The sequence below is a fragment of the Rhineura floridana genome, chromosome 19, assembly GCF_030035675.1.
Source record: "Rhineura floridana isolate rRhiFlo1 chromosome 19, rRhiFlo1.hap2, whole genome shotgun sequence".
Classification (NCBI taxonomy): domain Eukaryota; kingdom Metazoa; phylum Chordata; class Lepidosauria; order Squamata; family Rhineuridae; genus Rhineura; species Rhineura floridana.
In genome coordinates, this window is record NC_084498.1 from 6,345,452 (window position 1) to 6,479,475 (window position 134,024).

The 134,024-nt window shown below is 43.3% G+C and overlaps 2 protein-coding genes across 4 annotated transcripts; both read right to left on the minus strand.

Moving 5' to 3' along the window:
• Positions 1–15,749: 15,749 nt before the first annotated feature.
• On the minus strand, positions 15,750–91,773 carry MLXIP (MLX interacting protein). Of its 2 annotated transcripts, XM_061603432.1 has the most exons (17): positions 91,037–91,773; positions 48,143–48,249; positions 45,072–45,157; positions 38,716–38,805; positions 38,287–38,328; positions 37,367–37,538; positions 35,673–35,756; positions 34,137–34,237; positions 32,338–32,998; positions 29,226–29,347; positions 28,936–29,125; positions 26,263–26,375; positions 25,583–25,684; positions 24,339–24,466; positions 22,850–22,973; positions 20,678–20,807; positions 15,750–17,682 (listed from the first exon to the last, which is right to left on the minus strand). In XM_061603432.1, exons 1-17 carry the CDS (start codon positions 91,525–91,527, stop codon positions 17,567–17,569), a joined length of 2,859 nt encoding a protein of 952 aa, XP_061459416.1. In that variant the 5' UTR covers positions 91,528–91,773; the 3' UTR covers positions 15,750–17,566. The 2 variants fall into 2 exon arrangements, with proteins under 2 accessions (XP_061459416.1, XP_061459415.1); XM_061603431.1 differs by lacking the exons at positions 28,936–29,125; positions 29,226–29,347 and having other exon boundaries at positions 91,037–91,728.
• Positions 91,774–96,021: 4,248 nt separating this feature from the next.
• On the minus strand, positions 96,022–119,189 carry BCL7A (BAF chromatin remodeling complex subunit BCL7A). Of its 2 annotated transcripts, XM_061602821.1 has the most exons (7): positions 118,726–119,189; positions 108,760–108,841; positions 105,185–105,281; positions 101,488–101,655; positions 99,866–99,987; positions 98,433–98,528; positions 96,022–98,035 (listed from the first exon to the last, which is right to left on the minus strand). In XM_061602821.1, the coding sequence occupies exons 1-7, from the start codon at positions 118,815–118,817 to the stop codon at positions 97,961–97,963; spliced, it is 732 nt and encodes a 243-aa protein (XP_061458805.1). In that variant the 5' UTR covers positions 118,818–119,189; the 3' UTR covers positions 96,022–97,960. The 2 variants fall into 2 exon arrangements, with proteins under 2 accessions (XP_061458805.1, XP_061458807.1); XM_061602823.1 differs by lacking the exon at positions 98,433–98,528 and having other exon boundaries at positions 118,726–119,181.
• Positions 119,190–134,024: the final 14,835 nt, after the last annotated feature.

Below are 134,024 nucleotides of genomic sequence, written 5' to 3' on the forward strand. Positions count from 1 at the left end.
TTAAGTCAATAAAACAAGAACTGAGAAATAATAGTCAAGCGTTGAGAATTGAATTTGACGAAAAGACAGGAGCTGAAAGAAATTCAGGATTCTATGAGAAAGGAGAATAAAGATAGATCTGGAAAACCAAAAAAGGATGAAAGAGAAATTAAAGGCAAGGTTCAAACTTTGGAGATTGGATTAAATATGGACATGGAAAAAGATTTGGATTTCCTGGCTGTGATGGATCCTGGAGACAAATATTACGGTTTGGAACTCAGCGCTGTCCCTGAAGGAATTGAAGAGATTGGAGATAAAGATATTATCGGTTCAAAAAAATTCCTGGACTGGAAGGATTTGATGGAACTTGAAATGGAGAAAGTTAACAGAATTAATCCCTGTTTTGTGTCAATGGAAAAATCTTCAAGAGATGTGCTAGTGTATCATGTAAAAAAGAGGAACAGAGATGCGGCTTTGCAACAATACTTCAGTGATACGTTCGGAATTGATGGCAAGAAAATATCTGTGATAAAGGAAATTCCTATCAGACTCTTATTATATGACTATGACAACAAGATTATTGGGTGCGTAAAGATGGAAGATGGAAGATGGAACCAATACGGATAATGGAAGAAGAGCGATTTGAAATTACTGGACTTAGTAGACTTGATGAGTTGGATTAATTGACATGTTTATCTAGAAAAAAAATTGATGGACATATATCTCAAGGATTGGAAACTTCTCTTTGACTTTTTGTGGAAGAATAAAATGATATGATGTTAATGAGATTTGAAACCAATTAAGATAACCGCTGGAGGAAGGTGATTTTATAATCTATTAAGAGACAGGCTTGTTATATATTATAGATTTATAGCTGAACTACGACAAATCGGAAGTCAATATTTTTATATTTTTTTCTTTTTTTATTGTATTAGTTATTGATTTGTGTTTTTTCTTTTTGTATTGTTTTGGTTTTGAAAATTTGAATAAAAATTAATTGAAAAAAAAATAAGATGTTTTGTTTTGAAGATTTAGTCTTTTGTTTTCAAGATTTTTAAAGTGTTTTTAGTGTTTTGTTTGCCACCCTGGGCTCTTTCTTGGAGGAAGGGTGGGATATACATTTAATAAATAAATCAATAAAATAAGTCACCTTGAGACACATCCAGAGAAGCAGGATCTAGATGTCTAAAGGGCCTGACCTGCAGCTGTCTTGAGATGCCACCTCCTCCAGTTGCAAGCCCCCTCTGCGCACAATATATTAGGACGCTGGGAAGCTGCCTTGCACTGAATCAGACCCTTGGTCCATCCAGCTCAGTCTTGGCAGATACCTTTTTGTTAGGAGTTCTGGCACTGATTTTGCATGATTCAGCAGGAAAAATTCAGACACTCCTGGGAAGGGGCTTGGCTTTCCCTTTCCAGGAATGGAATGTGCTCATTAAGTCTGTGTGAATGAAGCAAGCAGCATGAGCAACTGCAACACGGACAGACTTGAAGGAGAGCCAGGCTGCGTTAGAAGCACGCGAATGAGCTCTGGAAGCATATCTAGAGTGCAAGCCCCCCCCCGGCAAGAAATCTAATGGGGGAGCAGGATATGTTGGGGTGGGAATACTGTGAATCTGCACCTATAATAAACCACAGATCACAAGAACGATGGTTAAGTCTCCAGTGACCTCATTCAAAGGAAATGCTTCATCTCTGAAGCCTCAATCGTTGGAGAACTGGGTGGTTCCAGCAGTAACGGGGAGAAGGGCTGCAGCTCAGGAGTAAAGATCTGCTTTGCGTGCAGAAGGTTCTGGGTTCAATCCCTGGCATTTCCAGGGAGGGCTGTTCAGACCTCCTGTCTGAAAACCTGGAGAGCCGCTGCCAGTCTAGAGCCGCTGTGTCTAGACAAGACTGAGCTGGATGGACCAAGGGTCTGATTCAGTGCAAGGCAGCTTCCCAGGATCCTAATATATTGTATCCAAAGTGTGCGCAGAGGGGGCTTGCAACTGAAGGAGAGGGCGTCTCAAGACAGCCGCAGGTCAGGCCCTTTGCTTTGCTCCCAATCCCATCTTGTAAGCGTCCAGCCAAAGGTCTCTCTTTAACTATGAGCCAGCTTTACACCAAGGCAACGTGAGTGAAGGCCCGATGGCACAGGCCTCTCTTCTTGCGAAAGGTCTCAAGCATTTCATGGCACTTTGGCAAGATCTCACCCTTTGGGCAGGCTCTGCTCACTCAGCAGGCGAAGAGGCAACAGCCAAGATTCAATATTGTATCATCGGCCATATTCAGACCACACTTCACTCATGGCTTTCCCCAAAGGATCCTGGGAAGTGTCATTCATTTTTCATGATGTTTTAAAGTTTTTCGTGCTTTTGTTTGCAGCCCTGGGCTCCTGCCGGGAGGAAAGGCGGGATATAAATCAAATAAATGAATGAATAAATAATAGTTTGTGAAGGGTGCCGAGAACTGTAAGGAGACTGTGTGACGCCCTTCCCTGGCTCTCCCTGTCAGGTTTCTACCTGCTCGTGACTACTGCCTTTCACTAGGCACCACCAGCGACTCCACCAGTCCGGACTGTCCTTTTTTATGGTTTCTCTCTCCGCTCTAGCACAGATCTCAATAGATCCCCCTGCTAGGCAGCACCACCAGTCACGTTCTACAACCAATGTTCCCAGAGACCTTGCCTGAGTCTCTCTATCCAGTTACATTTGTGATTGCATGCCTATGCTGTTCCCAACCCCCTTGTATCAATGCAGATAACTCATAACTCAGGGTTGCTCTGGATACTTATAATGTTATCTTCTCCTCTTCACCGCTGCCACCATTTGTTACTGTTTCCCTTCAGCCTTGGTTATTACCTTACCCTCCCTTCTGGTCTGTGAAACCCCAGCCAAGGATCAGGCCTTCGGTAAACCAAAATAGTATTTATTAAATAACATGAATAACAAGATAACTTTGATAATGGTCTACAAGCTTATGGTTTCATCTATTACTGTGATATTTGACTTATTACTAATCCGAACTCCACCTCCCTCTTTCTCCACACTCTCCTGCCATACACCAACTCACACCCACCTCCCAACTCCACCAAAACAACCCACTCACGTCCACCAAACACCTCTCAAACACCTCTAAAACCCACCAACGTCCACCCAGATTCAACTGTCATCCTTCCATTTATACTCTCAGCCATCCAAACACTCAGCCAATCATCCAGCATTCTACTGCTCATTTACTCCCCCCTCCTCTTTCATTCCACTTACCATGTATCTTCTATACAAACAGCGCTTACCATATGCAAGGGAAGAGGACCATCACTGCCCAGGGAGGGAGAGCCATCTGCCTGCTTTGCTGCTGCTGCTGCTGCTGCTTGGCCAACATCTCTGCTCTCTCCTTCTTGGGCTCCTGCTCTGCACGTGGGCACCTTGCAGGACCAGGCTCCAGGTACTCAGCCAGCTGTGCCTGATACTGTTCCACCTGTCCCTTCTCTGGAGGAGATATATAAGCCGGCTGGCTGAGGGGGCTTGGGAGATCTAGTGCCTGCAAGGGAAGAGGACCATCACCGCCCAGGGAGGGAGAGCGAGCCATCTGCCTGCTTTGCTGCTGCTGCTTGGTCAACATCTCTGCTCTCTCCTTCTTGGGCTCCTGCTCTGCACGTGGGCACCTTGCAGGCCCAGGCCCCAGGTGGCGTTATACGTGGGAAGAAGAACGGTCTTAGAGCTGGCGTTTGGGCGCACAGAATACGGGACTGTGTCTTCTGTGTGGGTTTGAAATGGATGAATGGGTGTTATATGAGTGTATGTTGTGAGTGAATGTGTATTTTTATGTATATGAGTTTTTTGTATTTATAGTTTATCATGTGCCTCGGGAAGAGATTTTATCAAGAGGGGAGACCTGAGGGGGCCCCAATTGCCGTAGTGAGGGGTAGAGGGAGGTATGGTGATATGAGAGGGACGTGCCAGGTAAGGAGAACGCGGCCCAGACATGTAGTGGCTGTGCCGCGTTCTGGTCCTTCTCATACCCGCAGGGTTGTTGGTTGTCCTATCAGCCAACTCTCAGATCTCCAGTTGCTGCTTTTTAATGCCAGATTGGTACATAATAAAACCTCCCTCGTCCATGATTTGATTGTGGACGAGGTGGCCGATCTGGCATGTATAACCGAGACCTGGGTGGGCGAACAGGGAGGAGTTAGTCTCTCCCAGCTCTGCCCACTGGGGTATCTGGTTCAGCATCATGGTAGATCTGAGGGTCGGGGAGGTGGGGTTGCTGTGGTCTATAAGAGTTCCATCTCACTCACCAAGCACCATGTCCATGCAATCACTGGTCTGGAGTGTTTGCACCTTGTGCTGGGCCAGAGGGACAGACTGGGAATCCTTTTGGTGTACCGCCCACCTTGCTGCCCAATGGCTTCCCTAACTGAGCTGACGGAAGTGGTCTCGGAGATTCTGTTGAGATCCCCTAGACTATTAGTACTGGGAGATCTCAACATTCATGCTGAGGCTACTTTGTCTGGGGCAGCTCAGGACTTCATGGCCGCCATGACAACCATGGGGCTGTCTCAATATGTTAGTGGCCCAACACATACATCGGGGCATACTCTTGACCTGGTCTTTGCTACCGGACATGGGGATAGCGATCTGGATGTGGGGAGTTTTACATCTTTCCCGTTGTCATGGACAGATCATTGCTTGCTGAAGTTTAGACTTTCAGTAGCCTTTTCCCTCTGCAAGGGTGGGGGACCTATTAAATTGGTCCGCCCCCGGAGACTAATGAATTCTGAAGGTTTTCAAAAGGCTCTGGGGGTTTTTCCGGCTGATAACACTGGCGCTCCTGTCGAAGCCCTGGTCGATCTGTGGAATACAGAGATGACCCAGGCTGTTGACACGATCGCTCCTGCGCGCCCTCTCCTATGTAGAGCTCATACAGCTCCTTGGTATACTCCGGAGCTCAGAGCGATGAAACAAGACAGGAGGTGGCTTGAGCGGAGATGGAGACGAACTCCCGACGAATGCAATTATGAGCTGGTTCGTGCTTCTACTAAGCTCTATGTAGGAGCAGTGAGGGCGGCAAAAAAACAACATTTCGCCACCACTATTCAGTCATCTCTCTCACGCCCACGGGAGCTTTTTAAAGTGGTTCGTGGCCTACTTCATCCAGGCCTACAAGATACGGCAGATACATCGGTAGCTCGATGTAATAAATTTGCTGAACACTTCCAGCATAAGATCTCATGCATTTGCCGGGACTTAGACTCCTATTTAATAGCAGTTAATCCTACTGAGGTGTCCGGAGCACAGTCTTGTCATGTTTTGTTGGATGAGTTTCAGTTGGTTCAGTTCGAGGACGTGGACAAGGTGCTTGGACAGGTTCGTGCGACCACTTCGGTACTGGATCCTTGCCCCTCTTGGCTAATTAAAACTAGCAAGGAAGGAACAGTTGGCTGGGCCAAGGAAGTGATTAATGCCTCTTTACGAGAGGGAGTGGTCCCTGGCTGTCTGAAAGAGGCGGCAGTGAGACCACTCCTGAAAAAAACTTCCTTGGACCCAGAGGATGTCAGCAGCTACAGACCAGTAGCCAATGTTCCATTCCTGGGCAAGATCCTGGAACGTGTGGTTGCTGACCAGCTCCAGGCGCTATTGGATGAAACCGATTATCTAGATCCATTTCAATCGGGGTTCAGGCCTGGTTTTGGCACTGAGACTGCCTTGGTCGCCCTGTTTGATGACCTATGTCGGGAGAGAGACAGAGGGAGTGTAACTCTGTTGATTCTCCTTGACCTCTCAGCGGCTTTTGATACCATCGACCATGGTATCCTTCTGGAGAGGCTTGCGGAATTGGGAGTTGGAGGCACTGCTTGGCAGTGGTTCCGCTCCTACTTAGCGGGTCGTCTCCAGAAGATAGTGCTTGGGGAACATTGCTCGACACCGTGGGTTCTCCAATGTGGGGTCCCGCAGGGTTCGGTTCTGTCTCCCATGCTTTTTAACATTTATATGAAGCCGCTGGGGGCGGTCATCAGGAGTTTTGGAGTGCGTTGTCATCAGTATGCTGATGACACGCCGCTCTACTTCTCCTTTACATCTTCTTCAGGTGAGGCAGTCGACGTGCTGAACCGTTGCCTGGCTGCGACAATGGACTGGATGAGAACTAACAAACTGAGACTCAATCCTGACAAGACTGAGATGCTGTTGGTGGATGGTTTCTCTGATTGGATGGTGAATATATACCCTGTCCTGGATGGGGTTATACTCCCCCTAAAGGAACAGGTGCGTAGTCTGGGAGTCATCTTAGACTCTTCCCTCACACTTGAGGCTCATGTAGCCTCGGTGGCCCGGAATGCATTCTACCAACTTCGGTTGGTAGCCCAGCTACGTCCCTATCTGAGTAAGGAGGACCTCTCATCAGTGGTACATGCTATGGTAACCTCGCGTCTGGACTACTGCAATGCGCTTTACGTAGGGCTACCTTTGAAGACGATTCGGAAGCTACAGCTAGTGCAAAATGCGGCGGCCAGACTGCTAACAAGAACTAAGCGGTCTGAGCATATAACACCTGTGCTAGCCCGTTTGCACTGGCTTCCAATATGCTTCCGGGCCAGATTCAAAGTGTTGGTACTTACCTATAAAGCCTTATACGGCGCGGGACCACGATATCTGTCGGAACGCCTCTCCCGATATGAACCGGCCCGTACACTACGGTTTACTACGAAGGCCCTCCTCCGGGTTCCGACTCATAGGGAAGCCCGGAGAGCGGTGACAAGATCTAGGGCCTTCTCAGTGGTGGCCCCCGAACTATGGAATGGTCTTCCCGAGGAGGTGCGCCTGGCGCCGACACTATCATCTTTTCGGCGCCAGGTTAAAACCTTTCTCTTCTCTGAGGCATTTTAATTCCTGTTAATTCTAAATTATTATATTTTGATTTTAGACTGTACAGTTTTGTGTACAGTTTTGTGTTATTTTTATTGTATTTTTAATGTTCACCGCCCAGAGAGCTGTTGCTAGTCGGGCGGTATATAAGCTTAATTAAATAAATAAATAAATAAATACAGGAACATCACAGACTGCTATTCCCCCTCAGAGCTACAGTTCTGAGTGTTTTAATAGTCAGTCCTTCCCAAGAAACTCAAGGAATTGTAGCTCTATGAGGGGAGTAGGGGTTTCCTAACAACTCTCAGCACCCTTCACAAAGTCCATTTTGCAGGATTCTTTGGGGGAAGCCATGATTGTTTAAAATCTTCATCCAGGGACCTGGCAAAAAAAAAAATCACACTGGCTGTCTTTGGGGTATATTTGTACCCCAATGAGATTTCCAGCGAACCATTGGGTAACTTTGGTCCCCAGACACCATTTTGGCCTGTTCTGTCTGCACAAGTGTGCTTGACAATACCAAAGTACCTTGAGTGAAAGAACACTTATTCAGAGAAGGCAGAATTTTTCTGAGCCCCTTCCGCATGCATATTGGTGCAACACAATTTCTGGGGTATATTTGGACCCAAGCGGCTTTTAGTTTCCAGAAGGAAAATGCTGGTAACTGGCTGAAATTTGGTGACATTGTACAGGCTCAAAATGTTCCCCAGAATCTGTATGAAGGGTCTGCAGTGAAATAATAGTGGAATAAGTGCATAGCCTTAATTGCATGGGGCTGTTGTACACTTTCTAGCTCCTGAATCCCTTTGGATGGGACAGAGCTGAAGTCTAAACAGGATGTGCCAGCCCACAGATTCTAGGCTTTCAAAGCAAGGTGCCCCTCTTGAAAACTGGTGCATACATTACAAACCAGGGAGTCTTCCAAAAAGAAAAAAAGTATTTATTTTGATTGCAATAGTAAAAAATAAAAATGCAATTGCACATTGAAAGAGACCAACCCAAGAGGTTGCCACAGAACACCGTTTTCATGCAATAGAAAACCTTACACAAGATTGAAACAAGATGTCTTAAGTCCTTCCACACCTTGTTAAAAGAAAACCAATGAATTATAAAAGCTTTACCATTTGCAGTTGCAAAAGCAGCAAAAACGTTTTGTCGAAAACAATGATTAAGAAAATATACAATACCTGTACTATTGTAAATTCCATTTATTAAACAAAATGCCTGTTTATGTATGTCATTTAGATTCAAGTGAGCTCCAAAACCACCATCCATAGAACAATCATATGGAAACTACCTCTGTACATCACTGGTAAATTTACAAAGCTAGGCAGGCTCTTGATTGCTTGTTCGTCACCATCTCTATTCAGCTGACGAAAATGGTTCTTAGGTAGATTCACTAACAGGCAAAAAACCTTGCGGTTTAAGAACATATCTATAGCCCACAGCTATTCTATCAAACTTTAAAAAGCAGGGAAACTGGGCAGCTATAGTGAACGCACCAGGGGAGCAGGAGACCTGACCTCCTCTCTGAGATATTGTACTGTCCTACAAATTGGTCAAAATAAACGTTACCAAATTCTTCCAAGCTACACAGGAAGTGGATTGGACTGTGAAAGACCAACCCAAATGGTGTTTGCATTTTGACCAATTTATAGGGCAGTACAATATCTCAGAGGGGAGGTCAGGTCTCCTGCTCCCCTGGTGTATTCACTATAGCTGCCCAATTTCCCTGCTTTTTAAAGTTTGATAGAATAGCTGTAGGCTATAGGTATGTTCTTAAACTGCAAGGTTTTTTGTCTATTAGTGAATTTCCCTGCTTTTTAATCCGGAAGGTAAGAAATGGGATCCTGTCCAAGTTTGCTGAGAATGGATGGATCATATGCATGCTTATTGAGTTCAATGGGATTTACTCCCCTGCAATCATGCTAAGGATAGGTGAAACTGACCACAGAGGATGGGGAGAGGAGGAGGAGGAGGAGAGAGGGGAGGAAAGGGGAGGAGAAGGGCAGGTTTGATCATTTGCATGTTTATTAAATTCAGTGCGATTTACTCTCGTGCAATCATGCTTAGGATAGGTAAAACTGACCGGGGGAGGGAGGGAGGGAGGGCTGGAGTGGGCAGGGGAGGAGGAAGGGAGAGGAGAGGGGAAAAGCAGGTCTGTTCATTTGCATGCTTATTTTCAATGAGATTTACTCCTATGCAATCTTGGTTAGGATAGGAAACACTGGCCATGGGGGAGGAGGAGTGGGAGTGGGAAGGAGCATATTGGAGGGGGGCAAAGGAAGATGGAGGGGAGAGCAGGTTTGATCATTTGCATGCTTATAGAGTTCAATGGGATTTACTTCCGTGCAATCATGTTTAAGATAGGTAAAACTGACCATGGGGAGGAGGAAGGGGAGGAAGGAGAAAGAGGGGATTGGAAGGGGTTGGGGAGTGAGGGGCAAAGGAAGGGGGAGGGAAGGGGCAAGAGGAGGGGATAGGAGGAAAGAGAAGGGAGGGTGGGTTTGATCATTTGCATATTTTTTGAGTTCAGTGGGATTTATTTCTATGGAATCATGTTTGAAAATGAAAATGGACTGCCTTCAAGTCAATCCCCACCTATTGCAACCCTTTGAATAGGGTTTTCATGGTAAACGGTATTCAGAGGTGATTTCATCATTGGCTTCCTCTGAGGCTAAGAGGCAGTGACTGGCCCAAGGTCACCCAGTCAGCTTCAAGGCTGTGTGGGGATTCGAACCCTGGTCTCCCAGGTCGTAGTCCAACACTGACCCAGGGAAGGGGCAGGGAGTGGGAGGGGAAGAGATTGGGTGGGTGGGCACTGGGCAGAAGGGAAGCCCCTTTCCTTTCCAAAAGGATTGGAAACAGAATCATTCTTTTTCAGGCTTTCCCCCACCTTTTTATTCTACAGCAGACACATGTAGCCTCCCACCCAAATTTAAACCAAAGCTTTCCCTGGCCACAGCCACACCAGGCCTTTATTTCACTTTGGACAGTCATGGCTTCTCTCAAAGAATCCTGGGAAGTGTAGTTAGTGAAGGGTGCTCAGAGTTGCTAGGAGACGCCCCGTTCTCCTCACAGACCTTCAATCAGAGTGGCTGACTGTTAAACCATTCTCTCAGGGGAATAGGAGTCTCTTAGCACCCTTCACAAACTACACTTCCCAGGATTCTTTGAGGGAAGCCATGACTGTCTCACATGAAATCAAAGTCTGGTGTGGGTGTGGCCCTCTGATTAGCCAAGCTCAGCAGCTGTGAGGCTTTCAGAACTCTGACAGTTGGTTCTTACTGAGCATGCTCCGCGTTATCATTGGGTCCCAGCCAAAATTTATTAAATTAATTAAAAATCAGCCAGGCATTTTTTAAACTGCAGCAGATGAAGGTCAGAGTATGGGGCAACGTCAGTATTAGGATTACAGGTACTCTGTGAACATGACTGATTTTTAATGAATTTCAACAGATTACGAGAACAGAGAAAAAAGTCCAAAAGGACTCTGAGGTTTCTCTCTCTCTTTTTACACTTTGAACTGTCTATTCTCTCTGACTGTTTTGTGTATTGCCATGAAAATTGACAGGGTTGTTAAGCAAGCGTTTCTGAGTTCAGGACTATAAGTTTTGTAAGGTTTTGTTTTGAAATGAGCTTATGGGAAGCATCAGAATGGTATGGGGGGGTATTTTCAATTTAACATTGTGGAATGTGAAAAATCCCCGCCAGCTATAGTATATAGCCACTCTCGTGGCTGTATAATAAGAAAAAGGCTCACCTGAGCAAAGGTGGGCAGTGTTAAGCACCTCAGGAATGAACACCCTTACTTAGGAGACCAGATGCACAGGAGACAGGGTTCTTCAACTCTTGATGGTCAGTCTACAACAGTGGTGGTGAGTCTCCGCCCCTGTAAATGTTGTTATTCAACTCCGGCCTCTATCATCCATGGCTGTTGGCCATGTTGACTGGGGATGATGGGAGCTGGAGTTTAACAAAATCTAGGAAAACCACAGGTTCCCCATCCTTGGACTAAGGAAGTGTTCTCTATATTTCAGTTTATGAGTAGGAACTGCATTGGCTGAAACTATTAAACAACTTCCCCAGTCTGGTGCTGTCTAGATATTTTGGACTGCAACTCCCATCAGCCACCACAGCCGATGTAATATAAAACATCTGGAGGGTAGCAGGTTGGGGACTGATCTTAATTCTGTTCACATCTGGGTCAACCTCTCTCTGATCAGTCCCCTGTACATACAGAAATGGGGAACACACACACACACACACACTTTTTTTTTTGAGGGGATCTGGGTATAAAGTCAGATCCAGTAGAATTAATCTGAACCTTGAAAAACGTTGAGCTGAAAGAGGAAGTGAGAAAACATATCTTCCAGCTTCAGTTCTGTACTTTTTCCCCTCCCTTGAAAAGTAACCACCCTATGTACAAGGACACAAGGAAGGGGGGTGGGGTGACTCTCATGGATGGTAGCTGGGGACCCTTAATCTATATAGTGACTTGTTACACACCTATACCTTTCTTTTAAATAGTGGAACAGACCAGTATATTAGCATTTTTATATACCACTTAATGCATTCAGAGAATTTACAACTAACTGTAAATTGTTGCTTTTATGTTATTGTTAGTTTTTATTGTTAGTCTCTTAATGTTTTGATGTTTACATGTTCTGCTTTGTACGTCGCTTAGAGTGGCTGACAATTCAGCCAGATAAACGACTAATAAGTCGAATAAATAAAAAAACCTAGCCAGCATTATTCATGCCACTTTATGTTAGAGATACAGCCTAAAACTTTTTATACACAAGGCAGCTCTGGTTTAATCAAATTATGTGCATGTGCAAACTGTAGAGCTCTCTTCTGGCTGATACTTCCATGAAAAGAACTCTCATGAACCAGACTCTATCCTTGCACTGAAAGCAAGTACCTAGGATTGGCTTCTTAAAGCAAAGGAGGTAATCACTTTATGGTTGTCAGAGATAGTCTGGTAAGACCCTACTGTAGCAACACTCTTCACAGGATTAAGAGATCCGTGGCGCAGAGTGGTAAGCGGCGGTAACACAGCCGAAGCTCTGCTCACGTAAAAGGGGTCGAGGTCCATTCAGCCTTCCATCCATCCGTGGTCGGTAAAATGAGTAACCGGCATATGCTGGGGGGCAAAGAAAGACCTGGGAACTGGCAAAACCACCCCATATATACAGTCTGCCTAGTAAACGATGCAAGACGTCACCCTAAGAGTCGGAAACGACTTGCACTATAAGTGCAGGGACACCTTTACCTTTAGTCCTCCTGAAAAAGGAGAAAGTTCCATTTTTTGCAGAAGCAACAAGAAATACAAGGATGCACCAAGTGTTGAATTAAGCTGGTGCCATGAGATTCAAGTTCAAGGTAGTGGCTGCATTTTCTTCTTGTGGCTTTAGCCAATTTTGTCTGATACTCCAGAAACAATTCTGGGATCTTGAGAGACCTTCCCGAAACAGACCTTCCCATATCCAATATGCAACTGGATAAATATATTGAGAAGGCTATTATTGATCTAGAAATTCTTCTCTTCTGTCTTTAAGTTGTGCAACAGTCCTGGCTGCCTTGGGATAGCTAATTACAAATTTTACAGAAGCCAATACTTATTCACAATTAGATAACAAAATGCTGTGGCGCAATAAGAACTTCTTCAGCATGAAAACATTTTCCCCATGAATTACCAGCAAATGCAAAGTAACATTGCAAGAGCTTCCCTGAAGATGGCAGCTTTTGCTTAGCTTTACCACAAAGGTGATGGGTGAACAGCTAGTTCTCCAGGGCACATAGAAATAGTTTCCAAACCATCAGAGAGAGCAGCTTTACAAAAATTGCTGTTTTTCCTTATAGCTTACCATCAATACATTTGTTGTTGTTATGTGCCTTCAAGTCGATTACGACTTATGGCGACCCTATGAATCAGTGACCTCCAAGAGCATCTGTCACAAACCACCCTGTTTAGATCTTGTAAGTTCAGGTCTGTGGCTTCCTTTATGGAATCAACCCATCTCTTATTTGGCCTTCCCCTTTTTCTACTCCCTTCTGTTTTTCCCAGCATTATTGTCTTTTCTAGTGAATCAGGTCTTCTCATTATGTGTCCAAAGTATGATAATCTCAGTTTCATAATTTTAGCATCTAGTGACAGTTCTGGTTTAATTTGGTCTAACACCCAATTATTGGTCTTTGTTGCAGTCCATGGTATGCGCAAAGCTCTTTTCCAGCAGCACATATCAAATGAGTTGATTTTTCTCTTATCCGCTTTTTTCACTGCCCAACTTTCACATCCATACATAGAAATCAGGAATACCATGGCCTAAATGATCCTGACTTTGGTGTTCAGTGATACATCTTTGCACTTGAGGACCTTTTCTAGTTCTCTCTCAGCTGCCCTCCCCAGTCCTAGCCTTCTTCTGATTTCTTGACTATTGTCTCCATTTTGGTTAATGACTGTGCTGAGGTACTGAAATCCTTGACAAGTTCAATGTCCTCATTTTCAACTTTATCATCAATATTATTGACAAATATCAACATTGTCATCAATACATGGGCTGCTTAATAAGCTGTACCTGATCAAATACCTTTTTATGCCAGGAATAGGGGACCTTTTTTCAGTCAAGGGTTGCATTCCTGCAGGGGTCATCTGTGAGGGAAAGCATGTTTGCTCTCTCTCTCTCTGCCTTCCCTCCTATTTTGTCAGTCCTCGCCACCCACATTTAGCTCAGCTGGAGGCTGCAGGTGGCCCACCCGTTTCACACCAACTAAGAGCTAATTTTTGTGACATGCTAATCTTGAGGACTAAGTATATTCAGAGCAATGCTTACATTCTTGGGAGGAAGCCTCATAATTGTACACAGCGAGGCTTGCATCTGAATAAACATGCACAGGATCAAGCTGCACAGAAGGAATTTGAGTTTCTGATTTATTTCACTGGGGATGAAGAGATTCCGCATTGTTAAATCCAAGTATTCCCAAGCTAAATGCTTTTATATATAAACAGATCAAGAACAAAAAGTAAATTGAAAGCATTTCAGCAAACAAAAAGAAACTGGTAAAAAAATATCTTGCTTCCCCAGTGCGACATCCTGAGGAGAGTAAGGGAACAGAAAAGGGCAGTGCTTGACGCGTTGTTTTCAGAGCAATTCAGATCTTGGGCAGGAGTGGGGTACTTCTGCATAATGTCTGCCTGCTCTGGAGCTGTCAAACCATCAGCCTCTTTCTCGAGTCAGGAACGGGCAACACTGGGAAATTCTGCTTGCTTAATGCGGTCCACTGAACTTGCAGAGAGGCCCAGGAGGACAAGGATGATGCTGAGGTCTCTTTGCACGTTCGGCCAGTGACTGGAATCGGTTGCAGGTCAAAGAAGATAAAAGCATGGGGAGGGGCAGCGCATAAGAGAGACCTGGGGATTTCAGAGGTATGCTGGAAGAAGATGGGGAGAGTGGAGGAATTCAGGGCCACAACCAGAGAAGGCCCAAAGCAACTGCCCCATTGTAGCCTCTTGAGGTTCAGTAGCTCTTGGAAAGTTTTCGACAGAAATCCCCTGGAAATAACTGCAATGTCTGAGGAAAACGTTTGCAGCAACAGAAGTGAATAAAAGGGAAGCTCCAGGAGTCCTTAGAAATGTCCTCTCATATAGTCATGGATCAACTGGTGGCCTAGAGCCCAGATGGCTCCTGCCTCTCTATCAAGTGGCAGGCCTGGTGTGAAATGAAGTAAGATGAGATATCATTCAGCTATGATAGATGGGTCTAAGTTATCCACATGCTTTCATTTTTCATATAAGTATCCACATTCACATTACAGGCAGTTTTGAGTCAGGTTATTTGGTTCCCAATCCTTCTTTATTCATATTTGTTTGTTGGGACATTTTGTGTGTGTGTGTGTATGAGGTAAGATGGTTCACAAGCTTCAGACCTATTTTACTATTCCGGGAGGAAGGGAGGGGAAGGTGCTTGCTAGTTGTGCAGCCCCACTGTAGGAACAATTAACCCCCCAAATCACTTGGCCAGTCCTTGCAAGCCTAAAGATGTTGGCCACTGATGCTCCAATCCAACATTAGTCATAACTCTTGGCAGGGCATGGGACAAAATTATTGCTGCATTTTTAGGGAATGATTGGTGGGAAAACCCAAATTTCCCAAGCAAGTCAGTTTTCAAATACTCCTCAAGAGAAGTTATATGCACAAGTGTGACTCAGAAGCAAGGTTCACTAGACTGCCTGCAGAGGGTATTCTGAAAAAGTTGAATCTACAGAGGCAGCACCTGCTATGGAGGAAGAAGGGATGGAACCAGCACCTGTTATACCCAAGGAGGTGCTGGAGGGCTGAAGGAAGGAACCAGGAGCTGGCATTACACTAAGCTGGTACCTCCTCCTGCCTATTGAGGTACAGCTAGGAATTGTGGACTAGTTCTGAGGAGGAGGAAGAAGCGGCCCTGGGTTATTCAGCCCCCTGGCAACCTTCTAGATCGAAAAAAGGAGGTTTCTAGAAAGAAAATCTAGATTTTTTTTTAAACGAGTGTGTAGCAAAATGTTAAGTGCAAAGACAATTGGAGTAATAAAAGTTAGATAACCAATTTGATTCACAGTATCTGGACAGTCTCCTGCATAGTATCATACAGTTCTTCTGGAACAGATGACCACACGCATTAAAAAAATCATTACTTTAAATGAACTACATCAAGCTGAAATGGGCCTGAAAACAGGAAGGGGTATGACAGCTGTGCCAAACTTGAATTGTATGTTTAGCTGTTATAAAATTCAAAAACACTTAGTAGGGCTGCAATGTTTAAACAATTAAAGCATTATGTTAATTGATTCTTAAAAAACCACACCTTTTTGACAGACCAAAAAGTGCCCTGATTAATTGGGCAGCAGATTGAAATATGGCTGTATCTACATTGTACAGAAGAATAGAATAGAATGAATTTATTTCGGTCATGGACCAGTCAATACATTATACATGATAAAACATGCAGATGGCACGCACCATCTTAAGAGGTGTTTCTCTTTCTCCTCATACATAGGAGGGGATACCTCCAATAAGATGACACAGGCATCATCTAAAAACAATGTATGCTTTTTCCCCATCTACAGGTTTACTCGTATACAAATTGAATCAGTTCAACTGGTTAAACCAAAGACAATTTATCAACTAAGGATTTTTTTAAATTGAGTGAAAGCCCTAATTACTTGGCTTCTTGAGCAAGTATTTGAGAAACAGAAGGATGATATAGATCTGCCTCGTATCCTCCAGATGTTTTGGACTACAACTCCCAGCAGGCGCAATGGCTGATGGGAGGCTGTAGGACACTGCCACCAAAACACCTGCATCTCATTTACAAATTCCCTCTGCTGGCCTTAAATCTTGATTAATGTTAACCAGAGCTTGAAGTGATTCCCTGCTTAATGGACTGAGCGCATTATGGCTGAGCAGGGTGGTAATAACAAGAAGTGACTCTTTAATAGATTGAACTTATCCTGTTTCTAGAACATATTACCCTAATGTGAAAAAACTAGTCCACATCTCTCTTGTGGCACTCAGTCAAGCATTATGTAGATTTTCAATCAAGTGCTTTGCAGCACAGACTTGTAAACAGCCATCATTCACCAGTGGGAAGGTGAGTAACTATGTAGGAAAGCTTTGCTTTTTTTTTTTTTGGAAGAGTTAAGCTTTTTCTCCAAAGCCATCAGCATGCCACTATAGGCATGTACTGGTGGGCAGGCTACTGAACTTTTGTTTGAGGGCTAGTAACCTTTGTCAACTTGTTTGTAAGCCATTTGAAATGGACTGGCTGTTCTAGTGCTTAAACTAGCAAAAGGGTGAAAAGATCTCTGTTTAAGAATAGAATGTACATCTTAGAGAGAAACTTTTCCTGACCTAGCCACTTGAAGTCAGCAGTGGAAGGGGGGTGGGTAAGTTAACATTTATTGGCTTCCCAAAGGTTGTAAAACTAGAGCTGATTTTGTAATAATAAAACTCAGCCAAATTTTTTGTACCGTCACAAAACATTTCTACTTCCTCCATTGGTTATGAATGTATTTCTCATTCTAGTCATTGGTCAGGATCCCAAGAGCTACTTCTGATACACCTAACTGCCTGATGGGAGGCAAGCCCCCCTTTCAGAAGATCTCTGCTGGATCAGGCCAATGGCCCATCTAGCTTAGGGTCCTGTTCTTACTCAGATGCCTCAACAGGATGCATAGGTCAACTCAGTTTCAAAAGTGGTCTGCCCTTCGCTATGGTGGGGGGGAAAACCTGCTAAACCATTGTGCAAATGCACAGGTCTTTGGTTCCTGGACTTCAGCTTTTAAGGTTTGAACAGTAAAGAGCAAAAACCCAGTAATAACAAAAAAAATTATCAAAGCCAGAAGTACTTTAGACACATGGCTCCTCATGCCCTCTACGTCCCCCTCTGAGCCTTGGTGCCTGAGGTCAGGTTGCAGAAAATTATTAGCGCTGCATATATTTTGATATGTTGTATGTTGCATTGACGGAGTTGCTTCTATTGCTGAGTGCAGGTCTCTCACCCTGCATATTTTACCTGAGTTGGGTTTCCCGTTTGACCAAACCCAAGCACAGCATGAAACAATTGTCCCTTGGCTCCTCGCTCACCACCCCACCCCATGGTCCATGTGCTGGAAGCTGAATCGACCACAAGGAAGTCTCTAGGTCTTGGTAAGGCTTGGATGTTCATTGTGGCTTGAGGAGCTCACACTGTTGTCTTTGGTTAGGTTTCTGTTTTGTTGAGCTTACTCACTGCCTCAGTGGCTTGTTCTGGCAAGCGCGACGGGTCAGAGAGAATGGAGGTGGTTGTACTGAACTGCCGAAGAGGGCTCAAAACCACTGAAATAGAGAAGACAGATGCAAAAGGAATACACCAAATTACTTGCGATTGCCAAAAGGAGGCCACGTGAGGTCACATTTGGTTTCAGAAGAATTCCAACAAAGACAACACATGCTAAGATGCACATGCTACATGTGATCAGTTGCACTGAAGAGATTCTTGCAACACAATCCCATCATAAAAGTACTCAACTTTGGCTCACATCCAATGCAATGGACTCTTTTATGCAATACAGAGGGTGTGGGGTTTCACTGAACCATTCACTAAAACAATTCTCTAACAATTTATACAAAACTGCTGAGTTTGGATGTTGTGATAAGTGATGTTTAATCATTATGGGAATAAGTCTATATTCCCCACTCCCCCAGTATGGCTGCAACGAGGAGACTGGAAGCTTTTGCTTCTCTTTGATTAGCTACAGTTTAGAATGATGTCTCAACCCTAAACTGTGCCAGCATTTCCACATCATGGTAAACCACCATAAACTTCATACCTCCCCACTAGCACTGGAAGGAAACAAACCACTGACTCAGCATTACATTCAAACCGGAGATCTCTGTTTATTTCACTCCAAACAAACCATGACTGATAAGCAAACAAAAAACCTTGGCTTACCAATCATGGTTATTTGAGCAAAACAAACCACAGTCCCTGGTTCCGATGTAACACTAAGCCAAGGGTTAGTTTGTTTCCTCTCAATGCTAGCAGGGAGGAGTAGGGAAGAGTACAGTGGGTGGGATTTGCTAGTGCACAATAAGCCATGATTTGTAACATGTAAACACAGCCTATGGTTAATTTGGATTTAAAAAAAAAATCATTGTTATTGTGGAGAAATATAAAAAAATTGAAACATATTGACAGCAGCGATTCCATACAATCAATGGGCTAAATAGTATTGGTCATCTGGAGTTTTGGGGTAAAATGCCATCAGTATGCTAACGACACCAACTCTCTCTCCTTTCCAACTGATTCAGGAAAGGCTATTCAGGTGCTGGATGAGTGCTTGGAATTAGTCATGGGCTGAATGAGGACAAGTACACCGAGGCTGAATCCTGGCAAGGGAAAGGTACTGTGGATTGATGGTTTCCAGGTCTGGGGGATAGCACTTCCCCCAAAGAAGGTGTGTAGTTTGGCAGTGCTCCTTGATTCCAACTTCTCACAGGAACTGCAGATGGCTGCATTGGTAAGGAGTGCCTTTCTCCAGCTATGGCTGGCACACCAACAGTAGCTGTTCTTGGACCAAGATAGCCCGGCCTCTGAGAGCCATGCTCTAATAATATCCCAGAGAGATTACTGTATGCAAGGCTTTCTTTGAAGACAGTCTAGAAACTACAACTGGTGCAGAATGCCAGTCAGGTTGCTATCAAGGACAGCCTGGAAAATTCTTAAGACCATGCACTGGCTGCCTGTGAGTTACTGAGCCTGATTTAAGGCCTTGCTATTAGCATATAAAGCTCTAATTGATGTGGGACTTGAGTGCCTAAAGGAGTGCTTCTTCCTATACTGTTCACCTCGTGCCTTGAGGTCAGCTGGAGAGGCCCTGCCTGTGGTCCCACCCCCAAGATGTTAAGAAGGTGGCAAAATGAGACCGGGCATTTTCCATTGTGTCCTCCCAACTCCGGAGCTCCTGCCCTGGGGAAATATGGCCAACTACCTCACTGTGGATAGTTTTAAAACTCTTTTTTTAATATCACCAGGTGTTTGGTTGAGAAGTTTTTAACACACAGGCCCTACGTCTGTTTTTGTTTTTTGTAAGCCGCCTTGGGCTACATAAATAAAGTTGTACCTGGTTGAATAAAATATCTCTGGCTTATCTTGATTACTGTGGTGTGTTGAAACATGCCAGCTTCATAGCTTACGATATGAAGTTGGTTTGTTTCAAGCCATTAAGTTAACACAATTTTTGGGTCTGGAGAAAGTGACAAACCGCAGTAAATAAAAAACAGAAGTGAACAAGTCTGATCTCCTTCTTGTGTCCATGACAAAGGAGGAGAGGAGAGGGAAGCATGTGAGCTCGATGCTTGCACAACCTCATTCCTATCCAATAAACCATGGTGTTTCATGACATCTTGAATGGAGCCAGTTGTTACCTGTTGTAACTTTGTAAGTATACATGTGGGATCTGCATCAAAATATTGCAGTGCAGAGTGCTCCTATTTAGCATTCTAGTCAGCTTCCTTCCAGGATTCCCAAACCATCCCCCCTCTCCCTATTCCCTACTCCCACCCTGATACTGCATGCTCAGCCATCTCCAAGCCATTCCCCCCCCCACTGTTTTTTTTTGTTCTTCTGCGAACACAGATTCCTCCAGTCACCCTCTTATTTTGGCTACATGAGGATCCACACTCAGAAAACGAGCATACAGGGTTCTGCTGTTCTCTGGGGCTCCCAGTGGCCCATAGCATGTTAGCATTTCTTAAAAGAAATTCCCATTTGAGAAAAAATGCTGAAATTCACAAATATTCAAACCACTTGACCAGCACTTTTCTTTTAATCACCTTAGAGGTCACTGTGCTCTCAAGTCTATACAAACAAACTGCTCAAATGTTTGATGCAGACCCTGGCTCTAAGGCTGGGACCACATCTAATGAAAGCTATGACGGTAGTGGTGGTGATGCAGTTAAGCAGGATTACCAGAGCTCAGGGCTTGAGCTTCAATGCTCTTCTGTGGGTAACAAGTGGAATAAACTGTGCCCACAAAAGAAAGAAAGCCCATTTTCAAAATGTGTCCACAAGATTGCAAAGATGACTTCTTTTTTCAAGCGCAAACAGAGTTGTCTTCTCCAACCTGGTGCACTTCAGATGTTGCTGGATTACAACTCTCATCTTCCCTGACCACTGGCCATGCTGGCTGGGGCTGATGGGAGTTGTAGTCCAAGGCATCTGGAGGACACCAGGCTGGGGAAGGCTGAGATAGAGCCTTGATTTAGACTCTTCTGATGTTTCAGCTGCTGCTATGGAAACAGACCATCAAGCGCAAGAGCCTTTACTTACTCCGCCTCAGGACGGGCAGGGAGCAGTGCTGGTCCACCCACGCCAACACCGACTGGTTCAGCTCTTCTAAGCTGGTTGTGGACACCATTCCATTGAATGTTTCAAACAAGGGTTTAATTATGATGCTGAACTGCACAGCAATTTGAGAGTTAAGGGGAGAGTAAATGCACACGCACATTTTGCAACAGAAAGGCATAACAGCAACTGGCCTAGAGTCCATCACACATCTAGGGTGAGGGGCAGAAATGGCAGCTAAATTGTGTGACTAGGAGATACAGTGGTTTAAAATGGGGCAATATGTGAGCCACTTTAACAACCCCTAAACCTCATGTGTTTTCAGAACCTTCTCCAGAACTGTAAGGACTAAGATAATAGTCTTAACAAGAATAAAACCCACAGGATTCTGCAGAAGCCACCAAATTTTGCATCAGAGGTGACCTTCGGTTTTTTCCAAACTGTGGTGTCCCTGTGACTGCACCACTTCCTAACTTGCAGCTCTCAAAAGGTCTTCATGCCATGCAGATTTAACTCATGGAACACACTGCCACAGGACGTGCTGATGGCCGCAGGTGGCTTCTTTCAAAATGGGTTAAGCGAGTTGAAGGGGGGCAGATCAGTCAACAGGGATTACAGCCATGGCATGTAAACACAACCTCCATGTATCCAGCCTCTGAATTTCAGGGCACCAAACGTAGGGGACAAATCCAAAAGGGAAAGAAGGCATCCCTTGCCCTGACTGCAAGGAGTATGGCTGCCTCCTGTTAAAAGGGGATACTGGGCTCATGGGTAACTCAATAGAGCACTGCTTATGCAGTCCAGTACTTGTTGGTGGTGGCATCCGAACTGCAGAAAACCCTTTCCAATGTGGCTTGCCTGGCTGTTACATTACGTTCTTTTTCGCACCAGGCAAAAACGCCTTTTTATTCTCCCAGGCCTTTCAGAACTGGGCTTTTTTTTTTTTTGCCTTTGGAATGGATTCTTTCTGCTGGACTTTTAATGTGTTTTAATGTTTTTAGTATTTGGTTTGTACTTTCAGTCTTTTCTACTGTTTGTACTTGTTATTAAACGCTCACCGGACTTCACTGATTGGGGGGGAGGGGAATCAACAAATGTTCTAAACAAATAGTGTGCACAGAGAGATTTCCCGTGCATTACTTTTGAGCAGGTTTTGACCCTGTTGCTCCAATGGCTGGGACAGGCCCCACAGCTTCCAACAGGCAGAAGCAACAGCTACTTGGGGGGGATTCAGAATTCAAGACGTGCCAACCTAGGGCAGCACTATTGGCTTTGGGCCAGTCCTGCATGCAATGTGTGTTCAAGGCTTACAAGCTGAACCAGTATGTGGAACATGACACAAACAAGGCCTTGAAACAAAACAAGAGAGTGCGATGACAAGAAAAATGTTCCCTTCCTTTCAGAGCTGCCTCTGATATACATCACAGGAAACGAGCAGTTATAAACTTAGCTGAAGTTTGAAGAATCTCCTCCCATCACTCCACTATATCTCAAAGCATCAAGGCTTCTGATGAGTTGTCACTCCCACTGATGCAGCAAAATCCTACGCCTAAAGAGCACAAAATGTCCAGCTTGCCTTTAGAGTAATTTCTGGGTGACACACACAGCTTTCATTTCCAGAGTTGGTGACCCTCACACTCAGATACCAGCCCACGTCCATTTCCATTCCACCCCCAGAAAAAATCTATGAGGTGCTTTCGGAGGCAGAATACATCCGCAAGATGGGAATGGAGGGGGGTGTCATATGACCATGAGGAATGACGGATGAAGGGGCAATCTAGTGGCACAGCTCAACACTTCAACTGCTAAAACACTTCAACTGCTAAAACTGCTATAAGTTGGCATTCTGATGCAAGGGTCCTATATTCAAGCACTATACCAGGGCACCAACAGCTGGCTGGCACTGGCAACAAAACGTTGGGATGGACAGCCCTGGACCTGATGCAACAACAATGCTCTTGTGCTACGCTAAGGGAAGGCCCTTAATTCAGCAGCAGAGCACAGAAGGGCACAGTTGCCGTTCCCAGCAACTGCAGCCAAAGAGTTTCCATTGCTTTAAAAAGACACCTTAGAGGAGCTGCCGGTCCGAGCAGACAGTCCTGAGATGGATGAACCAAGGGTCTGACTCAGGGCAGGGCACACACGGACCAAGGATACAATCCAGAACTTCCAATTCTGCAGGGTTCTGCTTCTGACGTACTCCTCGAACATACTCCGCATCTGATCAAAACGCTGCCGAGTGATGGGAACACCCGTAGTAGGAAGCTGTTGCTGACAAGATCTGGAGAACAAGAAGATGACTCAAACGTTTCCCTCCCTTCAAAAGGGCTAAGGAAGGAAGATGCATTTCCACTGCAAGTCTGGGGGCTTCCAGATGGGTGTTTATGGTGGGATTGGTACTCTCAGGCATGGAAGGTTTTTGCAGCGCCCACACAACGTTGTCAGCATCAAAACACCAGCCCATACTTCCCCTCCCTGCCCCCACTGGATTCAGACTTACCCTTTGCATAGACAATCCAATAAAAGCTTTAAAAACCTGTTGCCAAGGACTCATTTGCAATATCAAGTCCCCAAGCACCCTCTGAAGAAAAATATAAAACCAAAAAGGGGACCAAAGAGACATGCTTTGTTCTGTTCCCACCTCATCCAAACAATGCCTTTTCAGTGGTAGCCCCCTGCTTATGGAATGATCATCTCAAAGAGGCTCATTTGGCGCCCACATTAACATCTTTTTGGCACCAAAAGACCTTTCTTTTCTCTGAGGGCTTTGAATGATTTTAATGTTTTGATTACTGATGGGTATTACATGATCAGTTTTATCAGTGACCGAGTTTATGATGCTGGGGCAGAGACGTCTCTGATTATTGTGAAAATTACTTTTAGTAGTAGTAGTTATTAACTGCTACCTCTATTACATATTTTTAGGCTGCTGTTCTGGGCAAATGCCCATCCAAAGCAGCTTACAAGCAAAACAAAAGATGGGAAAACAGTACAAAATTTAGAATGTTAAAAAGACAGAACTGGAGAGAACATTAATTGAATCAGACCACCTGCCAGCTAACAAACATCATGCTTGGAAGGCCAGTTGAAAAAGATCAGAGCCGTTTGAAACGCCTTCCAGGTAGAGACTTGGCACAGGTCCAGCAGAGCGAATTCCATAGCCATGGGGCCACCAGAGAAGGACCTCTGCCTCATGGCCACCCACCTGACCCACTGAGGGGTAGGAAGGCACCAGGTTGGGGAAAGGCTGATCCAACTAGAGATAGCTGTTGTGACATAGAATGCTGGACTAAATAGACCTTTGGTGGTCTTACTTTTAAGAAAGAAGGAAGTGCTGCTACCTGCAACACCTAGTCCATGACACCTGGGTACCAGGGAACATTTACTGGGATGTGCACTGGGACCAGCCAAGTTTCTGCAGAAGCAAGGCTACTGGGAGTTCAACATGCCCCCATTCCAAGATTTCCTGAATTCCTGGCTGTTATTCTGACCTCCTTTAATGACTAGCAGCTACTGGACCTATGCTGTGCCAAATGGACACCTACTATTAACTGTGGGGATTTTCCCCTTGACTCTGGTTAAAAAAGAGACAGATTGGGGGGGAGGTGGAGAGAGAGGGACTGCACACTGGACTTTTAACCCTCACATGATGGTAGCATTCAGATCCTCAATCTCTTCCCGGAGGCGCTTCGCTTCCTCTTGCGTCTGGGATCTCTCCTGCTGAAGCTTAGCGATGTATTCCACTGTCTTCTGGAGGGTGAGGGCATGGCTGATCTGCAGCAGACATAAAAAGGGTTCCCAGTGAGGGATCTCAGTGCACCTGAGAGCCAGTGCACCGATGTGGGCAGAGTGGCTGCATTCACACTGTACATTTATTCCACCATTGTTCCACTTTAAACAGTCATGGTTTCCCCCAAAGAATCCTGGGAAGTGTAGCTTGTGAAGGGTTCTGAGAGTTGTTAGGAGACTCCTAATCTCGTCACAGAGCTACAAGTCCCATAGTCCCCTGGGAAGAGGGATTGACTGTTAAACCTCTCAGGGAATTGTAGCTCTGAGGAAAATAGGAGCCTCCTAACAACTCTCAGCCCTCTTCACAAACCACACTTCCCAGGATTCTTTGGGGGAAGCCATGAGTATTTAAAGTGGAATAATAGTGGAATAAATGTCTGGTGTGAATGTGGCCAGTGTCAGACTAGGTCCAAGGAGATGTGGGTTCAAAAGCCCACTCAACTGTGACGCTCCCTGGGAGACCAAGTCAGTCAGTTACACCGTCAACCTAATCTAGCTCACAGGATTATTGTGTACATAAACATGTGGGGAGAAAACCATGTTCACTGCCCTCAGGAGGTGCCTACAAAGGCTCAAGGCAAAGGAAGGAGGACCAGGAACCACTGGTGTATGTGTATGTGTGTTCACTTGCACATATGCAAAGCCATATCTGCGTTATGATTCCATAGGAGTGCAGAACCCTTGTGGAAACAGACGTGGAATTCAGCCTCTTGAGAAGGGCAGCTTTCACTGACAAGAGAAATCAAGCTTCTAGACCTCATGGATGTAAATATATGCTTCAAATCTCAGATGCTAGAAGGGTGGACCAGAATAAAATGTCCAGTGATTGGGGCTAGGGTTTCAGTAGCCTGAACAGCTCATCCTTGTGACTAGCCAAGCCAAAATAAGCTATGCAAATTATTAAATGGTAGAACTGATGAAATTAATACAAATATGACTCCCACCTCCAATAATGCACATTTGCTTAATTTATTCCAGTTGCCAGATCAAGCTATTCTTGGCACAGAACTTCCCATTCTGAGTTGGCAGATGCCACCTGTGTTGGCGTGGGTGAGATGCAGCGGAGAGAGGGCGAGGAATCCCCACCCCAAAACAGCTTACCGATTTAGAGTTTGCTGACACCAAGCTGTTTAGGGTGCTAAAGCCGATCTTGATGTTAAACCGTCGCTTCTGTTCTGCTGAAATATGCTTCATCCTGCGACTCTGTACCAATAAAGATTGGGCTGTTTCAGTTGCTTCCACTGTTTCTGCCTCATCGTCACCATCAACAGGACAATGGTGCTAAATTAACGTGGCAGCAAAATCCAGGCCTTTCCTCTTTAGGAAGGGCCCCTTCCCAGTGTCAATACCAGCTCCTTGGCACCCAAGAGCAAAGGGAAGACCAGAGACCTGATCCTGTGAGTGAGGCGAGGGACAGCCAGGCAACACAAACAGAACTAACAGGAGGAGGAGGAGGAGGAAAGAGAGGGAACAGGGAGGTTACTGGGCTCAGGAACAACCAGGGTGGAGACTTCAGAGCAGTCTCTATGTCCTCTAGCCTTAACGGAGCCTTTGCCACCCTGATGCCCTCCATATGGTTTGGACTACAGCTCTCATCAACCCCAGCTAGTGCTACTTCTATTTCTTTCTGTAAGCTCCTTGAGGCAGTGAGCCATCCTCAGTCTTTGTAAAAGAATCATGCTACTGTATAAACAACCACCCACTCAACCTGTCCCAATTCCTCCAGGCCACTAATGCTGTTAGAGGCCAATAAAGACACCACAAAGGGCCAACACACAAACCTTAAAATCAGACATCTGAGAATCGGTTGCAGTTTTCCCTGAGCAGCTGTTCTGTGGGGACTGAGGGCTTTGGCTGAGTTCCGAAGGACATGGCGACACCTGACAGTCCCTGCCTTCGAAAAAGAAACAACCAACAATCAGTCCAAGAGGAATTTCTGACAAGAAATCATCAAACAACAACCTATTGATGTGATATTCAGTAGGGCCCCGCTCCTCGGCACCCCGCTTTTCAGCATTCCACTAATATGGCGCCAGTGGGACGATCAGCTGGAGGGGAGGCTGGAGCTCCCCGCTCTCCAGCTGATCTCACTGGAGGGGATCAGCTGTAGTGCTCTTCAGCTGATCTTCTCTTCCTCCAGAGTGATCAGAGGGTTAGGTTCCAGACCCCCGCGCTACAGCTTATCCGCTTTTTGGTGCTTTTTGCTTTTCGGTGGGGATCTGGAACCTAACCTGCTGTATAAGTGGGGCCCTACTATACTAGAATGGCTGTTTTCTGTTTTATTTTGTTCCAATTTTTTTTTTAATCAAGGCAATTTCAAGACAATAAAACCTTAAAACAAATATATAGATACTAAAATTAATTAATTAATTAATTAAAGCAGCAGCTAAAATTACTAGTTAGCATACTTAGTTCAATGCAATGGCCTGCTTTGCAGATAATGCTAAACCATAGCTTACATTAAGCATAGTTAAAACTGAGGCATCTGGCAGATGCTCACCTAAAACTTGGTTTATAACATCACAAAATAGTTAAAAGCACCAGCACCAGCACCCCAACCTTGAGAGCAGTTTGCATTTTTTTTGCCACTCTTTATTTGTGGCTTTGTAGCTTTTAGGTGGTGACAGCTCTTTAACTCTTTAATAGTTAAAGAGGAGTCCAGATTTGCACATAACATTAAGATGCTAACAAAGGTATATAAATCAACTACAAGCTCCGGTTAATGAGCAACCTTTAACTACAGTTAATAAACCATAGCTTATTATATTATTTATTTATTTCAGATATTTTAATATATTGCTTAATATTCAGAATTTCTAAGTGGTGTACATAACTTTTTTTTTAACTATACAGAGAACAAGAAAAACAGAAAGCTACCTGCTGAAAAATTAAAGTCTTTGTCATGCAACTGAAGTTCAGCAAGGAGAGTGCCTGCCTAATCTCAGTCAGGAGGGAGTTCAACAGGTTTGCGCCCACAACACTGGATGCACATGGCCACCTGCTGGGCTGGGCACACACATAAAGCTAAAGCATAATTTAATAAATCATAGTTTATAACCTTATGCGCGAACCAGGCCAATCTGAAGTTTCTTGGAACTTTATCAGTGTTTTTCTCAATAGGACACTCAGTAATAGACAAGCTTCCCTTAAAAATGACAGCCATTACTGACCTTTTCCCCACCAATGCACAGCAATGAGTGATTACTGGGTGTGTTCTAGGTGTACTCTCATTCTGCAAAAAGCAGTGTAAGAGTCCACTAAGCTTGCACAAATGAACATGAGCCTAAGGTAAAAATGTAGAATGTTGAATTTGAACCTAAGACTATGGTCTGAAGCCACATGTGGCCAGCTCCCTGCTGAAGCTAAGCAGGGTCAGGTCTGGTCAGTGCCTGGATGGGAGACTGCCTGGGAACTGTGTGTAAGCCACCTTGGGTTTCATGAAAAAAGAAAGGCAGGGTATAAATGAAGTAAATAAATAATAAATAAATAAATAAAAAGCTTGAAAACCACTCGTTCTAGAGCATCCATGTCTCTCGATTTTCATTCCTCAATGGGCAACCTGCAGTTCCTCTCCTTCCTACTCTCTGTTGTCCTGAGACCCAAGTCCTGACCACCATGTTCCTTTAAGATACCGAGTGTGTGTACATGTTGCCACATGCATGGGGTCATACTAAAATTCAGAGAGGGACTACAGCTTAACAGAGCATGTGGTTTTCACGCCAAAGGCCCCAGGTTCAGTCCCGGCCGTCTCCAGTGAAAAGGATCTCTGGGAAAGGCTGCTCTCTGCCCAACACCTTGAAGAGCTGCTGCCAATCAGAGTAGTAGACAATACTGGGCTAGACAGACAAATAGTCTGACATGGTATATGGCTGCTTCATACATTAAACTGTTGCATGTCTGGCATGGCCCTAGCAGTTTGGGGGTATGAGAGAGAGTGAGAGACAAAGAGAGAGAGAGATAGAGATGGAGAGATCTGGCCTGTCCAATGGCTTAGTTGAGTTACATTTAACTAGACATCAGTATGAGGAAGAGCAGCTTCAGAGAACTACCATTGGCTTGGCTGATGCCAACACCTACTTGACCTTCTCCTCTTTGTCTCTGCATATTTTTCATTCCTAGTTTTGCAATTGTGTTGTGGGATATAAGCCACTCCACACTTTGCAGATAAGTGCTTGCACAGTGTGTACAAGGCTCATGTATTTCACCAGAGACACACACCATAAAAGTAAGGCTCTCTACCACAGGCACACCCACTGTGGAATGAACACATCTCTCCGTATGACACGGGGCGTTCACATATTCAACAGAGCCTTGCTGTGGAAGCTGGCTCCCTGGAGCTCACCAGGTGCCCTTTGAACCTTTGCAAATGCAAATCCACATCCAGATCAGCTCAATGCCCATTTAAGTGCACCAAGGGATGCTTCTGTTCCAGGGTTTGTGTCTCTTCAACTTACTGGGTGAAGGCGAGGAGACCTGGGAGCAGGTCTTGTGGGAAGGGGCCTGCTCGCCTTTCACCAGCACTTTCTGGATTTCGCTAGGAGAAAAAAGATGTGGAACAGCAGCTGGGACCGGCTGGGGACTTGGAGATTGCTGGCCTGGGCTGCTGAGCAGAATACTGCTGTGGAATTCTGTTGCTCGGGGCGCCTGAGAACAAAAACGCAGAAAGAAAAACGACTGTTGGCAGTTCCCAGCCCTGGCAGCCCCGTCCTCCCCCCGGCCCCGAGGCAGACGTTTCACTCCTTACTCTGGCCATTCCAGACGGTGCAATGACAACATTGGGCTGGGACATCCGCGGGGCCAAAAGCCCATCTCTTTTCAGTGGTGCTGGAGTTACAATCACAGCTCTGGACTGTCCCTGAAAGGCAGCTGAAAAACACAGCAGAAAGTGGACCCAGAAGAGGAAAGAAGAACCACGACTGGGGGAAGGAGCATATGGTGATGGAGCCAAGCTGGCATTTTCTATCCAGCACCTAAAATGCCCCACTGGAAGCCCCATGTTATTCTTATATGTTCCACATGCCTAAACATAAGCTTATCCCTGGTTAATAGTGAAAAATAATGGGCTAGAGCAGACCCGTCAAAATCAAGGAGACTTAAGTTAGTTGTGATAATGGGCCGACTCTGACTGTGACTAAGTCTTGACCTAGCCTAATGACTTTGACCTTCTGCATCCTGAAGTGTTATTCAGGACATAGAGACATGGCTATCTTATTCCTCTGGAAGTGGAGAAAAATGCATTTCCGCAATTTCCATTTTTTCTGCAAAATTGGTGCACTTGAAATGTGGGCCAGTCCGTGAGTGACATGCCTAATCCAAATCCAGTTCAAGTGCATCTAGACATGCATAGTGTGGTGGGGACCCGCTGTGGATCCGCACTCATCGTTTTTTGGCCACATGTACAACCTACCCCTAAGAATTCAGCTCATGAGCAACTGATCCTTTCAGTTTCCAGCAGATGTTGGCTGTGGATGCTGACTGGCTGGCCTTTGTCATGATCTCTCTTCAGCAACCGGAGCAGGGTGTTGATTGGCTGTGACAATCACAAAGCTACTCCCCTAGTGGTATTATTTTTAAAAGGAGGGCAGACTGGTGGTGGTGTTTTTAAAGTGCTAGCCATTTAATAAAATAAAATGCTAAATGCTTGATTTAAAAACACCTTGCCTAAAGCAAAAGGAAAAAGGTAAAAATAGAAAATCAAATGTTGGAACCAGTTGTGGGTATTTAATTAGACAAGTAAGACTCATCTCACAATAGGAGAAAAAAACCTCTGGCTCCTGTCTGTTTATACTCTTGACTGCGCAAGATCTGAGCACTAGCTTAATATTTATTTTATTTAGGGCACAGGGACAACAGACTAAGAATGTTGCTTACATCTGCCCTTCTTGTCACAGTGGTGTTCTTTGGAAATCCCAACACAATGCGTCCTGCATTACAAACCACTGTAATCTATCCCAGAACGCTGGAAAATTTAAGCCATTGCTAAATGTATCATGTGGGACATTTCAAACCACTGGACCTCTCCAGTATAGGTGCAGAATGACACAGTATGCAGGAGAAACAAAACACAAATCAGCAAACGCGTGTTTGAGCTGATATGGATAATCTCTGTCTGCTTTATTTTATTGCTTTATTCTCAGCTTTTTATAGTAATGTATGTACCAATTATTTATCCTGATTAACACTGTGCCATCTTTGTTACTCTCAATTATTTGAAACAATATTTTTTAAATAAATAAATATGGAAAATTTACAAAAATAGAGGAACAGCTCCTGCTGATTAACTGGCACCATCCTGTGGGGAAAGCTGAGATCTTAAATGTATCTCTTTCCATTCAGCTCAGGCTTTCAGACCCATTTAATAATTAAGCTTTGGAATACAGTAGAAGCAGGTCACTAGCCTTCTGTTACAGATGGGGGAAAGACAGTCTCGGACTGGGGGATTTGCTTGCTCAGAACTACTGAAGAACAAAATGACGACACCTGGGCGCTGCTGAAGACCCCAGAGAGGCTCAGCGGTAGAGCCCCTTCCCAGGTTCAATCCTGGACAGCTCCAATTAGAGACAAGGCACAGAAAGGCCTCTGCAGAGTCGGCTGGAGGAAACAGTCCTGGGCTAGTATTAAGGCAGTTTCACAGGGCCACATAACTGTGTTCATAGGGCAAAATGAGGCAAACAAGGCCTCGCATGGGTAACTTCTAAAAAAAGCCATGCCTCAGGTTATAGAAATTATAGCCTGCATGTCTGGCAGAGAGCAGCAAACTGATTCAAGATGGGCATTTTAAGAAAAATGACAGAATTGGACTAGACATGTTTACTTTCTTCTTCTTCTTCCTGCATGCTTACCCTCATATCCCCACTTCATGAACCCTTGTAAATAGAAGACTGAAAAATATTTTTGGAGGGGAGTTGTGTACACTCAGGGGACTGCCCCTTCCAGCTTCCCAGCTCCCAAGTGGCTGGGCTGGGCTTCTAAAGGGCACAGGGACACCATGGTGGTGGTGGCAGCATTCCTGCCCACAGTGCAGCACATAAGTGGCCTCCCACTCACACCTTTGCCCCTCAGGGGGAGCCTGATGCCGTGCTCCCACCCCACTCAAGCCCTTGCTATCCTGCCTCTTTGCATTTGTGACATGCACATCATCTTCTTCTGGACTGTACTGTAGTTTTTAAACATGACCAAGACCCAAAGAACCATATTCCACATGGCCAAGGAAGCTTTGTATTGCTTGAGCAGCAGATTACCAATCCCCCTCCCTACCTCAATGCTGTGGGGACTGTGAAAATCATTTTGTGAAATGGCATGGGGAGGCGTGGCTCCCACAGGCATCTGGTCAGCCACTGTGAAAACAGGACACTGGACTAGATGGGTCACTGGCCTGATGCAGCCACAGGGTTCTTCTGATGTTCTCATGGGCATGCCTCTGAAGACCACTTGCTAGGGAGCAATGGGGGCAGGAGGATGTTGCCTCCTGTCCTGTCTATGGGATTCTTGGAGGCAGCTGGCCGGCCACTGTGGGGGCTGGACTACATAGACACACCTTGGTCTGACCTGAAAAGCTCTTTTTATGTCTGCATGTAAACATGTCAAATATCCCACTGGCTACACGCAAGCCCCTTGCATTCATCTAAAGCAGTATCTCTTGATGCTTGCGTGTCTGAGGAATATGTTTTCAGAATGAAGATATTTTCCCAATTCTACAGGTTCTCTACCAATGAGACCTCCGAAACACCGGAAAGCACCCCAACACTGCATCCACACGGGAATCCTGAGCTCCTTGTTAGCAGACAGATTTGCCGTACCTGTGAGACCAGATGACACCTAGCCCCAACCCAACAGAGCATCCCAGGACCACTCACCTGGGGCAATGACAGCATTTTTCAACACCAAGGAGACCGTTTCCAGCTTTGGAGCAGGCACTATCTTTTGTGGCTTCTTGGACCTCATCCTGGCACTGGTCACAGGGAGTGCAAAGGTTGGGTGTGGCTGCAGTAGCAGCTGCCTCTGTGGAACCACAGTCTGGAGGGCCAGGTTGCAAGGCACTCCTCCTGGCTGCTGAGCTGCTAGGAGGCCAGTCTGGCCATGGCTGAAGGTGGTGGCGGGAACGCTGTGCGTCGGAGTGGCAGAGGCGGTGTGGGTGATCACCGAAGACTTGCAGAGCTCAAACGCCGGGGCCTCGGGAGGGGCAAAGACAGGCACCTGGGAGGCCATGCTGGCATTCAGAGGCAGGGGAGTCTGCCCTGGCTGGAGTGGCAGGGCAGGGACGCCCGGCTGAAGGAGCGGCACCAGAGCCGGGAAGGGAGGCAGGAACTGTGGCTGAGCACCCAGAGAGGGCTCGGAACTGAAGGCGGGTGGCTGCAGGAAGGAGTCACCCCCGCTCCTTGGGCCAAGGCACTGGCCAGCACCAACATCTGCTATGGTAGGAATGATGGGGGCAGGCACTGGGGGCGTGACAAGCCCTTCACTGAGGTTCACTGGGGGGAGTGAGTTGGGCAAAGAGCCTGAAGAAAGATTCGATGTCTGGGGGGGGAAAAGGGGGGGGAGAGGCACATCAGACAGGGACTGATGCTGAGTGAGGAGGTCTGCATCTCTAAAGTGCTACAAGTCGGTAGGGAGAAACAGGACCCAGATCAGATTCCACGGTGGGCTTTGCCCAGCTTCACAAACAATTCTCACTAAAGATACACACTCCCCATCCCCACCTTATTAGCTATTAAGACACCACAGTGTTAGTTATTAGAGCCTGACTGGCAGATTGAGCAAAGGTTGCCACACTGGTGCCCTTCAGATGCTGTTGGACTACATCTCCCATCAGCCGCACCCATCACAGCCAAAGGCGATGGAAGATGGCAGCTGGAGCGCAGCAACATCTAGAGGGCACAATGTTAGCTACCCTGGGATAGAGTGTCAGCCTTTTGCTGCCAAGATCTGGGTTTAAATTCCTGTTTTATACAGAAACCTGTTTGGCCACTCTGGGGCACATGATCTCTTAGCCAAGCCTACCTCACTGGGTTGCTGTGTGGACAGAATGGGGAGACTACCTATGCCATCCTGAGCTCATTGGAGGAAGGCCAGAACAAAACAGTAATTAACAGAAAACCTGTGGCATGCTGATACACGAAAGAAAAACACACACACCTTACTCAAATTACAAAAATTCCCCTGCCTTACCCCCTACTTTTCTTACTCACCAGAGGTGACTACAGTAAGGGTTAAAGGCTAAACTCAATTCCGGCTACCCTCAAGCTCATGTAGTAAGATCTGTAGTTATCCTACTCTAATATGGCCATCCAATGATTCTGGATGAAGAGAAGCCATGTTGCTCAGAGTTACACTCAAGTACAGATAAAAAGAAAAAGTCAGGTGGGAAAACTTGTTCATTTCTCATTAAGAGAAATATGCCCAACAGTGGTGTTGACCTGTTGACAGGCCAAGGGATGGAGAATGCACATTAAAAGCAGAGGTTGGACAACCTTAGATCTAAGAAGACTTCTTAGGAAGCTGCCTTCTGAAGAGTCAGACTATTGCTGGCTGAGCGTTCTCCACTCGCTAGCCAGCAGTGGCTCTCCAAGGTTGCAGGCAGGAGTCTTTCCTAGCCTTGCAGGGAGATGCTGGAGGCTGAACCTTCTACATACAAAGACCTTTCCCCCCTCCTTACCTGGGAAGAATGGCTGCAGGCATCTGCCAGGGCAGAATTGGCAGGAGGAGTGGTGGGGATGACATTGAAGTAATTACTGGAACGACTGGAGCAGAAAAGATCTGAGCAAAGATGGAGGGAGGGAGGCAAACATTACAATCTCTTCTGGATGCTCCTATTCAATTTACAGCTGCACTTTGCCAAGCTTGATTTATAGCAACAGAAAGCCTTTGTGGCACACCAAGAAATTTTAAAAAATAAAACACAAAAACAGAAAAGAGCACCTCCCACACTAAAACCCCCCCACAACAATAAAGTAAGGAATTGGCAAGTTTACAAATGAAGCTGCTGCATTTACTTAGGAGGTCCCCTCAGACAGAGACCAGGATCCAAAGAGTTAATTTTATTTAATTTATCTTGGTTCCATACAGTAGGGCCCCACTCATATGGCAGGTTACGTTCCAGGCCCCCGCTGAAAAGTGAAAACGGCCGGAAAGTGGGGCCCTACTGTATTCCAGCCACCGAGCTCCAGCTGACAGCGATGAGCTGTAGCGCGGGGAGCTCGTGTGCTACAGCTGATTGCTGTCAGCTGGAGCACAGCGGCTGGAGCTCCCTGCGCAACAGCTGATCGCCCTGCTGGCGCCGCCGTATTAGCGGAACGCTGAAATGGGGGGCGCTATTGTACTTTCTTTGTATTTGTCCTGCTTTTTAATGCAAGATATTCGACATGGCTTAACCACAGTCAATAAAAATAAACAACACTTCTACCGTGCCTTTCCAAAAGTTCCAAGGCAGGCTTCCAATCCAACCTTAAGACCAAAATAAAGGTAATAACCACCACCACCACTCTTCCCCTTCTGTGTTCTTCCACATTGGTAAAACAGACCAGAGAGGGGCCTATTCCTCCCTGAGCTGGCAAACCTGCTCATGGGCTGCTACTGGGAGCCAAACAAGGAGATGCTCCTCCTCCTCCAGCCACAACATTCTCTGTGCACAAAAAACTACCACGTTTGGAAGGGGAGGCAGGAGAGAGAACTCCCTCTCCCCCAGTCCTCAAATTTTCTGTGCAGAGAGTACTCGTCTTGGGGAGGGGCATTTCCTCATTCACGTGAATTCCAGCATGAAGTGGTACAGCCCAGACCCACGTTTACTGGATCACTGGAAATGACTGTATGATTTCAGGCTGCAGGTGGAGATTATTTATATTTCTGTACACCTCGGGGCTCCCCAATGCTGCTTGATACCTCTTTTCTCTTGGGTGAGGGTGCTGCTGTTTTGCCCACAGCACTCATACCACTAAAACCTTGAATAGAAGGAATGATGCTGGATTTGATCGATGTTTGGCTCTATACAGTGCTGTGGTGGTGATGTTCATCACACCTAAAACCGGTGGAATAGGAAGTGCCTCTTCTTTGAGGCACCACACCTTACAGGGACAAAATTTGGATGCAGCAAAACATTAAGCGCAATTGAATACTTTTGTATACAGCTGCAGAAATAAAACCTGTGGAGGTCTGGGCTAGCAAAAGGAGTCTATCATATTTGTAAAATTCATACCTTGAAAAAACTCAAAAGTATCCATGCAGTTTGGCTGCAGAGGGCTAAGTCCTGGCTGAATCATGTCGGCATTTCCTAAGTGTGCTGGAAAATTTCAAAGAGAAAAATGAGAAGGTGAAGTGTAGAGCTTCTAGACTGGGATGCTGGTCAGCCCCAGCCAGCATGGCCAATGGTCAGGGATGATGGGAGCTGTAGTCCAGCAACATTTGGAGGGCACCATGTTGGCTACCCTGTTCCAGATTCTCTGTAAAAAGGATTGCAAGGAAGCTTTCATATCTACATGAGAAAGAAAACCATTATTTCATTGCTATACACCACCCCCCAGGGATTTTTTTAATCAAAAGGTGGCAGCCTTTTTATACCAGCTGATAAAGTCCCATGATGAATATTTGCACGTGCTAATTTATATGAATAACCAGGGGTAGCCAATGTGGTGCCCTGCAGATGTTTTGGAGTACTGTTCCCATAAGTCCCAGCCAGCCTAGCCAATGGCCAGAGATGATGGCAACTGTAGTTCACAACATCTGGAGGGCACTGTCTTGGCTGTTCCTGGTACAGATGACTCTGGGAAATTGAGATGTGTGTAGCTAGGGCAGCGTTTCCCAACTAGAGGGCCACCAGATGTTGTTGGAGCACAATTCCCATCTTTCCTGACCACTGGCAATGCTGGCTGAGGCTGATGGGAGTTGTGGTCCAACAACACCTGGTGGCCCACTAGTTGGGAAAGGCTGAGCTAAGGCCTCATTAGCAACTGCACTTTGCAGTGTGTCCATCTGCCCTATTAGCAAATGCAAAAAAAAAAAAAGAGGGGGAATCTGGACCCTCCCCATTTACACAACAAGAGCAGCGTTATGATCTGAAAAGTTTTGAAAACAATGGCAGGAAGATCAAGAACTTGGTTGCTTCCCCTCCAAGGCAGCGGTTCTGATCTCCAGGGAACCGAATTCTACAATGACTGTCCCAGAAGAACCCCGATGGATTTCTGAAGATTCCAGAAGAGGCAAGAGCATGTGGGGCCTTGCCACTGCCTCATGCCGACCGAGACGGCACCCTAGGAAGTAGCCAATGGTCCCCTATGGCTGCCTGTTTGTGGGCAAGGCTGTCAGGCCCAGAGGAAGCTGCCTCTGCACTGAATCAGACCATTGTTTCATCTAGCGTAGGACTGTCAGAACTGGCTGGCAGGGGCTCCTCAGAATTACAGAGAGGGGGGATTGAGCCTGGGATTTTCTGCATGCAAAGAATTTACTCTAGCAGTGGGTTACAGTGTCTCCCATAGAGGCTCTTTCAGGGAAGCTTATTTGTTATTACTGGCCTTCTCACCGAGGACCCTTCCCCAGATCTAAATCCGTTCTAATGTACAACAATGTAAGGAAAGTCATTGCCTTTACAAAACCTAGATCTCTAGATTCAAGATAAGATCCCAGAAGTTTCCCATCTCTCTCCCATCCACCACCCGCCTCCCGCAAGCTTAGGAATGGATACAGTCCAGTGTTTGATGTCTAAATTGAGAGAAACAAGATGTCTTGGTTGTTTTAAAACAATCCAATATGGGTGGTCAATGGGAAGCACGCTTGGAAATAAGAGAGGAAGGCAGTGTTTCAAACAAAAGAAACAGAAGGAGGAGGGAAGCAGCAAGCCAGCCTCCTCTCCTGGAATTACTCTTCCACAGAGGATACAGGAAAGGGCCATCTTACCTATCTCTCTGGGATTTGGCCAAGAGACCGGCTGGTGAGAAGAGAGGGTGGAGAAGAGGGTGTCCGGCAACTCCGACATAAGCATGTCTGTGCTGAAGAGGCTGTCCAGTTCCATAGGGACCGGCGTTTCTCTGCCGTATGTTTCTTTATGCCAGAGGAACGTGTCGTCATCCTGGATGGGAAGGGAGGAAGGGGAGAAGATGAAGCTAAACAGCGCTGGCTTGGATGTTAATATTTGCGATTTTAATGGGGATTGTTGTATGTTTTATAACTGTCCTGGTGGTTTGGACTGTAAGGCATCTTGAGTTTCTTTGATAATTAGAGAAGGTATGCTTTTTTAAAAAAAGTAAAACAACAATAAACAGGAGGGTCTGGTGCTGCGCCCAACTAGCAAGGAGCCCTCAAGGAAAAAGCTCAGCAATTCCTGAGTAGGAAAGAGAAAATAATTTAGAAGAGAAAGAAGGAGGTTTACAGAGCACATTCCACATCGAATGACAACTCTTTGGGGAGATGGTTTCTTCCAAGGTAGAACTCCGACCTTGACGCCCATCTCCCAGGAAAGTCACGGGCATCCTGGGTGGCCTGGCTACAGCTGCGAACAAGAACCACTCAGCTCATAGGGTCTGCTGTCCAGAAGAATCATATAAGGCCATTAAAGAATGCTGCAATGTAAATGGTCCTCTCATTGCAGCAAGCAACCGCTTCAGTGGATTATTTTGCAGGTTATAGTACCCCTCACTTCCCCTTTACAGTTTTGCAGCAGGCCAACCTGCAGTGCTCTGCTCCACACCACAAATAAATAAATAAACAAATATATAAACAGTGCTTTCTTCCTAATTAACACTAGACAGTACTGAGATTTCACCTTTTAAGTACGGCTTTGGTACCTAAAACAAAACAAATGCTAATTCAAGACCTACCCGGACCAAGCTGGAAAGGTCTTCATCTTTATGTTTCTGCAACTGGAGAGGAAAAAAAAAAGTGTTTTTTTTAAACAGAACTGCAACACAGTTTTATATCTACCATGATCTGGTGCTCTCATTTGTCTGAGGGAGTCTTAGTGGCTAGACGCAAAATATCGTATCTTCTATACTTCTAGTAACCTACTTGGGCTATTCACTTGAGCCAGAACTATTCAAGTGACAATATAATGCACAAATTAAAATATTAACATTTTATTGTTTTGTACCAGCTGATTTATACTACTGCAGCTGAATTACTAACCTTTTTCACCCTTGCCTCCAGAAGCATCCCTTTATTGGTAAGCTGAACCTTCTTCTTTCTTTTAGAATCAATTCAGAAGCAGCTAAACTACTTTCTCCTAGAACACTGGCTGCAAAGAAACTTACCCTTTTCTTGAAGTAGGTTCTCCACTTGTGATACTCTCGGATGACTATTTCTATCCGCCGTTTCCAGTACTTTCCTTCTGTTGCAATAGCCTGAGGAAAAAAATAATAATAAAAATAAGGTAGTGGTAAAGTATATTATTCAGGAAGACAAAGAACAGGACAGAGGAGTAAGTCCACCTTTGCTGAGAATTTGTTGGCCCAGTTCTGAAGCAACAGGAAGCTACATGAATGGACCTGCATGAGCCTTGGGCTTCTGCACTCACCCTCCCGTCTCGTCCTCTGTCACGACAGCAAAGAGGAGATAGGAAGCACTTCCACTTTAAAACAAACCACAGTTTCCCGTGAGATTCCCATGCAATCTTAGAGAACTATTACTTGTTAAACTACTACTTCGTGAGAACAAGCCAGGATCTGAAATTGTTGGCTTGTTTAAAAGCGGGTATTTTTCATCTCCTCCCCACTGCTGAGGGATGGGAAGCACACAAGCCCAAGGCTCCATTCTTGTAGGGGGAAGCCAAGGTTTCCCATTACATCTGAACCAGATAAATTGTGATTATGAAGCACTATGCAGGCATACATGCGTACATCTTTGTTCACATAAAAAGCTCAAAATGGGAGATTCACTGACAAGAATACCACATCCTGAGGCACAATGCCTAAGCAGGATAACAACCATAGGGAAAATAAACATACAGTAGGGTCCCACTCATACGGTGGGTTACGTTCCGGACCCCCGCTGTACAGCGGAACCCATTCAATAGAATGTCCGAATAGTGATGCCCGAAAACCGCCGTAAAAGCAGAACAAGCACCGTATCAGTGGGGCTTTAGTCTAATTGCATCTAATTGAGACCGCTGTATTAGCGAATCGCTGCAAAGCGAAGCACCGTAAAGCGAGGTACGCAACTATGTACTGTACACAACCATGGGCAGCCTCCCAGAACACCTACATGGCATCACCTTTGGATGGCACCAAAATGATTGTGTTCATGATGCTGATGGACTAACCGAAATACAACCTCATCGCTCCCACAAGATTGATGAGCCAATGGAATTACATTTACGAAACTATCCGGATACACCTCAGAAGAAGGAGCTACCTGAGGATATCAATAGACATAAGGTTTCCTCCTCTATGACCTCCGTTAAAAAAGATGATTTACAGTGTTGGTCCTTGTGTCTTAGCTGGAACAAGATAGTTTTATCGCATTTCTCACGTCCCCATGATAGGGGTCGTTATTTAAATTGGAAAATTTATTGTCTTAAAGTTTTACAATCTTTGAATGTGATCCCAATTACTTTGCAAGATTTACTTAAGGCAGAAATCCTTACTGAAACACCTTTTGACTTGATGATTTTATTAACTTTTAACTCTTATGAAATGGTGGAAACATTTTTGGCCAACAGATCTCTTTTGTTGAGGTTTGGCATTCAGGTTCAAAGACATTTTATGAATTTAACAGACCCTCGTCCTTTATGTGCAAACCGACACCGACCTGGTTTAACAACCCAATTCCATCCTTCAACTACAGAAAAGTTCTCTCCAAACAACTAATCACCTTCGATAGCCAACCAGTTTAATATCACAAGTAGTGACATGGTTGTCTTGGATAGTTATAGTGATCCTGCTAGCCCGTTAGTACTGAACACTCATGTTCAACCACCATTAGAAACACCTATGCGTTTAGACCTTGGAGACATATTATCTATATCCTCGTATGATGGAACAGAGGAATTATTGTCTAACTTCACCAGCTTTTCTGACAATGCCCAGCAAGATATTATTAATAACTTGCAAAAATTGCTTTCTAATCTACAGGATAAGAGGTATAGGTCGGTTCGATCCTACACTGACCTTGGATCGGAGTCGCCATATAATACCCACATACCAGAGATACCAAGGAATGCTTTAGTGGATAATGTTCACCATAGTTTACACAATGTAGTTCTAGTCCATCAAGAGTATTCTGAATCTCACTGATGTCATAAGATTCAGACAATTAGCTCACCTTCTCCCTCAGAAATGATGTTAGGGATTACCAATGAGGATGCTCTATTGACCCCAAGGGTCCTTGCTGATGGGGAAGTGATGTCAACTTTACTCGGGAGAGGGAGATATGACACAAATAAAATCTCTTATCACCTCAACAGGAATTATCGCCACCGTTGTTTATCGATCCCTACACGACTACCTCGGGCAAATAGACGGGTGTACTTGAACGACAATTCCCCTGGTCTATCAGTTTTGCTTCTTAACGCCAGGTCGGTTAATGGTAAAACTGCGACCATCCACGATCTTATCGTGGATGAGCATGCCGACCTGGTGTGTATTACAGAAACCTGGTTGGACGAATTAGGTGGGGTGACTCTCACTGGTCTTTGCCCTCCAGGTTTCTGTGTGCAACATCAAGCCAGACCAGGGGGTCGGGGTGGGGGAGTCACAATAGTCTATCATGATTCTAACCCCATGACCAGAGGCCCTATACCACAATTGCCTGGGGTCGAGTGTCTTTACCTTAAACTTGGGGGTCGAGAGAGAATCAGGATTTTACTGGTCTATCGCCCTCCCCGTTGTCTGGGGGCCTCCTTATCCGAACTTACGAAGCTGATTGCTGAGTTGCTGTTGGAGTCCCCCAGACTTTTAGTTCTCTGTGACTTCAATGTCCACGCAGAATCTGTACTTCGTGGAGATGCCCGTGATTTTATGGCTGCTATGACAACCATGGGGATGATCCAATTAATATCGGGTCCCACCCATTCAGCTGGTCATACCCTTGACCTTGTCTTTTATGCGGGAAGGGATGATAATGACCATGGAGTGTTGGATCCTTCAATAGTGCCGTTGTCTTGGACTGACCATTACCTGGTCAAATTTAGATTAATTGCGACTCGTAATCACCCCAGGGAGAAGGGGCCTATTAGAATGGTCCGCCCCAGGAGATTAATGGATCCGATTGGTTTCCTGAACGCTCTTGGGGAGCTTCCTGTCGTTCAAGTAAACGACCCTATCGATGCCCTGGTCGACCTTTGGAACAGCTCGATGAGCAGGGCATTAGATACAATCGTTCCCGAGCAGCCCCTCAGGCGCAACAGAGCAAAATCGGTTCCTTGGTTTTCTGATGAACTGATGGCGATGAGCATACTCGTAGGGGCCTAGAGCGTCGTTGGTGGAAAACTCGGAGCGAATCTGACCGACTTTGTGTTAAAGCATTTACCAAAATTTACTCAGATGCACGACGAGCTACACAAAAGGCCTTCTTTTCCACGTCTATTTCTACGGCCGTTAATCAACCAGCGGAACTTTTCCGAGTGGTTAAGGGCCTGCTCAGTCCTGATCATCTGGATACGAATATGGACGCATCTCCATCTCGTTGTCAAGAATTTGCTTCTTACTTTGCGAACAAGGTCGATCAGATCCGTTCCGACTTAGAGGCCAATTTTGATGCAGTCTCTAAGGATGTACCTCGGGCTTCTGTCTGTCCTATTAAGATGGATTCCTTTCAACTTGTTCAATATGCAGATATAGAGAAATTACTAGGAGAGATGAGACCTACCACTTGCCCACTTGACCCTTGTCCATCGTGGCTTGTAAAACAAGCGAGAGGGACTTTGGCTACTTGGGTCTGCGGAATAGTTAATGCCTCCTTGCAACAGGGCTTCTTCCCAAGTTGCCTTAAAGAGGCATGTGTAAGACCTTTATTGAAAAAAACCTCCCTAGACCCTTTATGTTTGAACAATTATCGGCCAGTCTCCAATCTGCCATTTCTGGGTAAAATAGTGGAGCGTGTGGTGGCTACTCAACTCCAACGGTTTCTAATCGAAACGGACCACCTTGATCCATTCCAATCTGGTTTCAGGCCTGGCCATGGGACTGAAACGGCTTTGGTCGCCTTGGTTGATGACCTTTGGAGAGAACTAGACAGGGGGAGTGTGATCTTTCTGCGGCCTCTGATACCATCGACCATGGTATCCTTCTGGACCGTCTATCCAGGTTAGGACTGGAGGGTACTGTTTTATGCTGGCTTCGGAGCGGTCCTGGAGGACCGGTTCCAGAGAGTAAGACTAGGAGATTCCTGTTCACCCCCTTGGCCTTTGACCTGTGGGGTTCCACAGGGTTCTGTCCTATCTCCACTGTTATTTAATATCTATGTAAAGCCGCTGGGTGATGTCATCCGCGGATATGGAGTTCGTTATCACCAATATGCTGATGACAATCAGCTTTATTTCTCCTTCCCGCATGATGCCAAGGAAGCCGTCCTTCCCCTGAACCAATGTCTGTCTGCAGTGATGGATTGGATGAAGGCAAACAAGTTGAAATTAAATCCAGATAAGACAGAAATGCTCTATGTCAATCGTGGGACTAATCTGGCAACGGGGAATTTACCTATGTTGGATGGGGTTACACTCCCCCTGAAGACCCAGGTTCGCAGCTTGGGGGTGCTCCTGGACTCTACCTTGAATCTGGAAGCCCAGGTCTCGGCGGTCTCCAGAAGCACCTTCGCCCAGCTAAGGCTGGTCCGCCAGCTGCGTCCGTTTCTGGAGACGCCTGAATTGACTAAGGTGGCACATGCCCTGGTTACATCCCGGATGGACTACTGCAACGCACTCTACGTTGGGCTGCCCTTGAAGACTGTTCGGAAGCTAAAATTGGTTCAATGTGCTACAGCTAGGTTGCTGACCGGGGCTAGTTTTCGTGTTCACACGACTCCCCTGTTACAGCAACTTCATTGGTTGCCGATTTGCTTCCGGACCCAATTCAAGGTGCTGGTGATGTCCTTTAAAGCCCTTCACGGCTTGGGCCCTGTCTATCTGTCTGATCGATTGTCTGTTTACGAACCCCCCCCGTCCCTTGAGATCCGCTAATGATTTTCTTCTTACAATTCCGCCAGTTTCACTAGTTCGTCTTTCAGGGACTAGAGATAGAGCATTCTCAGCTGTTGCTCCTAGACTCTGGAACTCGTTACCTGTGGACATATGTTCTGCCTCTTTGCTTTTGTCATTTCGCCGCCTGGTTAAAACGTTTTTATTCCGGATTGCATTTAATTTAAATGAATAATTAGAGTTTTTAAGTATTGGATTGGGCTTACTGTGACCTCTAAATATAGAGATTGTAATTTTATTGCTGTATTTGTGCTTTTATCTACATGTTTTATTATGTTGTTCGTCGCTCTGAGTTTCTGTGAAAATAGAGCGGCTTATAAATATTTTTAATAAATAAATAAATAATAATAAATCCCTGCCCAGACTGCCATCTTACATAAAGCCTTGGCTTAACTCTTTTAACCTTCACCCACAGAGCCAGCTTAAGACATTTTGCTGCCTGAGGTGAAGGATAAGATGGAGCCTCTGGCACTGCATGCACAGGATGGGTTGTTGAACCTTCCTCCAATATTGGCAACGGGATAATATCCTCCACTGTCCCCGAGGATGGCAGGTTTATTTATTATTTATTTATTTGATTTATATCCCACCCTTCCTCCCAGTAGGAGCCCAGAGCAGCAAACAAAATAACTAAAAACACTCTAAAACATCATAACAACAGGCACTAAAATGTATTAGAACAAAACATCCTTAAAAACGTATTAAAACAGAACGTCTTTAAAAAGCACTAAAAAAGCTTTAAAAACATCTTTTTAAAAAAAGCTTTAAAAACATATTAAAAAGCAATTCCAATACAGACGCAGACTGGGATAAGGTCTCTACTTAAAAGGATTGTTGAAAGAGGAAGGTGTTCAGTAGGTGCTGAAAAGGTAACAGAGATGGTGCCTGTCCATGGTATTTAAGGGGAGGGAATTCCACAGGGTCGGTGCCACAACACTAAAGGTCTGCTTCCTATGTTGTGCAGAACGAACCTCCTGATAAGATGGTGCCTGCAGGATGCCCTCACCTGCAGAGCACAGTGAACGACTGGGTATATAAGATGGTCTTTCAGGCTAGCTTAGGAGGTGGAGGGTGGACTGTTTGGTGCACACAATTCTGTCCTCTGACACTTTGCCACGGCTACCTGGCTCTGTCTAATGGTAGGGCCAGTCTGCCCACCCAAAACTGAGAGGAAGCCTCCATTCAAATGTGTGCACGTGCTTACATAGTGATTCCTTATTTCCTATTCTCTACCCCATTGTCAAAATGCAGAATACAGTCTTCCTAGAGCAGAACTCCTCCCTTTGTTTTTTGCTACCCTTTAAAGCAGCATTTATATTGACAACATGATAAAAAGAACGATAGAAACACAGGAAAGGGCAGACAAGTAACGGCAATTAAGGTGAAAGCAACTTAAAATCAAATTAGCCCACAGCATGAAGTGAGATCCACTGTGCCACAGGCACATTTTTTTCCTGAAGCTCCTGCCTGAGGTACCTCGGGACGCCGGTGCTCATCTACCTCCACAGAACCGTCCAAGGGAGTCACAAAATGGCACACGGGGTTCTTTCGCTTCTCCAGATCTGCAACAGGTACAAGAGCATCAGCAGTGCACCTCTCCAGCAGGAGAATGCCAGGTCATATTTAAATGCCATGCTGAGAGAGCAGGGCTTCAGCTGTTAAATACACAGGTCTACACACATGCCAAGATTATGCACAAGTGGGAGGGAAGCACAAAGAAACAAAACCCCAAGAGAACATGGCATGGGAAACAATTCTGCTACTGTAAGTGACAGAAATTCAACAAGGATCTGCTCCACAAAGGGCTGGCTTCTGCATACACACAGATCAGGAGCAAGGATGAACTTGTTTAGCTAAATCACATTTCCTGAATCAATATGAAAACCAAAACACAACTTTCCTTTGGAATATGCACTTCTCTGAATTTTGCTATGCAGTTATACAACAAAAAAGGTGCTTATGAAAACACATTTTGGGGGAAAGTGTGCATGATAATTCATATTTTAGTGAAAAGAATGAACAAAAATGCAGCACGTTAGGCAAATGTACATACCAAAATGTATACATTAGGAGATATGCACATGAACATGTGTATGAATTTTTGCGGGGGCTTAAAAATGGAAATGGGGTGAACTAAATTTAAGATTGGAAAAAATGAGAAACTGAAATTGACAGATCTGTTCATCTCTTACAGGAGCAGGCCTCAAATCTGTATGTTTCCTCCTCCAACTTCTCCCACCCACCCCCACCACAGGGAGAGGTGAAAGACTTGACTGGAAAGATCCCACATTTATTTGAATCAGTGAAATCACTGGCAGAAGAAATGGACAACTAAACCAGGAAGATCACCTGTACAAACACTGGATTTTTCCAGGTTCATTTACAGGCATACCCCGGTTTAACATATGCAATGGGACCGGAGCGTGTATGTAAAGTGAAAATGTACTTAAAGTGAAGCAATTATTTATGCATGTACTGCACGGCAATTGCCACTAGATGGCAGCGGCCTAATGCCATTAAGTGTCCATAATTGCGAAGCACGCGTACGTTTAAACCGGGTATGGTGGCGTATGGAGCATGTACGTTATAGCGAGGCGATGTTAAGTGAAGCGATGTTAAGCAGGGTATGCCTGTATTTCTTTTTTATTTTAAAATGCATACCTCATCTTTCAACTAAGGTTGACTTACAATAATATTAAAACAAGAATGGAATGGAACAAAAACAACAACAGAAGCAGTAAAGACAGCAAAATATTCACAGAGAGGGAAGTAATGGAGGGACAGCTTCCCTTGAGTTCACTATGTGCAGAATCCCGGGGACCAAATACTTCCCTCACTTCCTGGACCCCAGCTCCATATCCCTCCGCTGTCTGATGTCCTGAGGGGGTTACACAAGACACAGTCTTTTCCGTTGTGGAGCCTAAAGCATAGGGCTTCCTTCCAAGGGAGACTTGCCTGCTTTTGCCTTTAATGGGGTTCCAATTGGAACAGGTTCAGAGGAGGGCAACGAAGATGATCAGGGGACTGGAAACAAAGCCCTATTAAGGAGAAACTGAAAGAACTGGGCATGTTTAGCCTTAAGAAGAGAAGGCTGAGGAGAGATATGAGAGCACTCTTCAAGTACTTGAAAGGTTGCCACACAGAGGAGGGCCAGGATCTCTTCTGGGCCAGGACACAAAATAATGGGCTCAAGTTGCAGGAACCCAGATTTCAGCTGAACATCAGGAAAAACTTCCTAACTGTTCGAGCAGTACAACAATGGAACCAATTCCCTAGGGAAGTGGTGGGCTCTCCAGCACTGGAGATATTTAAGAGGCAGCTGGATAGCCACCTGTTGGGTATGCTTTAATCCGGATTTCTGCATTGAGCAGGTCTTGAGGCAACAGATAATAAGTTGTCCTTCTGCCCTATTTGGCTATGTGAAAATTCTTGCTATTTTTACAACAATTTTACTTTATTGCATTTTTAATTGCTTTGATTGAATATTGCTGTTAAGCTTTCTAAGACGCTTACTATCTCTCCTGATGGGAACCTCAGCAGCAATGATGCGAGCTGAGACTGGTTCCCCTCCCCTTATAGCACATATACATTTTACTCTTTTGAAGTTTCTAAGATCTCCCAAAGAGTCTCAGACTAGGGTACTACTCCAGTTATGCCTTAACCACTCTTCTGCCTTTGCCCTATGGGGCTCTAAGCTAAATAACTTGTTATCAACATACCATCTCTCAGCATTGGAGTTTAATTTAGACTTAAACAATAAATCTCTACGTGAACGTATATTCCATCACTCCCTGAAATTAGATATGCTAACTATTACCAACTCAAGGGTTTCTCCCTGGTTCTGGCGTTTTAAATTCATTCCTCAATGCGCTACTTATCTCACACAACCTACACCCTCTGCTCTTAGACAGGCATTTACAGCCTTACTTTTTTTTCCCTTCCAAATGCCGACAGGGAAGGCCGATTAGCTAGTGTTCCTAAGGATCAAAGGATTTGCGTCTGTGGTTCTCCTACACTGGAGAACCTCCCTCACGTATTGCTCTATTGTCCAATATATATCCAACCTAGATCTAGATTCCTTAAGAAATGGCTAGACATTCCCTGGCTTATCTCATCCGATGAAAAAATTATTTTCTTAATGGCTGATCATATCCGAGAAGTAACTCATAATGTATCCCTTTTCATAACAGCGGCCAGAAAACTTCGGGCAAATCACATTGCCTTATCAAATATCATCTAGGTAATATTTTCCCCCCCGGTATTTCCCCCCCCCCCCACAATTGTTCTTAATCTCTCCCTGTTTGATTTTAAATTATTGTATTTATATCGTGTTTGTATTGTATTTTTACTGTATTACTTGCGTTGGCCTCCGGCCCTGCAATTCATTTTAATAAACACATAAACACATATTGCTGTTAAGACTCCTTGTGCATCCTGAAAGATGAAGAGACAATTATGCGTAATTAATAAAGCCCCATGCTGGGCACATATTGACCTGTGGATTTTCTCAAAGCACTCAAATACATTGCATGATGGCTGTAACTCACACTGAATGTACCAGGCCCTCCAGATGGCGTTGTTGAGCCGGATTTTATCCCTGCACTGAAGCTTCAGGCCTTTGAAATTCTTCCACTTTGGAGAAACCAACTTGCCGCTGCAATAAAGCAAAGATTCGATTTCAAACAGCAAAAACAATGTTTTCTGAAGCTAAACAGGGCAGAGGTACAGCACACCAGGCCGACGGCTCTGAAGGCCACCCAGCGCCCTCTGCCAGGGCCTAAGTTTCAACTCTAACCAGGCCTGAAAGCACAGCTAATGAGGACAAGTAGTGACCGGTGGTGACCTTTAAACCCCTCACTCTGGAGACTCTGAGCTTAAACTATGGCCTGCCTTGCCACTGGGGGTGGAGAGAGTGAAGGGATGCTTCTTCTCCAGTCAGCTCTTCTCACACAAGAGTAACTTTTTTTAAAGAGCAGCAGATCTTAGCATTCTTCTCTGTTGAAACCAGTATGTACCCTAAAAGAGCCATATCCTTTTTGACCACTGCATCAGTTTCTGGATTTGGGCTATACATGAATTTAGCACTCCAGACCAGTGGTTTTAAAATTGTCTTGTAAGGACCACAGGAAGGTCAGACTCCTGGTCCATCTAATCCAGTACTGTTTACGACAACTAGCGATGGCTCTTCAGGGTCTCGAGCAGAGAGATCTCTGTCCCGTCACTTGCTACTCTTAACTGGAGATGCAGGGGTTGAACCTGGGACCTTTGCCTGCAAAGCATGAGGCCTTCCACTGAACGATGGCCCCTCCCTAAGGAATTATATCGGAGGGGGGGTCTTCAGAAGGTAACTGCTAATGAGGACATGTTTCTCTGAAAAAAGGCAGGTTACCTCACCCACCACGACAGATCATCTCCTACAATGTGTGTGTGATGTTCATATACGGTCATAAGAGTAAGCGCATGGAGTAAGTGCACACCTTAGAACCTTTTGCAACTTGCAGGGATTCCATGGTTAACGCACAGGGATTCCTCAACGGGCAACCCAATGTGGAAACCAGTACCTGAAGGGTTTTTTTTTAAAAAAATTGAAGACAACACCCTGAGAGATCAAGCCAACCCAGAATCATCTACAATTTAAAAAACATCTTCAGATTTGGCTGTGTTTGGGAGTTTTTCTGTGTTGAAAAGCTGAGGAAGGGCCGTAGCTTAGTGACAGAGCGTCTGCCTTGCATGCAGAAGGTCCCCTGTTCAATCCCCGGCATCTCCAGGTATAGCAGGAGAAGACTCCTGTCTGAAATGGTGAAGAGCTGCTGCCAGTCAGAATAGACAATACTGAGCTAGATGGGCCAATGGCAGTTTCATATGAAAAGCAAGAATGAGAAAGTTTTTAAGTGCACTTCTGCAGGATGGCCTCACAGCCTGAGCCAGAAGCAGTACTGAAGACACTAGAGGGGAAATATTAACTCTGACCCAGCCCAGATGTGCCATGTTTAAATCTCTCAATTCTGTGTTTCACAAGACAATTCTGTTCAAAAGGGTTTTAAAGGTCACTGCTGCACTTGCAACAGACCACAAGCCAAGAAAAAAGAAAAGTAATAGTCACATGAGAAACATCTTGGAAGACAGAATACAGAACAGACTTAAATATTAACCTCTGGACCATCTTACCAAACTTTCGTAACACTACTGTAGGCGGGGTGAAGAAACACATTTAAAAAAGAAGCATCTGTTCCAGCTTGAATTTAAAATTAGCAATGCAGTCCCTAGACCATAGAAGATATAGAATTAAGAGACACCAGATGGCCTCAAATGGTCAATGAATTCAAAGATAGCAGAGAAAGCCCTTGTCTTGCTGAACTGTAAACAGCAGCTGGGGTTCACTGAGAACAGCCATTTCCAAACTGTGTACCATGAGAGGAATTGAAGCGTGCCTTGAAACATTAAGCCAGGATTCTGGATGCATCCAACACTCTATGCCCCTTGGAGCAAGGAAGCCATGTGCAGCATTGATTACATACATGCACGCACGAGTCAATATATTGGCAGTGGCATCATTGTGAGGGAGGAGGGAAGGACAGACTGGGATCCCCCGATGCAGCCTGCAAATACTGCTGCCTGAAGTTACCATCCGCTAATAGCCAGGAAGCACAGAAGACACATCTCATTAGCCTGGGCAAATGGGAGGGTGGGATGCCATGAGGCAACATTAACTGGGCTATCCTGTGGTTGCAAGAAGAGGATTCTGGAAGCTGATCTAGCTTTAGAGTGATGAACAGAGCCTTCAAAGCTAATCCAGAAAAACTCTGAGCACCCCATCAGACACTAAAAGAGAGAGCAGTGATTTTCGGATCGGCGCAATGGGCTTTTGAGCCAGATTTACAAAAGCCACTCAGGGGAAGTGGGATCAAAATGAGATGAGGGAGGCTGGGTTCCAGCAGTTCCTGGGCCAAGGCTTTATCTCCTTTGCAGCCTGCATGGCCGCTTGCAACAAAGCTCAGAGAAGCCAAGCAGTGGCAGGCACAAGAAGGCCTGCAGAGGCTTAGAAAAGATTTCCTGTGCCTGGTGCTAGGACAAAAGCTTTGAACTCTCACACCTGCCTTTGGCATAGAGACAGCTGCCTGCTTTTCCCTGGGAGTGCCAGAGCTGGCATTATTCCCCAAACAATCCTGTGACAGTTCATAGCAGCAACTGCGTCTGTGATGGACTTAAGTCTAGATGGGTGGACACGGCCAGCTGGCTTCCTTTCCGTCCCACTTAGGATGTGTGTTTGCATTATTAAGCCCTGTGGGCAGAATGGCTGATACTAGGGACGGCTTCTTCCATCTTTGCCAAGCTTTAAAAGAAAACACCTTGCCCATTTGGAACGCAAATGCAAAGCTGAGTATTGTGAATAGTTCAGTTCACTAAATGTGGGATACCATTGCAAAAACCACACATAAGATCTCACACCGGTGTGCATCCAGGCAGGGGGATCAGCAGACTGCTGGAGAGAATGTGGCTTTAAGAATCCTATTTTCAAGTATGGTGGCAATGTCTTCTGGCAGATGTATTTTGGGATGATGTTATTGCTGAAATAAGCCTCACTATCTGCCACCCCAGCCTGTGCTTGTTATCCACATTTTCTGGTGATAATGCAGAAGCGCCTTCAAAGGACTTGGTTAGGTTTATGCTTGTGGCAGCCCATTTCATTATTACACAGCACAGGAACAACACTTCAGGACTGAATATGCAGACTTAGAACACCAAACTTTGGGACTTGGCAAAAATGGAGAAACTAACATGCCACCTTAAGTCACTAAGAAACCCAAAGGCCACAGATTTATTTTCCACAGCCTAGAGTTACGTCACTGCTTTTGTTAATTGGGAAGACGGTGAGACGCATGTCCCAGCCAGGTATACACAAATATGGGACAGAAGTTCATTCTGATTGAGTAACAAGCGCCCACAGTTGAGAGACACCACTTTTAAGGTTAGTCCCCAAGATGAGCTACATGTCAGAAAAATTCAGAAATATAACACAGAAATCCTTCTCCTCACCTGCATGTGGGATTCAATGTTTTCATGCATTGCTATACACAGCTACACTGTTTAGATGTGTTTATACTGTAGATGATATTTTGGAATATCATTTGTTTCTCATAAATAAGAAACAAACACACATGCTACATACATACATAGGGGGGGTGTGTGTGTGTGTGTGTGTGAGAGAGAGAGAGAGGGGGGGGGGGAGGGAGAGAGAGAGAGAGGGAGAGAGGGAGGGAGGGAGGGAGGGAGAGAATCTCCAGGGCAAAACAATGATTAACTAGACCTCTTGGTGTTTTCATTTTTCATTTATAAATTGTCTTTGACTTAAAACTGCACTCTGCCATTCTGACTAAACAGGTTTGGTCAACTGCTTTCCTAGAAAGTATCCAGAGTAAAGTTTGTGGCCCTTAAACTCAAAATAAATCTGTAATTACGTTTCTACTGACTTACTGCTGCATCGTGACCTCTGTACAGCTTATGGATGACCAGTGGACAGTCACTTAGTCCAAAGGGCATAGTAAAAACCGACTGCTGGATTGAACTGTGGAAGCAGGAATGTCACTGCACATGGATCAATGCATACTGCATTCATCTCATGACAATAAAGGCAGGTATCTGTTCAGCTTCTTCTGTATTGAGTTATTACTGCAACTCCTGACCTCTGTAGCTCCTGTACTCAACTCTCTACTCTAAACTTTGCCAACTGGGTGTCCTCCAGATGTTTTGGACTACAACTCTCATTAGCCCCAGTCAGTCCAAAACATCTAGAGGCCACCAGATTGGCAAAGGCTGCTGTCACGTAGTCTTGAAATACATAGTCCAATTTAAACAACACCACCACGAAGCAAACATTACCCTCCTGGGACACTGATCAACAAAGGCACAGCCTCTGAAAATCTGCACACCCAGCCTCTTATCTCCCAATACTAACCAAGGCTTTCCAAAACAAGGAAATGCCCAAGGCAGACATAACACTTACCCCTGGTTTGTTGCAGTAACCCTGATTAAGAGGTCAAAATCATCGTTACAGATTTCCTGCATGGCTTCACAAAGCATAGTTCATGAAGCCACCAGTGTGGGAACTCTGAATAGTAAAACAACAACAACACACACACACACACGCACGCACGAGAAACAAGGCCATCTGGAGGAGAGACTTGATTAGACAAATGGATTAGTTGCTGCTGCTGTTAACAGTAATTGCTGCTTTGTGATTTGTTATAAATTGCTGTATTGTCATTGTAAGGGCTGTGATTTTCTATGGATTTTATGAATTCTTATTACTTTATTTGGATTTTGTTGTAAACAGTCCTGTGTCTTGTGCAAAGTGGTGGTATATAAATAACAAATAAATTTGCCAAGGTTCGGAGAATGGGAAAAGGACCACAACCTTAAGAAAGCCACCATTTTACACAGAGCACCAAAAAGAGTCAGAGGAAGCCCAAAAGGACTCTCAGATGGCCCTACCTGCCACCTCCGAGGGCCTCCCATCCCTGGAGCAAGCACTGCAAGAAGGCAAGTTTAAAATATGTCAAGAAGATTCAGCGTTTGTTGACACCCATGGGTGTCCGACACTCAGTTCTCCACCCAAGCAATGCTGAGGATGGCTACATCTGCATCCACAATAGGAAGGAAGAGGTTTTTGTACTATGGGCATTTGTATCTCTCACCACCCATGAGTAGAGACTTCATGGCCTTAGGCAGCAATCCTAAAATGCTACCCAACAGATACTGACAGCCTAACTACAGGTTAACATAAGAACATCAGAACAGCCTGCTGGATCAGGCCAGTGGCCCATCTAGTCCAGCATCCTGTTCTCACAGTGGCCAACCAATGGCCCATGGGAAGCCCGCAAGCAGGACCTGAGTGCAAGAACACTCTCCTGTGCCTTCCAGCAACAGGTGTTCAGAAGAAGACTGCCTCTGACTATGGAGGCAGAGCACAGCCATCATGGCTAGTAGCCACTGATAGCCTTATTCTCCATGAATTTGTCTAATCTTCTTTTGAAACCATCCAAGTTGGTGGCCATCACTGCCTCCTGTGATTATGGTGTGTAGTGTGCAAGCTTTGTCCGCAGGTTTTTCTCCTGAATAATAAGTATGTGGAGGGGGTGTGATGTTCCTATATATTAGTGTATATATGGTAAGTGCTGGTTGTTTAGAGTATACATGGTAAGTAGTGAAAGAGGAGGGGGAGTGAACGGCCAATAGAATGCTTGATGATTGGCTCAATGTTTAAAATGGCTGACAGTATAAATGAAAGGATGACAGGTAAATCTGGGTGAATGTGAGATGGTGAATTGTGGAATCTGGGGGGAGAAGAGAAAGAGTGGATTGCTTGGTGGGGTTTAGAGAGTTGTTTACCAGGAGGGAGGTGGAGTTCGGATTAGTATTGAGTAAAACCATATGCTTATGTGCCTTAAGAAGAAATCTTGTTAATCTTGTTTAGCTTTGTTATCTGTAATAAATACTTAATTTGGTTTACCAAAGGCCTGATCCTTGGCTGGGGTTTCACAGACCAGAAGGGAGGGTAAGGTAATGACCAAGGCTGAAGGGGAACTGTAACAAATGGTGGCAGCGGTGAAGAGAGTAACAATACCAGTATTCAGAGTCTCTGGGAATACTAGTATTGGGACGTTACTGGTGGTTGCCTAGCAGGGGGATCTGTTGAGATCTGTGCTAGAGCGGGGAGAGAAATCATAAGAGAGAGCGGTCCGGACTGGTGGAGTCCCTGGTGGTGCCTAGAGACAGGCAGTAACCACGAGCAGGTAGGAACCTGACAGGGAGAGCCAGGGAAGGACGCATCACAGGGGGGCACTGGGAACACTGAGTGTGGGGAAGTAAGGTTTAACCCTTCCCTCTCCAGCTGGTATATGCAGTCAGCAGAGGTATATGTGGCTGGGCTGGGCTAGTAAGATTTTTATGTAGAATGATTATGGGGAGTTCTTTCGACAGCTTTTTTTTAAATATCAGTGGAAGCTGCTTTATGCTTAGTTAGCCCATTGGTTCATCTAGCGTAGTCCTGCCTATGCTGATTGACAGCAGGGTTTCAGAAAGGGACTCTCTCCCAGCCACACCTGCAGATGCCAGGGATTGGACCTGGGACCTTCGGCATGCAGGGCAGATTCTCTACAACGGAGTTACGGCCCTTCCCAAATGAAATCTTCCAATGCGTTGATAAACGTATTTTTAACAGAAGTAGCTCCACTCTGGTTCTGGATCATGCACTCTGTTCTCTCTCGGCTTTAATCCTGGAGGGAGCAATTCAAGTTATCTGTCCAAGTTTATGACAGGTCAGATAATAATTAATCCCCAACCCAAGAGGCAGTAATACTTTAATTAACCAGCATCTCCTGAGGTGACTTTTTTAAAGAGCTGCTAATTCCCAGCAAGTCACGTTGCCTCCTCTTTAATCCTGTATTTCTTAACAACAACATATTTTTTAAAAAAATTGAGTTCATGGTAGGTTCTGAAAAGAGGGAGCCATCCAAGAGCAAATCTGATCAAGAAGGGGGTGACCTGCACAAGACAGCTTTGCACTGCTGAGGTTTTCTTGCGCTGCTCTGACTTACAAAGCCAATTGCTGCTTGGTGGTCACATGTTATGGTATCTCTTTTTTATTTTATTGGAATTCTTACCATCCCTTCACCATAAGGTCCCAGGGTGCGTTACAGCCATATAAAAATACAATATTAAAATCAGCTAAAACAATTTAAATCAGAAGACTAGATGGGTCCTAACAACTACGGACTCTTCACACGGAGATTTACTGTGAGATTGGTGCTACTTGCATCCCTGTTTAATTTGCATGGTGCACATGATGTTGCAGGCAAGCAGAAGCTATCACGCAGTTTTCCCCTTCAAATCTGTATTAACATAATCTGCTGAAAATGCAAACAGTGAAGGAAAAACCTTTGCTGAGTTCTTCCATGTAGGCACTTTGCTTCAATATTTTTTGCTGGGCGGGTGGATTGTCACTTTCATACTCCCCTTTCTCCGCCCACTAAACTCTCCATGAATTCCATTTTGTTTCCGGCTGCTTAACCAGACACTTCTGACTGGCTCTGTCCTCCCGCATCAGACTTTGCTATAGCCTTCCTTTCCCCACCTTCCCCCCCCATTAAGCACATGAAAATGGAAATGGACTGCCTTCAAGTTGATCCCGACTTATGGCTACCCTATGAATAGGGTTTTCATGGTAAGCGGTATTCAGACGGGGCTAGTCCTCCCCAGCTGGCTAGGGCCTGCTCAGCTTGCCACAGCTGCACAAGCCAGCCCCTTCCTTGTCTGCAACTGCCAGCTGGGGGGCTACTGGGCTCCTTGGGACTATGCAGCTTGCCCACAGCTACACAGGTGGCAGGGCACGTAACCCCTGAGCCACTCACTGTGGGGGTGATCTTTAGCTGGCCCTTTACACCCAGGAGACACGAGCGGGGATTTGAACTCACAGACTCTGGACTCCCAGCCAGGCTCTCCTCCCCATTAAAGAAGGGCTTTACTGCAAACATGTCAGGAAATGAAACTGACAAACAGACAAACGGATGGGTGAATGATAATCAGCAATTATCTGCTGAATCTGTCAAGCAGGAAAACATTTGTTTTTTCAAGGCAAGGGGGAAAAGTCTGACAAGGCACCGCAGAGAAAGGGGGGGAGATGACCCCAATTATTTTCACCCGACTGCTGCAGCCATTGCCTACTTTGCCTTTCACTCATTCCTCCCTCTAATCAGTTTAGTGTCAATTGTACCCCAAGGCTCCAGAGAGGCATGCAATTGACAAGAAACAATGAAACCGACAAAAAAACCCTCCCCTTCTCCACTAGCAGAATTGATACTTCAGAGGGAGTAAACATGTAAAATTGAGGGTGGGGCCACAAGGAAACAGTGATACTAAACCTTTCCAGAGGAATGCCGACTAGTGCGAATGGAAAACAGTGGATTTGAAGGTAGGAAGTGTGAACCTTGCAAATCTACCGTGATGGCAAAAGCTGCGTCTTTACTACGAAGTTCAGCTCCTGTGTGAATGAGTCCTATATCTCAGGTATCAAAGGCCTGGATAAAGAGGGAGGATAAAACCTATATGATGAAGGTGCCAGACACACCTCTGTGGGGAGGGAATTCCACAGCTTAGGGGCTGCCACAGACGATGCCTCCTCCCAGGCCACCCAGTGCCCTGAACTTCTGAGGGTGGTAGTATGGTGAGCACCTTCCTCTAAAATTAATCCAGAATCCCTTGCCACATGCCAGCAATTACAGTAGGAGGTTGCTTATAACCGAGCGGCATTAAAAGGTGACTTTTAATTCGGTAATTTTCTCAAGTAAACACATGTACACTTGCACAGCATAGCAAACGAGGAAAAAATACTCCATGGTAGACAGCTTTGTGCACAACTAAGGGTTTGTTTTTTACTTTTTGTTTTGATTTTATAATACTAACAATAACAAGTTTAAGCTCTTATGTTACATACATAACTATTTTGAGGTCTTAGTACAGAGAAAGTTAACATATTTCGTTTTGTTTCCTTTTCCTGATAAGGAGAAAATAAACCACAAAGTACACAGTACCACACTATTATTCAGCACAGAGCTTGGAAAAGTTACTTTTTTGAACTACAACTCCCATCAGCCCCAGCCAGCATGGCCACTGGATTGGGCTGATGGGAGTTGTTCAAAGTAACTTTTCCAAGCTCTGATTCAGCATAACACATCCTTCCACAAAGATCCATATGAAATGGGAGCAGATGATACATTAGATTCATTTCTGGATCACTGTATAAACATACCAGTGGTCTAAAAAGGTCGTCCCCAGTGTTTGCTTGCCATCACAGCTGAGTTTGTGAAAGAAAAGCAACTCCTTACAGCCACACTGCGACACAGCTTTGCTTTCTCTGCTTGCCGATCGGCAGTGAAAACAGAGGACTGGAAATGGAATCGGCAGATAACAATTTCCTGCCAAAGAGCCAGTTCCAACAGCCAAAGGTTAAGGCAAAGAAACACGCCCAACAATAACGAGTGATAACAGTGTGGTGCCACAGCACCCAAGCACTAGTGCAGAGGTAAGTGGGATAACAAAATAAAAACAAACAACAACACCACAGCAATTTCAAAAAGAGAGCAACAGAACAAGCAAGGAGACTTTGAGGGAGGAGTGTAGATTAGGTGGTGCTTCATCATGGCACCTGCAAAAGCCACCCGCTACCATAGCAGGGAGAAAACCTTGTACAGACGTCCTAAAGAGAAAAAGACAATCAATGCTTTCTACTGGACCAAACTTCAGAAGGTGAAAGAGCTCTTGGGCTATGCAGAACGCTTCGCCTGTATGTTTTTAAGCAGGTGGGGAGAGTCCTGCATGTGGGCTTTCCTTGGAGGCATCTGGCTGGCCACTGTGAGAACAGGATGCTGGACTAGATGGGCCATTTAGTTTAATATTAACTAAAGCCTGCTTTCCCCAATCTGGTGCTCTCCAGATGTTGCGGGGTCACAACTCCCATCATCCCTGTCCACTGGCCATGCTGGCTGGGGCTAATGGGTGCAGGAGTCAAAAACATCCAGAGGGAACCAGGTTGGGGGGAAGGGATTGGTTAATGCACTGCTCAAGCTGCATCAATGGTCCACAGGCTTTATGGTTTGGCTGCTATCTATCTGCTCACCACTCCCTTGTCTTTGTAAGCAATGATGGTGTGCATCGCATGTATGAGAATTTCATACTCCATTCTAGCTAAAACAGACACAGCCCAGGTGGTAGAGCAGTGATCATTACGAAAAATGGAAATGGACTACCTCCAAGTCGATTCCGACTTATGGCGACCCTACGAATAGGGTTTTCATGGTAAGCAGTATTCAGAGGGGGTTTACCATTGCCTTCCACTGAGGCTGAGAGGCAGTGACTGGCCCAAGGTCGCTCAGGGAGCTTCGTGGCAGTGTGGGGATTCGAACCCTAGTCTCCCAGGTCGTAGTCCAGAACTCTAACCACTACACCACACTGGCTCTCCAGTCATCATTATAGTGAAAACTTATTCAGAAAAGGCACTCTGAGGAAAGGACAGGCAAAGAACTTTTGCCAAATCTAGACTATTTAGACCATTTCTATACTGCTTAATAAAAAAAAATTCCCAAAGCAGCATACAGAAAACTAAAACAACAACAAATGTTATAAAAATACACAATAAAACTATTACTAAAAATTACTAATGAATATATACTGATATCTCACCCAGGGCCCAAACACAAACGCGCAGATCACCCCCCAAAATCTCACAAGGAGGGTTCCTGGAACCTGTGACATCACCCTCAACTCTCACACTAGGTTTGCTTTTACAAGCAGGTGCCAAGGTTGATGGTGCTTCCTCAGGCTGCTCACTTGTTAAGTGCCTTCAAGTCGATCATGACTTATGGTGACCCTATGAATCAGTGACCTCCAAGAGCATCTGTCGTGAACCACCCTGTTCAGATCTTGTAAGTTCAGGTCTGTGGCTTCCTTCATGGAATCAATCCATTTCTTGTTTGGCCTTCCGCTTTTTCTACTCCCTTCTGTTTTTCCCAGCATCATTGTCTTTTCTAGTGAATCATGTCTTCTCATTATGTGTCCAAAGTATGATGACCTCAGTTTCATCATTTTAGCTTCTAGTGATAGTTCTGGTTTAATTTGTTCTAACCAGGGCTGTGGAGTCGGTATGCCAGACATTCGACTCCGACTCCTCAATTTTTCTACTGTCCGACTCCGACTCCTTCATAAATGGCAAATGTATATTAACTAGTAATAACAACTTTACTGTAGTAAAATGGTAGCACAAGGCATTTCATCACCACCACGTGAATCCAGAGCTTGGAAAAGTTACTTTTTTGAACTACAACTCCCACGAGACCAATCCCTGGGGCTGATGGAAGTTGTAGTTTTAAAAAGTAACTTTTCCAAGCTCAGGATTCATGTGATGGTGATGAAATACCTTGTGCTACCTTTTTACTACAGTAAACTTGTTATTACTAGTTAATACACATTTGCCATTTATGAAGGAGTAGGAGTCGGAACATTTCTACCGACTCTGACTCCACCCAAAATTGCTCCCGACTCCGACTCCAACTCCACAGCCCTGGTTCTAACACCCAATTATTTGTTTTTTCCGCAGTCCATGGTATGTGCAAAGCTCTCCTCCAACACCACAGGAATACCATGGTCTGAATGATCCTGAGTTTAGTGTTCAGTGATACATCTTTGCATTTGAGGACCTTTTCTAGTTTTCTCATAGCTGCCCTCCCCAGTCCTAGCCATCTTCTAATTTCTTGACTATTGTCTTCATTTTGGTTAATGGCTGTGCCAAGGTCTTGATAATCCTTGAGAAGTTCAATGTCCTCATTGTCAACTTTAAAGTTACATAAATCTTCTGTTGTCATTACTTTAGTCTTCTTGATGTTCAGCTGTAGTCCTGCTTTTGTGCTTTCCTCTTTCATCAGCATTCATTTCAAATCATTACTGGTGGTAATGGTAGATCATTCTGCTAGTACTATGGTATCGTCTGCTTATCTTAAATTATTGAAATTTCTCCCTCCAATTCTCACACCTCCATCTTGGTCCAATCCCGCTTTCCGTATGATATGTTCTGCATATAAATTAAACAAATAGGGTGATAAAACACACCCGTCTCACACCCTTTCTGATTGGGAACCAATTTGTTTCTTCATATTCTGTCCTTACAGTAGCCTCTTGTCCAGAGTATAGGTTGTGCATTAGGAAAATCAGACGCTGTGGCACCCTCATTTCATAGTTTTTTCATGTTTGTTTTTTCATGATCTCCACAGTCAAAGGCTTTGCTCACAACTGTGTCCCATTCAGCACCCAGTCAGCTGCACTGCACACACCTTGTTCCAGGCCTCAGCAGGTTTGGCTTGGGGAGTTTCCCAGGAGGTCCAAGGGATGGCCCACAGGAGACCCCTCCACTCACAGTTCTCTCTCTGGCCTCTCCACAGCTCTCCTCCTCCAGCTGTTAAGAACTTTACAGAAAACCAATGGCCCCTTGTGTCTGACCCTAGTCTGCTCGACATTGCATTATTTGTACACAGTAACACTCTTAACTGAGCCTTAACTACAGTTTATGGTTTTACTTTGTAATATCTACATTATGTGAATAATTTATATTTTATGTTGATAAATAATATACATAGAAAATTCTATACACAGAAAATTTTTAAAGTTAATTTTTTTAAAATACAGTATTTTTTTAAAAGAAAACCAATAGCCCTTTTCTTCTTCGTATGCTAATTTTTATGTGCAGAGATCTTCTTTTAAACATGGGGAAGTGTTAAAGTGGTGTCCGCCACCCATAAATCTGAAGTGGTAGTATGCTGGCACCTACGTTCTGCATACTGAAGATTCAGCCAAAACCTATTTCCATTTTGCTACTGAGACATTGGTAAATCCTTACAGAAGAGGAGAGCGGTCTTTTTGTTCCAACTTTTCCCAGCTGGAGCCCAATCATAAAATCACTGAACAATGGTACCCATATTCTCTTGCATTGCCCAGAGTTCCCAAATAACTATTCTGAATGCACTATGGGCTCCTGCTGGGTGGAAGGGCAAGATATAAATTAAAAATAAAATAAATAAATAAATAAATAAAATACTAAAATAGAGCAACTTAATACTCTTAAGCCTTACTCTCTCAACACACATTCACTTACCCCAAACATTCTGGTGTATTGCATCGGTCTTTTATTATACGTAAGGCATTTGATAGTTAATTAGAATTTTTCAGCATAACTGAACTAAAACAAACCAGTTTAGACAACTACTCTCTCACACCCAAGGGAAAAAGATGCTTTTAGTTTCTACCCACACTTTCTCCCTGGGAGTGGTTTAAAAAAAAGTAATCTAATCTCTTTCCTGGGGAATTGGGCACATGAATTCAGCTCTCTCCAAGCCAAAAATAGCAATATTTTCTCAAACAAAGGTTCATTCAGAGCATCAGATAAGAACGCTCACTTATTGCGCTCCAAAGCAAAAAGGCAGACATGTAGGACAAAAACATTCCTGTATTGAGCCAATAAGAGTTGTTATTTCCCTCCTGTCTGGGAGGCTTCGATGAAGTCCAAACTCCCCTACTGACTTGTATACAGTTTCCAGAATGGCTAGGAAGCAAATTCCAACTGCAGCTGAAAGTTTCAGGCACAGCTCTCACGTCTCAGTCTCAGACCAGGGAAAGACACACTCTACCCAGGAGGTCGGGGGGGAGGGGAGCAAATCCATTACCGTGGGGGGGGAGGCTAAATTGGAGATCATACTCAAGGATGTTTTTGCAAACTTATTCCCCTGCACCCAATCTGAGTGTTAAGGTCTTGTGAGATTTGCTGGAGCCAATTCGAAGGAGTGTTAGAACATGGAAAGAACAGTTTCATCACCTGGTGGTGCTCCTTGATCCATCTTCATCACTGGAGACACAGGTTGCTTTCATGGTACAGAGTGCCTTTTATCAATTTGGCTGGTACTCTAGCTGTGGCTTTACCCAGACAGAGATAGCTAGGCTTTGGTGATCTCCAGGCTGGAATACTGTAATGTGCTCTACATGGTCTGTACTGGAAGACAGTCTGGAAACTGCACTTAGTTCAGAACATGTGCTCTCTCAACAAATCCCCTGAGGCCTACATTCCTCCCCGCATTTCCTGTGCGTAGACAGGGGGACCCACAACAGGGTGTAGCAGCTGACTGGCAGCAGTAGGAAGCAGCAAGCACCACATTAATCAAGGACACTGCAGCCCCAGGGACAGTAGAAGCCAGTACTGCCAAAGGGATTCATAGGGCCCAGAACACATGGGAAGCAGGTGGATTTGGGACTTCCCAGGAGGATCCTTACGCCTGTGCAGCCTCTAAGACGAGCTCCGTCTTGGATGAAACTTATCCAGTTTTAAATTCAGTCAGAAGGGACTTTTCTGACTGGAGATGATTTCTTCCGGATAAGGAAGAAGCGTGAGATCTGCCACATAGTTTTGTTTTGATTGTTGGAGTCTGGAATTCGTCAGAATTGTCTGTCTTCCAGCAGTTCAGACAGAGCGAGGATTTTTATGCTAGCTCAGCTGGATAAGTGACCCGTTTTTTTTTTAACGGACTAGCAGGCAAATATTCTCCTGTCTACATTTATCATTTTCTTATCTATACAGCTAAAGAGATTTGTCAAAGTAACAGCAATTAGGTTAACCTAGATGAGGTAAGACTTTCCTTCTTTATTTACGGAACTAAGGGGGAAGAAAATATAAATAGCTTATCTTTTTTTTATTGCAAAAAGCTGACATGGAAAATTGCGTTTTAAAGTTTACAACGGATGAGAGATTTCTGATTGGGAGAGATAAGAAATCTTTTTGATTTATAAGGCTTTTGTGTAATATATGTAAGGGACTATTTTTTCTGATCTACTTTTTTTTTTTGACGAATCTGCTCATTCTCTCTGCTACTAGTTGTTTGGACGCTGTGAACTAAAAGCTGTTTTTGCACTTCTGGGCTTTTAAGAGATAAGGACTGTCTAGCGTGTGACGTTAGTTGGCTGGAAAGATTAACTCCTTTGTAACTGGATAAAGAAATAAACTGCTCTTTGCTTGGGACATTGCAAATTGAAGGAGTTTTGTTCTTTTGGTTTTAAGAATGACAATTAAGAAGATCATGGATATACAAGAAGGGACTTTATTTCTAGACATGCTTCAGAAAATAATGAATGGGATCAACTCAATAAAACAAGAACTGAGAAATAACAGACAAGCGTGGAGAACTGAATTTCATGAAATGAGACAGGAGCTGAAAGAAACTCAGGATTCTATGAGAAAGGAGAATAAAGATAGATCTGGAAAACAAAAAAAGGATGAAAGAGAAATTAAAGGCAAGGTTCAATCTATGAAGATTGGCTTAAATATGGACATGAAAAAAGATTTGGATTTCCTGGTTGTGACGGATCCTGGAGATAAATATTACAGTTTGGAATACAGCGCTGTCTCTGAAGGAATTGAAGAGACTGGAGATAAAGACATTATCGGTTCAAAAAAATTCCTGGACTGGAAGGATTTGATGGAACTCGAAATGGAGAAAGTTAACAGAATTAATCCCTGTTTTGTGACAATGGAAAAACCTTCAAGAGATGTACTAGTGTATCATGTGGAAAAGAGGAGCAGAGGTGCGGCTTTGAAACAATACTTCAGTGTTACGTTTGGATTTGATGGTGAGAAAATATCTATGATGGAGGAAATTCCTATTAGACTTTTATTATATGACTATGACAGCAAGATTTTTGGGTGCGTAGAGATGGAAGATGGAAGACGGACCCAATATGGATAATGACAGAAGAGCGATTTGAAATTACTGGACTCAGTAGATTTGATGAGTTGAATTAATTGACATGTTTATTTAGAAAAAAAAAATTGACTGACATATATCTCAAGGATTGGAAACTTCTCTTTGACTTTTTGTGGAAGAATAAAATGATATGATGTTAATGAGATTTGAAACCAACTAAGATAACTGTTGGATGAAGGTGATTTTATAATCTATTAAGAGATAGGTCTGTTATACATTATAGATTTATAGTTGAATTATAGTGTTTTGAAATTACTGGATTTAGTAGATTTGATGAGTTGGATTAATTGGCATGTTTATTTAGAAAAAAAAATGATTGACATATATCTCAAGGATTGGAAACTTCTCTTTGACTTTTTGTGGAATATTAAAATGATATGATGTTAATGAGATTTGAAACCAACTAAGATAACCGCTGGAGGAAGGTGATTTTATAATCTATTAAGAGATAGGTTTGTTATATATTATAGATTTATAGCTGAACTATGACAAATCGGAAGTCAATATTATTTATATATATATATGTATATATTTTTTGTATTGTATTAGTTATTGATTTGTGTTGTTTTTTTTTGTATCATTTTGGTTTTGAAAATTAGAATAAAAATTAATTGAAAAAAAAAAGGAAGCAGGTGGATTTGGCCACTGGTCTCTAGGGTACATGGAAGAACTGACAGATAATCCCACGCACAGACAACAGCGCCTAAAGAGTTTTGCCAGTTGGGTTTTACATTTTCAAATATGGGGAGAACCGACCATTGTATGTTCCCAGAACTCCTAGATATAATTTGAAACCTGCATAGCATCCAACAGAGCTTCACCTGGAGGTCTGCTACTTCTTCAGCTAGAGCCTGGAATCCACATCTGGCCACAGTCCTAAAATGGAATACCTCCTCAGCTATTCCAGTTTAAGACTGTGACCAGATGCAGACTCCACAGCTTCACCATCAGCCAATTTTTTTCATCCCTCACACCATCCAATCCCCAGCTGCTCTGTTTGCCATCTAGCCTGATGAAGAGCTCTGGAGATTTTTTTTTTTAATTTAAACATTTGAATACTGCCCTTCATAAAAAAAAATCCAGGGCAGTGTACAACAATATAGATATTCAGTTAATTAAAACCTAATACAAAAACAATAACCACAATAATAGATAGCTGATAAAACTACAACACAGACAGAGGGAGTATGCAAACAAAAGTGCCTGAGTTAACGGCTGGAAAGCTTGCACACTTTTTGTGACATCTTGGTTTGTTGGCCTAATAAAGGTATTGTCCTAGTATGGACAAAGGGCTTTTGTCACTTCTTTTTGTCATGCTTGCATCCAGGGCTGTAGAGTCGGAGTCGGAAGCAATTTTGAGTTGGAGTTGGTAGAAATGTACTGACTCCAGCTTCAAAATAAAATTAATATTTTAATATTAATATTTTAACATAAATCAATATACATTTGCCATTTATGAAGGAGTCGGAGTCAGAGAGTAGAAAAATAGAGGAGTCGGAGTCGAAGGTTTGACGTACCGACTCCACAGCCCTGCTTGCATCCCCAAGTCTGCTGCCCTTCACTCTTCTACAGTGGAAGAAGTGGTAGTGCTATCTCCTGCTGTAGTTGCAGCCTTTTTGCTTTTTTCCTTTCCAGACCAGAAAAAAATGCCAAGGTGCTGTTGCAGCTGCCTCTCCTAGCACTTGGAGGCTAGCCAAGGAGCACCTTACATCACAATGCCCCTCCCGGGGGGGGGGGAGCACTATGGCAAAAATAAGACCTTGTGGGGGTGTATGTGCAGGAGGGGAAGACAAGTAGGGTTAATTATACCTAACTGTAATTATCCAATGCTAACAATTATATGTTCTCCTAAATGTTTCTAGAGCTGTAATATGTAGAATATAAAAACATTTCAGGGGTCATTACAATCATAAGATCTTTCCATCTGTAAACTGACACTAGAGGAGTCATCTTCCTGAATTTGGCCTCAGAATTTTATCCAAAAATAGGAGAACTTGTGGGTTTTTTGGCAACCAGAGTGCCTGACCTCTTTATATAACGCAGTGCCACATCTAGCTCTAACAGACTGTTGCCAAGAACAAGGGGTGTATATCTATCAACTGAAAACATGACAATGGAGAAACCAACAGGAGCGACAGATGGACAGAGCAAAGTTTGCCAGTGGACATGTCAGTGTAAATCTTGTGGTAATAGCAAGCATGACATCATCCTCCATCATTAAAGCAGAATGCTAAGCATCCTTCTCTGCTGCTCAAGTTCTATGACTTTCTGACTAAAGGGGCATCCCAAAATGAAATTAACTAGAACATTATTCGTCTGCAAATGAGATTGACCAGTTCTGGCTCCCTGCTGGGAAGAGCAACATGGAAGACCCAACCAAAGCCAGCACCCCTTCTGAGGAACAATTGCCAGTAGAACTGTCATGAGACCAGTATGAAACTCACAAAAACCAATCCCCAGACAAGTACTATCTTCCAGCCAGAGTTTTAATTCCTCCAGTCATACAATATTCATGCACAGATTGATGGTTATCAACAGGAAGAGAGACTGATTTCTGAAAGTGGCACATATCTACATGTAGGAGGCCCAACAGTTTTACCAATGCCAAGCTAGGAGAAGCCGGACACAAATCCCCTACATCTATCAGCACAGTTCCAGGGCTGCAGAGCCAGTTGAAGAAATCCCATACAGCCTATTCCAACAAAGATATGGAAAAAGATATTTTAAAAAGCTCATGCTATTAGCATGTGGATGTCCTTTGCAAACTCAAGACTGAGCCCTCTTTTTGACCATCAACAATGCCACTACAAGGGACCAAGAGCAAGAAGCTTTCATGTCACTCCACAGTTCTGTAACATGAAATTTATCCAGTGACACTTGCTTCCACAAGAGTAATTAGTGGAACCACCCAGCTGCAGAATTGTTTGCACAAAATGTTGAAAAATGTATGTTGCCATGAAATACTGCTTCTTGTGTGTTAATTTCAAATTGATATGGCTGTTCAAAGTGGTAAGGACTGCTGCAGAAATCCTTACAACCACCATGCAAAGTTGGTCAGTAGCAAAATCCCCACATGGGAGGCTGAGAAAGCATGGCTCGCCTAAGGTAACCTAGAGAGCCTGTGGCTGAAGTGTGCTCTGAACTGGGGAGAGACAAACAGGCCAGTCTCTATGAAGAAGAATAAACTGACATAACCCTAACATCAGAAATGCCAATATTCAAAAACCAGCAAGAGGACATTTCAACCTCCTGGGGCATTCTGTAACTGAACTTAAAAGGGCCATAAATTAACAAAGGAACTTCAGTAGAAGACTGGAACATGAAACTGCTGAATTGCAGTCATCAAGAAATTTAATCCTGTCACTTATGGATTGAATCTGAGCAAAGTTTTATCATCATACTATATGTGTTAATTGGCTTACCTCTGCCAGGATGCCCCTGTTATACCCGGGAGGCCAGGGTTCGAATCCCCACATAGCCATGAAGCTCACTGGGTGACCTTGGGCCAGTCGCTGCCTCTTAGCCTCATGAAAACCCTATTCATAGGGTCACCATAAGCCGGAATCGACTTGAAGGCAGTACACACACACACACTGTAACTTTCTGCATTTCATTTCCCTATGACCTTATTGTTAACTGTCCCTCACACACACACAAAACCCCCATGTATTTACATCCTTGTAGCTCAGGATAACACTTCATACACCTGAGCAAGTGGAATGTAGTTGTCCATGAAATATTGTGCTATCACAAGTGTGTTAGTCTTTAAGGTGCCACAAGACTCTTTGTTGTTTTTGCTGCTGTAGACTAAAACAGCTACCCCTCCTGAAACCCACATTATAAAGCAACTTGATGAAATTTCATTCTCAATTGTTATGAAAAGGGGGATCAGATGGTTATTGTTTATTCCACAAGCTTCCTATGGGATGGGGAATGGGAGGGCAGATCTACCACATGGATTCTTCATTTGGCATTGCTGTAATTTCCTCTGCATCTCTGAAGATATGGTGGGGTGCAAGGAGGGGTAAACAGTGCCCAGGAAAAACTCCTTTTCTTGTACCGCAATCGCCGCAAACATTATTTTGACCTCCCTTCCTTCCTCTCTCCACCTCCTTCCATTCTCCTAACCTTGTTAGAGCTTCAGGAGTGTGGAGGAGGAGGGTTTAAGCGAGGTGAAACAGATGTCTGCATGGAGCTAGTTTCACAAGACAGCACTGAAAGGGGTCCGATAGGAGATTTGGAGTGGAACAGCTGGGAGCAAAATCTTGACCTCATTAACTGTATCAAGTGTTCTCCTGTTAATTTCAATGGGGTTGGGATGAAGATGGACAGAGGCGACAACACCAGCTCCTCCACCATGATCAAAAACAGCAAGTCACACTTAAGATATGCCACTACACTTGTGCTTGTCGCAAGTAAAAGTTTCTGCCATGGCAGGGGAAAAAACCAACTGGCCACAACAAATTGGTACAAAACAGTGAACTGAGTATTGGACTTGAGTTCCAAATTTCCTTGTTCAACATGGGCTAAACAGGAACAGAAGTATTTCCTGGTTTGTAAAAGTCAGAGTAAAATATGACCCAAATCACAGGGGAGGTTGCAAGAGTCATCTGAGTTTATAAGGACTTTGTCTGAAATATTGACAGGATTATATACAGAAGTATAACCAATCCAGTTTGGCAAGTGCAAATAAATGAGAAATTCTAAAAACTGCCATGCTTCCGTATAGCTTGCTTCAAAGTGTTAAAAATGGCCACACAGATCGATAGATAGATTAGACAGACAGATAGATGAAGAGTTCCAAATTCTGCACGCCAGCCTTCAAGGCGAAGCAACAACTCTTGGTTGAGAGAATGTTTTGATTATCAGCAGAGTTGATCAAGGTTTTTCATGTGGTGTCCTTCAAAACAAACTTATTCCAAGAATTTATTAGCCTGTCTCTCACACTGGATAAAAAAGAGCTCAGGGAAGATTTACTGCCTTCACAGAACAGTGAGCTATTTACTGCGTGGAGAAACCTGAAGCCGGCCCTTCTGTCACCAAGGATAATGTAACATTCCCCACACAACACGACAAGCCTATAAATACCCTGAAGACTACAAGGATCTTATTTTAAACAGCCTCCTCCATGTTCCAGTAAAGAGCACTTTGGGGAACTGGCTCACGGACCTCTCCCACACTGAACCTGTCCACAATGCAAACTCTCCCAGGCATAGAAAAAGCAGCACTTCAGTTACAGCTCAAAGCAGTCAAAGGCTGAAAAGCTCATCAACAACACACCTGTTCAATGCTTATAATGTTTGTAATTAAGTGGAACAGAAGCCAGGCAAGACAATCACAGACAATCACAGAAAAAGTCTAGAGCAGTGATTCTCAAATGGTGCATCGGAGCACAATGGTTCGCCACAAGAGGTGGCTAAGTGTGCCGCGAATATTATGAAAGTATATTATTATTAAGGTATTTTTATTCATAGTTTAAATATATTAATATATTTTTAATTTTGTACACGAAGCGTGCCAGAAATTTTTTATATGTTTTACAGTGCGCCGCGAACCAAAAAAGATTGAGAACCACCGGTCTAGAGTAATAAAAGCAGGACACTTTGTGAACACCAGAAGACCTCTTTAATAGCTTAAACATGATTTGCAATGAGTTAAAATGAGATATATTTTCACAGTGAACTGTATCAAGGCAGCCAGTGAATTACAATTAAAATAGGTGTCCTTGAACTGCTTTATCTGAACTTTATAAGGTGCTTAGAAAGCAAAAGCAAACACTTTTTTCGTCTCTCAGATCAATGTCTCCTGAAAAATCACAGCACTTGTTACAAAGCAGCCCTTTTATTAAATGGAAAGAGGGAATGTCTTTTAAAAATGTTTTGCATACTTGAAGGGCCTTGTCACATCTGCCACTCCTTCGTTGGCCAATGAGGCCTGAAAAAGCCATGGAAGTTCTCGGTTATTTAAGGGCACATAGCAGAGGAAGGGGCAGTTTTCCAGCCCTTTACAAACTCTTGTTGTCTTACAGTTTGAGGGTTCCTCAATTCACCCTCGAGCAGTGGATCTGAGATGCCACTGAGGGAACAGATCTGGCCCCTGTGGGAATATCTCAGAGAAGTCATCTTGGGGCTTATTTATTTACTTCCAAAACTGGTCGTAGCCTACCCATTGCCTCCACAGGAGCACTTCTGGAAGGATTCCCTTGGATGAGCACCTCTGGGAAACATTTCATTCAGAAGTGAAAAATCCAGCATGGTTTCCCAAGAAGACTGGGCCAAGACAGCAGGAAATGGTAGCAAATAGGTTTTAAAAGACCTCAGAGCAATCCTGCTATGTTTCCCGCGTGAAAGCTTTGCAGGAATCATTCCCATGGAAGAAAATGTGACACCATCGCTATCTCTCTAAGCCGCACAAGAGATATTGAACAGGGCTGTATTACACCAGATTCAGCTGGTACAAAAAATCATGTTTTGAGCTAACCAGAAGTTTTCATAATAGAAGATAGATTTCCAAAGGTTTTTAAAAAATGCTTTCCAGTTTGTAGCTTGTGAGCTTCACACACTTCACCAAGAGAACAGATAGTCTCATTTTTTTCAAATGTCAGGCTACCTGGAAACAGCTTCCCCCACACCCAACCCATGTCAGGCATAGAAATTTTTATTATTTATTATTATTTAATTTAATTTATATACCGCCCTAAGCCCAAGGGCTCTCTGGGCGGTGTACATAATAATAAAACAATCAGAGAATATATAAATACAATAATACAATGGAATCAAACAAAAATAATCAAAATAGCAGCAAAATACATCAATAAATATTAATAGTACACATTAAAATGCCTGGGAATATAAAAAGGTTTTCACCTGGCGCCGAAAAGATTGCAGCATCGGCGCCAGGCGCACCTCATCGAGGAGACCATTCCACAGTTCGGGGGCCACAACCGAAAAGGCCCTATTTCTAGTCACCACCCTCCAAGCTTCTCGATGGGATGGTACTCGGAGGAGGGCCTTAGATGTTGAGCACAGTGTACGGGTAGTTTCATATTGGGAGAGGCGCTCCACCAGGTATTGCGGTCCCATGCCGTGTAAGGCTTTATAGGTCAAAACCAGCACTTTGAATTTAGCCCGGAAACAAATAGGAAGCCAGTGCAGACGGGCCAGAACAGGTGTTATATGAGCGGACCTTCTGGTCCGTGTCAACAATCTGGCCGCTGCATTCTGGACTAACTGTAGTTTCCGAACAGTCTTCAAGGGCAGCCCAACGTAGAGCGCATTGCAGTAGTCCAATCTAGAAGTTACCAGAGCATGAACGACTGAGGCGAGGTCGTCACTGTCCAGATAGGGACGTAGCTGGGCTACCAATCGAAGATGGTAAAAAGCATTCCGTGCCACTGAGGCTACCTGAGCCTCAAGAGACAGGGAAGAGTCGAAAAGAACTCCCAAGCTACGAACCTGTTCTTTCAAGGGGAGTGTAACCCCATCCAGAACAGGGTGAACATCCACCATCTGGGCAGAGAAGGCACTCACTAACAGTGTCTTGGTCTTGTCTAGATTAAGCTTCAGTCTGTTAGCTCCCATCCAGTCCATTATCGCGGCCAGGCAACGGTTTAGTACGTTAACAGCTTCACCTGAGGAAGATGAAAAGGAGAAATAAAGTTGCGTGTCATCAGCGTACTGGTGACAACGCACTCCAAAACTCCTGATGACCGCACCCAGCGGCTTCATATAGATGTTAAAAAGCATGGGGGACAGTACCGATCCCTGTGGGACTCCACAATGGAGAGTCCAGGGCGTCGAGCAGTGTTCCCCAAGCACTATCTTCTGTTGACGACCCACCAAGTAGGAGCGGAGCCAGTGCCAAGCACTACCCCCAACTCCCAACTCCGTGAGCCTTCCCAGAAGGATACCATGGTCGATGGTATCAAAAGCAGCTGAGAGATCAAGGAGAATCAACAGAGTCACACTCCCCCTGTCCCTCTCCCTACAAAGGTCATCATACAGGGCGACCAAGGCTGTTTCGGTACCAAACCCAGGCCTAAAACCGGATTGAAACGGATCGAGATAATCAGTGTCATCCAAGAGCCCCTGGAGCTGGCCGGCCACCACCCGTTCCAGAACCTTGCCCAGGAACGGAACATTCGCCACAGGTCTGTAGTTGTTCAAGTTATCTGGGTCCAAGGAGGATTTCTTCAGGAGCGGTCTCACTACCGCCGCTTTTAGGCAGTCAGGGACCACTCCCTCTCGCAAAGAGGCATTGATTACCTCCTTGGCCCAGCTGGCGGTTCTGGTCCTGCCAGCTTTCACCAGCCAGGAGGGGCAAGGATCCAGCACAGACGTGGTCGCCCGCACCAGTCCAAGGATCTTGTCAACATCCTCAAGCTGCACCAACTGAAACTCATCCAATAAATGAGGACAAGACCGTGATCTGGATGCTTCATTGAATCCAACTGCTATAATATTGGAGTCTAAGTTCCGACGAATGCAAGCGATCTTATCTTGGAAGTGTCCAGCGAACTCTTCACAGCGGGCTACAGATGAATCTATAGTATCCCGAGGGCCAAGATGTAAAAGCCCTCGTACAGTTTTAAAAAGCTCCGCTGGGCGGGAGAGTGATGCCTTAATACTGGCAGCAAAATATATCTTTTTTGCTGCCCTCACCGCTGCTATATATCGTTTAGAGCAGGCACTTACCAAGGCATAATTGCATTCGTCGGGAGTCCGCCTCCATCTGCACTCAAGCCTCCTCCTCTCTTGCTTCATTGCTCTCAGCTCCGAGGTATACCATGGAGCTGTATGAGCTCTGCATAGGAGGGGGCGCATGGGAGCGATCATGTCAACCGCCCAGGTCATCTCCGTATTCCTCAGTTCAACCAGGGCTTCAACAGGAGCGCCAGTCTTCTCAGTCGGAAAATCCCCCAGAGCCTTTTGGAAACCCTCAGGATCCATTAATCTCCGAGGGCGGACCAATTTAATAGGTCCCCCACCCTTGCAGAGGGAAAGGGTCGCCGTAAGCCTAAACCTCAGCAAGCGGTGATCTGTCCATGACAATGGGGTAGATGAAAAAAAACCCAACCTACAGATCACCATCTCCCTGTCCAGTGGCGAAGATCAAATCAAGGGTATGTCCCGACACATGCGTTGGGCCAGTAACAAACTGAGACAGCCCCATGGTTGTCATGGACGCCATGAAGTCCTGAGCCGCCCCAGATAAAGCAGTCTCGGCATGGATGTTGAAGTCCCCCAGTACCAACAGTCTAGGGGACTGCAACAGTACCTCCGAGACTACCTCTGTCAGCTCAGTTAGGGAATTTGTTGAGCAGCAGGGTGGGCGGTACACCAACAAAATTCCCAGCCTGTCTCTCTGGCCCAGCACAAGGTGGAGACACTCCAAACCAGTCGTCACCTGTACAGGGTGCTCGGTGAGTGAGAAAGAACTCCTATAGACCACGGCAACCCTGCCTCCCTGACCTTCGGCTCTACCATGATGCTGAACCGCATACCCAGGTGGGCAGAGCTGGGTAAGAGCAACTCCTCCCATATCACCCACCCAGGTCTCGGTTATGCACGCCAGGTCAGCCTCCTCCTCCACAATTAAATCATGAACAAGGGAGATCTTATGCTGTACTGACCTGGCGTTTAACAACAGCATATGGAGATCCGAAGGCTGACTGATAGGACACCCAGCAGTCCTGGGGATGTGAGGAGAACCGGAACGGGTCACAGACACTACTTGTCTGGGACGGGTTCCCCTTACCTGGCATGTTCTCCTCACAACACCATACCTCCCATTACCCGTCACTACGCTAATTGGGGCCCCCGAAGATCTCCCCTGTTGATGTATAATACACTCTCCCAGGCACATATTAAAAAAGATAAAAACACCAATACACACACACCTGATCACATTCATACCAAATGATACACATTTACAGCAAAACACACAAAGAATTCACACACATACACACACTTAATCAATAATACAATACAGTAAACAAACATACACATAGTATAATCAGACAATATTAAAATAACTACAACACATTCCAACTAAAAACTCATACACTAACAGCTCAATCATTCACAAAACATAATACTCATTCAAACATATTCATTACATCCAGGTGGCAACAATGAGTTAAAATGTTGCAATCTCAGAGCCGCAGCTATGTTAACAACACTGGCCGTTCTTAAAGAGGCCGTAATAGCAGCAACACAATGATGACACGATGGCGATGGGACAAAAGGTACAAAACCGCAGCAATATCCCAAAACAACAAAAATCGACATTCGTGTCCCAAACAAACGGCGATCTGCTCCGCCTCCAATAACAGAATAGCGAAGACAATGATGGTGAAAGACGTCCAAGCAACCAATGAACAGCAACGATGATCAACAACGCAGCAAGGCGGAGAGCAGACGAACGACGGCAGGGCAGAGCAGAGCGTAAGCGGCAACAACGGCACCCACAATGCCAACGGCCCGAAGCAGCAACGCCAGAGCAACCAAAAGTCAGCGGCCCGAAAAAGGAGTAGCGACTCCAACGGCGAAGACGCCCCCGCAGCGACAGCAAGCAGCGACAAGCAGCAAGAGGCGATAACGGCAGCACCCAGGCCGCTCGAGCGCAACACAACAGTACGGGCCACAGCACAACGGGATCAAAGCAACTCGAAGCCGCGGCGTCCCAGAGACGAAGGCCGCAACGTTGGCAAACTAACCCGTGCTCAACCACACTCTGTTGTCTGTCGCCTTCCGCCAGGAATAGAAATAGAACAGTGGTTGCTTGGATACATCCAGATGTATCCAGAGTCCTGGGATAACAGGTAAGTTGGTAACAATAAAATATTAAGATGTTGAAAGGCTAAATGCGGAGCTCTAAATGCAGAGCTCTAAAACGAGCTTCCAGCTCAGTCAACAGCTGTGTGGCATAAAGAAATAATGTGGGAATGGATTATGTCAAGAACAAGCAAGAGTTGTAGGTTTATAAAAGATGGAAGTTTGATGTGCTTGATGCCTTCAATAGGAATCTACTGATGAATGCTTAATATACACCACCTTTCAAGAACTGCCACTCCTGCTCCTTCCAAAGCAACATTTGATCATGGGACAAGATGAGCATTTAACAGTAAAAAGGTGTGCGTACAATGCTAGAGTAGCAACAGTCCTATAGCATCAGAAGAGTTAACACAAAGCCAACCATCTTCTTCACTTTCTACTTGGAGCAGCTGTACACAGCAAAGTACAGATGTGTGTCATCTAAACATTCATCCATATTCTGTAGACTGGTGCCAAAGGAGGTACAATACAGAAAACACTGAAAAGTAGGTGGCCAGCACATTGGACAAGGCGGCTCATTTTTTTCTCCATACTCGCACACATAAACAAAAACTCTCAAAGTTCATACAAGTATTCTCTTCATGGGAATTGTACTCTCTTGCTCATATTTAAATGCCATGTCAGAGAACAAGAATAGGACAGGGTTAATTATAAGTGTATTAAGCTGTCTTATATCAAGTCTAGCACAGTATTTATTACTCTGATTAGCAACAGCACTCCAGGGTCTCGGACAGCAGTCTTTTGAGTGGCTACCTGACCCTTTTTTAACTAGAGATGCCAGGGATTGCAATTGGGCTCTTCTGCAAGCAAAGCAGGTGAGCACCAGAAGAGTCCTGCTGGATCAGAGCAAACACCCATCCAGTCCAGCATTCTGTTCTCACAATGACCAGCCAGATTCCTATGGGATGCCCACAAGCAGGTGCTCAATAACTGAGCTATGGTCCATGTGCATAACAGGATTCAAACTGCTATGAGCTATGAACCTTTCAATTTCCTGGCTCTTTTTCTCTGCAAGGATGGTTCTGCTGTTAAAAGGGCTGGGTGAGAATCGCTGTGATAACAGGATGGGCTCAGGATAATAGCAGTTTTCTATGGTTTTGAGTAAGACAACAAAGAATCTTCAAATAACAAATTTATTATGGCATAAGTTTTCATAGACTGGATTCCATTTCATCTGATCCAAGATTTTCAAGACCTTTGGTCACTCTGGATTCCTTGTTTGCGGTAACCACACCTCTCAGTGCATAGACTTCTCCCCTCCTTGAACTTAGGTGCAAACCATTAAGAGGTGGAAGCCTTGGTTCAAGAGTTAATCCAGCCTTACAGTTAGCTACTTCCTTGAAGTGATCATCTTACTAGATCCACAGGTACATGAGACAGGGCAGGAAAAGGGTTCTGCATGGGCTGGCAACCTTTCATTAATTACTTGCAACGCTGATGGCCTCTCCTACCAGCACAACTACTGCAAGCAGCTGGACTATTGCCTAGTAATACACCCCTCCCCTGCCCGCTCCAGATACAACTGCCATATCAGAATGGGTGTGCACTACAGTATTGACCAAGGCTGTTCTCTGGGTGCCCGTCATCAGAGGCAAGGCAGCCAGGGAGAGAGGATTTTCAGTCATGGCATCCCATTAATGGGACTCGCTTCCCAGGAGAGTTTGCCTGGGGACCGTTATCTTGTAGGTGCCAGAAAAAATCCTTTTTTTACATTTTCCCAGGCATTTTAGTTATACACTTCAGCATTTTAAGTACATTAAAACACTGGAAGAGGTTGGTTTACTTTGCATTCTGCTGTTTAAAAGTTTGTCTTAATCTGTGTATTGTTTATTATTCAATATAATATTTTATTTAAACTTAAATTGCTGGGGAGAAAGTATAGGTAAATTACTGATTGCTACTAACTTGAAAGAAAAGTTTTGGTTAAACTCTGTTCCAGTGGTATCTGACACCATATAAATTAAAACAGATGTATAAGTTGCCTCAGGGTAATTGTTCACATAGAAAACCTTATGTATATTATTTACATTTGTTTTGGAAATGTGATTCAGTGTTTTTGGTGGTATCAAATTGGTGCTTCTATGGGATCTGGGACACAGCTACAATATATACGTTAACATACTGGGTGGTATTCAATGCTAGTCGTAATGGATATGCCTAACTTAGGTTCATCAATTTTAATGGGTTTACTCTGAGTAGAACCTACTTGAATTCATTCATTCATTGGCGATCACTCGTGGCCAAGTAAGATTGTCTTCCAGGGTAAGGTCTAGTGGCTCCGTAAGTGACTGTGGAGGCCAATTCTGGATCCACACAGCCTCCCACAGTGAGGACATAGGTTTCTAGATGGAAGATGGTCACGATGAGGATTTGCTTGATGTGCCTTTCGCTTAGCTTGTTTGTCCCTTTTACCCATTATATTCAGGCTCAGGAAAATTCTATAAATGAAGATCAATTTGTTAAGAAATTGTAACTTTTCATTAATTTTTGGAATGATATCATTTGGTGATGAAGTACAACCTTGTTTACACTGGTTTAATGAATTGGTTGAACATATGTTTTTAAGTAATGTAGTGTTTATATAGGGTTTTTTATTTCTCTTTTTCAGAGTGTGTACTTATAAAGAGTATAAGTACAAAGAATATAATGAGGTCAAATAATTATGAGTGGTCTATTTATTGCTTACAAGGTCAGGCCTGGTTAGTACTTGGATGGGAGATTGCCTGGGAATACCGGGTGCTGTAGGCTTAGAGGAAGGCAATGCTAAACCACCTCTGAATACCTTTTACCATGAAAACCCTATGAATACATCCAAAAAAGATTCATAGGATCGCCATAAGTCGTAATCGACTTGAAGGCATATAACAACAATATATTGCTTAAATAAATAAATAAGTGATACAAAGGTGTTTGGAAACAGGAATATGAGGCAGGTAGATCTGTCAAGGCCAATGCTCTCCTTATCAAGCATACGGTGAGTGGTTGAAACCAGGTTCAAGGCTTGCGCTCATCTATAGAAGACATGTGAATGCTCAGAAACACTTCTGCCCTTGGCAGTATAATAGCAGCTCCAAGTGGAACATCAAAGCGGCCTTATTAGACGTCAAAATCTCCAACCTGGAGGAATTCTTCAGTCAGTGGGACACAACAGAGCGATGAGAAGTCAAGTGCTGCCCCATTTAGCACATCAGAGCAGATTGCCTTATCAAGTGGCACTTAATTATCCTATAATGTGGCGAGTGTCAGTGAAAGGAGTGCAGTCAGACCCCTTGTGCCTGTGACTGGCTCACAGGCAGCCAGAAAGAGCAGTCATGGAGTCAAGCTGCAAACATCCACACCTCTGGCAAGCCCGATGAAATGAGCTAAACTGTTCGCTTGTCTGCTGAGTGAAGGGCATGTAAAAGGATTATAAGCCCAAATTTCCCCATGCGCATTTGCAGAGAGACGGTGAGTTTTATAAGCCTCCAGGGTAATCAGCCACCTTTTGGTGTGGAAACATGGGTGCTTTTGAAAAGATGTTGGTTCTAGCCTCGTCTAGAGCAAAACAGGAAGTAAGTGGCGGGGGCTTCAAGGTGCAGATTTGGTTTGTTAGCACAGGACTGCTGAGAGACCACGGCAAATCTTGAACAAGAATGAGGCTGAGAGCCAAACTACACATTATATCAGGGGTTGGGAATCTTTGGTGCTCCAGCTTACTTCCCTGAGCACTGGTCATACCGGTTGAGACTGATGGGAGTTGAAGCCCAACAACATTTGGAGGGCCACAGGCCCCACAATGACTGAGCTGGGGAGCAGCTGGCAAGTTGGAAGAACTTGGCTTTCCTCCCTGGCATCAGCTGCTTCCCCACTATGGGATTTTAGATTAATGTCTACACATGTAATTGTGCATCTGGAACCCCATTTCCCCCCCAAACTGTGGTCAAAGATAAGCTTTGTAAGAGATAAAATGGGGGGGGGATGAGATCCTTTACAAATAACTGCAAGATGAATTTTGCAAGTGATGAGCAGCAAGTCAAGGTCTGAATACACATAGGACGGGGGGGGGGGGAAGAGATTTAACATCTAATTACAGACGTTTTGTGTTATTTATACACAGAGATTGATATGTTTAAACAAGTATTTCTCCAAGAATGCACTGGAGACTTTTCAGCCTTTGTTGACCTAATGCTAAGGACCCAGTCCATTTATTATTGTGAACTTTTTGCCTTTGCTTACTTTGGTAGCAGCACAATCCACAAATAGAATATCAATAGCAACACTCTTCTGCCATTGTAAGAGAGAGCAGGCAGTTCTGCCTTTCGCAAATAATTCCAACTGAGAACAGATGCAGATATTTAAATGTTAAATATCTGATCCTACACCCATTGCAGTCTGTTTCTCTAACCACTCACGGTTAAGAACAGGAAGCTATGCAAATTGGCACAGATGCATGAGTGAACAAATGAGAGGCTGTCACAAGGCAAACCTTTAACCACCACCACCATTTATTTATTTATTATTTGATTTATATCCCGCCCTTCCTCCCAGCAGGAGCTCAGGGCACAATGCAAGAACAATAATCAGTGGGGTTGCTGTGTGAGGCTGGTTAACAAATTATTATATTAAAAATCTTTGGATTGGGCAGCATATGTGTTTCTATTCATACCAGTTCTTACAAGAACCATGGGAAGCAGGGGCCATCTTAGAATTGTATGTTACAAGCAAGGGTTTAGCTAAAGTTTTCTTCTCCTTTGCCTAAAATTGGGCTCGTGGTTTTGTATACATAAGAAATATATCATGTTATAAAAACACACAGCAATAGCAGTCAAATGATTCTTATTCCAATTCTAATAGTAAACATCTGTGTAGCTGCAAGAAGGGATGTGCCAAGGCTTACTGACCCTCCTCCCAGAAGGAAATCCAAAAATTTGTTGAGAAAAGTATTTCACAAGCAGGAAAGAAAGCACTTATAACAGCCCTAGCAATGCAAAATAGAACATAGTAGCTGCAGGGCAAGCCCAACAGTATCACCAGGGCCAGATTTTGCGGCAAAAATCCAGGACTTCACTTGGCAGACTGAGCAGGAAGGTCCCCAAAGTCAGCAGGGCTGGCTGATCTCATTTTGGAGGAGATGAAGTACAGTCTAAAAAGGGGCACACCAGTAAGACTATCGAGTCCAGAGTCTCAAATTACCTAATTGCGCCATTCTGATATATAGGACCCTACAGCATCTTACATCTACAAAAAGTACGCACAGAAAATCCAGTAACTGCTGCAGGATCTTGCTTTACAAGCTTAAAAATGAGCATGTAGTGCAGCCCCTTGGTGAACAGCCATGGGGCAGTTTGCACCAGCTTCTCCCTCTTCATTGGCTACCCACCAACCCTGCAGTCCCAGCCACTTAGATAGCCGGCAGAGCCCTAGATCACTATACAGAGCTAGGTGGGTCGTTTTGTGCAACCTTGAAGACTGAAGACCTTTTCTAGCATAGCTTGTGCAACAGCCATAGCCCTACAGTTCCATCCTTCCCACAGAATTAGAGTTGGGACAGGCAACCTCAACAGTGACTGGGGAGGAAGTGCATACAGGAGGGATATAGGAGAATGAGGAGTAGGCATCATACTACAGTGGCCAGAATGCCAGGCTTGGACTATGAAGCTCCGGGTTCAAATCCGTACTCACCCATGAAACTCAGTGAATAATATTGGGCCAGTCATTCTCCAGCTCACTGGGTTGTTGGGGGGATAAAATGGGGTGAGGGCAGCAATGTATGATGCTGCCGTGAGCTTCTGGCAGGAAGGGTGGGATAGAATGCAATGAAAAATTAAATAAAACAGTAGAAACGTATCTGCAAGGCTGGGTGCGAGGGGCAGGCGGGAGACATCCTGAAAACATGCAGTTTCTGCCAAGTGCTTAGAAACTGGAAGTGATGTTCAGTTCTCAGAAACCAGGACTGCTCCACTCAGCAAGGTTTCCACAGTATGCTTTGCAGTCCTGGCTCTATTCTCTTGCCCCTTTCCATGTTTTAGCAACACCAATTTTCTTGGTGTTACAACTCCTCTTCCCCAATTGCTAGCAAGACAGGCCCACTAGAACCGGAAAGGAAACATTACAAAAACCTCAACACAGGGAAACACAGCAAAGATCTGGAAATGTACCCTGTCTGCATAATTGTTATCAAATACAAAATTTGGATGTGGAAAGCACAGAACTCAGAACAATCCAGAAAAGCCCAAATCAGTGTGTGTGTTTTTGTCCACCATGCAGAACTCAAACAACGCGCACTGCATGGCAACTGAAATAAATTATAAACAAAGAAAAGGAAAAGAAATTGTTTTGCAACAGAACTGAAAAAGACCAGCCACAACGATACTCCTGAGCTGGATTCATATTTAACATTTGACATAAATGAACCTTCTGAGCTGCAGAATACAGCACTAACCTATGCATGTTTTCTCAGGAGTTAACCTCTCTGTGTTCAATGGGGCTTACTCCCTGGTATATGTGTTTACTTTGGCACACTTACAATGTTATGGCACCTGAAAGGCCAACAGAATTATTAGGAAATAGTCTTGAGGGTACCACAAGGCTGAGTATTTACTGTATGGCTACCTCTCTGAAAAGTTTCAGAAAATTACTGTACAGAATGGTTTGAGGAAGGCTCAGTTGAAACCAAAAACCTGTCAAACAGACTGATCCCAGGAGTCAGAAGATGGAAAAATCTACAGTCCCACCCCTCCCCCACTACTTTGTTCTGTAAGTAGAAGAATTTTCCACATCACTCCTCCAGTTACCTATTACTTCAGGTTTCCACATTTAACAATCTCATTAGGCGGCACTACATTTGCCACAGCAGCCCAGACTTAGCCTGGTTAGAGAGAACTCTGTAAAGCAGAAGCCCTCTAACTGGAGCCTTGGCATGTTTATGTAGTGGGAGAACATAAAATCCAAATGGTGTCCTTTTGCAAAAACAACTCTTATGGGATTTTAAAACGAAGCATGTGCGTTATGGGGTCCTTGATTAGTGTGTGGGGCGGGGTGTGATATATAGCCAGATGCTTCAAATCTTCAGCAGCATAGGGAGGAAGAGACTCCCTGATCAGATTCCTGACCAACACCTGCTTTGGCTGCAAGGCAACCCAAACCCCGCTGTCCATTCTACCCGGGACGCACCTGGAGCTAAGGACATGCAACTGGGCCAAAGCCTCCCAGTCCCCCATAGTAGGCAGGGGCCAGAAACAAGAGTCACATTCTCCCTCGTCCTTGTCAAGGTAAGATCCAACAGCTGGAAAAGGGCAGCCTGAATACTCTGGCACTCCATTTTGCCAGGTCTTCACAAATTTACTCACCACAGTCACACCCCTCCTCATACCAGCAAGCCAATGCACCCTTACTCTGAGCCCCTTCCAAGCCAGGCACAACAGGGCATGACCACAACCAGCTCAAAGCTGGGGAGAAGGGAGACTCGTCCCCACACTTGCACTGCCCTTCAACAGCTGAAACATGACTCTGCCCCCCCCCCCGGCCCAGTGGCAAGTACCAATTTATTTTGATTATTGAGGCCAGTCAAAATGCACGGGGCCCTGTATTTGCCTAATGCAAGGACATCTGGACTGCCTTCATCACATGGCCAGGACAGCTGGCAGCAGAGAAGCAATGGCTGCAATCCCTTATTGGAGCCTCCAGCTTTCCCAAAAAGATTGACTGATGGAAACGTGTTCAGGTACATCCCTGGGTGCTGAGCACTTCGTGGAGCTTTTTAAAACTCTTGCCAGAAGTCCATTCAGGGACTTAAAATGCTCCAGGGATTGATTTGCTGTGGGACAAGTGCAAATGAATCCACAGCAAGAGCACTTCTCATGGTAAATCCTGGAACCTACCAGCAGAAAATACCGGGGATCATGGAAGATCACAGAAACCAGTCTCTCTCAACCTGGTGCCCTCCCAATGCTGTCAGACTACAACTGCCACCACCCCTAAATATTGGTTGGTTGGGCCTGATGGGAGTTGGAAGATTGGCAAAAATAGCATGTGAAAATGCACTCAACAATTTAAGGAATGCATTAAAATTAGAATGCCTTTAAAATCCTACACTATACTGAACCATCCCAAGTATAAACACACCAGAGAGACAATTCCTCCCTTCCCCATTTTATCAAACTTCCCAGGTGTTCAAGTGCATGAAACACACATTACAGTATAAAATGGACTCTCACTGCAGCGTGAAAACAGATGGGTTCTGGAACAATAGTTAGATCACAAGGTACATAAGAAGAAAACATGTCCATTACAGTTTATGGAACAGCTTCAATAAACAAAGTTGTGATTCTTGTGTTACGCAACTTGTTCTTTTTCAAGGAGTCATTTCATCCACAGGAAGGATACTGCTTAAAAGTTTACTGCATTCCTATACCAGGGATTCAGTCCCATTAAGCTCAGCAGGATTTGCTTTCAAGTAAACAAGCATGGGATTGGGGTGCAAGGTGCCTAGAGTCTGCAGACTGAAATCTCACATTCAGACTGTCTGAATTTGTGGGTTGCAGAAAAAAAGAAAGTCAAGCGTGAAGTTGGCCATACCACTTCATCCCAGATAGGATCTAAACTGATCACTCAGTGCAACTCCCTGTCCTAAGCAGGACCTTTTGTACCTAAAAAGCATCTTCAATAGATGGATGTCCATGAAGATCTCTGAATGAGATTCTGCGTTGTTTCTAGAAGGATTAGCCCACTGATGAACTGCACTTATAGGAGGACACAATTCCTACTGTTTTAACATAATTTAATCTTTCTGAAATATACAACCATTTCTTCTTGCTCACTTTTGCTCATTCTTGTACCCTAAACCCTAGAAACAAATGTGTGTCCATTTCAAGCACTATAAACAAGTCCACAGTTCTAGCTCTTTAGGAGCAGAGATCTGGGCCTGACCCATAGCTAGACTACACAAGAACCCACATATTTTGCTCTGAGCTGTTTGTAGAGAGATGGATAATGTCCTGTAAACAAAAGAAATGCAACAAGCAGGAAGCCAGATTTCGACTGGACATCAGGAAAAACTTCCTAACTGTTAGAGCCATACGACAATGGAACCAATTACCTAGAGAGGTAGTGGGCTCTCAGACACTGGAGGCATTCAAGAGGCAGCTCGACAGCCATCTGTTGAGAATGCTGTGATTTGGATTCCTGCATTGAACAGAGGGTTGGCCTTATAGGCTCCTTCCAACTCTACTATTCTATGATTCTATGAAGCCTGATGCCTGTTTGGAATACTATGACTTGAACTAATGCACTCAGACCACTGTGACGTTCAATGATAAATTCATCACACACACATCCTAAATATGTACTATGATCAGTACAGTCAAATTTCTTTCCATTCAGCTAGATCTGCTGCATTCTATCATCATCATAAATACTTTCCTTTTTTTAATATTCACAATACAAAGAAAATGCTCTGCAACTCTTTTAGGCTGCTTCCCAAACAACTTCTTGTGAAAAGCTCCACTCACTTCAGGAGTTATTGCTTTGTTCATTAATGACAGATTAATCTGTTACAAATAAGCCAGCTAATCAGCCAGGAAAAGTGTTGGTCACTTTTGACAGTGTCACCTTGGCTAGAGGGAGATAACAGACTCTATGATCCAATGGCCAGTTTCCCAGAGACCCATTGTCCTTGCTTTTCTACTGCAGAATCCCCACATGATAACATGTACAGGCCTGACTTTGGTAAGCTGCTGCTTTTACAGTGTAAAAGAAGCAGCATACCAAAGCCTGCCTTGTTCCTAAATTGCATTTATAAAACGTAAAAAGAAGAGACTTCTTGTTGATCAACTAACTAGCCTCAAGCTGCATTCAAAACCCCTACAACAGCCTTGAAAATAAGTACACAAAAATTACAAGTCCGCACAAAATGTTTCTAGTCTCACCATCCCACATCTTCAAAATGCTAGTCATTTATTAACTAGAAGGAAAAGGAACAGAGACAGAATCAATCTTTGCAATACTTCCCTACCTGATTACCTGAAAGGAATTCTTATTTGCCCCAAGTGGCCAGCTGCTTACAAGGCTATCCTACAGAGCTTTCATACAGAGAATAGTTTTCATTAGATGGAAACAAATCTAGTGTACAGGACCTTAGAAGTCCCAGTCCTTGACTTCACCTTTAAAGACCGAGGACCAGAACTTCGAAGGCCCAATAGATTGGACTTGCTTCCACCTAATGAAAAAATTGAGATATTTTAGTGCTGTTTATATATTTTATTTAAGTACAGGATTCAGGTTTGAAAGCAACTTCCTTGGAACTTGGGCAAAAAACAATCATATAAGCATAAGTGTAACACTGAAGCTTCCATAGACAGCAATTACTTGGCATGACAACGTATCAAGAGTGCTTGCAGAGTCATGGACCATTCTAGCACTGAACAATTTATTCCTAAATAAAAGTGTAATTGGGGGAAAGGGGAGAAAAAAATGTCCCTTGTTCTGCACATGTTATATGGTGATACCTTTAACTACAGTCAATGGATAAAAGAATACACACAAAAGATTAACTTATTTTTTTTACTAAGAAAATGTTAATCCAATTAAAATGTTCTATTTTACCTATTTCCTAATTTCCTGGAACACCAAGGCACTGCAACAGCAAAGGGTCTTTCCTAACAAATTTATCACAGCATAGGCTTTTATGGACTATAGTTCACTGAATCAGATGCATGAAGTGCTATCCTGAGTCAAAGGTATACATATATACACACATACATATTTAACAAAAATTATATACTCCTTGATTGTAAGAAAAGCTTTAAGTGGTTTACAAGAAATATTAAAATTATCAATAAAAACAAAATGTTTAAAAGATAATAAAAATTAATAGTAAACTAAAAAGAGGTTATATAAATATGATTGTGGGAAGCAGGAAGGAATTGTAAACTGTGAGGTCTGAATTTCATGTCCCTCTGACCAGGTGTGAGGAACCTTCCAGGCCTCCAAATGTTGCTGCACAGCTCTCATCATCCCTTGCTATTGGCTATGATTGCTAAGGCTGATGGGAGTTATAGTTCAGCAACATCTGGAGGGTTAAAGGTTTCCATGCCTGCCTTCGAACATACCATACTCTTTAAGGTGCCAAAAACTTGTTTTTGCTGCAAGAGACTATATAAAATTCAATAGATCATTGAAAGTTAGGTTGCAGCCTATTTGGGCCACTCTGTGAAGTGCCATGTATAATGATATACAAATCAACCAGTGACTTGCAGGGAGAATTTTCTACAGAAAACGTTCTAGTGTTTTATTTTTCTGTTTTGTATATTCATTAGTAACAACAAATGGATACCAACTGCAAATACAAAATTAGGCAAATTCAGAAGTTTCAATATTTTTTGTTTTGTTTACCCAATTCAAGTAAAACCAACAATTAGATCACTCTGTAGGGCACCAGAAAACTTTCCAATGCAGATTACCTCAATTTGCAAGGAATTTATTTTCAGAAATGTTTCCAATTCAATTCTTCTGGAAAACTTACATCACTGAAATCAACAATGATAATCATAAAAAATAATTTCATGCATCATTTTGACTTGAAATTTAGCAACGCTAGTTTTTCTTGTAATTCTACTCTGGGCAACGTCAGCAAACAGGATTCAGAGGGCTTACACTAATTAATGCCAATGTTAACCTCTTTCCTAAAATATAGCAATTGGCCATGCATTTATCTTAAGCAAAGTCTCCTTAACAGATAAGCTAACTTCCAATGGTGCTATGCGGCAAAGCACGCAACTGGTTCAACAAAAAAAATATTGCTCACTTTACTATGCTGCCGCCTTAATCTGTCTCAGGATATAATTTGCAGCAAAGTGAAGTCTAAGAAGAGCTAAAAACATCACAAGCAATATTTATATACCCATGTTAAAAACAAGAAGAGACCACATTTAACAGCAGGAAAAAAAGAATATTTTGTGTCACTTGAACATTACTTTTTGCCTTTAGCAGCCTCTCCCCAAATTTATCTCCTCCACAGAAGGAAAGGAAGTAGTTATACAATTCCTATGTATTCAAGATTTTGATCACTTTGAGGTTGATAGAATCCTTTATGAAATAGCCTGCAGGTTTTAACTCACTTATTGTGAAGCATTTTGAGATAGTGCAAATCTACAGGTATTACCTAATCTCAACCAGTCACAGTTAAAATTAATCTTTGACCTCGTCATAGTTATACTTTGGTCTTTAGACAATGGAGGCAAAGAGAAGAAAATGTTTTTACAATACTTTCTAGTATTGTACAGGTAGAAAATAACATTATTTTAGTGGATTAAATTTAGCAAGTGCATTGCACATGGCCCACAATTTGTGTACTGTTATTAGCTTAGAAAAATGGAACATCGCCACCCATCCCTGGCCTCAAACAGTAGTTTCTTTCCTGAAAAATCAGCCATGTTCACAATGAAAATCAGCAGTGGCTTAATAGCCCACCCTACACAATGTGTTTTGGCATTACTGAGAAGAAGCTTACTTTAGAATTCACTGTCTACAAACTGAACATAACAGCAGTCCTGCTGGATCAGATCTAAGGCCTACCTAGTCCAGCATCCTGTTACCCAGTGGCCAGTCAGATGTCTCTGCGAAGCCCACAAGCAAGGCGTAAGTGCAACATCCCTGTCTTGTAGCATTTACAGTCATCATGACATCCTTCATGAATTTGTCTAGTCCCTTTTAAAGCCATTTAAGGTGGTGGCCATCACCACATCTCATGGAAGCAAATTCCAGAGTTTAACTATTCAATGTGTGAAGTATTTATTTTTGTCTTGTCCTGAATCTCCCACATTCAGCTTCCTCGCAAGGAAGCTGTTCCAGTCCCTTCATTATTCTGGTTGGCCTTTTCCACACCTTGCTTTACAGACTAATCGCCAGCAGTCCAGCCCAAACTTCTGAAACAGATAGCTTAATGGCAGACTTTTTAAAATTGTGCTTTAAGGTATAAACATTTTGGGTCACGGTAGTGTGTTAGCATCTGGTTGGCCACTGTGGGACACAGAACGCTGGAAAAGTTAGGCCTTGGTCTAATCCAGTAGGGGAGGTTTCTACATTTGTTAACAAATCTAATCTGCTTAGCACAAATTCACATTATGACACTGTGCAATTTATGTTCCTAAGGCAAGACCAGGAGATCTCAACAGAATCATCCAAGAAAAGACTACAGTTTTAAAAAAACAGCCTGTAACTGAAAATCCCAGCAATTGTTTTCATTCCTCTTAAGAGTTCGAGGCAGTATATCTATCAATATAGCTTTTAACGCTTCTTTCTCTTTATTAAAAGAATCAACGTCTACTTTCTAACCATTTCTCAAGCAAATAGCACAGTAAAGATGAAGCACAATCTTTTCTTGCAACTGGCAAAGGGGGGGGGGCAGACCCAAGCAAATTGCTGACTTGAAGTAGCCTAAGATTTTCCACCATAAACATACTTTTATAGATTATTCTGCAAAGAAGATTTGCAGTTAGCTACTTTTGGTATTTGGTGGTTACGCCCAAGCAAATGTTGAATACTTCTACACTGCTACTGTACAGGAGGAGACAGAACCTCACAGTCTTTGCAACACGGGTACAGGATTTTATTTTTTAAAGTCTCCTCCTCCACTAAAGCAATTCTCATTTGTCCATCTCACAAGCCTTCAGAGAATTCTTCCTGCCTCCACTTCTCTCGTGCATCCCCATAGTTAATTACAGCCTTATACTCAGGCTTGAATTCAAATCCTTACTCAGCCATAAGCCTCACTGTTATGACTTTGAATTAATGGGGGAGGACAGAAGGTCCCTGCCCCGTTTTATGACATCCCCTGCTGTTTTTAGCGGCTTGTTTGGCTAAAATCTTGCACATGTGTGAGAGAGAGGCTCATGGATTTTATGAAAGCCCCCCTGCCGCCTTCCCCACTCCGTCATTCAACCACTGCTAGGGTTGTCATGAAAATAGGTGAGTGCAGCAAGCATGCTCTGATTCTTTGGAGGGAGAGGGTTTTTTTTATAAACTTTGTTTTCTCTGCAGGCACCTGCTCTCCATATAGTATCAAGATTTCTTATTTTTTACAATCAGATACCAATGCAAGCAGATATGAACCAAATTTAACAAAAATAAACAAGGGAACAAAATCTCTCAGAATACATATCCCAAAAACTAATTCAGTACGCTGTCCAGCTAACCAGAAAATGGACCATTTTACCTTTCCATGTAATAACTATTACAACTAAACACTTTTCCAAATCTGCCAGGCTTCTATGGATGGGTGATGAACAAATGATTCTTCAGTAGTATGTTCAATAAATGAATGCCAAACTATATAAAAAGAGTCCGGTGTTTCTTTTCCTAGTCTTAATTTCAGTTCATGTGTAAGCTTTTCCGTTATGGCAATATTCCAGAGGGCGTTATACCAATGTTCAATTGAGATTTTTTTGCTGTTTTCCATTGCGATGCAATAGTCATCTTTGCTGCCAAGGTCATGTAGATAAGTTCTTTAGAGAGCAATTTTGTATGTGTCTTATCAAAAACATTTAGTAACAACAGTTTTGGGGAAAATGCAAAATGCTCTTGAGATATTAACATTTCATTATAAACCAACGACCAAAATTCTTGTACTCGTTCACATTCCCACCACATATGAAAGTAGGTTCCAGTCTTCCCACAGCTCCTCTAACAGAGTGGAGAGACTGCTGAGAACATGTGTGAAATTTGGACAGGTGTGCGACACCAACGATGTACCAGTTTTAATGAATGTTCTTTTACATAACTAGAAACAGATTTAAACAGATGGTTGTCCCACAATGTATTCCAATCTCTAGGTTGTATTTCGGACCCTAGATCTTATTGGTCTATTAGCGAAAGAGTAGGTTTTAAAGATTGAGGGAGAGATTTTGAAACAAATATCATCAGTAACCAAAATGATGTCATCCCATGCCAAATATCTATTCAGTATTCTCTCACAAAGGCTCATACCTTTTATGCTGACACCTCCAGCTATAACTGTTTGAAGGCTTCATTGGGTGGGGGAACAGATTGTCTGACTAAAATGGGGAAAAGTCAGGGGGTGGTGCTTCTGCATTTTATTATGAAGTCCCCTCATCTTCCCATCCAGCATCACTTGAGTACTGCTAACCTACATCATAGGGTTGTTGTGAGTATAGTAAAGGGGAGCCTGGATATGTTCTGATCCTAATTTAGAAGATTTCAAAAAACACCATCAATAATCAATGAAATACATTTTTTCTATTCCAAATATCCACCCAATATCTCTCTCAAAGAAAACACACACACACACACACACACACACTATTTGGCTTGAGGAATTGGAGAGTTCAGGTAGAGCTTAAGAATTTCATTAACAGTCCCCCTTCCCTTTTGCCTCTCATCACTCAAAGTACTGCTAACTTATATCACAGGGTTGTTGTAAGGATAATTCTACCTCATATGGGCTTTGTGTGGAGTGTTCACGCTCCAAATTCTTGCTGGTTTTTTTTTTTTTAAAGCAATAATAGTAATAATCAATGGTGCAGCAGAAGGGGGCACAGCATCAGGACTTTTTTCTGAGCAGGACCTTGCCAGAGCCCAAGATAATTGGCAGGTCTTCCTCACGCCACGCGAATGAGGTGATAACAAGGATTTCAAGTGTCACTACTGTTTGTGACCGATTAGCACATAGAGGAAGGCAGAGCATGAGGAAAATAATCAAGCAGTTTACATAGTAACACTTCTTTGCACGTCTTATGATAAGCTAGATTTTCCCAACCAGTGTGCCTCCAGATGTTGTTGGACCATAACTCCCATCAGCCTCAGCCAGCATTGCCAATGGTCAGGAAGATGGGAGTTGTGGTCCAACATCTGGAGGCACACTGGTTGGGAAAGGCTGATAGAAGGTGCATTTCAGCTGGTTGAAGATATTTGGTTAAACCTCAACACACAACACCCCACATGCTTACAGTGTCATTCTAGCATGTCTACTTAGAAGTAAGCCCCTTTCTTTTCAGTTAGGCCTATTTATGCCCTGCAGCCTTAGGGACTAGAAACCTGAACAGGCGATGAGCACCAGTAACAAAACAAAACAGGCGGGGGGGGCTTAGTCCAACTCGATGAAACATTTGTCGTAATAGCGATGGTTATGAGGATGCCAAAAAAATATCCCCTTAAGAGGAGACACGCCCACTCCCCCCCAAATACTCCCCACGAGGAGCCACCCCCACCCCACCGCACCCCCAAACCACCCCTCCCCTTCCTTCTCCTCAGCAGTCGCTACCTGTAGGCCAGGGTCATGCACTCGAAGAGCTTGGTGAGCGAGGCGTCGATGTTAAGGCGCCCGCCACCATCGCCCGCCAACCCTCCGCCGTCCTCGGCGCCCGCCGGGCCGAAGCGGTAGGTCTGGCAGGTCTGCTCGTTGACGGTGTCGAAGTCGTAGCCCTTCTTGGGCGGGTGCTCGCTGTGCGGCGACGACACCATGAAGTGGCCCGAGTGGATGATCTGAGGCGCGCCGGCGGCCCGCTTGCCCCCAGCCGCCGCCTCCGGCCCCGCTCCGTCGCTCGCACGACGACGCCCGCCGCCGGGGCCCGCGCCACAACGCCCGCACGGCGCCCCCGCGGCCGACGGAGCGCTCTCTGCCTCGTCCTCGCTGTCCTCCGACGAGGAGTCCTCGACCGCCGCCGCCGCCCGCCGCGAGAGGGACGCCACAGACGACGAGGGCGCCTCCAGCCCGGGGAACTGGCCGAGCCGCATGAACACGTCGGCGGCCATCAGGCACCTGAGGCGGGGGGCGAGAGGGAACCAGCCGCCAGCCCGCTCGTCGCCCGTCGGCTCTGCCTGCCCCGTCAGGCCCAGACCAGCCAGACCAGCCCAGGGAAGCCTCTTAGCCCGGCCCTGCCGGAGGCGGCCCACGCCGCCGCCCCGCCTTTCTTCCCGCCTGCCTTCCCTCCCCCTTTTCGCCGTTGCCACCTCAGCCAGTGCAAGGAAAGGGCGGTCGGGGCAGGGCTGAGGGAAGGGTGTGTGTGTGTTTTATTTGTATAAAATCCTCGCGCAGGGTGCCTCGTTATTAAAAGCCAGCCGCGGAATGCATGGCCACTGCAAGGGTGGGGGGAAAGCCCACACAGAGTAAAAACAGACGGTGCGCCTCCTTCCCATCCCCAAACCTTGGGGTCGCCACAGGTTGCTGGCCTACAGTTCCCGTCATGCTTAACCATTGGCCATGCTGGCTGGGTCTGATGGAAATTGGAGTCCAACATCTGAAGGGTCACAGACCGCCCATTCACACAGAGGGACTCGGCGCCGGCTAACTTGGAAGTCCATTGTTTTCAACGGGCCTCCTCCCAGCTACGTCTTGGTGCGATGCAGCCCACAGGGAACTGCAGCAGATAAAGTAAAAAAAGGAATATAGGCTAAATCAGAGGTTCCCAAACTGTGGTCCAGGAGCTTCATTCAGGTGTCCCGGGGCATGTGCACATTAAATATATTTTTAATTTTATGTATTTATTTTGCTTCTTTTCTTTCTTAGATTGTATTTCATTATATTACAATTTGAATTCTATAGGGTGCAAATTGCAATACAATAAAATGCAGCATAAGGGAAAAAGCAGCAATAAAACACGCAATTAAAAATATATCTAGCACAGCCCATTTCAGTGGCTACAACAGGTAGAAAAATGCTTAAGTGGTCCACCAAGACTCAGCAATTTTCAAGTGGTCTGTGGGGGAAGGTTTTTGCAAACTGCTGGACTCGTTACAAAAAAAATCTCTGCCTGAACAGGACTATGGTTGGCCTAGAGCAGAACATCATAAAAAGATGGGACTAAGAATGCCACCATTTATTTTGTTTCTGCCATGTGTGATGAATTTGGTCAGTGCTTTTGTTGGTAATATTTTATTGGAAATTCTTGTTGTAAACTACCCAGAGATATGTTTGCATCAATCCCTTAAATAAATATATTGTCCCACCACCAGCAGCCTTGGTGCAATGAGGGGTGCTCTGGACGTCAAAATAAGTTTGTGCCACAAGACTCTTGAAACAGCCTTAAGTCTCTTTGCAGTGGGGCACACCAAAGGATACAGAATTTATTGAAGTTTCTAAGTCCACAACAGCTTTTACCGCAATAGACTTGTCAGCCTGCCAAGGTGCCATGAGTCTTTGAGACACATGCACCACCAACCTACAGATGACTTGGCCTCAGCCTACTTAAGCCCACTCTTGTCTACTTTGACTGGCAGCTGCTCTCTGGCGGTCTTCCCCCTTTAACTGGGGATCAAACATCAGGAACTTCTGCCTAGAAGGCTTGTGCTCTACCTCTGAGTTGTAGTCTCTCCCTAACCCAGCAGCCACAGCAGGAATTCAGCTGCAAATGTGCAAAAGGGTATAAAACTAAGTGGAAATGACATGCTCATACCAAAACTGAAAGCTTACACATTTCTAGTATAAATGCCCATATAGAAGGCTTCATCTTGGTAAATGAAATGCAACTAGACTTTGGATGTAGTAATGCCAGGATCTTGGATGGAAAAACTTCCAAGCATTCTAGCACACAATTCCCTCCCCCCCAAAAAAACCCTTCAGTCACGTCTTCCCATATAAATGTGCAGTAAAGCACAATAACATCACTGGTTTTACACTTTAATCTAATTCAGCACTTGAGTTTAGGAGGTCCGTTTTCAGCTGTGGGTTTGTAACCTGGTGGTCTACAACAAGGGAGCATCTGCTGTGGGACAGGAAGCTCCATTTTGTCTTTCCTCCAGTAGCAAAGTGCTATTTGCTGCTTCTGAAGAAGCAAAATAGTAAGCACAAGCCTCTCACAGGATGGTGCTGGAAGCACCTGAGCATGGGCCTTAAGGCTGGTAGTTCTGGCTCCTGGTTATGAAGAGCTTCTCCAAACTGCAGTGGAATAATTATCTCTTGTATTGTGAAGCCACGCATTTTAATGAATCCCCTTTATGTTAATCTTTGGGCAAGCAATAACAGCCAACCGTTAAGGAAACTGGGACCTCTGTGTGTTGACATAGGAAACATTCCCATAATGAACAAGCTGAGATCCTAAGCCTTTTTAGTCAGAAGTCCCACTAGGATACATGCCACTTACTAAGAACTAAAAAGTGCTGAAAATGTGGGAATATGTCTTACGCAGTCAGACCACCGCAACTAGCTTAGTATTGTCTACTGAGTGAGAGCAGCTTTACAGCGATTCAAGGCAGGGGTCTTTCCCAGCCCCACATGCCAGAGGTTGAACCTAGGACATTCTGTATGCAAATCATGAGTTCTAACCACTGAGATATAGCCCTTCTCTAAGGCTTAGAAAAATTAACAGACTTTTGAATCAACTAATTAGTCCTTAATCAAAAAGAGCAATCACACAGCATTTTGTATTGCGATTTTAAAGTTTATTTTTTAAAATGAAACCATTGTACATTGTACAAACCATAGCTACTGATGAAATAAATAAGTGAAAAAATTATACTGCTGTACAACACACAAAATCATTAAGATGGAAAATTAGGTATTTTTTTTAAAACCCACAAAATTCTTTACACCTTCTAGCAGGCCTTTAGATATAAAGAACATTCCAAAACATGACAATGTTTCTGTATGAAGAAAGCTACCCCCAAAGCCAGTAATTTTTATGCTGCCTCACTGATTGGTTGTTGCTGTTTTGTTAAGTGCCAGCGCTTTTTGGAATGTTAAGTATTATTTTCCCCCAAGTGTAAGAACTTCAAAATGAACAGTTCTGCTATAAAATGTTTGGCTGAGTAAATTGCCCAGCTAGGTCTCCCTCCCAACCCCGTGACCCATAAAGATCAGTTACCTTGCTAGCTTATGTCTAGAGATGACGTTTGAGTGTAACTGAATGTCCAAATGCCCAGTGTGAAGATAAGGAAGCACTTCTTGATATTTGCACTATTTCTAAAAAACACCAGGTACAACCCATCAAGCACAGATGCTGTATGACCTCCACTGAAAAGAGCAGAGATTGCACAGCTGTACGTTTGGTGGACAGCATAGACTATTCTGCATGAGAACTTCCAGATTTTGGAATTCTCCTAACCCCTTCCCAAGTGCTTTCAATACAGCCTTTTTCAAGCAAGTCAATAAAATGAAATCCCAATAAAGATCACACCAAACTGAGAAGCTGGATCCAGTACCACATCTCCACGTTTTGCTGATCCCTTCCTGGCTGGATCTCAACTTAACCTGTTCAAGCACTAAAAGTGTGTTTAACTGCACATCCATATGGCCTATCAGGCACTTCAAAAGATTAAACTAGATACACTCCGTACATTTTTTAAAATTTCTGCCTATCAAACAGCATCAGGATCTTTCTCCGCCCTGTTAAAATGGGTCCAGACTGACACTAACAGGTATAAGCAATCAAATTCTGTCTGCTTTTTCCAACGCCTTTTTATGTTGCTATTTACAAAGCAAGCCACTAAGCACCGTGGTTATGCTGGGTTTTTTTTCTTGAGACATGGAATAGCAAAACGATGGTACAGTTCAGCAAAGACTACTGCCACCCAACGTTCATTAGCAGGGCTTAATTCACAAGTCAAGCACAAGCAGGCCCAATCAAAAGACATAGTTGACCATGTGGAGGCAGCAGGCCTTAGTGAACTGCTGCTACATTTCTGAGGAAAGAAAGTACAGTAGAAATTAAGCAGCCAGTTTCATCACTAGGCCGATCAGTGTCAATAATGCCAATAAATGTTTCTACCTAATGAAAAATTTGAGGTATTTTAGTGCTATTTATATTTTATTTATTAAGTACAGGATTCAGCTTTGAAATTAAAAAAAGCCTACCTACTTCCTTGGAAATTGTGTAAAAAAACAAATCAAAAACACACAACCACAAAATTGAAGCTCCTATACATAGCAACTACTGGGCACAACAATATACCAATGGTGGTTTCAGAGCCACGGACATTTCAGTATTGATCAATTAAAAGCTACATAATTACATTTTTTTTAAAGTTCAAAAATATATTTGTCTATGTCATAGATCAGCCAATATGTTTAAAAAACAAAAACAAACCCTGGTTAAACATGGATGTAATGTCCACACAGATTGCCATTTAACCAGTCATCACCCACATTTCTGAAGCAGATACACAATGCAAGAGGGGGAAATCAGTTTACCGTTAAATTATGTATATTGTGCAAATATAATGGCTCTTTCAGATATTCACTGAATTTTGTGATCCGAGCACAAAGAGACTTTGTAGGGAGCACACTGCTTTCATGAACAACCTGCAACCAAATTTAATTTTAATGAGATGTAAAATGTTTATTTCAACATAAAAAAGATATTATCAAACTTGAGTGGTATGGTCAATTTCTTTGCAGACAACTTCACAAACATTGGGATGGAAGATCAGAATTGGCACCTCCACCTCCAACTTTTTTCATAATTAATTCCAAATGCAATACAGTAGTTAAAACTCAAGCCATTTTCACCATTGGAGAAACCAGGAATAAACTTAGTAAGTTACTTTTATGCAATGTTTGGACTGGAAGCTGTTTAGTTTTGTTTTAAAGGACACTCAGTACTTCCAACTTCCATTACAAACTAGATGCAACCACATTTGCAGCTGCAGGTTGTTAACAAAACTCATCTCTTCCCTCTGCCACCTCTATTCTTGCGAACATTTCTCATTCATACAAGTATTTTCTCCAGCCATCAAAAGGAACTTTAAGGGCTCAACACCTTAGATATGCAAAACACAATACACAATGTAGCCAGTTCTAGTCATAACAAAGCTCAATGGGAATGACAAAATGGGAGTCAGTTATAACTAAGGTTGCATTGCTTTCAAAAGGAATCAGTCATGCCTAACCTTTGCTTGATTAAATGACCATTACAATTGGCATCAAAGCACCTGATATGCATAGATGGTTCTGTACTTTCAATAGCTATTGAACATGGATGAAATTTGCACACAGCCTCCTGCCAAGCCAAACATGCAGGAATTAAAACTGAATTTTTCAAAAACATAACAGATGTCAAGAAGAGATTATGGAAGTAACAAGACTGTATTTACAAGCTCCTCTTGAAACAAAAGTAAGCTTCAAGTTGCTTGCAGTACGTATCAGTAAACTTGTTAAGGAACAGTACAATGAAATTCATTTCCATTAAAAAATTGATTAAGAACATATCTACTCAAAACAACATCTGCCATCGTGCCTATGCTCATTTATACCTGTGTTTATAAAGACCCCCTTCTTTCAAAAAGGCTCAGATGCAAGTATCTAGATTTAGTACTTAAAACTCATAATTTGTTTCAATACTTATTTAAACTGGCACTAATTTAAGTAAACAGCAGAGCACGTTTAATTCAGATATTTCTGTTTTAAAAGACTGCATTATTCAGCCAAAGGGATGCACAGCACCACTAGGAAATTCTCCACAGAAAGCTATGTTTTTGTATAACTTGCATGCATTTTCCATAGGGATTGCGCAGAAGAGGATCTTGGTGGCTCAAATACGGTGCATTAAAAATAAGTCATCCCTGTTGCTGCAGAAAGATCAAGCATCAGCCATATGGTTCTCTCTGGACTCCAACAGTGAAAATGGCTTCCTGATTTATCTCACAATAGCTCTTGTATTAGAATAGTAAGCACCAGAGTATAAAATAGAAACAAAACAAAAACACACAATGAAAAACTTCCTATATGGCATCGTACAAACCATAGGCCACTTTGCAAAGGACAGAATTGCAAAAAGAAGTTTAAAAAATGAGCACTGGTTTTGTTTTTTTGTTTTGGAACAAAAGGCACACAAAAAAGGAAAAAAGCAGATAGCACATCAAAACAATGAACTTCACATGAGAAGAGAATACCTGACCTGTACCATCCTTAAATATCTTATAATGTTAAATAGAGAATGTGAAAAAAATACAGCAGCAACATAATTGTAATTTTGACATTAGAAACAGTGCGTAGACTCCTCCTGAGTTGTTTACTCCAACCATTGCAGAGACGGTAACTTAAATTCTCAATGTTTTGCTTCACAGGAAAAAAAAAGGATTCAGTGTCTGAAGAGATTATGCTTTTGCTTGGTTTTCTTGGATTTTTGCTTGGTAAGTTGAAAAGTTTATAGTTCTGTCCTCATCCAAGAGAAGATACTTAAGTATGGTTCTTCTATGTAATTTCGCTCACTGATGTACCTTACATAAAAACTGGCCAGGAAAAATCTAGTGTCTATATTTCATCATCATTTTGTTGAGAGGCAGCCTCTACTTTCATCTTTTTAGAAGGCGGCACTCCTTCAGAGTCCTTAACAGGACAGGAGAAAAAAGAAAAAGAATTAGCATTGAATAAAAGCAAAAGAATGTTCTTGTATTCCAGAGGCACAATATATCCCCAGATGGCAACTGTCACGGCCACATAGCTACACTAAATTTGACTTGCCATCAGTTACCCAGGTATGCTCTAGTTTCCAAAATGTATTTACCATAGAGCCTCCCCCTGCAAGATCACACACGCCAAGTACTCATGTTCTCCCTCCTCACAAGGCATACTAGGACAAGTATCAGAAAACACCCGGAAGACATATTTTCAGCTTGTGAACTCTTAAGGCTCTATCAGTTCCCAGACACACATCCAAAGAAGGGAAAACAGGACAGGTAGTAATTTGTATGCGCGAGCCTTAGAAGAAAAAATACACACATGCCTTTTCGGTGGCCGCCCCTAGGCTGTGGAACTCCCTTCCGAGTGAGGTGCGATCAGTTCCCTCCTTGCCATCTTTCCGGCGACAAGTAAAGACTGTCTTATTTCAATGGGCATTTGGGATAGAGAATGACCAGGATTAAGTGTCATAGGTTTGGTGATTACATTATATGATTTTATTTTTTTAAATTGTCCGCTGTTTTTAACCTATATTTTATGGTTTTAATTTTTCTCATAGTTTAATTCTTTTTTAATAATATACTCTGTATGTTTTAATGGTGTTGTTTTTAGTTGTAAGCCGCTCTTGAGTCCTATTGGAAAAAGGGCGGGGTAGAAATAAAGTTTATTATTATTATTATTATTAATGATCTTTAGCCCAGAAAATAACAGGCTGGAAGGCAACCTTCAAACCTTGTGGCCAGGATTTTAGATGGAAGGGAACATGAAGCTCTACCTCACCATAATTTGTTATTTTAGCATTTCAGCATGTGTTTTTAAATTGCTTTTTAAAAATGTGTTTTGAAATTTGTATATTTGTTTTTAATGTTTTTAATTGCTGTAAACTGCCCAGAGAGCTTCGGCTATGGGGCAGTATACAAATGCAATAAATAAATAAATAAATCTTCCAATTGGTGACATTACCACCTTTCTGCCTATTAATACTGTACTTGGTGAAGAGCATAAGAAGGATCATCTAGCAATTTAGGTTTACTATGGAGCCTAACTGAAATATTTTAACAAGTCTCCATATATTAAGGCAACCTCCTGCTTAGACAAACTGAAAAGCACAATAGCTGACCAACTGTCAATACCTAAATGGAAAGAAATCTAAGTGCCATACAACTAGCAAATATGAAAACACAGAAGTTAATCCAATGGGCAAGGTAGGTCAAATTTTCATTCTGACTGTGGCAATACCTCCTTGCATGTAACATCTCTGCTCAGAGATGGGCACTGATTGTCTATTTGTTACCAGACCAAGTTCAAAGTGTTATTATTTGTATATAGAGCCCTTAAGAGCTTGGGAACAGTTAACCACAGGATTGTCTTACCCATATGTGCCCACTTAACTGCTTTGATCTGTGGAACTGGCACTGTTAACAGGTGCCACATAATGCTTGTTCCACACTTGTAACAAATGTTTTAGTGTTGCAGCACCTACACTTTGGAAATCCTTGCCTACTGACATCAGGCAGGCACCTTCACTGTTCTCTTTTCAGCACCTGCTTAACAATTTTGTTTTGGCAAGCCTATCCAGACACATAGATGTTTTTATCTTTTTTAGCTGTGTTCATTTTAATTGTCTTTTAAATGTTTTAGTTACTTTTTAATTAATAATTTAAATATCTTTGTAAACAGCTTAGAGGTTTTATTACAATCAAGTGGTATATAAATTTTGTTAAATAAAAAATAGTAATATCTATCATTTTGAATTACCTGAGAGTTTTTAGATGTCTCTGTGGTTATATCATTTTCTGCCAAAGATTGAGTTTCCACTTTTTCTGAACTATTCATGGAATTCTCCATTGAAGACTGCGAGTTCTGTTCATCAGAAGCATCTGAAAGAGATAGCAAGTTGATTGCTCTCAATCACCAATGTATATAGTGCTTTTCATTAGACCTACTACCAGATTAGAGATTTTAACTGAATGAATTTTAGTTGATTTAATCTGAATAAGTTAGCATGCTACTAAAACAATGGTTTTGAAGAAAAAGGCACATTTTAATTGTTCTTAGAAGATTGCATGTGGCATCTGTGGAGAAGAGGCATTTCCTTCTATAAGAGAGTAAAGATGGAATGCCTTTAAGATATGAAAATTGCAGATTACAAGCCTTCAGTACTAATATTAAACCATTTCATAAAAGATGTGTTTCCTCTCTTTAAAAAGGTTTTAAGTCGACTTATCTATCCCAGGGGTTCCCAAACTGTGGTCTGTGGACTGCAGCGTCTCTGTGGATTTCTTGTTAGAATCATAGAGTTTGAAGGGGCCTATAAGGCCATTGAGTCCAACGCTCAATGCAGGGATCCAACTTAAAGCATTCCTAACAGGTGGATGTCCAGCTGCTTTTTGAAGGCCTCCAGTGATGGACAGCCCACCACCTCCCTAAGTAATTGGTTCCATTGTCATACTGCTCTAAATTTTTTCCTGATGTTCAGTCGAAATCTGGCTCGCTGTAACTCAAGCCCATTATTGCATGTCCTGCACTCTGGTACGATCGATAAGAGATCCTGGCCCTCCTCTATGTGGCTACCTTTCAAGTACTTGAAGAGTGTTATCATATGATATCAATCTTCATACTGTTGAAGATGGGAGATAGCACACCATCACATTGACGATTAATATTGATTTTTAATTGTAGTTTATTGCTTCTTTTATTTCTTACATTTTATTGTATTACAATTTGAATTCTATGGATTCTAAGAAATAAAAGCAATAAAAATATAATTAAAATGATACAGCATCTAGCACAGCACATTACAATTGCTACAGCCGGCAGAAAAATAATTTAAGTGGTCTGCCACGACCCTCAGCAATTTTCAAGTGGCCCTTGGGTGGGGGGAAGTTTGGGAATTACTGATCTAACCAAAGTTGCAGTTGTACTTTTCATCCAGCCACAACTGCTTACCAATTTCTCTTTTTAGGTAGAAGAGAAACAAAATGATTTCCACACATAGGAACACCTGGTATCAGAACTAAACAAAATTCAGTGGCAAAGCAACAGACTAAAAGATTCATGAGCCAGCCACTAGAGGGTGGCAAGACCACATGGACAGGTAGAAGGGAAATTGATTAAGTCCTGGCGTTTAAAAGCCTTTGCAAACATTCAGACAATATTTATGAACCATGGATAGCCTATAGTAGACTGACAGTGGAAGGAGCAATACGGTCTCCTACCCAAGTAGGAAACACAGTAGGTCTGCTAACAAATGAAGTTTATCTTGTGTTATGTGGAGGAATGAACCAAGTGCCAACCATCTGCCCTGTTTACCTACAAATTATGAATAGGAAGGTCTGTTTTCCCTGATAAGGCTACTTAAATGCATGCATATGAATTACCTTCTGAACCAGGTTCCTCTTTTGCATCTGCTTGAGCATCATCAGATTTTTGCCCAGAGCCATCTGCCTGCCCCGTCGAGTTCTGCTCTGGCATGGGACTAGAGTTGCTGCTGTTCTCCTGCTTTATCGGCGAAGCATCAGCTATCGAACTCTGGTTGCTATTGTCATCTGTAAATAAGACACTGGCTTGGTGAAAGAGATGAACATTCCAAAGATTTTATTGACATCATATTGCATTATCACAAAATTATCTTGCACTTCTGACACATCCCAGGATTCCATGTCAAAGCAATATGGAGTTCTCTCTTGGAAATGTAGCCCAGACCAATATAAGTGTTAATATTTGAGATCTTTTTGCTACAATTTCTTACCAAATTAGTCACGACCACAGCAGTCTTGTTTGCTGTTTTATATAAAATGGTGAAGAGAGGGGGAGAGGAAGAGTCCAAGTTTATCAGAGGTTTATGGAGGTAGTACACCACAAATCCATCTCCTTATGATCCGTTATCCACACACCTTCTCCACCCCCCAGAATGGTTCCAAGACCAGAAGTTAATGGGGCTTGGGGAAAAGTGTCTGGAGCAATAGACTACAGGGTAGTAAAAGTGGAGCAGGGATCAGCTCCCCTCACCCTTTTTAATGTCACAGAAACACAACCCTGGCTGCCTCTGCCATATCTGGTTTGCACTTAAAATATCTATAAGCCCAATCATTGACTCTTCCCAGCTGTGTAAATACCTTTCAGAGAAGTTGCCTGCACTTTGGGATTTATCCATTTTTTTGAGTGGATGCTTAAGTGATGTAATAGGCATTCCAAATCTATGATAGTGATGGTGAATCCAGATTAGCTAATGTGGAATACAGTCATGCAATACGTAAGTTACCAAAATTAAAAATAAAGAAGATATTATTCCTGTCAAGTCTTGATCGTACAATGTGCTGATGTCATGTTACTCAGACTACAGTAAAACTCTCGAAGGAATGGAGGAGAGAGCAAACACACTCATAGCTTGGACTGGATTAAAATTATAGCACAGGAAAGTCAAGCACCCATCCCATCCAAAAGTGAATGTCCTACCTGCTCCATTATCCTGTGCTCTGTACATACGCTGCATGTGATCACATCACTCTTGGACACAGTGGTAACAAAGCAGGCTCACCTAGAGCTGTGTCTTTATAAGGGCCTGAACTACACTGGCTATTCTTGACAAAAGGGCTGACACAAATGCTAGGATGCACAGAGACACTGCTGCAGGTGCTGTGAAAATGACTAGTGCACAATTGCTACTCCTTCATGGAGTAAACACCTCATCTAAAAGCCTCTTGAAAAAGATCTCACTTATGGGGTAAAAATCAGGCTGGAGTTTTCAAATTATATCAGATGACAGCATACACCTAAAATTGCTAGTTCAAACAAAGAGGCAGCAAGGGACAAATAATGCAAGTAATGAAATTTCAAGTTAATCCATATCTAGTTCATGCCAAAATAAACATCTGGTCCGCGCCATGTGGCTTTGTATATTATGGATGCACTTAGCCAGAGCAGAGATTTAGATCCATTCCAAAAGCCTGAACTGGCTTACAGTGAAGAGGACCAATTTCCACTCCACCCAGGTTTTGTGGACCCTCTCTAGGGGCAGCTCTCTTAGGGAAACAACTCACAATTCAACATGGGGCTCAATGGCAGAACATATGATTTATTTGTTCAAAATTCCAGGTCCAATTCCAATAAGCTTCAGTTAGAAAAATCAGACAGCAGGTGACAGGAAAGGCCATTGTCTGAGAACGTGAAGAGCAGCTACTGGTCACAGGAGACATTACTGGGTGAGATGGGCGTAAGGAAAGCTTCATACAATGCTCAAAAGATCAAAGATGGGCCTCATATATGGAAGGCATGTATTTTGCTATTCTCCTCCCACAACAAAGTGAAGTCCATGGCTTTGAAAGAGTGCATCACCTATTCTCCATCAGTAGCAGCACATTATGGCACTTTGAAATTTTATTTAAAATGCAATAATGGGCTGCTACTGATGAAGAATTGTTGATGCACTTATTATAACAAAATAAAGCATAACTTAATTCAGATAAGGAAGAGGCCTTGGCCACAGCTACTGACTGAAAATATCCTCTGTGGAGTTTAAATGGTTCCCCCCACACTTGCTGAAAGATGCTGGCTAATAAAAGCTATCACCTTACCTACTTTGCCTCTCACTGAGATATCCAGAATTGGAAAATTACAGATTCCACTGATGGTAGCCATGGCAACATTTTATGACTCACTTTAAGTGTTAATCTGTCAAGCACATGCTTCTGGAGAGAAAACCTTAATTCTCCAGACTCACTTTTGTCAGGTTGAAAGCTTTCCAGGGACACATTACAGCAGGAAAGCAACCCCCTATGACCTAGAATATCCTCTGACATCAGATAAGAGTCAGGAGCAGCATTACTAACAAGGTAACAAATTTAAACCAGCGTGAGACTAGAGAAGAAAGTGAAACACAGGGTCTCTCAAAATGGCATTCAGTGTTTCTCAGGACACTGTGTGGTTATTTAGCCAGTTTTGGTGCAAAAAAAGAATAAATGGATATAAAATACAGAGAGGCAGTTTTATGCGAAAACATCAGGAAAACAGTCCCAACCATTAGATTAGTGTAACAACTAGAGGGGTTGCCTAGAAAGGCTGTGCAACCTCTGGAAGTCTTCAAAACAAGGATGAGCAGGTGATTTCTCAAATATGCTTTTGACTCAATATGTCAGTGGGTGGCATCCAAATTAATCTAGAGGGGGCTGTAAATTCTGCCTAGCTTTCGTAGTCAGTCAAAATTTGTGGTTGCCACCAATGCTACTTCTGCCTGAGGGGGAGGGGTCTTGCCTGTGACCTCATGCTCAGCTGTGGAAGCACGCAGAGTACCTCAAAGGCCCAGCATGATGGCAGAGGCCAGCCTCCTCTCTCTTGGATAGAAGAATGGCAAGTGACTCTTCCATGTCTCACACTGTGTTTCAGAAAGCAGCAAGACAGGCTTCTCGCAGGCGTTCCCCCATTCTTCTTGTAAGCCAGAAGAAATCTCTCAGGTCTCATGTCGACACTGGAAGCACTCAAAACTATGTGATGCCTTGCTGCTTTCAGATCTTATCTAATGCTATGTTTTCAGTTTTAAAGAAAATGGGGTATGGTTCATGAGAATTCAGAATGTAGGAAACTGAAATAGATTATCATTCAACAAAAGCTTTATATAACTTGATTCAAGCTTCACTGCAACTTATGGAATCAATGCTAAGATCCCACCCCTTCCAGCTTACTTACCAAATGATACCCTCACTTTCTACTGCTTCATTTTCTATGCCAGACAAAAGTCAACCATTACCAAACCTACCAGTACCCATGAAACACAAAGCCAGCCTGTAAAATGCTCGCTCTGGAGCAGTCCCGCTGCGCTCAGGTGAGCTACTTTAAAAGCTGAGGCTGCTACTCAACAGCCTTTTAGATTATAATGTTAAATCTGCTCAACAGTTCAAAAAGGGATGCACAACTGGTCTCTGGTGACACTAGCAACAGGAGGGACCACAGTTCTCAAGTACGCCCGTGCTTTACATAGCAAGTACTGAACCCAATCATGTGCCTATGTCCGGAGGCTCTCTCTCCTCCTCCCCACCTCTACAGCTGCTGAAGTTGGCATTGTCTCCCTGCCCCACTCACCATGCATATCCATCATCCCAGGAGAGGAGCTGTTCTCTGGAGTGGTAACCTCAGAACCACACTTTTCATCTTTGCCCTTTTTCTTGTTCTTGGTTTTCTGAGGAGGGGAAAAAATTAAAATCACGAGGTCATGTGGCCTCCACTGAAAGGGCCAAAGGTTACGAGTTTGGGTGCTTTTACCCATTCAACTGAGGTTCAATTCTCAGTTGCTAAGTGGGATTTGCTGGGGGGGGGGAGGTTGTATCCATTAGATGGAGAATCAGCACGTTTAAGTAGTTCTCCTGAAACAGCCCAAACCAGGTATCCCTCAGGGTCACTGATTTTCATGAAATAATTAAATGTTGGTAATCAAAGAAACAAAATGATGTATTCAACCATGTCCATTGAGAAAAGCTGCAAATATATTATTAACAAAAAAACCTCCTTCAGTCATGAAGGCTGGGGGGGAAATCACCTGAAAAGGTTGCTTCCTTACATAATGTTGAATATGCTTTTAATTATCCAGGGCTGTGGAGTCGGTACACCAAACCTTCGACTCCAACTCTTCTATTTTTCTACTGTCCGACTCCGACTCCACCCAAAATTGCTTCCAACTCCACAGCCCTGGAAAGGGCTGTAAATGTCTTTTTAAATTGGAAGCTCTCATAGGAGCATTTTTATCGCTGCCTGAATATGCACTGATCTTGGCATCACAACATTTGTCTTCATCTGGGTCCTGTGTCATACACTGACACACAAAATGTTTTCCATCTTGAGTTATGGTGAAATGCTCAACTACAACTGACTTCATGGGAAGCTTCTTTGACATTTTGAATTTATACATTTAAAAATTTGTCAGTCAAATTTATTTTGAAGCTGGAGTTGGTACATTTCTACCGACTCCGACTCCACCCAAAATTGCCTCCGACTCCACAGCCCTGTAATTATCAATGTAGATTTTCCAATTTGTCGAGACCAGGGTGTATTAATTTAAATTAAGGAGCTTAAATGTCCAAATGGGGGCATCCTATTTAGTTCACTGCTTTGAATCAAGCTTCTGATTTGCACTTCACATAACTTCCTCAATTAAAAGTGTAAACTGCCTATTACAACTGGAAAAATCCTGTTTAGGAAGATATGGTTTAGCTATACAATTTCTTTAATATATTTTTTTCACCTACTTTAGAAAATGGTACAGGCTGACAACTCTTTGCTCATGATTCAAGTCAAGCTGTGTGTGTGGTAACATGTTAAAATATTATTATTAAATTTATTATACATATGTGTTATAATTACTATACAATTATTATAACTATTTCAAATCATGGATTTCTGATCATCTCTTTATACTTGCAAGAACACTGGACAGGGCCATTTTCATGCCAACTAATGTCTAAATGTTTTTTGGAAAGGGCTCAGCGGTATACAGAAGGTCCCAGGTTCAATCCCCGCATCTCCAGGTAGGGCTGGGATAGAACCTTGCCTGGACACCCAGAGAGCTGCTGCCAATCAGTGACTACCCAGTACTGAGCTCCATGGGCCAATGGGTCTGACTTAGGATAAGGCACCTCCTTTGCTCTTGAAACACGTGAGAGAAAGGCCTGGTTGTTAACTCCGCGGAATCCTCTTCTGCTCAGCAAGATTACATATTCCAAAATAAGGAATTGTGCCAACTGCAGAGCTTAGCTCATGAAAAGGTATATTACTATCTACATTTTTATCCTGCTCTTCCTTCAAAGAGCTCAGGACAGTAGACATGGTGCTTCTTCTTCCCTTTTCTCTTCATAACTCCTCTGTGTAATAGGTTAGGCTGAGAGAAAATGACCATCTCAAAGTCACCCAATGAAGTTAGCAGCTGAGTATGGACTTGAAACTGTCTCCCTGGTAATGTCCACCATTTTATTTACTATGTTTTACTAGCTTAAGAAAGGAATAAAAGACCAGCCAGGTAAGTTCAATAAAATACAAGGCGGCCTTGTCTCGATTCGGAAGCTAGATCTCACACCTGCCGTAACTTGCTTGTTCCTGGTTCCCAGCTCATAATTTGTTGTAAACCACCTTCACTGGATTTTAAAAACAAAAACAAAAAGATACGTTTTATATGCTTTAGAAGTGTTACAATAATTATTATTTACTATTTTCAATATGTGTATAGTATACATTATATATTTTATTGTTCAGTATTTATAATGCTAGATTTCAGAAGCCACACATTTATTCTGTGGTTTCTTTTTTATACAAGAACACAGCTTTTAAAGCTGGTCCATGTGTTTTTATAGAGGGTCAGGGATTAAATTTATATAAAACAGGCTCTATTTTAACATTTGTATTTACCTCATATTTAACTTACTCTGCTTTTTTTTAAAAAAAATCTGACCGTTATATATTTTGAAATCAGTAAAAAAGAGATCTGATTTTGAAAAAATATTTATTCTTATCTATACTAGTGGAGACCTTAATAAGGTCAACATGAAACTGCAAATCTAATCAGATGCTATATGGACATTCATCCATTCTCCCCAAAGTGCTACTAGCGCTGCAGAAGATAAAGTAACAAAGTGAAGGATGACAGCATCCGTCACGTGAAAAATCCATGTATGCAAAAGGATGCAGCATTTTCAATTAGAAGGTGATGTAATTGGTCTCCTAGGAGAAATTGCCAGCTGCAGTGCTCTCAGCATACCCAGTGCCTGCTGAGAGAATGAGAAGCCAGATGCTTGAAAGGGGGAGAGAAGGGGGGCAAGGCTCAGAAATTAGAGCATTAGGGTCAGGCAACACTCTCAAAAATTAGGAGCAGATGCCCAGATGACAGCCTCGTGCTACAGAAGGCATCGACTCATAGTTGGGGATTTTTGCACTTAGCAACAATTGTGTAGATTTGCTGAAACAGGTGAAAATGTTACAGCCACACAAGTACTGTAGGCATGCAGTCTACACTTTGGTAAGTAGGACATTATTATATAACTCAATTTTCAACTCTAAAATACTCCGCATGGGCAGAATAGCACTTGAGAAAAATGGAGAGAACCTTTCTAAGAAATCTAGCCCCCCATGTAATCGTAGCAAAGCAGCCATTCTGAAGCAAACATTCCAATTAAGTGCTGACACTATGCAATGCAATATTGTGCTTGTTTCATTCTAACAGCAATATTTTTTTTAGCTTTGGTTTTTTTGTTAACAAGTGATGAGATGGAAGCCCAAAGGGAAGGGAAGCCGTGCTCCCTTACTCCTAATTAATGTGCGTGCGCACAGACACACACACGTAATCTCAAGCTTGATCCATATTCTACATGTTTCCTAGCTTTACTTCACTTCAAGTCAAATCAACTTGTTTTCTGAAGGTTTGGGAAAGGGCCACAGCTCAGTGGTAGAGCGCCTGCTTTGCATGCGGAAGGCCCTGGGTTCAATCCCCAGCATCACCAGGTAGGGCTGGGAGATACTCCCTCCCTGAAACCCTGAAGCGCTGCTGCCAGTTAGTGTAAACAATATTGAGCTAGATGGACCAGTGGTCTGACTTGGTAGAAGGCAAATTCCTATGTTCCTGTGATTATCATGCTATTTCTCCAGTTACATGCAAGACATCTTGAAATACTTACATCATCTACTTTGGGCTCCGTTACTGGCACCCATTTGTAAATCCTGAGGGATGTGTCACCAACTGTCACCCATTTCTTCTCCCTACAAGATGACAAGACAGTTTCTAAACAACACATTCAAAAAAATATGGCACAGTAGTGTATATCGTGGAAAGAACATAACAACTTATTCAAATTGGGTGTATGTTCTCCAGTGAACTGAAAACATACAAGGATGTGTAGAGTTATTTGTACTGAATACAACAGATGAATTATCTTCGAAACCAGCAGGCACCTTCACCATTCTGAAGCATCTTGTTGGCCCAGCGCAACAAATGGGAACTACAAGAGAGAGAACTAACCATTCAGAAACTGTAAGTATTGCACACAACATTTTGGTCATTTAGCCATATCTAGAATTTACAACAGCAGATGATATCTAATTTGAGTGGTAAAAACTTAATAGCAATCAATTCTATGGGTTTCTCAAGGCCAACCTAAAGAGGTTTAAAGTAAAGGTACAGCAGGGCCCCGCTTTACGGCGTTCCTCTGATGCAGTGGCTTTCATTTTCAATTTTAAAGGTATTTTTTGCTCTTTTGCGATGTTTTGCGCCATTTTCGCGCGACATGGCCCATTATAGTGAATGGGGTTCCGCTTTACGGTGATTTCCACTTTACAGCAGGGGTCCGGAACGGAAACCACCATATAAACGGGGCCCACCTGTATATGTATATCCAACCACACATATGGTCAAAATCTGATCCATCCAACTAACTCCAAATTTCCAGAGACATGAATACTACATGGCTACACATACACACACACACACCACCCCCCTTGTGCAAAACCCAAACAGCCAGGCAATTATAAACAGCTGATGGCATCTGGAGACAATTTCTATAATGGGAGGCTTTCCATCTTAGAAAGCAAAATTTTGGAAGGATGCACAGCACAAGGAGCTTAAATTTCAAACCAGAGTTTACCACTTCTGGTAAACCAGCAAGCCATGGTTTTCCTCAAACCAGGAAATCTCTTCATGTGAGGGGAAAAGGCAGTGTCCAAACTGAAGGCAGTGCCCAAACAACATTAACATTCTGATCCAACAGAACAACCTCAGTTCCTAAAGCTCAATGCTGTGAAATGTTTAGCTCCATCCACGGCTGTGGCCTACAACTGAAAGTCAGAGACCCACTGAAGGAGAATTCAGCATAAACTTCGATCCTAAACATAATCTATTTTATTTTAACAAAATTTATAAACTGCTTAATCAAAAACAATCTCTTTACAGAATAAGACTGCCTGAGCAGCAATTAAGATAATGAAATGTTGGGTGAATGAACCTACTGCTCTTCTCTTGAACACAAGGCGCTGCGGAAATGTTTCTAGTTACGAAAACAACCATTAAACTGCCTTTTGTCTACTGGATCCGTTCCACAATGTATTAAAGATGCTGCATTGGAAAACCAAAAGGTCAATATACCTGTTAGCATCTCAAAGCAGCCACAAACAGCATCTTCACTCGACCGACTGTAGAATACAGGAGGAAACCTATGTTAGTATCTTTTTTAAAAGGAAAATCTAGAGTAAGAGTTATCCCTGATATTTTTCACTCTCAAGCTTGATCTCCGAGTCTTCACATGACGAGTGTGATTTGACTTAACTTTAATAGAATGAGAGCCAGAACGTGCAGGTGACAAAGAACCACGGAGAGCAGAGGTGGGGAACCTTTTCAGCTCAAGGGAAGCACTGCCTCGTAGGCAACCTTCCAGGGCTCATGTGCCAGCGCTGGGAGGAGCAATTTATGTAAATTTTACCCTTTGTACAGTTTGCTAATTTCTACACACACACACACACACACACACCTCTATCCCTCTCAGACATTATCAGAGTTCAGGGACACATTTCCTGCCGGGCAAAAAAAAATTCAAGGAGGGTGCAAAGAGAGTCCTAAGAGCCAGACAGAGACCCCCCTCCCAGGTTAGAGGTTCTCCATCTCTCATGCAGATGCTCATGAGCACTGAACTCAGACCTACATGGGTGGATAAAACTGTTAGGATTTAACAAGCTACTTCGAATGTGCCAACAGACTAAGAATATTCAATGCCTCTCATCACAACCTTCTTTTGAAGCTTCCCTTAAGATTCAAAAGCAGTTGACCATTGCTTTATTAATAAGTACAAGTCCAAAGTCCCCTTGAGGACGCGGAATGCACAGTTCTTTGGGTCAGAATGCTGGGAGAATCAGAGAACTGTGACACACAGCCTTCACCCCAACACATACTATTCAGCCATTATAACAGCCTACGAAATTCAGCAAAAACGCAACAGAATCTGATCCTCCCGTTTAACAATATTGCTTAGCATCATGGACCTACCCTTCAAAAAGTGGTCTCTAATATGAAGCACTCAGTTTTAATTACACAGTTCACCACTTTACAAACATTTTATAAATACCAAAATCCTTACAGGGTGGTATGAATGGTATTGGGCTTGCTCAGGGCAGTAGATAACATGTATGGATTATACAGAGAAATATATTTGCCTTGGAGTATTGAGTGAGAAGTAAATTTCTCTGTAAACTTCTATAATTTCTATTCTAGGTGTTAGTCTACCATACAAAGCCTAAATGGCTTGGGACCTAAATACATCAAGGAGCACCTCCCCCAATATCAATCTTCTTGGGCCCTATGACTGGCAGGGGAGGCTTCTTGGTGGTGGTGCTGCCTCTGGTTGCTGCCCAGCAGGCACCGACCCATGACATAGCCTTCTTGGCAGTGGTTCCCCATTTGTGGAATGTCCTCCCCGACAAAGTATGCCTGTCTCCCTTGTTACTGGTTTTCAAGAGAAATGTAAAAACATTCCTGTATAGACAGGGATTTGGTGGCTAAGAGATATCGACCATAAGAACCATGAAATTAATAACTTTGAGGGTAGGCGATTGCTTGTTAGTTGCTTTTAAGTATGTTCTTATTTGTATATTTACACGAATTGATTTATATTTTCATACTTTTTGTATTCAGTCCATTCTGTTTTAATATGCATATTTGTTCAACATGTGTGTATTCAATATTATGTATTAATGTCATTTGACTGTAAATTGATTGACAGATAATTGCTTTGTTCTTATTCAATTCTAAATTGTACTGCTTTAACTTTTTGTTATTTGCTGCCTTGGGCTCCTTTGGGAGGAAGGGTAGGATGCAAATATAATAAATAAATAATAATTTAATAAATAATAGCACAGCAAAGCCAGAGAAATTCAGCAGTTTCTTAAAGCAGGAATGCACTCTTTCCCCATGACTGCTTCAGATATTTCTTCTTTTTTACCCACCAGCACCATAATTTCTTTTTAATTAACGCTTTCTAATGTTTTATTTTTCCCTGTAAGTTTGTCACTTGGCAGTCACACTTCTCCTTCTTCATTTATCTTTACCCTTCTCCATCGCTTTGTGAATGGCCTATAAAAAGAGGGCACAGTGACATTTGCCTTCTTCCAGAGCAAGCAGCAAAAGGCTAAATGGGGACTGCTATACCTGTGGATAAAAACTGCCTCTTACAATATTGCTCGAATTTGGGATACACTGGGATTAGGTATGTAGTAGCACAAGCATATCAGCCTGCAACTCTTCTGCACAGAGATTGCACATCATGGATCAGGTTAACTGTGCCACATCACTTCAGCAAACAAACTAAGCAATTTTTCATCCCTTGTATTAAGCTTCTTTAACCTGGGGGGGGGAGGGATGTTTTAATCTCAAGTACAGAGTTGTGTATAAAAAACAAAAGTGACATACTTTTCTAGTTTAACAAATTATCTTATAATAAACCTAAGCCAAAGGTAAATCAGTATAAAATTCCTCCTATAAACTGGCTATTGACACAAACCAGAGTAAATTAGACATGCCTAAGTATCACTTACATCAATAATAAGCACACACTATTAAGAAAACTATTTCTAATAGTATTTCGAGAGCCTGGCTTTCTTTGGACTGCATCCTACGTACAGAGAAGAAATAAAGAGGCGCATATTACACATACATGAGGCATACTCAATGGATGCCTACTTTGTTATTAAAATAAATCCCTTCATCATAGGTTTCCTTCAAGCTCCTATTTCACTATATGCCTAAGAAACAAGTTTAGATACTTCTAGGCTAAAGTAGAAAGGGGGCTCCATCTGGTAAACAGAAGGCTGTGACACCCTCCCCCTCAGATACACACACTGAACCAGCAGAAATCCATATGCCTCAGAAAGGGAAAATCTTGCTCTAATCATCAAGCTATAGACAATCAACACCATCAAGCCACATGAATACTGAACAATAAACCTTTATGTCTCAAGCAGATGTTTGGCTGGAGGCTGAAGAAACCAGTTTTGCAGAAGTCCTTCTCAATTCTCACATCACCAGCGTCAGTCAGCAGCAATGCCGATTGAGAGGGACATGTCTGTTCTCAGCAGTTAGGCTCAAATGAGTGTGTGAACCATCAAAGGTAGCCACCAACTGCCAAATCTGCCAGGTCTCCCAAGTCTACCAGACCTCATTAATCATATGTGGTGCTACCACTGGAACAACATTTTGTAGAATATTAGCCAATTAGGTCATTTTGCTTTCAAGGGACTTCAACAACCATCCAGTGATTATTATTTTTTTGCAGGGGGAGGGGGTAAGATCAGTGGAAGCATAACCAGAGTGCTTATACCATCAACCTGTGCCAAACTGTCACTCGAAGCACAGGTGGCTTTGGCAGCAAGGAGTGGCTATGCCCAGCTATACAGCTAGTTTGTCAGCTACAGCTGTTCCTGGACTGAGATAGTTTAGCCTCAGTAATCTATGTTCTGATGATCTTCAGTATAGATTACTACAACGCACTCTATTTATTGAATTTCTTAGTCACCCATCTGGCTGACTATCCAGCCACTCTGGGCGACGTACAAAATAGGCATACAAATATAACAGACATTAAAAATCTGAAAACAATGACGATAAAATTTAGCCCACCCCAAAAGCCTGCCTGAAGAGCCAGGTCTTCACGGTCCGGCAGAAACTCATTATAGAGGGAGTATGGCGGAGATCATTTGGGAGGGAGTTCCACAGGGTGGGGGCCACAATTGAAAAAGCCCTCTCTCTAGTCCTCACCAGTCTGGCTGTTTTGACTGATGGGATAGAGAGAAGGTCTTTTGAGGCTGATCTTGTTGGGCGGCATAGCTGATGATGCTCTACATGGGGCTGCTTTGGAAAAATGATGTTGCAGCTGGTGCAGAGTGCAGCAGATTAGCTGCTGAGTGGAGTAGCCAGAGAAGAGATTATAACTCAAATTCTAAGAGCATTTCACTGGTTGGGTCCCAAGACTTTCTCCACATGCCCCACAACCCATGGTTTGTGACTGGAGGGAGATAGAAAAGAAGCTCTCCTGGCAACTGAAATTCTTAGATATTTGGTCAATCAGACATCTTGAATTTTTCCAGTTCTGAATTAATCACATTTTACATTCTCTGGAGTATACCCAATTCATGTTGGGATCCAGTGCCATATCATGTGTGGTGTCTTCAGCAACAGCAACTTTTCTACAGTTAGTTTAGCACCCAGAAGACATGTCAAGACATTAATTTCATGCCAACAATTTCCTCTCAAGAGCAGTGGATCAAAACACAGAAACATCCACCAACCTTCATTATTTATTTATTATTTCAATTTATATACCGCCCTTAGCGAAATAGCGCATTGCGCATTAGTAAACATTGTTTGTTTTCTCTTGTTCCCTAAATAGTTAGGAGGGGAACATCTCTGTTCATCTGCCAAATCAGATCTACATAAATGTGTGGCTCCAACAATCCTTTCAAGGATCGGACTAAGTTCCTGTAGCAATTGGAAGGTTGCCCTTCACAAACAGGCTGCTATGTCAGGACTGAAGACTATGAAATTTCCAAGGAATTCCCCATCACCCTCCTCTTGGAGGAATGAGCCAGTGGTGATCACCTGTGCATGGTTACTATGACAACAGAAGATGCTGGCAAAAAAGTTTCACTTGGTTTATTCAAGGTGCTGGTTTTGACCTATAAAGCCTTATACGGTGTGGGACCGCAATACCTTGTGGAACGCCTCTCCCGCTATGAACCTACCCGTTCACTTCGTTCAGTATCTAAGGCCCTCCTCCGGGTACCAACTCATCAGGAAGCCCGGAGGACTGTTGTTAGATCTAGGGCCTTTTCTGTGGTGGCCCCCGAACTCTGGAACAGCTTACCTGAGGAGATACGCCTGGCGCCTACAGTACTTTCTTTTAGGCGCCAGGTTAAGACCTGGCTATACTCCCAGGCATTTTAATGTTTTTACGTTTAATTTTGTTAGTTAACTTGCTGCTATGTGTTATTGATTTTATTATATTATTGTATTTTAATCCAGTTTTGTACACCGCCCAGAGAGCTACTAGCTATGGGCGGTCTAGAAATGAAACGAAATAAATAAATAATAATAAATTTGTTAAGCAAGAAGAAAGGTTCCCATTTCCTCTTCTTCCCCCTGCGATTGCCAAAGTATGACAAAAGGAAACAAGAAGCACGCTTGCCTTGAAAACACAACAAATGGAACATCAAGCACCCAGCTACAATGGACCAGATAATAAGCATCGCCCTCTGTGCAGGCATTATGTTTGACTCCTAAGGGCAAGCCAGCAAATAGCATTTTCTTAACCACACAGCAAAAGCATTATTCCTAGAACTTTGTACTGTCATTAAGACTACAAGGCTGCCAGTGTTTTGGCTTTTCAGCACAATGGCTTGGATTTCTATTTTGAATTCTTTTTCTCAGTCTGTGCATCACAAAAGACACTTTAGTTCTTTGTCCAATGCAAGTTGAACTGGACTGCTGACAAATCTGCTTTTAAAACTGCAATCATCCACCCTGGTGAACAAAGAGGGATGTAAACTCATTTTTCTATATTTTGCTTATTCACAACTCACACCTAGAGAAGAGTTATTTTATCAAACACAAGACCCTTAAAATATACTAAATACAATGATTCCTGCTCATCACGAGCTGTACATTTGTGTAACACAAAATAGGTTAAAATTATGAAAACTCAATCAAGTTGTTTAACAAAATAAGGCTCTCTTGAATTGCATTCATACCATGTTCTGTGATCCAAAAATACCAAACGGCACACTGATTGCCTATTGTGCTTCAATAACCATTTCACTATATTGTTTAGCTACGCCACAACGATTTTCACAACACAAACTACTCCAAAAACACACAAAAGAATAAAATGCTAAAATGCTGTAAAGATTTAACAAAAGAGGATAATTTAAATAGGGTTACAACCTTTAATTATATAATTTCAAACAAATTCAAGTAGCAATTACACCCTCTTTATAGCTCTACTCCGATTTTAGATTTAAACAATACAAGTTGGAACCAATTTGATTTGTAGCATGAAACTAAAAAAACTTTAAGATGAATGTATCCAGTTGACCCATTCCCTTTAAAATATGGGAATGCACATGTGTTCTAAAATTTACACATGATTTCAAGACAAAATTATCCCTTTTAAAATTTCCCTCTGAAATGTGTGAAGAAGTCATTTAAACCAGCCATTCATACCTAAAAACCATGTGAATTTTAAGAGCAAGATTTAAGTCCAAGTCACATCTGATCTCTGCCTCTTCACCATAATATGCTCCCCCTCACATATATTTAAAATATAAACCTATTTTTTTTTAAAAAAGCCTGAAGACACATAGATCACAAAGCACATTAACTATCTTTCCTAACATCCAAACAAAAGGCAAGGGAGCCAAATGAAAACAAGATTACATTTCAAGGGAGATCAGAAAAAAAAAAAAAAGAGGGTACACGAAGATAAAAGTACCTCACAACAGCAAATGATCATTGTCAGGTATGGAAGAGGCAGTAATGTACCCACTGAACGTGTTTGTGAAAAAAAGTGTCGTTAAAATTCACTGTAGGGGGGAGGTACCTGGAGGCTATAACTTAGTCATATAGCACATGCTTTGCCCGAAGAAGGCCCAAGATTCAGTCTCTATGTATCTAATTAAATTATTAAAAGGATCTCAAACATTAGGAAAAAAGACCTTTACCAAATACCCTGGAAGGCTTGGGCTACATCTTGATTTCATATATACGTCTGCTTCAAATCTAGGTGAAGGGGTGGTTGGTAGGGGAAAAGGTCATATTGGGGTGGAAGAGGAAAGAATAGTTTGGAGAGAACATTTCAGACATTCCTTCTCTGTCTGGTGCAGGATTCAACAGAATAGTATGTGGAATGGTTAGACATACTAAGCATATCTGCCTATCTCACACATATAACAAGGACACATATGGCCAGAGTGTGGGGGAAAGGGTTACTTGGGGAAATGTACAACAAGACAGAGTTGACAAGAAGATGATGTGTATCTTGAGACCAATCAAAGAATTGATCCAGCGCATTTGTCAAAAAGGGGGAGAAGCGAAAGATAATGAATATGTAAGACCAAGGGAGACGGTCAGGAAGGTTTGGCAGGAAAGAAGATTGGGGGGGAAGGTACAGGTGGGCCAAGGAAACATTAAAATGATTGGCGAGGAGGAAAACAGGAAGGCAGGAAAACCCAGATACCTGTAAAAGAAAATGCACTCAAATTCCATGGAGTTGTGACACAGAGCGACTTGTCCAGCCTTTCCCAACTAGTGGGCCACCAGATGTTGTTGGACCACAATTCCCATCTTTCCTGACCATTGGCAATGCTGGCTGAGGCTGATGGGAGTTGTGGTCCAACAACATCTGGTGGTCCACTAGTTGGGAAAGGATGGACTAGTCAATCAAGGACTGCCGGGAGGGGGGGGGAGGTCAGGAAAAAAACCAACAAGGGATAAGAAATGGGACAAAACCCCAAAGGATTGGGGGGGGGAGAGAAAGGACAAAGATGTATCTGCACAAAGAAGTGAAGTCAGAAGTGAGACCAACAAAGGGAAAATGAGGTGGCTGGGGGAGTTCTAGGGGAGGGGACCAATATGTAAATACAACAGACTAGGGGTAGGACAAGGAAAAACAAATATGGGGAGAAAGAGGTGGGTGAAACCCCCAGGTGATTGGGGAGGGGAAGAGAGTTGATGAAAAGGTCTAGGTAGAGGGAGGGGGAAGCAAACAAGGGGAAAGAGATGGAAGAAGTCTGCAAGGTGTGCTGGGGAGAGAGTGTATGTAGGGGATCCACCAAAGGAAGACAACTAATAAAGGGGGCACTTTCACCAAAGGAGTGAAACTAATGTGGAAAAAGAGATGGGAGAAAAACCCTGAGGATGTGGGGGCACTGGTGGAAGGGGCACTGGTGGAGGGGGCGTGTAACCAGCTGTATAGAAGAGAACAGAGGTGGGAGGAGTCCTTAAGATGCCCTGGGCAAACTGGTGGGAGATCCTCACTATTTAAGGGGGGGCAGAAAGACGACTACGGGAGGACAGGAGTAAGGGGAATACACTTAGGAACTAGTGGGAGGCCACTCCAAGGGCGGGGGGAGGCCCTGGCCCCAAGGTGCCTTGGTGGCCTTGATGGGAGGCTCTCTCTAATCATGGGGCAGAGAGAGAAGATGACTAAAAGGGGGAAGCACCAGCAAGTACGTAGGAGGAATTGGTGAGGGAGACACATCAAAGACATGAGAGGAGGCTACTCCAAAGGGGGGGGGAGAGAGAGAAAAGAGTAGGCCGTATGTGTGCGCGCGTGTCTGTGGGTCTTTTCCCAACGGAGCTCCTACCCACTCGCACACCCTGAGGGGCGAAGGGGCTGCCTGTGCGTTGCGGGGGGGGCGAAGAGAAGAAATCCTGGCCACCGTGCTTGGCGGAGGGGGAGGCAGGGGGCCCGAGGTGCCCCGCATCTTCTCTCCGGACTAGCCTCTCTCCTTCCCACGCGCGCACCTCTCGAAATAACAATAAGGGTTTGAAAAAAGAAAAAATATTTCAGAAAAACGCTCCCGCGGCGGCGGCGGCTCATCCTCGCTCTCACCATTTGCGCACTTTCTCGATGGCCGCCATCACCCGCTTGATATCATCCTTGGCGCGGCTGCGGGTCTCGGCCCGCACCGACCGGCCCGACATGCTGCTGCTGAGGAGGAGGAGGAGGGAGGCTGAGGCGGCGGCTGAGGGGAGAGAGAAGCCGGACTCAGGCAGGCAGGCAGGCAGGCAGGCTGGCGCGCGCGCGCTTCCTTACACGCTCGCTCTCCTCAGCCCGCACCGGCAGGAGTAGAAGCTGGGAAGGGGGTGAGGAGGAGGAGGAGGAGGGCGCAGGTCCGTCCTGGCTCGGCTCGCTCCGCGGCGGCGCCCCCACGCGCACAATGAAGGCTCTCTCGATGACTCCGCCCAGCCTCAGCCCGCTGCGGGGGGGGGCACGGAGGGGGAAGCAGCGACGGAGGAGAAAGGAATGCGCAGGCGCCAACTCGGCTGACACACGGGCGCGCTCAGCTCCACCCCCTCCCCGGCGACGCAAGGTGGGGGAGGGGAGTCTCGGCTATTGAGCGCAATGGAAGTGGGGGGCGAGACGAAAGAGAGCGAGAGAGCGCGCGTATCGGAGGAAGGCGGGGCTTTCATTCCGTGTGAGGGGAACGAATCTGTCCGTTATTTATGGGTTGATAGATAGATCCCGATCTCTATTTATGGATGTGATAGTTGGACAGCGAAAAAAGCGGATAACAGAAAAATCAACTCCTTTGAAATGTGGCGTTGGAGGAGAGTTTTGCGAATACCATGGACCGCGAAAAAGACAAATAATTAGGTGTTAGAACAAATTAAACCAGTACTGTCACTAGAAGCTAAAATGATGAAACTGAGGTTATCATACTTTGGACACATAATGAGAAGACATGATTCACTAGAAAAGACAATAATGCTGGGAAAAACAGCAGGGAGAAGAAAAAGAGGAAGGCCAAACAAGAGATGGATTGATTCCATAAAGGAAGCCACAGACCTGAACTTACAAGATCTGAACAGGGTGGTCTATAACAGATGCTCTTTGAGGTCACTGATTCATAGGGTCGCCATATGTCATAATCGACTTGAAGGCACATACAGTAGGGCCCCGCTCATATGGCGGGTTCTGTTCCAGACCCCCGCTGTAAAGTGGAAATCGCCGTAAAGCGAAACCCATTGACGATAATGGGACACATCGCGCGAAAATGACATCAAAATGGCACGAGATGGAGAAAAAACGCCGTAAAAACGGAACAAGCGCCTTAATGCGGGGACTTTGCCTAACTGAAAGCTGCTGCATTAGCGAATTGCTGTAAAGCGAAACACCGTAAAGCAGGGCCCTCCTGTAACAACAACAACAGGTAGATATATCGCTTGTGGGCACAGTACCTAGATGCACACACACACACACACACGCGCACAATTTTGAAAGCAACCAGCAGAACTGTTTTAAATTGTTTTTAAAAGATATGTTTTTAAATTTGTATATTTGTTTTTAATATTTTCAGTTATTGTAAACCACCCAGAGAGCTTTGGCTATGGGGCAGTATATCAATACAATAAATAAATAAATAAACTGCACCCAATCTTGCTTGGGATCCCTATAAGGATTCCGTTAATCACCTAAAATACAGAGCTTGGAAAATTACTTTTAAAAAGTAGTAAGTTACAGTTACATGGCCCCCCAGAAGTAGTAATTACTGTTACAATTACAATTTCTCTGAAAGTAACTTATTACTTTACTTTTTCTCAAAAGTAATCACTACAGTTACATTTCAGTTACTTTTTTAAAAAAAATGCCTACAAGGTGCTGGCCTTGGCTGCTGCACATCCAAGTAGCCTAAAACAACATTAAAAATAAACAAACACATACAGAGGTAGTAGAATAATTATTTTTATTCATCAGATAGCAATAGTGGTCTCTCCACTGGTAAGGGTGGTGGGGAGGGAGGCTGAGGCCACTACTCAGATCTTTGCACGTCAAACCAAGTGCAACCCCCCCCCACTCAGCCAGCCAGCATAATCTTTCTCACTTAACCACCTCCCAGACCCTGCCCTTCCACCAACTAAGGGACACTCACTCAAGCAAACATTTTCCCCTGAGATGCAAACAAGTTGAAATACTGCAAATGCATCACAGTAGCCAGAGAGGATGGTGGAGGCCACTTTGTGTACCAAGTGCTAGCACAGTATTCTCTCTCTCTCTCTCTCTCTCTCTCTCTCTCACACACACACACACACACACACACACACACACTCACATGTTGTCATCTTTCACCTCCACAGTTCTTTATCTCCATTCTACTGCTGCCTCCTTCTCCTCCTTTATCCATGTTCTTGACCTCCAGATCCTTTCCCCCTCCACTCCATTCTTCACCACCACTATCCATTTTTAAAAATAATTGTTTTCTCCACTCCACCCCATCTCACTCTCCGCCTCCTACCCATCCACAGAGCATGAGGAAAGAGCAACACTGCACAGAAGCCCAGTTTGAGGCACATGATTTTCATCCACAAATCAGAGGAGCAGAAGACTTCCCCTGCTCCCCCCCCCAAGTAATGCCCAAAAGTAATTCTGGAAATGTTACAATTACTCCACAAAAGTAGTAAAATTACTCCTAGTTCTATTACAATCAAAATGTAAAGGAATTACCCACTCGTTACTCAAAAAAGTAATGAATTATTGGACCACCAGGGGGCGCGTGAAACCTGGCTGCAGCTTAGAACGACTGCTCTGATTCCCGCCAAGCGCTTAACGGCAACTACAATGACTTTGTGGTAACACTTCTTGTTTCTTTCTTCAACCCCTGTTAAATGAAGCCCTGTAGCACATCTGTGAGCACAGTTTGCTAAGCTTTAAGGCCTTTTACTATCTTAATTTAGTGTTTTAAAAAATCGCACCTAACAAAGGCCCAAAATGGCGGCGAAAAATGGAAAAGCAGGGCAAGGGGAAATGGCGTCTGTTAACATAGAAAACCTGTTGGAAACAGTAATGACTCGAGTTCAGAGCATGCATACCCTATTAATAGCTGAATGGCAAAAAGCCTTTGAATCCACAAAGGATACAATGGATAATTTAGCACAAAAAAACCCTGGCTATTGAAACGACAGCTAACGAAGCCATGGAATTAAGTGTTAAAACCTCTGACAAAGTCCAACTACTTTTAAAAGCTAATAGAGAATTAAACACAAAATTGGATGAACAGGAGAACAGAGCAAGATGTCGGAATGTACGCTTTCGTGGGGTCCCCGAAGAAAAGGAACAGGGAGACATGATTACATTTCTTACAACATGGTGGTCCAAAGTACTCCCTGAAGTCCCTGTCACCGCACTAGATCTGGAGCGTGCTCTCCGTAGCTTAGCATCCAAACCTAAAAGTACTGCAATGCCACAAGATATCATAGTGGCTTTTACTCATTTTCAATTAAAAGACGGATTTATGAGAGCCATTAGAGACAAAGGAGGCTTGAGATACGACAATAAAGAAATCATGGTTCTCCAAGACCTGAGTATGGAAACTCTGAGGAAAAGACGAGAACTGAGGCCAGCAACAGAAAAACTGCAAACTGCTAAAATCAAATATCGCTGGGGTTTTCCTTTTCGTCTCTGCGTTGAAGTAGATGGCATATTACACACAGCTACCACAAAAAAAGAAACATGCCACATCCTTCGCCTATTAAACTTAGAAATTCCTTGGGACACTGAAGAACTGGATAAAGAAGAGGAACAGCTAGATTTCCAAGATTCTGAAAAATGGAATACAGTCTTCTCCAAGAAAAAACGCCTCAGACTCAACAAACAAACAGAACCACTCTGCACTCCACGTCCTTTACGATCCAACTCTTCACTCAGAGAGGAAAATGAAATTCATAACCAAATCCACAGGTCTAATATAACACGGTTTGTGTCATGTTTAACACCTCACTTAAGCAAATTTCATTATTACAGGTCACCTTTTCTTTTAAATGCGACCTGGTTTTTCAATTTAGCCATGTTAGGGCTTAAGACATTCTGTTGTAAAATATATATGTTATTTAACAATATTAAATATACAACAATTATAAAAGGGGGGAGAAGTAAGGGGAGGGGAAAAAATAAAAATAAATAAATAAAACAAGTCAAATTATAAATGGTGGGAACGGGGGGAAAATAATGTTAACTAGTGGTTTTTTTATTTTATAACGATTTTACCTGCATAGGATAACACACTCTTAAAGAGGTGTTACAGAGTCCCACCAAGAAATAGGGACTCTGCCAAAATTGGGTTCAATGGTTGTATTTTGTATGATGTTAATAGTTGTTATTGTTTCTCTCTGGCACATATCTGGCAAACTGAATTTGCTGATACTATGGGACATAAGTTATGTGGGCCGAAGCTGGGGATTGATGCATCCCTCATATCTTCCTTAATCTGATTATGGAAGGTAATGTAAAAATTTACACTCTGAATGCTAAAGGTTTGGGCAACCCAGTCAAAAGAAGAAGAATTTCCAATTTTATTTTAAAAGATAAGCCACACATAATTTTTCTCCAAGAAACACACCATAGCAAAGAGATTTCACGACTCTTACCCCATAACTATTATAAACAGCAATATTCCTCTCATGGTTCATCCAAAAGCAGAGGAGTAGCTATATTGATAACACGGTCTCTCCCTTTTAAACACATACAGACCTATAAAGACACAGAAGGTCGTCTAATATTTGTTAAAGGACAACTGGGAAATCAAAAGTTGACTTTAGCATCACTATATGCACCCAACAAAAAACAATTGCATTTCCTTACCTCTTCCTTATCAAAATTATCTGAATTTGCAGAAGGTGAATTGATAGTGGGGGGAGATTTAACATAAGAACATAAGAAGAGCCTGCTGGATCAGGCCAGTGGCCCATCTAGTCCAGCATCCTGTTCTCACAGTGGCCAACCAGGTGCCTGGGGGAAGCCCGCAAGCAGGACCCGAGTGCAAGAACACTCTCCCCTCCGGAGGCTTCCGGCAACTGGTTTTCAGAAGCATGCTGCCTCTGACTAGGGTGGCAGAGCACAGCCATCATGGCTAGTAGCCACTGATAGCCCTGTCCTCTATGAATTTGTCTAATCTTCTTTTAAAGCCATCCAAGCTGGTGGCCATTACTGCATCTTGTGGGAGCAAATCCCATAGTTTAACTATGCGCTGAGTAAAGAAGTACTTCCTTTTGTCTGTCCTGAATCTTCTAACATTCAGCTTCTTTGAATGTCCACGAGTTCTAGTATTATGAGAGAGGGAGAAGAACTTTTCTCTATCCACTTTCTCAATGCCATGCATAATTTTATACACTTCTATCATGTCTCCTCTGACCCGTCTTTTCTCTAAACTAAAAAGCCCCAAATGCTGCAACCTTTCCTCGTAAGGGAGTCGCTCCATCCCCTTGATCATTCTGGTTGCCTTCTTCTGAACCTTTTCCAACTCTATAATATCCTTTTTGAGATGAGGCGACCAGAACTGTACACAGTATTCCAAATGCGGCCGCACCATAGATTTATACAACGGCATTATGATATCGGCTGTTTTATTTTCAATACCTTTCCGAATTATCGCTAGCATGGAATTTGCCTTTTTCATGGCTGCCGCACACTGGGTTGACATTTTCATCATGCTGTCCACTACAACCCTGAGGTCTCTCTCCTGGTCGGTCACCGCCAGTTCAGACCCCATGAGCGTATATGTGAAATTAAGATTTTTTGCTCCAATGATCGAACGCGTGGTGGCCAAACAGCTACAGACACACTTGGGGGAAGCAGATTATTTAGATCCGTTCCAATCGGGCTTCAGGACTGGATATGGAACTGAAACAGCCTTGGTCGCTCTTGTGGATGATTTGTGGAGGGCGTTGGATAGGGGTGAATACTCATTCCTTGTCCTCCTGGATCTCTCTGCGGCTTTTGATACCGTCGACCACGGTATCCTTTTGGATCGCCTGGAGAGAATGGGAATTGGGGGCACTGTGCTAAAGTGGTTCCGATCCTATATCTCTGACAGGCACCAACGAGTGGCATTAGGGGAGGAGGTTTCAGACCCTTGGCCTCTTAATTGTGGTGTGCCACAGGGTTCTATCCTTTCTCCCATGCTATTTAACATCTATGTAAAGCCGCTGGGGGCCATCATCAGGAGATTTGGGCTGCAGTGCCACCAATATGCGGATGACACTCAGCTCTATCTCTCATTTAAGTCCTCACCGGAGTTGGCTGTGGAGACTATTTCCAAGTGCCTGGAGTCTGTAAGTGAATGGATGGGAGGTAATAGGCTGAAACTGAACCCTGACAAGACCGAGGTACTGCTTGTGGGAGACAAGAGAAGATTGGGAGATGTTGACCTGGTGCTGAATGGGGTTAATTTGCTCCTGAAGGACCAGGTTCGCAGCCTCAGGGTCATTCTTGACTCCCAGCTGTCCATGGAGGCTCAGGTAGCAGCAGTGAGCCGGGCAGCTTGGTATCAATTACATCTGATACAGAGGCTGCGACCCTATCTTCTGGTTCATCTGCTCCCGTGGGTAGTGCATGCCCTGGTCTCCTCTCGCTTAGACTACTGTAATGTGCTCTACGTTGGACTACCCTTGAAGACGGTCCAGAAATTACAGCTGGTACAGAATGCAGCGGCACGGTTGATTAAGAATAGCCGCCGGCGGGATCACATCACCCCAGTGCTTGAAGATCTGCACTGGTTACCAGTTGTTTACCGAGCCCAATTCAAGGTGTTGGTGTTAACCTTTAAAGCCCTACACGGTTTCGGTCCAGTGTATCTAGAGCAGCGCCTCCAGCATCACCAAGTATGCTGCCTGATGAGATCAGCCTCTCAAGACCTTCTCTCAGTTAAAACAGCTAGACTGGTGCGGACCAGAGAGAGGGCATTCTCGGTTGTGGCCCCCACCCTCTGGAACTCTCTGCCATATGACCTACGCCATGTCCCCTCCTTGGTAGGTTTCCGCCAAGGACTAAAAACATGGCTGTTTCAGCGGGCATACAGAATCCCTGGTTAATTTTAATTCTACAGTGTACAGATGTGGGTAAATTGAATATGTTATAATTGTATTTATATGTGTATTTTAAATTTTAATTATGAATGCCGCCTAGAGTGGCTGTTCATTCAGCCAGATAGGCGGCCTAAAAATAAAATTTTATTTATTATTATTATTATATGCATAATTTTACACTTGTTTATATTGAATTGCATTTGCCATTTTTCCGCCCATTCACTCAGTTTGGAGAGGTCTTTTTGGAGCTCTTCGCAATCCCTTTTTGTTTTAACAACCCTGAACAATTTAGTGTCGTCAGCAAACTTGGCCACTTCACTGCTCACTCCTAATTCTAGGTCATTAATGAACAAGTTGAAAAGTACAGGTCCCAATACCGATCCTTGAGGGACTCCACTTTCTACAGCCCTCCATTGGGAGAACTGTCCGTTTATTCCTACTCTCTGCTTTCTGCTTCTTAACCAATTCCTTATCCACAAGAGGACCTCTCCTCTTATTCCATGACTGCTAAGCTTCCTCAGAAGTCTTTGGTGAGGTACTTTGTCAAACGCTTTTTGAAAGTCTAAGTACACTATGTCCACTGGATCACCTCTATCTATATGCTTGTTGACACTCTCAAAGAATTCTAATAGGTTACTGAGACAGGACTTTCCCTTGCAGAAGCCATGCTGGCTGTGCTTCAGCAAGGCTTGTTCTTCTATGTGCTTAGTTAATCTAGCTTTAATTATACTTTCTACCAGTTTTCCAGGGACAGAAGTTAAGCTAACTGGCCTGTAATTTCCGGGATCCCCTCTGGATCCCTTTTTGAAGATTGGCGTTACATTTGCCACTTTCCAGTCCTCAGGCACAGAGGAGGACCCGAGGGACAAGTTACATATTTTAGTTAGCAGATCAGCAATTTCACATTTCAGTTCTTTGAGAACTCTCGGGTGGATGCCATCTGGGCCTGGTGATTTGTCAGTTTTTATATTGTCCATTAAGCCTAGAACTTCCTCTCTCGTTACCACTATTTGTCTCAGTTCCTCAGAATCCCTTCCTGCAAATGTTAGTTCAGGTTCAGGGATCTGCCCTATATCTTCCACTGTGAAGACAGATGCAAAGAATTCATTTAGCTTCTCTGCAATCTCCTTATCATTCTTTAGTACACCTTTGACTCCCTGCTCATCCAAGGGTCCAATCGCCTCCCTAGATGGTCTCCTGCTTTGAATGTATTTATAGAATTTTTTGTTGTTGGTTTTTATGTTCTTAGCAATGTGCTCCTCAAATTCTTTTTCAGCATCCCTTATTGTCTTCTTGCATTTCTTTTGCCAGAGTTTGTGTTCTTTTTTATTTTCTTCATTCGGACAAGACTTCCATTTTCTGAAGGAAAACTTTTTGCCTCTAAGAGCTTCCTTGACTTTGCTCGTTAACCATGCTGGCATCTTCTTGGCCCTGGCGGTACCTTTTCTGATCTGCTGGGCTGCTGATCCAATATGGGACAAATCAGTAAACACCGCTTCAGCTATACCTACTCAGTCTACCAACAAAACTAACTTTCAAGATATCCTATCTAAATTCAACTTAGTGGATGCTTGGAGATCTTTACATAAAATGGACAGGGACTACTCTTTTTACTCCTTTAGATATAAACGTTACTACAGAATAGATTACCTCCTCATAACTGACACTTTACAAACTACTTTACAGGAATCACAGATTGGGTCTTTCTTAATATCAGATCATGCCCCAGTATGGGCAATATTAACTATGAGAGAGAAAGATGAAATAACACCTACCTGGCAATTTGATAACTTTTTACTTACCAATCAATTAGCAACAGATGCTATCCAATTGGCCATTAAGGATTACTTTACACACAATACAGGGATAGGAGTTAAAGAAAATATCATTTGGGATGCAATGAAAGCGGTAATACGAGGATGCTGTATTACAGAGAAAAATAAACTACAAAAACAAAAATCCATCCTAAAAAATAACCTATACGAAGAACTACAAAAGCTGGAACTTCAACATAAACAATCAGGCTCTATTAAAATTAGACCTGAATTAGACACCATAAGGAAAAAAATAGAAGCCCTAGAAATCTCAAAAATATCAAAATCCATGATTTATCTCAAGCAAATTTTTTATGAAAAAGGTAATCGAAATTCCAAACTTCTAGCTCATCAACTACGTCATAAACTTTCTTCAAACAAAATATGGTGTGTGCAACAAGATAATGGCCAACTTACATATAAAACCCAAAAGATTCACTCTGAATTCATGGCTTACTACCAAACACTATACAAAGCCCCAGAACCTAAGAATACAAATATACAGCCTTTTCTCCAAAACTTAAAGCTTACAAAGCTAGATCAAGACCAACAATCTATTCTAAACCAAAAGTTCACCGAGACTGAAATTAATGAAGTCATCAAGAAACTTAAAAATAATAAATCCCCTGGGCCAGATGGCTTTTCTACAGATTTCTATAAGAAATTCAAGGCACAACTGGTCCCCCATCTATCACGGTTATTTAACACTATTTGGGAGGGTAAAGAGATCCTGTTAACTTGGAAAATATCACGCATAATAGTAATTCCCAAACCAGGGAAAAATCTGAATGACAAGAATAACTATAGACCAATTAACTTGTTGAACCAAGACCAAAAGATCTTTACCTCAGTTCTAGCAAACAGGCTTAGCCTCATCATGCCCGCTATTATCAACCCGGACCAAACTGGCTTTATTAAAGGCAGACAAATTTCAGACCCAATCAGACGGCTATTGAACATTATTTGGCATAGCAAAAAATATTATAAACCATTAGCAATATTTAAACTAGATGCCCTAAAGGCATTTGACTCGCTACACTGGGACTTTCTTTTTCAGGTCTTGCAACACTACAAATTTGGAAATACCTTCATTAACATTATACAAGGCCTATATAAACAAGGCTTAGCCATCATCAGAATTAACGCATATGAATCAGGATTTATAAAAACTGAAAAGGGAACGAAACAAGGATGTCCCCTATCGCCACTTTTATTCGCCTTAACCATGGAACCTTTGGCTCAAGCAGTGAGAGAGGAATCCACCATTGAAGGATACAACTTTAATGGATCCACTCACAAAATAAGCCTGTTTGCTGATGATGTGGCCCTCCTTCTCTCAGATCCACTAGCGTCCTCAGATAGCTTAAAAAACATTTCAAAAATATAAGGACATGTCGGGATTCACCATTAATTACACCAAATCCGAATCCCTGTTTATAAACATAGGTCCTAATACACAAAAATTAGTTAAAGCAGCATTGGGGAATCTCTATTTGTGCTTAAAAAATTAAATATCTAGGGGTCATTATATAAAAAAATATAAATAAATTGTTTTATTTAAACTATAACCCAATTATTAGAAAACTTAAAAGTAATCTCAAATCTTGGAAAAATAACTCTCTCTCAATGCTAGGCAGAATAGCTGCATTACAGATGATGCTACTTCCTCGATTCCTATTTCTATTTCAGGTTTTACCTATCCATATATCTAGCGATGTCATAAGATCATGGCAACGTACAATTATCAAATTTATTTTTCAGCAGAAAAAATCTAGATTAGCCCAAACTTTAATCTATAGAAAATCAAATTTAGGGGGATGGGGCATTCCAAATCTAACATATTATCACAATGCCTTTCAAATTCGTCAAATGGTGTACTTAATTAAAAACATAAAGGAGAAACACTGGGTGGAGATGGAAATCAACCTTGCCGATGATGCTTCACTTAGGTCCTTACCCTTTCTCTCAGTAAGACAGCAAACTATCAATAACATGGCCAATCCATTTATTAAATGTATGTTTCAGATCTGGAAATTATGGCAGAACATAATTTCACCTTTAATACCTATTGCCTTTCATCCCAAATTTTATACTACTGACAGGGAATATCAGCTAAAAGAATGGAGTATGAGGGGACTCCATAGATTATGTGATTTCTTTGCAAACTCTCTTCCCCTTTCAGTTGAACAATTAAAACTGAAATTGAGAGGAATAAAACTGGACTGGCTAACATTAGCCCAGGTCCGCAGCTTTATTATTTTAAAATACATGAAACAACAAGCAACAAGATCTCTAACACAATTTGAGCACTTACTCCAAGATACACACAAAGGAGAAAAAGGTCTGGTCTCTAAAATTTACTCCATTTTGCTTAACTCATCTCTAAAATCCACTCTTTCTCTCAAGGAAATATGGGAGACAGATCTGGGCTCTGAAATACAACTTCGAGACTGGGATAGGTTATGGGAAATGAAACCGTTTAAGACTGTCTCTAGCTATGTCAAAGAACATTCATTGAAAATGATACATCGATGGTATCGCACACCTGTCCAGATATCACGCATGTTTTCCACGGCCTCTCCACAAGGAACATATTTTCATCTCTAGTGGGAATGTGAAACAATACCTGCTTTTTGGCTCAGGGTTTATGATGAAATGTTGTTGATTTCTAAAGCTTTGATTTTACGCCAAAATTATTGCTATTAAACATATTTGATGCTACAAACGCAAAGCTGCTCTCCAAAGAATTGATCATCTACATGACCTTAGCAGCAAAATTAACAATTGCATCGCAGTGGAAATCAGCAAATGACCTCTCAATAAAACAATGGTATAACTCCCTCTGGAATATAGCCATAATGGAAAAACTTACACATGAACTAAAACTAAGACAGGGTAAGGAAAAACCAGACTCCTTTTATTTAACTTGGCACTCCTTTATTGAATACACTTCGGAAGATACGTTTATGCATCGTCCATCAATGGAAGCCTGGCAGATATGGAGACACTTATAAACGATGTAATGGCCTAACAGCAAGGAAACAGAATTTATTCACAATCATTTAGACTGCATATCAGTTTAGTCAGAGGTTGAGTGTCTGAGAGATTTTATTTTCTTTGTTAGCATTTGAATGCTTGTTTGTTGTTGTTGAATAACTATTGCTTCTTAATTATACTGGTGTCTGATGTAAATGAGAAAATTCATGTCATATAAAGATACCTGCGAAGAAACAAAATAAAAAATAAAAAATCTATTTAAAAAAGTAATTAATTACAAGTAATTCGTTACTTGTAACTAGTTACTTCCAAGCTCTGCTAAAATATATATACACATAATTATGATTAACAAAACAGAATTTGGCTTCCACCTTCATCAGGTGCTAACATCTAAATAACACAAACATATACACACACAGTGCAGGTTTTCTCCCCTTCAGAAATAAGGTACCCATACTTATACCTTGATAACAGTGCCCTGGGTGCCAGAGCAAAATAGGTTTTGGCGGTTAGCTCTGAGGGAAAGAAAAATCGATGGATAGCAATACGGGCGTTGGAACTGCCTGGTGTGTCATTCTAGCCCAGGAAGCTGTTTCTAGGCAGATGCCCCACTTAGAAAACTCAAGCAAGGTACCAGAATAATTGTGGAATCGCCCAGTGGATTTATTTTCCAGCAACTATCATTTGTCTGACACACATATGAAGGATGTCCATTCCCAGGACTGGCCAGCTTCATTCTATGGATTCTTACTGGGTTGTTGTATCTGCCTAAATCATGCTCACAGTAAATGCACTGAAATCAATGGATTTACATCATTGTAGGAATTTCAGAAGGACATCACCCTGTGCTTTATAGATTACAGCAAAGCCTTTGATTGTGTAGATCATGAAAAAGTATGGAATGCTTTAAAAGAAATGGGGGTGCCACAGCATCTGATTGTCCTGATACACAACCTGTACTCTGGACGAGAGGCTACTGTAAGGACAGAATATGGAGAAACTGACTGGTTCCCAATTGGAAAGGGTGTGAGACGGGTGTATTTTATCATCCCATTTGTTTAATCTATACACAGAACATATCATACGGAAAGCATGATTGGACCAAGATGAAGGAGGTGTGAAAATTGGAGGGAGAAATATAAATAATTTAAGATAAGCAGACAATACCATACTACTAGCAAAAAGATTTGAAATGAATGCTGATTAAAGTTAAAGAGGAAAGCACAAAAGCAGGACTACAGCTCAACGTCAAGAAGTCTAAAGTAATTACAACAGAAGATTTATGTAACTTTAAAGTTGACAATGAGGACATTGAACTTGTCAAGGATTATCAATACCTTGGCACAGTCATTAACCAAAATGGGGACACTAGTCAAGAAATCAGAAGTAGGCTAGGACTGGGAAGGGCAGCTATGAGAGAACTAGAAAGGTCCTCAAATGCAAAGATGTCACAGAACACCAAAGTCAAAATCATTCAGACCATGGCATTCCCAATCTCTGTGTATGGATGTGAAAGTTGGACAGTGAAAAAAGTGAATAAGAGAAAAGCCAACTCATTTGAAATGTGGAGTTGGAGCTTTGGGCATACCATGGACTGCAAAAAAGACAAATAATTAGGTGTTAGAACAAATTAAAGCAGAACTATCACTAGAAGCTAAAATGTTGAAACTGAGGTTATCATACTTTGGACACATCATGAGAAGACATGATTCACTAGAAAAGACAGTAATGCTGGGAAAAACAGTAGAAAAAGAGGAAGGCCAAGCAAGAGATGGATTGATTCCATAAAGGAAGCCACAGACCTGAACTTACAAGATCTGAACAGGGTGGTTCACGACAGATGCTCTTGGAGGCACATAACAACAATTTGTTTATAACAATGTATCTCCCATCTTTCCACTTACCATTCACATCAAGGGAATCTACTCTCAGAATATGACTTAGTTCAGGGGTTCCCAAACTGTGGTCCATGGACCACTGGTGGTCCGCGAGCTTCATTCAGGTAGTCCGTCCATGGCATCTCTGTAGATTTGTAGCTGAAGATCGGAGACAGCTCTCCCATTGTGTTAAATATTCATACTGATTTTTAATTGTATTCTTATTGCTTTTCTTTCTTGTATTGTGTTACACTTTGAATTCCATAGAATACAAATATATTATTTTTATATATTATGTAAAATATTATGCAGCATCTAGCACAGTGCATTACAATCGCTACAACAGGCAGAAAAATAACTGACATCCCCTCAAGACCCTCAGCAACTTTCAAGTTGCCCATGAGAAAAAAAGGTTGGGAACCACTGACTTAGTTGAATACAACCCACTGTTTATCCCGTGATGGAAACCGTCAAATACTTTCCCTGCCCATATAGAACAATCAGGGCACCCCTGCTGCTTTTAAATGAGTTTAGACAACATAGATGAAGAAATGTTCCATTTCCATCTGCCACACTTGATTTCTCATGTGGCCTATCTGTGAGAGCCACAAGCTTTGCCCATGCATCTTTCTCCAACCCTAGCTGGATGCCCACTGCCTATTTAAATGCAAAACTAAGGTACAAGGTCACACTTCTTTTTATACATTGCTTTGATGCTGTTGCATATTAGGAACATAGGGCTATAGGAAGCTATCTTATACCAAGTCAGAACATTGGCCCATCTAGCTCAGTATTGTTGACACTGACCTGCAGTGGCTGGCTGGAGAGATGTTAGGGATTGAACATGGGACCTTTCCCATGCAAAGCTGGTACTCTAGCACTGATGCAAGGGCCTTCCCCATCTGGCCCCACCCACACTCCCAATCTAAGTTGCCTATGGAGAATGCAGCCCTTGGACTGAATATCCAAGCAAATTGGGTTTTCAGCCATTTTTCTCCCTGTGTGTGGTCCAGTGCTATTAACAGCTGCATGGTAGGCAAACATTCAACAGTGGGTTTTCCTCAGGAAAGAAAAACCCTTGCCTGTTGCATTTCTGCTTGTGCAGTTTGTAAAAGCACATAAACCCACCAGGCAGGAAAGGAAGAGAAAAGGCAGATGAGACCTTGCTAAAACTAGGCAGGTCTAGTCTGGTCAGTTCCTGGACGGGGGACAGACGGACAGACACACACATGTACGTATGCTGTCTTGAGTTCCATGATGGAAGAAAGGTGGGAAATACCAATGCTCTGCCTTCCTCATGACTTTCCCACAATACATTCAGGAATTCCCAAAGTGTCCACCCCAGTCCTTCCCTTTGCAATCCTCCCTTGCTCCTCTCTTCCAGTTGTGCACTGGCTTTGGCGTGAAGATCTTGGCTTATGCATTAATCAAGAATCCCTCTAACAAACCAGGAAACTTTGGCTTTATGTCAGTTAAAAACCCAGGAAAATAAGCCAGGGTCATTCTGGCTTATTATCCTGATTTGTTAAGCAACGTTAAGCCATGGTTTCCTGAGCCAAATGTAACAGGGAACTCTGGATTAGTAACAAGCCAGGATCTTCATGCCAAAGCTGACACACAAAGGTAGAGGGCAGATGAGGGGT

What these genes read in the sequence shown, in the direction of transcription:
- MLXIP (XM_061603432.1), bottom strand. Translation starts at nt 91,527, where the DNA reads ATGGCCGCCGACGTGTTCATGCGGCTCGGCCAGTTCCCCGGGCTGGAG. An exon ending in GAGGGCCTGGTACATTCAGT is followed by an intron (nt 45,158 to 48,142) that starts GTGAGTTACAGC and finishes TACCTGTTGCAG; the next exon opens with ATCTGGAGAAGCGAAAGAAC. An exon ending in GGTCTCCTCGCCTTCACCCA is followed by an intron (nt 26,376 to 28,935) that starts GTAAGTTGAAGA and finishes TCTTTTTCGAAG; the next exon opens with GCAGGGACTGTCAGGTGTCG.
- BCL7A (XM_061602821.1), bottom strand. Translation starts at nt 118,817, where the DNA reads ATGTCGGGCCGGTCGGTGCGGGCCGAGACCCGCAGCCGCGCCAAGGAT. An exon ending in CGGAGCCCAAAGTAGATGAT is followed by an intron (nt 105,282 to 108,759) that starts GTAAGTATTTCA and finishes TCCCCTCCTCAG; the next exon opens with AAAACCAAGAACAAGAAAAA. An exon ending in AGAGGAACCTGGTTCAGAAG is followed by an intron (nt 99,988 to 101,487) that starts GTAATTCATATG and finishes TATCTCTTTCAG; the next exon opens with ATGCTTCTGATGAACAGAAC.